The 121896-nt window shown below is 45.0% G+C and overlaps 1 protein-coding gene and 1 long non-coding RNA gene across 3 annotated transcripts; one reads left to right on the forward strand and one right to left on the reverse strand.

The window, feature by feature from the left end:
- Nucleotides 1-14369: 14369 nt before the first annotated feature.
- Nucleotides 14370-109809, reverse strand: LOC143980386 (carbonic anhydrase 12-like). 2 transcript variants are annotated; one of them, XM_077479000.1, is made up of 9 exons: nt 109731-109809; nt 48406-48476; nt 46638-46667; nt 40095-40259; nt 35208-35359; nt 25043-25135; nt 21031-21094; nt 16834-16988; nt 14370-14577 (listed from the first exon to the last, which is right to left on the reverse strand). In XM_077479000.1, the coding sequence occupies exons 2-9, from the start codon at nt 48455-48457 to the stop codon at nt 14458-14460; spliced, it is 831 nt and encodes a 276-aa protein (XP_077335126.1). In that variant the 5' UTR covers nt 48458-48476; nt 109731-109809; the 3' UTR covers nt 14370-14457. The 2 variants fall into 2 exon arrangements, with proteins under 2 accessions (XP_077335126.1, XP_077335127.1); XM_077479001.1 differs by having other exon boundaries at nt 109719-109737.
- Nucleotides 54123-121350, forward strand: LOC143980412 (uncharacterized). Its single transcript, XR_013274287.1, has 4 exons — nt 54123-54191; nt 105149-105248; nt 111203-111331; nt 120370-121350. It is a non-coding gene; the product is annotated as an uncharacterized LOC143980412 (long non-coding RNA).
- The last annotated feature ends 546 nt before the right edge of the window (nt 121351-121896 follow it).

The following is a 121896-nucleotide window of genomic DNA, read 5'->3' on the forward strand; positions in this document are numbered from 1 at the left end:
AAAAAAGGCTGCAAATGTTGTAACTAAGTAATTTTCCTCTTTCACTGATGTGTACTGACTGGGGGGCACTGATGAGGATAGACTAATATGCAGCACTGATAGGTGCCACTGGCGCCATTTGGCAGAACTGATGGGTGGCACTGATGACCACTGAAAGGCAGCACTGATGGGCACTGACTGGCATCACTGCTGGGCACTGTTTGGGTTGCGAAGGTAATCAGGGCACTAATAATCAGTGCCCTTATTATCTTTGCAGATCTCCCCTGTAAGGAAATGCCACTGATTGGCTCTCCTCTCCTCACACGCTGTCAGTGTGAGGAGAGGAAAGCCGTTAAAACTGGCATTTCCCTGTTTACATGTGATCAGCTGTGATTGGACACAGGTGATCACATTAGTAAAGAGCTGAGGGCTTGCAAGTGCGGCAAGAGTGGGACAACGTTAAAGTGTATTTCCACTTTTGCAGCCAAATCGGGGGGTGACTTACTTTATATTTGCTACGTATCCCCATTCACATAGCTTAACTTAAAAAAAAAAAAGATTTTAAAAATTATAGCTTACCTTTTTTTAGATGCTCTGGACCCCCCAGCATGGAAACATATAGGATAGTTCTCTTTGTTTATGAGGGGGGTGGGCAGTTGTGTTTATGATAATTAACCCTGTTTGTACTGTGCAAACAGATCTTCATTATCAATTGTAACTAGATTTGAACACCGTCTGTCCTAAGAAAGGGTGTAGAGGCTGGGCTTCTTGCATTGTTTGTTAACCACTTGCCGACCGCCGCACGACGATATACGTCGGCAGAATGGCACGGGCAGGCATATGGGCGTATATATAAGTCCCTGCCTGCCCGCGGGTGGGGGGCCCGATCGGGCCCCCCCCCCGGTGCCTGCGGCGGTCGGCATTCCTTCGAGAGCGATCCGGGATGAGGGGGCGGCCATTCATTCATGGCCACCCCCTCGCGATCGCTCTCGACGAATGGAAATCCCCCGTGACATCACTTCCTCTCCTGTAATGTAAACACAGGAGAGGAAGTGATGTATTCTCTCCTCCGTGTCGGTATTTTTCGTTCCGACACGGAGGAGAGCGGATCGGTGAGTTGCACCAACACTCTACACACACAGTAGAACATGCCAGGCACACTCACACCCCCCCTTTACCCCCCGATCACCCCCCCAATTACCCCTGCCCCCCAGTCACAGTGACACCAATGTCATTTTTTTTTTTTTTGCATTGGTGTCATTTGTGACTGTAATAACTGTTAGGGCAGTTAGAGTTAGCCCCCTTTAGTTCTAATGTACCCCCCTAACCCCCCCCAATAAAGGTTTAACCCCGTGATCACCCCCCGTCGCCAGTGTCACTAAGGCTGGGTTCACATTGCAGCGGTTTATGAGAACGAATGTGATTCGCACCGCACTGCAGTGCAAATCACATCCGATCTCTGTGCGATTCGAGTTCAGCCATTCGCCGCACCCGCCACACCCGCCGCACCCGCCGCAAATTCGCACGGGACCCTTTTTTTGGCCCGCAGCAGAATCGGATCGCATGGGTGTTCACACCATGCGATCCGAGTTTGCAGATCGCACTGCGATATGCGAACTGATCTGGGGGTGTCAGTAACATTTCACTGACACTCCCAGCAGTTCGCATAGGGCAGTGTGAACTGCCGCCGGGAGGCATGCGATGCGGGAACCCGCCGCGGATTCGCGACGTTTCCGCATCGCTCCAGTGTGAACCCAGCCTAATAAGCGATCATTTTTCTGATCGCCGTATTAGTGTCACAGGTGACGCTAGTTAGGCAGGTAGGTATTTAGGTTCGCCGCAGCTTTTTATAGCGCCAGGGACCCCCATATACTACCGCATAAAGCCCCCTGATTGCCCCCTAGTTAACCCTTTCACCTGTGATCACCATATAACTGTTACAGGTGACGCTGGTTGGTTAGTTATTTTTTTATAGTTTCAGGGCACCCGCCATTTATTACCTAATAAAGGTTTAACCCCCTGATCACCCGGCGGGTGTCATTTGTGACTAATAACTGTTAGGGCAGTTAGGGTTAGCCCCCTTTAGTTCTAAGGTACCCCCCTAACCCCCCCAATAAAGGTTTAACCCCGTGATCACCCCCCCGTCGCCAGTGTCACTAAGGCTGGGTTCACATTGCAGCGGTTTGAGAACGGATGTGATTCGCACCGCACTGCAGTGCAAATCACATCCGATCTCTGTGCGATTCGAGTTCAGCCATTCGCCGCACCCGCCGCACCCGCCGCAAATTCGCACGGGACCCTTTTTTTGGCCCGCAGCAGAATCGGATCGCATGGGTGTTCACACCATGCGATCCGAGTTTGCAGATCGCACTGTGATATGCGAACTGATCTGGGGGTGTCAGTAACATTTCACTGACACTCCCAGCAGTTCGCATAGGGCAGTGTGAACTGCCGCCGGGAGGCATGCGATGCGGGAACCCGCCGCGCATTCGTGGCGTTCCCGCATCGCTCCAGTGTGAACCCAGCCTAATAAGCGATCGTTTTTCTGATCGCTGTATTAGTGTCACAGGTGACGCTAGTTAGGCAGGTAGGTATTTAGGTTCGCCGCAGCTTTTTATAGCGCCAGGGACCCCCATATACTACCGCATAAAGCCCCCTGATTGCCCCCTAGTTAACCCTTTCACCAGTGATCACCATATAACTGTTACAGGTGACGCTGGTTGGTTAGTTATTTTTTTATAGTTTCAGGGCACCCGCCATTTATTACCTAGTCTCACTAGTGTACCCCTAAATTTAGGGGTGTCTACTTTCCAAAATGGGGTCATTTGGGGGGGGTTTGTGCCATCTTGGCATTTTATGGCCTTCAAAACTGTAACGCCCTTAGAAAGCCTGAAGGCGGTGCTTGGTTTTCGGGGCCCCGTACGCGGCTAGGCTCCCAAAAAGTCCCACATATGTGGTATCCCCGTACTCAGGAGAAGCAGCAGAATTTATTTTGGGGTGTCATTTCACATATGCCCATGGCATGCGTGAGCAATATATCATTTAGTGACAACTTTGTGAAAAAAAAAAAAAAAAAAAAAAGTTTGTAATTTTCCCGCAACTTGTGGCAAAATATAAAATATTCCATGGACTCAACATGCCTCTCAGCAAATAGCTTGGGGTGTCTACTTTCTAAAATGGGGTCATTTGTGGGGGTTTTGTGCCATCTTGGCATTTTATGGCCTTCAAAACTGTAATAGGTAGTGAGAAGTGAACTCAAAAATTTACGCCCTTAGAAAGCCTGAAGGCGGTTCTTGGTTTCGGGGCCCCGTACGCGGCTAGGCTCCCAAAAAGTCCCACATATGTGGTATCCCCGTACTCAGGAGAAGCAGCAGAATTTATTTTGGGGTGTCATTTCACATATGCCCATGGCATGTGTGAGCAATATATCATTTAGTGACAACTTTGTGAAAAAAAAAAAAAAAAAAAAAAAGTTTGTAATTTTCCCGCAACTTGTGGCAAAATATAAAATATTCCATGAACTCAACATGCCTCTCAGCAAATAGCTTGGGGTGTCTACTTTCTAAAATGGGGTCATTTGTGGGGGTTTTGTGCCATCTTGGCATTTTATGGCCTTCAAAACTGTAATAGGTAGTGAGAAGTAGTGATGGACGAACTTCCGACGGGACGTTTCGCGAACGCGAAACGCGAACGGACACAAACGTTCGCGAAAACGACCGTTCGCCGCGGGCTCCATTGACTTCAATGGGAGGCGAATTTCGCAAACCTTTAGGTCGAATTTGCGGCCACGGGGTAATTATTAGGGGGTAGCACGTAGTCCCACCACCTGGACAATAGCATAATACATGTATGAGGTGAATTTGGGATCGATAACTACAAGCATTTTTTTTTTATTTGGGAAATTGTTCTGACAATTCAGGACTATGGAGCTAATGAAGGCAATGGAGGAGAGGGAAGGTCAGGGACCAGGGTAGGCAAACAAGAGGGTGCAGGAGATACAGAGCACTGACAGCAGCACCGTAATACAGAGCACTGACATCAGCACCGTGACATACAGCGCTGACAGCAGCTCCGTGACATACAGCGCTGACAGCAGCTCCGTGACATACAGCGCTGACAGCAGCTCCGTGACATACAGCGCTGACAGCAGCTCCGTGACATACAGCGCTGACAGCAGCACCGTGACATACAGCGCTGACAGCAGCTCCGTGACATACAGCGCTGACAGCAGCTCCGTGACATACAGCGCTGACAGCAGCTCCGTGACATACAGCACTGACAGCAGCTCCGTGACATACAGCGCTGACAGCAGCTCCGTGACATACAGCGCTGACAGCAGCACCGTGACATACAGCGCTGACAGCAGCTCCGTGACATACAGCGCTGACAGCAGCTCCGTGACATACAGCGCTGACAGCAGCTCCGTGACATACAGCGCTGACAGCAGCTCCGTGACATACAGCGCTGACAGCAGCTCCGTGACATACAGCGCTGACAGCAGCTCCGTGACATACAGCGCTGACAGCAGCTCCGTGACATACAGCGCTGACAGCAGCTCCGTGACATACAGCGCTGACAGCAGCTCCGTGACATACAGCGCTGACAGCAGCTCCGTGACATACAGCGCTGACAGCAGCTCCGTGACATACAGCGCTGACAGCAGCTCCGTGACATACAGCGCTGACAGCAGCACCGTAAGCAGCCCCAGGAGGAAGTCAGCACAGCACAGGGATGGTGTGATCCCCTCATAATAAGAACCCCCAGGAGGAAGTCAGCACAGCACAGGGATGGTGGGAGCCCCTCATAATAAGAACACCCAGGAGGAAGTCAGCACAGCACAGGGATGGTGGGAACCCCTCATAATAAGCAGCCCCAGTAGAAATATGACACCGCTCAACCTCTTCAAAGAGGAGGGTAGGGGCATATAGTACGGTGTGCTTTTTTGGGTCAGGGAAGTGAGCCAAATGAATTAAGAAGGTCTGTGTGCTTGATTCCAAAAATTGTTTATAGACATATACATGGTCTACTGATCACATGTGTTGAATTCCTCCGAGATCCATGCCTCATTCATTTTTAGAAATGTGAGGTAGTTAACACTGTGGTGAGCTAGGCGAGTACGCTTATCGGTCACAATCCCCCCTGCTGCGCTGAACGTCCTTTCGGACAGGACACTGGATGAGGGGCAAGCCAACAGTTCGATTGCAAATTGGGCAAGCTCTGGCCAGAGGTCAAGCCTGCCCACCCAGTAGTCTAGGGGTTCATCACTCCTCAGAGCGTCCACATCGGCCGTTAACCCAATGTAGTCGGACACCTGACGGTCTAGGCGTTCCCTGATGCTGGATCCGGATGACACCTGTCGATGGGTCGGCTGAAAGAATGACCTCATATCCGAAGTCACCAACACATCTTCAAACCGGCCTCTTCTTGCAGGCGCTGTTGGATTGGTACCCGCAAATCCTTCTCTGGGAGTGGGAATTGCTCCTCTGCCAGCGCACGCAAAAGCAGAATGCAGCATTTCTCGAAGCAAGGCCTGGAAGTGCTGCATTCTGACAGCCCTCTGCGACGGCGGTAACATTTCCGCCATTTTGTGTTTGTACCGGGGGTCTAAGTACGTTGCCACCCAGTACTGGTCCTTGACCCTCATGCTTTTTATACGGGGGTCCCTATTAAAACACTGGAGCATGAAGGCCCCCATTTGCACTAAAGTGGAAGCGGTGTGGTGGCCTGGCTCCTGCTCATCATCCAGGATAATGTCGTCCTCTTCATTCTCCTCTCCCCATCCTCGCACAACAGGGATCCCAGAAAGGTTTAAAGCATGCTCTTCTTGCTCCTGCTCATCCGCCCCGGCACCATCCTCCTCTGACTCCTCATCAGACTCCTGTTGTTGACTTGTCTCAGATAGAGTAGCCCCCCCTGGGAATTCATCCAGCATTGCGACTTCCTCATCTTCCCGCTCCTGCTCCTCCACAGCCTGATCAATGACACGACGCAATGCACGCTCCAGAAAGAAGGCATAAGGTACCATGTCACTGATGGCGCCATGGCTGCGACTGACCAGTTTGGTGATCTCCTCAAATGGCCGCAGAAGTCTGCATGTGTCGCGCATGAGCAGCCACTGGCGCGGTGAAAAAAAACCCAGCTCCCCAGAACCGTTTCTTTCGCAGAGTTCATACAGGTAGACGTTAACTGCACGTTTCTGCTGGAGCAGCCTATCAAGCATATAGAAGGTTGAGTTCCATCGCGTCGGGCAATCGCAAATAAGACGTCTGACCGGCAGATGGTGTCGCCGCTGAATGTCAGCAAGGCGAGCCATGGCCGTGTAAGATCTTCTGAAATGGGCCGAGATTTTCCTTGCCTGCCGCAAGATGTCCTGGACCCCAGGGTATTTGACAAGGAATCGCTGCACGACCAAGTTTAAGACGTGTGCCATGCACGGCACGTGCGTGATTTTGCCCTGTTTCAATGCGCTAAGCAGATTGGCACCGTTGTCACACACCACTTTACCAACTGTCAAATTGAGCGGTGTTAGCCACTCATCTGCCTGTGAACGCAAAGCTGAAAGGAGTGCCGGGCCAGTGTGGCTCTTTGCTTCCAGGCACAACAGACGCAGCACGGCATGGCAACGTCTCACCTGGCATGTGGAATAGGTTCTGGGGAGCTTGGGCGGTGCAGTGGAAGAGACGCTAGCAGCGGAAAAGGAGGAGGCAGCTGAGGAGGAGAGGGAGGAGGATGGAGTAGGAGGAGGAGAAGAAGAGTCAGGCCTGCATGCAATCCGTGGCGGTAAAACCAAATCTACACGGGTGCCACGGGTTACATGCTTGACGGCCGTCAGAAGGTTCACCCAGTGGGCAGTAAAACTGATATACCTTCCCTGCCCGTGTTTGCTAGACCACGTGTCTGTGGTCAGATGTATCTTGGCACCGACACTGTGTGCCAGAGATACATTCACTTGCCGCTGAACATGGCCATATAGCTCTGGGATGCCCTTCTCTGAGAAATACTTCCTTCCTGGGACCTTCCATTGTGGTGTTCCAATGGCCACAAATTTGCGAAAGGCCTCCGAGTCCACCAGTTTATATGGCAGTAGTTGGCGGGCTATGAGTTCTGACAAGCCAGCCGCCAACCGTTGGGCAAGAGGGTTATCCGGCGTCATCATTTTTTTACGCTCAAACATTAGGCCCACGGAAGCCTGCCTTTTTGCAGAAAAATGTGAGCTTGGCGTGATGGAAGGTGGAGTGGAGGACAATTGTGAGGAGAGAGGAGAAGGAGAAGTAGAAGACGAGGCTGGACGGTGAGAGCCTGCAGTGTGGCTTTGTGTGTTCCGTTGCTCCCACTGGGCTCGGTGATGGCTGCTCATGTGCCTTCTTAAGGCGGTCGTCCCTAGGTGAGTATTGGGCTTACCGCGACTAACGCGTTGACTGCAAAGATTGCAGATGGCAACGCTATTGTCAGCAGCGGACACGTTAAAAAAAGCCCACACTGCGGAGCCATGTGCCGGTGTCCTGGGAGCGCCAGATGTGACCGTACATGGTCGATGACTCGCTCCTGATACATTTGCAGTCTGCTTTGTCCCTGCTGTGCAATGTAAGTCATTGCTGCTTCTCCTCCCTATCTGCTGGTCCATATCTCCCTCTGAACTCCCCTCCTCTTCCTCTCTTGTGGGCACCCACGTGACATCACTAGACACGTCATCATCAACGTCACCTTCCCCACCGCTATAAGTAGAGTAGGCAGCAACACCGGGGACCAACCTCCTCCTTGGGCTGATCTGGGTACTGGCGTCAGACTGCTGAGTAGCGCTTGTTGCTACCTCCTCTTCCTGATCCAATACCAAGAGTGGCTGCGCATCAGAAATGTCCTCTTGATATGGATCGGAAAATAATTCCAGTGACTCAAGCGGAAGGTATGTGGTGGTGGTGGTGGTGGTCGTGTTGTTGGTGGTAGTGTCTTTGGGGGTGCACATAGCAGAGAGTGAAGAAGAGGGTGCAGATCGAGAGGATGAGGAGGGTGCAGAAGAGTAAGGCTGAGCGAGCCACTCAACCAAGTCTGGTGCATCCTTTAAAGTAATTGAACGCACCTTCTGCAACTTCCCACTTTGGCTCAAGCCTGTTGCTCCTGCCCTACCCCTACCACCCCTGCGGAAGGGCCTGCCTCTTCCTCTGCATGTCATTTTTTAAATGACCCTGTGACAAAACTCTTAGTCCCTATACCGCTGAAGGACTGCTGCAGTATAGGTGAGCGGTCAGCAGTGGTGCACGTCAACCCTATCTATTGTGGACCTATAGCGGTCCTTACAGAACAGCAGACTGTACCGCACTCAAGCCTATGTACCGTAGCACCCTATACCAAGTTACCAGTCCTTATAAGAACTTTTGTGGACCAAGCAGGTTGTGTATTAGTGTTTAGCAGACTGTACGTCAGTCCCTATACCGCTGAAGGACTGCTGCAGTATAGGGCAGCGGTCAGCAGTGGTGCACGTCAACCCTATCTATTGTGGACCGATAGCGGTCCTTACAGAACAGCAGACTGTACCGCACTCAAGCCTATGTACCGTAGCACCCTATACCAAGTTACCAGTCCTTATAAGAACTTTTGTGGACCAAGCAGGTTGTGTATTAGTGTTTAGCAGACTGTACGTCAGTCCCTATACCGCTGAAGGACTGCTGCAGTATAGGGCAGCGGTCAGCAGTGGTGCACGTCAACCCTATCTATTGTGGACCGATAGCGGTCCTTACAGAACAGCAGACTGTACCGCACTCAAGCCTATGTACCGTAGCACCCTATACCAAGTTACCAGTCCTTATAAGAACTTTTGTGGACCAAGCAGGTTGTGTATTAGTGTTTAGCAGACTGTACGTCAGTCCCTATACCGCTGAAGGACTGCTGCAGTATAGGGCAGCGGTCAGCAGTGGTGCACGTCAACCCTATCTATTGTGGACCGATAGCGGTCCTTACAGAACAGCAGACTGTACCGCACTCAAGCCTATGTACCGTAGCACCCTATACCAAGTTACCAGTCCTTATAAGAACTTTTGTGGAACAAGCAGGTTGTGTGTTAGTGATTAGCAGACTGTACGTCAGTCCCTATACCGCTGAAGGACTGCTGCAGTATAGGGCAGCGGTCAGCAGTGGTGCACGTCAACCCTATCTATTGTGGACCGATAGCGGTCCTTACAGAACAGCAGACTGTACCGCACTCAAGCCTATGTACCGTAGCACCCTATACCAAGTTACCAGTCCTTATAAGAACTTTTGTGGAACAAGCAGGTTGTGTGTTAGTGATTAGCAGACTGTACGTCAGTCCCTATACCGCTGAAGGACTGCTGCAGTATAGGTGAGCGGTCAGCAGTGGTGCACGTCAACCCTATCTATTGTGGACCGATAGCGGTCCTTACAGAACAGCAGACTGTACCGCACTCAAGCCTATGTACCGTAGCACCCTATACCAAGTTACCAGTCCTTATAAGAACTTTTGTGGACCAAGCAGGTTGTGTATTAGTGTTTAGCAGACTGTACGTCAGTCCCTATACCGCTGAAGGACTGCTGCAGTATAGGGCAGCGGTCAGCAGTAGTGCACGGCAACCCTATGTATTGTGGACCGATAGCGGTCCTTACAGAACAGCAGACTGTAACGCACTCAGGCCTATGTACCGTAGCACCCTATACCAAGTTACCAGTCCTTATAAGAACTTTTGTGGACCAAGCAGGTTGTGTGTTAGTGATTAGCAGACTGTACGTCAGTCCCTATACCAATGAAGGACTGCTGCAGTATAGGGCAGCGGTCAGCAGTAGTGCACGGCAACCCTATGTATTGTGGACCGATAGCGGTCCTTACAGAACAGCAGACTGTAACGCACTCAGGCCTATGTACCGTAGCACCCTATACCAAGTTACCAGTCCTTATAAGAACTTTTGTGGAACAAGCAGGTTGTGTGTTAGTGATTAGCAGACTGTACGTCAGTCCCTATACCGCTGAAGGACTGCTGCAGTATAGGTGAGCGGTCAGCAGTGGTGCACGTCAACCCTATCTATTGTGGACCGATAGCGGTCCTTACAGAACAGCAGACTGTACCGCACTCAAGCCTATGTACCGTAGCACCCTATACCAAGTTACCAGTCCTTATAAGAACTTTTGTGGACCAAGCAGGTTGTGTATTAGTGTTTAGCAGACTGTACGTCAGTCCCTATACCGCTGAAGGACTGCTGCAGTATAGGGCAGCGGTCAGCAGTAGTGCACGGCAACCCTATGTATTGTGGACCGATAGCGGTCCTTACAGAACAGCAGACTGTAACGCACTCAGGCCTATGTACCGTAGCACCCTATACCAAGTTACCAGTCCTTATAAGAACTTTTGTGGACCAAGCAGGTTGTGTGTTAGTGATTAGCAGACTGTACGTCAGTCCCTATACCAATGAAGGACTGCTGCAGTATAGGGCAGCGGTCAGCAGTAGTGCACGGCAACCCTATGTATTGTGGACCGATAGCGGTCCTTACAGAACAGCAGACTGTAACGCACTCAGGCCTATGTACCGTAGCACCCTATACCAAGTTACCAGTCCTTATAAGAACTTTTGTGGAACAAGCAGGTTGTGTGTTAGTGATTAGCAGACTGTACGTCAGTCCCTATACCGCTGAAGGACTGCTGCAGTATAGGTGAGCGGTCAGCAGTGGTGCACGTCAACCCTATCTATTGTGGACCGATAGCGGTCCTTACAGAACAGCAGACTGTACTGCACTCAGGCCTATGTACCGTAGCACCCTATACCAAGTTACCAGTCCTTATAAGAACTTTTGTGGACCAAGCAGGTTGTGTGTTAGTGATTAGCAGACTGTACGTCAGTCCCTATACCAATGAAGGACTGCTGCAGTATAGGGCAGCGGTCAGCAGTAGTGCACGGCAACCCTATGTATTGTGGACCGATAGCGGTCCTTACAGAACAGCAGACTGTACTGCACTCAGGCCTATGTACCGTAGCACCCTATACCAAGTTACCAGTCCTTATAAGAACTTTTGTGGACCAAGCAGGTTGTGTATTAGTGTTTAGCAGACTGTGCGTCAGTCCCTATACCGCTGAAGGACTGCTGCAGTATAGGGCAGCGGTCAGCAGTAGTGCACGGCAACCCTATGTATTGTGGACCGATAGCGGTCCTTACAGAACAGCAGACTGTACCGCACCCAAGCCTATGTACCGTAGCACCCTAGACAGACCAAGTTACCAGTCCTGATAAAGAGCTTTGTGGAACAAGTGAGTTGTGAATGATTAGCAGACTGCAGCAGAAGGGCAGCAGTCAAGTATAATATTCTTTCTATATTTGGAAGAAAGAATATTATACGTGTACAAGCCTATTACCGTACCACTGATACCAGTCCTGAAAAGAACCTTTGTGGAACTAATAGTAACAGCAAGTCTTTAAAATTATCCTCACTGCCTGACACACTGCTTCCTGCCTGTCCCTATACAAATTGGCAAAAAAGAGTAGGCTGGAACGATTAGCTGGAACAGCTCTTTTGTGGACCTGATAGTAACAGCTAATGATGATGATGATGATGATGATGAAGAAAGACTAATCTGGCTGAGCTGTCCCTAAAATAGCAGCATACAGCGCTCTGTCCCTTTATCTAAACTGACAAAAGAAACTCAGGCTGCTGACCTAACACCTATACCAGTCCTGAAAAGAACTTTTGTGTACCAAATAGCTAGCGTTTTCTCTGTCCCTACTCCACACAGGATCCTTTCCCTATAGTGACAGAAGAAAGAATGTAAAATGGCCACCGGATCGGGTGTATTTATAGGTTAGGGGGAATGTCCAAGTGTCCATGAGCTGTCATGTCTCAATTGGTTGTCCTGTAACACATGATAAACGTGTCACGAAAGGTTAAAGTTCTTGTATACATTAAACACGTAAGTCCGCCGGGGCGAACGACGGAAAAAGGCGTTCGAACCCGCGGACGGCGAAAGTCGGAAATTCGCCGCGAAACGACCGCCGGGCGAACCGTTCGGCCATCACTAGTGAGAAGTGAACTCAAAAATTTACGCCCTTAGAAAGCCTGAAGGCGGTGCTTGGTTTTCGGGGCCCCGTACGCGGCTAGGCTCCCAAAAAGTCCCACATATGTGGTATCCCCGTACTCAGGAGAAGCAGCAGAATTTATTTTGGGGTGTCATTTCACATATGCCCATAGCATGTGTGAGCAATATATCATTTAGTGACAACTTTGTGTAAAAAAAAAAAAAAAAATTTTTTTTTGTCATTATTCAATCGCTTGAGGCAAAAAAATAAAATATTCAATGGGCTCAACATGCCTCTTATCAATTTCCTTAGGGGGTCTACTTTCCAAAATGGGGTCATTTGGGGGGGTTTTGTACTGCCCTGCCATTTTAGCACCTCAAGAAATGAGATAGGCAGTCGTAAACTAAAAGCTGCGTAAATTCCAGAAAACGTACCTTAGTTTGTAGATGTGACAACTTTTGCGCAAACCAATAAATATACAATTATTGACTTTTTTTTTACCAAAGACATGTGGCTGAATACATTTTGGCCTAAATGTATGACTAAAATTGAGTTTATTGGATTTTTCTAATAACAAAAAGTAGAAAATATCATTTTTTTTCAAAATTTGCGGTCTTTTTACGTTTATATCGCAAAAAATAAAAATCGCAGAGGCAATCAAATACCATCAAAAGAAAGCTCTATTTGTGGGAAGAAAAGGACGCAAATTTTGTTTGGGTACAACATTGCATGACCGCGCAATTACCAGTTAAAGCAGCGCAGTGCCAAAGTGTAAAAAGACCTCTGGTCATTTACCAGCAAAATGGTCCGGTCTGAAAGTGGTTAATGAGGACAGACTTGGGACTGGCTAAATCTAACATTGTACAATGACTCCTGAGAAATAAGTTAAAGGTATTTACAATTTTATTTTATTTTTTAAAGAGGATATCTTCCTATAGCTCTGAGATACGGTATGTTATTGGCTGCTACTTCAGTCAATATAGGTCAAATACTGTTAGATGTAAAAGCAGGTTATCACAGCCAAAATCACTGAAACTACCTGCTTTTTTCTTTTCAAATAAATCAGACCGGGGTCTTGCTTCTTCATGTAACTGAGCGTAAAAAGATAAAAAATCAATTACTCAATTACTCATACACAATATATGATGCCAGCTTACAGTTGTTACCAAGGCTGTCCATTGAAATCATACGGTTCTATAACACCACATACAGCTTAAAGGCTCCACCCCCAAGCATGTAACAAAGGATTGTCCCTCTCAAAACCATAGTTAAATAACCCTTTTTTAACTGTATTAATCATTTTTTTTTTTTTGTTTTGCTTTGTTACATGTTGCTTATGACAGTGCCCAATTCCCATGCCTTTTTGTTAATCTATGCCCAAATGCCCAATGCCCAAAATGGAACAAGATCTGCTCCCCACAGCCTTCAAAAGGATTGTATTCACCAGTTTTGGGATGAGATTTGCCGAACCCAGGCAGATTGGTTCATCACTACACGGCTGTGTGTTCACAAATGAGCATAGTGCACAAATACAATTAATAAATGTAAAAAAAAAATCAATTACAGGGTTCTCTGTACTGTGTTAAGATAAGCAGTGATGTAGTGCAGACACTGTAGCCTGCATTTTGTAAATGGGCCATAAAATGTAGATCACAGTATGGAGTAACTTTGAAGTGTTTAGGGGATCTTAATATTCATTTGCCCTGTACTTGTGACCCACACAAGAGGTGAATCAGTGGCGGCCTGTAATGCAGGGTGCAGGGGTGCTGTCCGCTATCCATGCGTCTGGCCCCCTAATGTACATGCAGGGTGCTGAGCGCATGGATTTGAATGGGCTTTTTTTTTTTAAGCACGTGATTAGAGCCTGAGGCTCTAATAGGCTTCAAAAAAAGGGTGGGCTCAGGGGGCAGAGCACTGCACCTGAGCCCATCCAGTTGTGTGACAATAGCGAATTAATATCTTGTTTTGTCTTGAGACCCGTTTCCTGATTGGCCAAAAGGAGAAGTGATCCTATTGGCCTAAGAGGAGGGAAGAGACGCACGGCCTGAGGGGACACAGGAGAATCCACCGCCAATTGCCCGAAGGGAAGCACAAATGTGTGCAGACTAAACCCCTCTTTTTAACGCATATTGTTAGACAGGTTAATTGCTTGTCTGTGGACTGGTGGTAAGTAAAGCTTGTTTTTTTTCCTCGATTTATCCTTGAGTTTGTTTGTTACCCAAAGGGAAGCACTACCCGCGCCATTGATGGGGTAAGTGCCAGATGGTCTAAAAGCCACTTTTTAGCTCATACATGGGTAATTTAGGAAAAGGTCAGTTGTGGACAGGTTCTGATGTGGTAAATGTAATGGTGGATACACACTAAAGAAAGAAATCAAAGCTTATTCTTGCAGTAAGGGAGATTTATTTAGGTAATAAGGAATCCATAATAATAAAGCTTCTTGTACATGAATCCAATCGAGCTCCCCGCTAATATCTGTACACACTTCTTCCATTATATGGCTGGACTGGTCTAAAGTTGTCCTCCATTTTCACGGCTAGTATTTCATCAATCGTAGTAGAGTAAAGTGAACTTGTGATTGCGGCATACTGTGGGAGTAAAGGATAAAGTGCCAGGTATGAATTTTGATACATTTTTTTTAAATACTTTTTTTTATTTTATTTTTTGTTTTTTTCACAAGGGTGGACCCTAAGCAAATGTAGCCCCAATACTGCCCCTTACACTATAGAAGGAATACACCACATAATCAGTCAAAAAACACTAGGGTTTCTTGACATGTCCCATCGGAGTGGACACATCTTTCCCCATCATCATTCAACGACACTCATTTTTTCACCAGTATTCGATTTTCTACAGTCTCTGTTTCTTGTAGTAGTTTTCGCCCATTTTCAAACAAGATTTACCCATGTTAAAACAGGATTTTCCCAACATCTGTTCTTCAATGGAAAAGAGCTTTACTGTACTAATAATGATATTTATCACTCAAGAAATGTAGATGTTTTTTCAAAATTTTGCTCAACATTCAGCCATTTTCCATCTTGCACAATATTCAAAACCATTCTCTAGTTTGAAGTGGGGAATGTATATTTTCTTTTCTTTCAAGTTGTGGATTTTTTAGGTTATGGAAAGGGATGAACACTTGTTTTTAAAACAGGATCAGCTACATGTTTTTTTTACTGAAAAAAATTGAGCAAAAAACACAGCTTGGCCCCTCTCTGTAATAACCACACTCCAGTATACAAGATGGTATCCCTTTAGCAAAGGAGTGGCGGGCGTGCAGTGTGATACCAGTCCACATGCATTGAGAGTGGGAATGTAAATGCATAGTGCTTATTATATCATTTCAAATTATTACATGCATTTATATATCTTTATAAAAAAAATGTCCTAAACATTCATATTGTATTTATTATGTTAATTTTCCTATGGTTGTCCGCTCCATCCAATGGCCATTATGCAGTATTTCCTGATTGTAGTATATTTCAGGAAAATACTGTAATATGGCCACTAGATGGAGCTGAGGGTGACCACAAGGAAAAAATATTATACACAATACAGTGTTTATTCATGATGGCTATGCAAATGTTTAAGGCATTTATACAGTGAATTTTTTATAATGGACCACTTAGTGTTTAGAAATGTCCTATAAAACACATGCCCCTGTGAACGAGGCCTAAGACTGAGCATGACAGGTCACATCAGAGAAGTATTGCTGAATCACTGGAAAAAATCATTTGCCATTTGAATACAATTAATTTTAAATTTGCTAATGTCATGTCGTACGTGACGTGCGCCTGGTAAAAATTTGGTAGGTGTTACAGAGGACTATTCTCATCAGTGGCGGCCCCTCCATATGGGGTGCACAAGTGCCGCCCCCCTGTCGAAGCATCCGGCCCCTAAACTACATGCGGGGCGACAGACACATGAATTTCAATTTTTTTTGGTTTTTTTTAAGCACGATTAGGGCTTCAAAAATAGGGTGGCCTTGGGTCGCAGAGCACTGCGCCCCAAGCCCACCCACTTGCTATTGTCTTTCTGATTCTCCTCACAGCCAATCAAGAAGCAGTTCCCGAGACCCGATTGACCAGGGAGTCTTAAGACTCCTGGCCAATTGGGTCTCAGTCAGGACCCGCTTCCTTCCGGGCTGGAGGAGAAGTGATGGCCCCGGGGGGCGAGGAGCTGCAGCCAGGATCCACGCCACTCCTGTCCGTCTCCTGCGTTGAGGGGAGAGAATCACAGCATTCTTGCATTACCCTGTCTGTCTCTCGCACGGGGGGGGGGGGGGGGAACAGCTGCTTTTGTTGGGTTACCACACCCCCAACCCCCAAATATTGATCACCAGCCGCTACTGGTTCACATTAAAGTAGTTTTAAAGCCAATACATTTTTACCTTAAGACATTCTCCCTGCATTAGGATAAAAAATGTCCCAGCATTCTCATCACCCCCTTAAGCCCCCTAAATACTTACCTGTGAATCATCAAGCGTCTTACTATGGTGGCTTATGAAAAAGAGGAGGAGCCTGGGCTGCCAGCAAGGGACCCCAGAAAAGGAGGTTCAGGGCTGCTCTGTGCAATAGAATGCACAGAGCAGGTAAGTATGACTTGTTTGTTCCTTAAAAAAATATGGTTATGCCTTTGCAATCATTTTAAAAGATGATAAATGAGATGTTGGGGAAAATGGATATGAACATAACTAAATGTGGAAAAATGTGGGGGGCTAATGTTAGCCAATGGACGATTTACCACTCATTAGGTATGTTTTTTTAGTATTCAACTTTTTATCTCAGCATCCAAAATGTGGGTGTATCCTATGGGGCAGTGCATGGTTTTGTTGGTTAGGTTACCTGTAATTGGTCTAGCTGTTGAATTTGTGCTACGATATGCCACGTCACAACTTCAGAGCAAGGAGGAGTTGTGAGCGATCCTTGGTATGTGTAATACCCAGATGTTTGGTAAGGCAGAATTTTGCGAAGGTTAAAGTTAATTGAGGTTGACTGTCCTGGAAAATAAATATAAAAACATTAGATAAATAAAACAGTATTACACAGACCACTCTTTAAAATAAAAATAGTGCAGGCCAGGGCTGCTTTTTTACTTTTTTCTCTTGTCTTCCCCTCATTTTTTTAGATATTGGATATTTCCAGTTGCTCCATTTTACTGTAACAACATAAAACATACTGCTGTGCTAGCGCCCCGCAACCACATGCAGTGCACAGTGAGGTACGTGATCCAGCACAAGTGAGCCACTTTGCCGCCTTATAAAGATGTTATGCGGACAGTAATGCCCTGTAATTATGCTTGCCTCCCTGCGTTCTGGATAGTTGAGCACATGCTTTTTAAATGTGACATACAATGCAAAGTTTATGTATATATGCTTTGTTTTTGAATTTTAACTCTGATATATCTAATTTCAGATAGTGAGATTTATTGTTGTTTTCTCTTGCTACGTCTTTGAACCTTTTTCGGTGTCCTGAGGAAGCCTTTACGGCAAAACACGTAGACGTGACACACAAGGGCTCAATGTACAAATTATATCATTTCATATGATTTTTATATTGTTTTGAACAGTGTTATGATATTGTATTTTTCAATAAAATAAATATTTTTTTCTACTTTCCTATTTGCTTCCATGCCTTAAAAGTCCGACCTGTTGATATCTATTTGGTATCTTCTTTGTTTTCCCTTGATACATTACGGATGTGGCACTGTGGGTGCTCCCTCCTTCCTATTCCTGTACACACGGTCGGACATTCCGACAACAAAATCCGTCAGATTTTTTCGGTCGGATTTTGGCCCAAACTTGTCTTGCATACACACGGTCGCACAAAGTTGTCAGAAAATCCGATCGTTCAGAACGCTGTGACATAGAACACGTACGACGGGACTATAAATGAGCCAGTAGCCAATAACCTTTGTCTCGTAATTTATTCTGAGCATGCGTGGCACTTTGTCCGTCGGAATTGTCTACACGCGATCGGAATTTAAACAATCGGATTTTGTAGTCGGAAAATTTTAGATCCAGCTCTCAAACTTTGCGTGTCGGAAATTCCGATGGAAAAAGTCAGATGAAGCCCACACATGATCGCATTTTCCGACAACAAGATCCGATCGCACATTTTCTGTCGGAAAGTCTGACCATGTGTATAAGTGTTTGAATGGTATTAACCCAAAACCAAAATTATTATATATTGCAGCTTATCAATCATTAAAGGAGAAGTCCAGCCTGAGATTTTTAGGCTGGGTTTCTCCTATGTGTCACAGGAGTGCAATTCGTTTTGCACTCCTGTGACCCGTTTTCAGTAGAGCGCGCTCTGAAGTCTGCTCTCCACTGACGTCACTGCTATCAGTCGAGGCACCGCGTCATCCCGAGTCCGAAGTCTGGATCCGCCAGCTGCCTTTATTGATGGCAGTCTCAGCGAGCCACAGCTCAGTGCTCCAATGAGCATGGAGAAGCAGAGCAGGAGAGATGCTAACTGACAGTCAGCATCTCTCCGCTTCGGAAGGAGTGAGAACTGAGCCATCAGTGATATTCGATGGCTCGGTTCTCAGTGCAGAGATGCCGGGGGACAGCTGCAGCATTAGTCTGATGCTCCATCCACCGTAGTAAGTATGATTAGCAGGAAAAAAAAACACCATACTTCTCTTTTAAGAATCGTACACACTATAAGAAAATCGGCCGACAATTTTCATCCAAAGAACTTACGTGCGATTATAGTGTTTACACAACTTTTGACAGCTGATTCAGACTTTTCGTAAGAAAATTCCCAACAGGGACAAACTCTCGTATGGGAACAGAACAAACATTTTTTGTACGATTTTTTGTATAAGAAAAATCAGAGATGAAAGACTGCGCATGATCAGAAACCATAAACAACAACGACAAAAAAAAGCTTTTCTCGTATGAGAATTTTCATTTTAATACGAGTTCCGATTTGCTGTGAATCAACAAGGAAAATCAGATGCTCGTTCGCCCGATTTTTCTTATAGTTTGTACCCTACATTAGATGTAGTGGCTGAAATTTTTTCTTGAAGTATACTAACGAACAGAAAATTGAATGATTGTTCTTAATATGGATATTGGCATCCAATTTTCTAATAATGTGTACTAGGCTTTAGATACACTAATTGAAGCTGGACTCCAGCTCACACTTTGTAAGCCTTTACAGCAAACAGTTTTTTTCCTTTTGGGATAAGGGTTTTACATGAATAAATAAAATTGGACTATTGTAAGTACCCTTATTAGTGGTAAATGGTTTGTCTCATCCCTGTAACTGCTACATCTGCAAAAGAGCTTGTTCTTTTTAAAAATGAGACTTACTGGCTGAAGCATCTAGTGAAAATAATGGAAAGAAAGACCAAGGCTACTTACACACTGAGGCGCTTTACAGGCGCTAGAACGCTAAACGCTAGTAAAGCGCCTCTCCTGTCACTCCAGTGTGAAAGCCCTCGGGTTTTCACACTGATTTGGTGCGCTGGTAGGACGCTAAACAAAAGTCCTGCAAGCAGCATCTTTGAGGCGCTTTAGGAGCGGTGTATAGAGTGCTCCTAAAGCGCCCCTGCTGAGTGAAATCAATGGGCAGCCCCGGAAAAGCAGCTTTGCCGGCGCTTTAAACCCTTTTCCGCATAAAAGCGGGGGTTAAAAGCAACCCGCTAGCGGTTGTAAAGCCCCAGCACCTCAGCGTGAAAGTGCCCTAAAAAAGAGAGCAAATGCAGCCATCACATCTAAGAATTGGTCGACTGCAATATAATAAAATGTTTGCTTTTGGATTTAATTTCATTTTTTTTTTTCAGCTCCATATTAGGACAGCAATGTCCATGCTGTAAAAATCCTTCTTCAAAGGGGCTATTTCAAGAATAGTGAATGCAGCACTTCAATTCACCTAAATCTATGCATAAGTGAGCAGATGCTGATAGATTTCTGAATATCTTGTATAGATACCCAATTACTTTTTGGTCTTAGATTGGTCTAAAATTGCCTACATTGCCTGAAAATTTCCGAGTTCATGGTTTGGACATGGGTGTCTTGCATTTCATTGAAGGTAATTAGTCCCTTGGAATATTGGGGCAGTAATAGGGATGCATGTAGATGATCTTATTACTGAAAAACAAAAACTATTCTGATCTATTGTTTTCCCAAATTGCCCGTTTTACTATGCTAACTTAGAATATACCACAATCATTAAATCATGGCTACATCCAGCAAGCCACACCATGCAATTTACAAAACCTATTACCCACATCTGACTGAGTATGGCATGTCGCTATAATTTCTTTGGACCCAAGTACCCCAGTCCAACATTGTTGTTACACACTGGGGGAGGTTTAATAAAACTGGTGCACACAGAATCTGGTGCAGCTGTGCATAATAACCAATCAGCTTCCAGGTTTGAGGGTACGTTCACACTTAACGTGGGTTTGAAATTGTGCGAGTTCAGCTGAACTTGCATGATTTTAAACCCGTATTTCAGTGCGAGTTCGGGGGCAATTTGAAAGACATCGAGTTCGGGGGCAATTTGAAAGACATCTGTGCGGGTTCATGCACAGATGTCTATTGAAATTGCCCCCAAAGTCACCAAAAGTAGTGCGGGAACTACTTTTGGAAATCTGTGTGGCACCACAAAGTCGGCATTACACCAATAGGGACAGTGCCGTTGCCGAAAATAGCCTGCAATTTGGCATGTCATATTGCGCCGATGTGAAGGGGGCTTAATTGAAAAAGCTTAATTGAACAAGCTGAAGTTAGAAACCGATTGGTTAATATGCACAGCTGCACCAGATTCTGTGTGCACCAGTTTTAGAAAATCTCCCCCCACTATGTAAAACGCCATGGTGAAGGTATGCAGGTTAGAGTATGGACAATATATACAGTGAGGGTAATATTCATCAATTAAAATACCTATTGCTACAAATATATACAGTTCTTTTGAAAAATCCAATCAAAAATACATATCTAAGTGAAAAGATAAAACAAAGACATTTTATAACTTTTTTTAATACATTTTATGGTGTACCAATATATTTCTAAAGGAAGAGGAGCTTACCTTTGTAGGCCACGTAAGGGAGAGCATCAATTAAAGGGACAAGAGCTTCATTTGTTGATCCAAGCTTTAATAAAAAAAAATCTTTTATGATGGTCTGAATACAAGACACCAGAAGTATGTTAGCATTCAAAATGAATCAGAAGGTGTGGGCAATGTACGGTGGGGCAGGGTGTGGAGCAACCATTCTTAAACAGGGTTCTGTGGTACTCTAGGGTTTCTCCAGAGGTTGCTAGTGGCTCCTTGAGCTATGGCTAACTGACCTTCCATCTGAGGGTGCATATGAATATTTACAGGGTCAATGCCACCTGGCAAACACAAAGGCATAACACCATTGATCTTTTTAGATGTCTGTTTGAGTGGCATTCTGACCACAACTGTAAGGGGGGGCAGTCTTTTCACTGATCACCAATGTTAGATGCATTTTTCTAATGACCCCCAATGACTTGGTTGTAGCATGGGTTCCTCATGCCCCAAGTGTTTCAAGGGTTCCTCTAAGGTAGGGGTTCTTAACCTGGGGTCCGTGTACCCCTAAGCGGTCCATAGATGGGTTTCAGGGGGTTTGTGAGGATCAGATAAACAAAAAAAATACATTTACTATACAGTCCGGCCCTTTTTCCCAACCAATGGTTTCCCCCACATTTAGCATTTTTATTTTTCTGCACAACCACCATCTTGTGCCACTTTATAATAGCAATGACTAATTCTGATTTTGTAGTAGTATTAGTAGTAGTAGATTTGAGCAGAGTTGAAATTGTTTCATTTGCGGCAAATGATTGCATTTGATTTTTGATAATAAGTAGCCATTACTTTTTTTGCAGTGAGTTTTTTCTTTAGATTGTTTAAGTATTCAAAACTTTGTGTATGTCATATTTGTAGGAGACAATCAAATTTCAGGTAAGTTAAGGAAGTGGATATAAGCCATAGAGGTGTTCCGGTTTTCCATAACCTCGATAAAGTCAGATGTGGTGAAACGTATAAGAGCGTGTGTGGCCAGAGCGGAGACCTGAAGTGATATCTGTACTGTGCCTGGCCGGAACGGAGAATCGTCCGAGCAGCTGTAGTTAGTTGAACAGAGAGATGTTCACAGTGTTGTATATGATAAGCGGTCTTCATGTTTTTTTTTTTTTTTTTTTTATTGTCAGTAGGATTTTAATAAAAATCACATGGTTTTCAAACATACTTTACTACTGGAGCACATGTTTTTCTATATAACCATTCCAGGGACATATGTGACTGAGGAGATAAGGAGAAGCTCATGTGGATTCTGGTTTTACCTGATGACATCTATATGGTAAAAGCGTTTTATGCCTTACTTTAAATACGAGAGGCAAAACCTTGTGTTATTGCTGTTATTATTGAGTGTTTTATCCTCCTGGAGTGGTGAAGCACGTTAGAGAGGTGGCATCTTTTGGTGGATTAACACTTTACACAATAAGAGTGAAGCAAATTTGTTTGGATTTGGACTTGTAAAGGGATACTTCTTTACTTATGGAAGCATGTCTCAATCACAGGAGTCACTGGTGCTTGTTTTCTTTCTAAATACATATATTCATTGCGTGCAAAGTTGTGTTTATGTGAATATTTCTGGGCAGGGGGTCCATAGATTTCCTCAGATTCATAAACGGGCCCGTGACTCAAAAAAGGATTTAAAAAGGCTGGTGTAGAGGATGTGAAAGTGTCACTGACACAGTAGTAATATAAATAAAAAATATATATTTACTAAGTTGGTCTGCTGCAGTTAGGATATCCTATACCAGGGATATGCAATTAGTGGACCTCCAGCTGTTGCCGAACTACAAGTCCCATGAGGCATAGCAAGACTCTGTCAGCCACAAGTATGACACCCAGAGGCAGAGGCACGATGGGACTTGTAGTTTTGCAAAATCTGGAGGTCCGCTAATTGCATATCCCTGTCCTATACCCTGTATAGGTAGGGATGTATTCAAATAGTGTAACTGTGTAATTACGGACATCACTTCCGGTCACTAACCCGAACCAAAACTAGACTTGGAGTGCAAGCCGAGAATAAGGACCGAAGTGGCGCAACAGAGCCCCATAACAGAACGCTGGATAGACTCAGTGTCGGTCTAAGGCACTATAAATTGTGAGTGAGCATTGTTTATGCGTTTTTACTGGCTACAAATAAATCTCTTTTATAAAAATACTGCGCAATGATAAATATTTAATTCAAAAATACAGAAAGCTGCGCCAACCCTCTAATTAATTATATAACAAAAATTAGATATTAAATTATGTGAATAATTAATACGATCAAAAAACACCTCAAGTGCATAAAAATCACGAAAGTGCATAAAAATGATAATACAAAAAAAATCCAATCATAAAAAGTTCATATGTAGGTCCATATAATAAACATTTATGTTCTTAAATGGCAGCACCCCAGTGGATCAACACACTCTGAAAGCGCACTAAGTGCCCGTCACCGTATAGTGAATGCGCTTACCAGAGAGTATATAAATTGGAGCGTTGTATATAATCGGTAGGTCACACCAAAGTTATCCTCCTTTCAGTGGGTCAGCTTTCCGTCTCACAACAGTACTTCCCAGACAGTGATATATTCCGTGGTCTCAATAAGGAACTCAGTGGTCCACAGGAAAGAAAGGAACCAACATGGCATAATATCGTAGAGACAATTTATTAAAAATAAAAAGGTAGCACACTTACATTTAGGTCGAAAAATTACAGCGTATAAGAACAACATAAAAAGCCGGCCGGCAAACAGGAGCCCGTCCGGCCGGCTTTTTATGTTGTTCTTATACGCTGTAATTTTTCGACCTAAATGTAAGTGTGCTACCTTTTATTTTTATTTTTAATAAATTGTCTCTACGATATTATGCCATGTTGGTTCCTTTCTTTCCTATGGACCACTGAGTTCCTTATTGAGACCACGGAATATATCACTGTCTGGGAAGTACTGTTGTGAGACGGAAAGCTGACCCACTGAAAGGAGGATAACTTTGGTGTGACCTACCGATTATATACAACGCTCCAATTTATATACTCTCTGGTAAGCGCATTCACTATATGGTGACGGGCACTTCGTGCGCTTTCAGAGTGTGTTGATCCACTGGGGTGCTGCCATTTAAGAACATAAATGTTTATTATATGGACCTACATATGAACTTTTTATGATTGGATTTTTTTTGTATTATCATTTTTATGCACTTTCGTGATTTTTATGCACTTGAGGTGTTTTTTGATCGTATCAATTTATTAATTATTCACATAATTTAATATCTAATTTTTGTTATATAATTAATTAGAGGGTTGGCGCAGCTTTCTGTATTTTTGTATTGTTGTTGAGTGCCATATCGCATTTATTGCTGCTGCCTATATCACACATTGTTAGTTTGTTTTTTCACTATTTTTCCCAGCGCGGTTTATTTTTTCCATAAATATTTAATTCTTATGAGACACCAATGTTGGGCAAGGAGGATTAAGGAACGTCTAGTGGCTAACTAACTAGAGGAACGACAGGATAGTGGAGTGGTTATCCCTATATGAACCAAAGGCAAAACTTTTTCTGGACTCTGGTAAGTCACCATTTTAGAAGGTGGTGGTGGCACAAGAAGTGGGGAAAAGTCATGGTTATTCAGCACGGGTGAGAGTTCAAGCACATGAGAACTTTGAACATACATGTTAAATGCCAATGGACATTTGAGATAAATATTATATGTCTACAGTTTAAAACTGTGATTCTTTTCTGATTGCATTTTACAATTAATGGCACTTTTTATTGTCACGTTGCACTATAAGAAGTTAAGTTGGCACATAAAATATAAAGGTATAAACATTGTATTAGTGGTAATAGTATATAAGCATTTGTTTGGATTGGTGTAGACTAGAGGATGGGTTTAGCGTATGGTTTGGGGAAAACAAAAAGTCCCATCTTCATCAGCATCAAGGATTGGAAGCATCCATACTACAAATCTTTAAACAAAACTGTCTACCGTTTCCTAACAAATGCTACTTTAGAGATAATGCAACTTACTTCAAAAAGTACACTAACTACTGACAGACCATCTGAGTATTGTTTGGCTGTTGTCATATCTCCATACTTTGTATTGTAAAACACGAAATGCATCTAAAATGACAAAAAAAGGTTAAAGTAACTTCACAGCAAGCAATAGACATTTAGGCTACATACACACCAATGTGTTAACAGTAAAATTGGATATGTGTTTTCCCATCGCTTCCATTCTTATACTTAGGGGTCTAAGTATAAAAAAAGTTTGCTTTGTGAATGTCTCAACATTTGCTCAAAAGTCATAAATAAACCCTGTAAGGTTTGTAAAATGTGTGAAATGTCAGTTTCTTTTTGTTATCTTTCACAGTGAGAATATTCCCTTAGGTCCCATTCCCCTTTTAACGTAGCAAGAACATGCGTTGCCGCTCGCAATGTTTTATTTATCGATTCACAAGCTTTTCCACATGTGTTCCACCCATACACTTCAATGGGCTGCCATATGCGCGTTTGCCAAGGGAAAAAAGCTTAGGGACCAAGTTTAGGTATTGAGACATGGTGTGGATTTGACATGATTTTAGCTCAATTTTCCCCTGATTCTGTCTGTGATTCTAAATCGCTAATTGCGAATGGGGCCTCAAATTCTATCCTAAGAGGAAAAAAAGCCTTAAAGAGGAACTGCAGTCTGCACACATACTTTGTAATAAAAGCATCTTTGCCATTCTGAAGCTTCCCTCCAACCACTTTGCATATTTTATACTGTGATTCTGTACTTGCGAAATATGCTGCAGAAATCTTCCTCCACTAAGTCTCGCACACCTCCAGCTCTGCAGCTCTCATTGGCCCTCTTATGGGGCATCCTCCCCTCCCTTCCTGGCAAACTCTCACGAGAGAGCGAGAGAGAGCGCTATGCATGATGTCATAAGCCTAGACTTTTTTCCAGACAAGAAACGGGAAGTGGGCTGTATAAGGTATTTAATGGCAAAAAAAGAATGGTTTTACTATCCAAAGTTAAAACAAGGGCAGAAGATTTAATAGATGGAAAGATGAAAAAATGACTGGAGTTCCACTTTAAAAACATTCAACCATAATGCCCTGTACACACGATAGGATTTTCCGACAACAAAACCGTGGAGGTATGTTGGCTCAAACTTGTCTTGAATACACACGGGCACACAAAAATTGTTGGAAATTAAGAACTTCAAGAACGTGGTGACGTACAACACGTACAACAAGCCAAGAAAAATGAAGTTCAATAGCCAGTGCAGCTCTTATGCTTGATTTCGAGCATGCGTAGACTTTTGTGCATCGGACTTGTGTACACACGATCGGAATTTCCGACAACAAGTTTTGTTGTCAGAAAATTTGAGAACCTGCTCTCAAACGTTTGTTGGCAGAAATTCCGACAATAAATGTTCTATGGAGCATACACACGGTCGGACTTTCCGACAACAAGCTCACATCCAACATTTGTTGTGGGAAAATCCTATTGTGTGTACGGGGCATAAGGGTTAAAGAACATTCTAGCAGTAGAGCAAATAGCCCAACACTACAGGCTATTTTCAATAGACATGTGCACTGCCGAAAAATCTGTTCGGTTTCATTTTAGTTTCAGTTTCATTTGTTTTTTTGTTTTGTTTTTTGTTTTTCGGGTCATTCGTTATGATTGAAAGTCGTTATTTTGAATAAATTTGCAAAAATCCAAAATTTGAAATTTCTGAAAATAGGAACCAAAATTAGAAAATTCAAAGATCCGAAAATAAATTTGACTGTAAAGTCCCATACACTCTATCAGTTTTTCTGCTGAGCTTTTCCTTCGGGGTTACCAAAACCATGTAGTGCAAGGGCCTGCCCGATTTCATACATATTGAAATATTGAAACTCCTAAGGAAAAACTTATAGTGTGTATAGTGAGGCCCGGAGTGAATGGACTAGGAGGGAAGTAATGGAGGGCCGGGCATGACAGGGATGTTTAAGGGAACTAGAGGGTTAAGCTGCAAGCGGATTAGCCTTAGGGGGAGGAGCTGGTGGTGAGTGTGGGGACAGGGGAGGAGCCCTATAAGAGGGGGAGTGGGCGGAGCAAAGTCCAGTTCGACGGAGGGGACAGAGAGAGGAGGCAGTTTTTTCACTGCTCCTCTGAAGATGGCCGAAGTGGATCGACTGCTGGCTGAGCTGCGGCGTCGGGCGGAGGAGCGAGGGCCGGACTGGCTTCGGGATCGCCTCGGAGGACTGGCGGGGTCGGCCGGAGCAGACGTTCGGATGGGTGAGCTGCTACCGCGCGCGCGGAGGTCTCGGCCTCCGGCGCGTTTTTCTCCTGGGCCTGACCCTCGGCCACCTCGTGTTGTGCGCTGCCCTGGGGAGGATCGTTCGCTTACTCCCGCGGAGCGGACACAGGGGACTTTGGGGGGAGCTGTGCGGCCCTCTCGCCGCGGCCCCGGGGGGGGGGGGGGGGGGGTCACGTGGTCGGCGGGCGGCCATCTTGCCTGCAGGGGGGGGCGGTGTGGAGTCTGTTGCTGGGCGCCATGCTGTGGGGGTATGGGGACGGCTCGGGATGGCTCTGCTGGGGACCCGGGGGCTCCGAACAGGGGGGCTGTCGTCCGGCCTGTGCAGGTTGGGGGGAGCTGTGCGGCCCTCACGCCGCGGCCCCGGGGGGGGGGAGGGGGGGTGGGTCACGCAGTCGGCGGGCGGCCATCTTGCCTGCAGGGGGGGGCGGTGTGGAGTCTGTTGCTGGGCGCCATGCTGTGGGGGTAGGGGGACGGCTCGGGATGGCTCTGCTGGGGACCCGGGGGCTCCGACCAGGGGGGATGTCGTCCGGCTTGTGCAGGTTCGAGGATCGCCTGCGGTTTGCTCTACACGGCGGGGATAGGTGAGTGCCCGGGGGTCTGCCGTTCCAGGGGCTGGCAGGGCTGGTTCTCATCACCAGGCTGCCGGGGAGGGATCAGCCGGGAGCGTGGCTGCACCCCTGCGGGCTGCGACGTCGGCCTCCGGGGTCTCTTCCCCCGGGGGGCTTGCACCCCAGCTACCTGGGGTCCGGATGATCGGTCAGGAGGGGAGGTCGCGGATGATGACGAACTGCCTGGTCCAGGTGGTGCGGTCGCCAGTCCGGCATGAGGAGCGTCCCTGGGCCGCCAGGTGAGTCCCCTGATGCGTTGTCCGTGTCGCATGCATTGCAGGGTTTGCTGGGAGTGGTGCTGGCGGGCATGGGGCAGGGTTCGTTGGGGGGTGGTGCGGGTGTGCGCGGGGGGGCCAGTGACGCCTGGGGTTTGGGACGCGGGGTGGCGGGGGTTCCTGCGGCGGCGGTGCCCGGAGGTGCGGGTGCGGAATCGGCGGGTCAGGGGCGGTTGCGGGCCTTGGCGGGGCGTTTTGACCGGGGGGCGGGCCTAGCCGTCGTTAGCGACCCCATGGGTGGCTCCCCCGGCGGGGGGCCTCGGGGTGGCCTCAGATACCCCGGGGTGTACGGCGCCGGGGGCACCTTTGGTGCCGTCTACAGGGGGGGTGGGGCATCGGGGGTTTACGCGGGCAAACAAGATTTGGTGGCGCGGTCGGACATGGTTCGGTTGGCCGACGCGGCGCGGTGTGCGGGGTATGTATGCTTCGAGGGGCCGCTGGGGGAAGCGGTGGTACTTTTCCAAGTGGCGCCAGGCGCTTGCCATTTTGGCTGGCGTCATTGGGGGGAAGAGCCCCGAGCATTGCTTGGCGCTTTTTCTGTTATATGGCGGCGATCGTGGAGGCCCGTCGGGTTTATGGGGGTGGCGTGGCTCCGGTATGATGAGCAGTTCCGGCAGCGCAAGGCGGTGCGGTCGGAATTGCGCTGGGCCCACAAGGACATCAGCCTCGGGATGCGGCTTATGTCGTTGGCGGGGGCCCCCATCTCAGTTTCTTCGGGGGGGGCCAGGAGTGCGCTTACCTTGGGGCTGCCGGCCGGAACAAAGTGGGGGGGGTTTGCTGGCGGTACACCGTGGGGGCCTGCAGGTTCGGAGGAGCGTGCACGTTCAAGCACGGGTGGTCCGGTTGCGGCGGGACTCACATGTGGTCCCGGTGCTGCCGGACGGGGCAGCAAGTTCCGTGTTCGCTGCCTGAGGTGCCGCGGGTTGCGGAAAACTTGTAGTCCCCATTGGAACATCCGTGGGTGGCGGATGACAAGCCGCGGAAGGAGGTGGCGTGGGGGCGCATGGGGGGGGCCGTTTGGGGATAAGCCGTGGCCCGCCTTGGTGGTTTCCCCGTTGGGGGTGGTCCTCAAGAAGGAGCCAGGGCAGTTTCGGCTTATTCCTCACCTTTTTCCTATCGGGGGCTCCGGGCGTGATTTCAGTGACCCTGAGGTGGGCACGGTGTCCTACGCTTTGTTTGACGCTGCGGTACGGGGGTGCGGCGTTCGGGCCGGGGGGCGCTGATGGCCGAGACCGAGGTGGAATCGGCGTTCCGGCTGCTTCCGGTTCATCCGGATGGCTTTCGGCTGCTGGGGTGCCACTGGCGGGACAAGTATTTCGTGGCTATGTGCCTATCGATGGGTTGCTCGACCTCGTGTGCGTACTGTGTGACGTTTAGCTCCTTTTTGGGAATGGGTGGTGAGGGACGCTTCGGGTCGGGAGTCGGTTGTCCACTATTTGGCTGACTCCCTGTGTGTGGGCCCGCCTGCCTCCGCCGTGTGTGCGATTTTCTGTCTACGTTGCAGCACATCGCGGGCAGGTTTGGGGTTCCCTGGGCTGACGATCAGAGGGTGGGCCCGACGTCGGAACTGAGTTTCCTGGGGATCGTGATCGACTCCCGGGGGATGGAGTGTCGGCTGCCGGAGGACGAGTTGGTGGAGCTTCGGCGGGTAGTTAAGGATATTCGGGGTCGGCGCAAGGTACGGTTGTGGATGTTACAGTCGCTCTGGGGTCAGCTGCACTTCGCACGTGGGGTCAGTCCCGTCGGAAGGTTTTTTCTGCCGGCGGCTGTCGGCAGCTACGGCAGGCGTCAGCGTTCCCACCCATTTTGTGCGGTTGGGGAGGGAGCACCGGGTGGATTTGCGGGTTTTGGCACGGGTTTTTTGGGCTCGGACAATGGGAGGGCCAGGTGGGTGGCGGGCCCGGTCGGCAATTTTGACTGGGCTGTGGTCACGGCCGCGGCCGGTTGTACGGGATACGGGGCGTTTTTCAGGGGCAAGTGGTGCGTGGAGACGTGGCCGGAGGCTTGGAGAACGGCGGGGTTTTTGGGCAATCTGGTTCTGTTGGAACTGTTTCCGGCGGTGTTGGCTTTGGAACTGTGGGGGGTGGAGTGTGAGAATCTGTAGTTGCGCATTCATTGCGACATCATGGGGGTGATGCAGGTGGTGAACCGGGTGTCGGCTTCATCCCCTCCAGTGAGACGGTTGATGCGGCAGTTGGTCCTTGGTTGGTTACAGTTGAATGTTTTTTGCTTACGCTGTGTACTTACTGGGTGTGGACCTCGGGTGGGCTGACTCCGTCTCGTTTTTCAGTGGGACAGGTTCAGGGAGCTGGCTCCGGGCGCGGAAGCGGAAGGGGCCCGTTGCACAGAGTGGATTTGGGGGGTTGCCATTGGAGTCGCCGCCGGATGGATCCGGCAGTCTGTGAGTGCGCCCACCTGGGCGGCCTATTCCAAGGTTGGTCTGCAAGGTCTGGTCTGGTTCGGGAGACTGGGGTACGTGATCGAGGCTCCGATTGCGGTTGTTGGTGCTTTATTTTGGGGCCCGGAATATGGAACGGGGGGTGTCGGTTTCTGTGCTCGGTCGGAATATGGCGGTTTTGACGTTTTTGTTTGAGCTGTTGCGGGTGGTGGCCTGGACTTAGGATTTTTGGGTTCGTCGGGCGCTGAAGGGTTGTGGGAGGCGACACGGGACGAGGGATACGCGGAGGCAGGTTACGTTTGCCATCTTGCAGGCGATCTGTGCTCAGCTGGAGCGGGTGTGCTCTTTGGAATATGTGACGCGGCTGTTCAAAGCGGCGTTTTCTTTGGCCGTCTATGGGGCGTTTAGGCTTGGGGAGTTGGTTGGCCCGTCCAAGAAGGTGGCAGGGGGTTTGTTGGCTGGGGAGGTTCGAGTTGCAGTTGACCGGGTGGGGCTCTGGCTCCGCAGGTCCAAAAGGGATCGGCTGGGCTAGGGGGTTCTGGTGTCCCTGTTTGCATTGCCGGGTTCCAGTATGTGCCCGGTGGCGGCAGTACGGGTTTTTCGGGCGGTGAGACGGGGGGGGGGGGAGGGCCCTTTCCGGTGGCATGCGGGTGGGTCCTTTTTGTCTAAGTACCAATTTGTTTCGGTGTTTCGGAAGTGCTTGCGGGTGGTGGAGTTGGTTGCGAGGGATTTGCGTCCCATTCGTTCCGGATAGGGGCTACCACGGAGGCGGCCCGGTGCGGTTTGGGGGAGGCGGCAGAGCGCCGGATAGGGAGAGGGGAGTCTCGGCGTTTTCGTTCTTATGTTAGGCCACAGTTGGTGGTTTGATGGTCATATATAAAAAAAAAAAAAAAAAAAAAAAAAAAACATAACTTTACATGACGCAGGAATAATACAAACGTATCGAGCAGACATTATGTTCTTAGGGTTGCACGCCGGCACTAATCTTTTGGGCTTCCTCTGGGTTTGGGGGGCTGGCGTGGTTGTTGTCTTGTCGGGGTGGATGCCGTGTTACTGGGTGGCGGCTGTTTACGCTGTTGATTTTTCTTTTCGGATGGAGGTCCGGCTCGCCTCGTCTGGATCGGGGGGCACTCCTACGTGTGTTGGGGGGCCTGGTGAGGTGGTCAACGGCCCGAGGGAAGGCAACTTGGGATTTCCCGGAGGGAGGCATGCTTGCAGTGGTTGGGTATCCCTGGACTGCGGGGGGGACGGTTGATGGAGGAGATTGAGAGACGTGTGTCTCGGGACGGTCCACCGGCGGTGCTGGTAATCCATGCGGGGGGGAACGCCCTGGGGGTACGGAGGGTTTGGGATTTGATTGCGGACAGCAAGTCCGATTTCAGGCGGCTGAGCTTCCGTTTGCCGGGTACTGTACTGGTGTGGTCGGGCACTGTGGCGAGGATGGCCTGGCGCTGGGCTCGTTCGGTGGCGAGCATCCACAGGACCCTTATTGGGGTCAATAAGGTGGTGGGGAGGTTTGTGGCCCAACAGGGTGGGATCGTGGTTCGCCACTGCGAACTGGAAGGTTATGTGGGCATGTACCTGAGACGGGATGGGGTTCACGTGTCGGATGGGGGGATTGACTTGTGGTCATTGGGGTTGCAGGAGGATATCCACGTGGCCTCGGGGGTGTGGGGTGGCCCTCAAGGGTAAGGGAGTCACCCTTTTGGGCTGTGGCGGTTGTGTCTGGTGGTCTTTGACGGTTGGCGGTAAATCAGAAGTCATCTGATATGGGGTGGGGGGCCCATTGCTAGGATGGGTCCCTCCGGTGTATTCCTGAACGTTGGAGGGAATACCGTTATGGTTGTCACTGCGGAGGTTGTCTCCGAGCGGTCACAGCTGGAGGCCTGGAAAAGTTACAAGTGGGTACCGCAGTGATTGGTTGGTTGGTAAAGTTGGTTGGTAAAGTTATGGGTCACCGTCAGAGATCACCAGACCGGCCATGTTAGCTATATGCTATTCGTTACCAGTTGTGGGTTATGGTTATATGGATGGTTATATTTATGGTTATATTTATACTGTTTGGTTATTTATATATAGATATAGATATATTTATATATAATTTGATTGGAGTATTTGAGTATCGTAATAAAGGCTGTTATGGCCATTTTACTCCAAAGCAAGGTGTGGTCTCTTACTTTATGGGTTGATAATGGGGTGGAGGTTGGAGTGGAATGGGTAACAGGTAAAAAAGGGACCTTTAGACTACCCTGGTCAAGTGAGGCCCGGAGTGAATGGACTAGGAGGGAAGTAATGGAGGGCCGGGCATGACAGGGATGTTTAAGGGAACTAGAGGGTTAAGCTGCAAGCGGATTAGCCTTAGGGGGAGGAGCTGGTGGTGAGTGTGGGGACAGGGGAGGAGCCCTATAAGAGGGGGAGTGGGCGGAGCAAAGTCCAGTTCGACGGAGGGGACAGAGAGAGGAGGCAGTTTTTCCCACCCTCCCGCCCTATGTTTCGGTTGTTGGGATTTGCCGGTGTTGTTTTCTTTTCTTCTTTTTCAGGTGGCGGTATCGGATGTCATGACAGCTGTGCAGAAGGCATTGGATGTTGGCAGTTGTGTCTGGTGGTCTTTGACGGTTGGCGGTAAATCAGAAGTCATCTGATATGGGGTGGGGGGCCCATTGCTAGGATGGGTCCCTCCGGTGTATTCCTGAACGTTGGAGGGAATACCGTTATGGTTGTCACTGCGGAGGTTGTCTCCGAGCGGTCACAGCTGGAGGCCTGGAAAAGTTACAAGTGGGTACCGCAGTGATTGGTTGGTTGGTAAAGTTGGTTGGTAAAGTTATGGGTCACCGTCAGAGATCACCAGACCGGCCATGTTAGCTATATGCTATTCGTTACCAGTTGTGGGTTATGGTTATATGGATGGTTATATTTATGGTTATATTTATACTGTTTGGTTATTTATATATAGATATAGATATATTTATATATAATTTGATTGGAGTATTTGAGTATCGTAATAAAGGCTGTTATGGCCATTTTACTCCAAAGCAAGGTGTGGTCTCTTACTTTATGGGTTGATAATGGGGTGGAGGTTGGAGTGGAATGGGTAACAGGTAAAAAAGGGACCTTTAGACTACCCTGGTCAGGGGCTTTCCTTTCAAATTTGTCTGTTAGTGAACGTAACTAATACGGATTTATCCAAAGTTATGAATTATCCAAAATAACCAATGCCGCATCTAAACAAACGGAATGTAACAAATATGAATAAATAATGACAATCATAAAAAATGTTTATTATTCATTTTTTACGTTTTATTTGTTTAGATGCAGAATTCGTTATTCCGCATTAATTCGTAACTTCGGATAAATCCGTATTAGTTATGTTCACTAACAGCCAAATTTGAAAGGAAATTCCAATACCTATAATTTAATAGTTAGCAATTGTTATTATTTGTTATTATTTAGCATTTTCAAATTTTCGGGTTTTCAAATTTTCATTCTTTTGAATTTTCAGATTTCGGATTTTCTAAGTTTCGTAAAAATTAGTTAAACCCGTTTTTGTTAATTCGAACGTTTCCCAATTAATGAATTTGTTGAATTTAGTAAAAAAATGAATTCTGAACAAAACAACTTGCACAGGTCTAATTTTCAACAAAAAGAGAAAAAAAGACTAGGGAGACCATGCACTGTGTACAAAGTTTATGGAGATTCCTGGGTTCACCACCAATAATGTAATGCAGTGGTTTTCAGCTTACTTGATATAGGGGGCTTCTAGTGCAGCCCTTGACATCACCAAAGGGCAGGACATAATATTTAGTGAATATAATGGTACAGCGAACTACCAGAGCCTGCAGACATGTAACATGAGATGGACTATGAACATGCTATAAGTGTACATTTACACTAGCCACTTCATTACAATGCAGCAGCTGGTGTTTTGAAGTGCACAGTGACATTTCAAAAAGTTCTATCTGTGACAGCGATACTATGGAAAAAAAGTACTGTATGCAGTACTGTTTTTCAGGGCACCCCCCCCCCCCCCCTGTAATACAGTGATGTGAACTTGTCACACCAGAGACAAGTGCACTTAGTTCTGCACTCCTGTCACCCAGATTCAGATAAAAGCGGGCTAAAGCCCGTTGTCGGCTCATGTCACAGAGCCAGTCCAGGCTCTGCAGGGATCAAAATAATGTCGGGATTTGCCAAGATCCCTGACTGGTAGCTGGCTCAACCCTTCAGCATGCCGCTGCGAGACTGATCCAGGCGTTTCTGCTTACTGCACAGCCTGGCGCTCCAATGAGCACTGGATGGGCAGAGCAGAGTCAGATCTGTGCTCACTGAAGACTGAGAACTGAGCACTCAGCGGTCTTTAATTGCTTGGCTCTTGGTCTTAGATGCAGCCACCTAAGTGAGTATGTATGTTTGTTTTTTGTAAAACTGCACTTCTGTTTTAAGTACTATCAACCAAAAACCTTTTCTAAACACCAAAGCATGCAAAAAATTTGATATCATATAGATTAACATTTTTAAATTATCAATTCCAATTTAGAAAATATTACATTTTCTTTGCCTTTAACTCAACAGGACTTGACACTATATAAAAAAAAAGCCACATAATTATTGTTCAAAAAAGTCACTTACCTCCAATGGAAAACCTTGGCCATCGATCAGATGTTCTGAACCTAGATTAGCAGAATTCTCATCTCCAAAGTGAATGTGAAAAGCAGTAAGTTTGTAGAGGTTTTCAAGTCCTACCCTCGACAGATAATGCTCTGAACTCAATGATGCTTCAACTGCAGAGATATACAACATTGGGGCACTGATCAAGTTACAAGTATTTATACTTCTCATGACAGCACATAAAGCAATATTTTCTGTGAGCAATTTCAAATTCCCCAAAATTTTCGCAGGCAGTTCTTTTCGCTTCTGGAATTTTTGATTTGGTAAGTATCCACTGACAAGGCACAGTTGTCCAGTATAGCCATTTTTGGATGTATCGGGTGATGGTCTCAAAATGTACCCTTAGGGATTGCGATTTGAGGCTTTTTTGGAGTAAATAGTGGTAGGACCGGATGTAAAATCTCAGAAGATTAGGTTTTAGAGATAGGAGCCTAGCTCTTGATAATTCAAAAAGGTCTTCAACATCTAGGTCAAAAAATATTGAACGTTAATTTACCCAAGCCATTAACTCTAATACCCAACCAACCTTTAAAGTAGAACTAAAAGCAAATGTTTCTTTTCATTTTGGAAAGAGTAAGGGAGGGTTATAACCCCTGTCAGTTTTTTTGCATCTGTATTCCATTGGGGAGATTACCTTTCACCTCCTGTCCCATAGCCAAAACAGGAATTAAGAGGAAATCCTTTATCACTTATTATCCCTTGTCACCAGGGTCACCAGAACTAGTGTCCTCATTAGAAGACTTCCTTTCAATTACTGTTCTGGATACAACCCAAAATTTAGGATTTTCTTGCACTTTCAGTTTTGATAAAATAGGACAGACAGAGAGGAACGAATCTCCCTAACAGGGACACAAGGCAGCAATACAAACCTGACAGGTTCCTATTCTCTCTCCACTAAAAAAATAAGTTTTGCCTTTTGTTATACTTTAACCACTTCCCACCCACCGAATGCAGAATGATGGCCGGAAAGTGGTTCAGTTATCATGACTGGGTGTCATATGACGTCCAGCAGGTTAAGCCGCTAGCGTGCGCCCATGGGACGTGCAGCGTGGCGATTGGTGGTGTGGTGTATCAGTCTGCTAGGCTCTTTACTACGTGATCAGCTGTGTCCGATCACAGCTAATCACAGTGTAAATAGGAAGAGCCATCTATCGGCTTTTCCTCTACTCGCACTGACAGAAGCATGTAGAGGAGAGCCGATTGGCTGCTCTCCTGATGGGGGGGCTGGGCTAAATGATTATCAGTGCAGCCACCCCCCGAGCATGCCCACCCAGGACCAATAGGTATGCCAATCAATGCCCAATAGGGATGGCACTCAGTGCCCATCAGTGAGGCCTAACAGTGCCATCTATCAGTGCCACCTATCAGTGCCCAGTGCCACCTATCAGTGACCATCAGTGCTGCATAACAGTGCCACCTCATCAGTGCCAATTAGTACTGCCTCATCAGTGCCCGTTGTGAAGAAGAATACTTATTTACAAAGTTTTGTAACAGAAACAAAGGAAAAAATCTTTTTTTATTTGTAGCGCAAAAAATAAAAACCCAAATGAGGACCAAATACCAGCAACAGGTGGTAAACAAATAATAAAATTTTGTTTGGATACAGTCTTGCATGGCCGTGCAATTGTCAAAGTGGAACAGCACTGAAAGCTGAAAATTGGCCTAGGCCAGAAGGGGGGGGAAGTGCCCTGTATTGAAACGGTTAAAATTCACTGGGTCAGTCGGTTGAGAGCACTTACCCCATCACCGGCGACTTACCCCTGCTCAGCAGCAGCCTCCCATTCTTCATCACCGATGGTTTCTTGTTCTCCTGTTCTCTGCGGCGGTGGCTTCCATTTGCTCCCTCCTTGGCGACCAATCGGGACTCTTCTCTTTTCGGCCAATCAGAAAACGGGTCTCACACCTGCTTCCGATTGGCCGGATTGAGGATGAGTATTTCAACAGCGAATATTTATTTGCTGTTGTAACACACCTGGGTGGGCTCCAGGTTGCATGCTCTGTGACCAGAGCCCACCCAATTTTGCAGACTACTAGAGCCCATGGCTCTAATCAGGTGCTTCAAAAAAGCCCCTGCTGCTGTAATTCATGCGCCCGGTGACCCGAAATGGGCCAGATGCATGAATAGGGTGGCCAAGGATAGATTCATGCTATGCATGAATCTATCCATTACCATATAGGGAGTGGCCTGGAGAGAGGGGGCGGCCCCTGATTACCCCTAATGGACGGGCTGCCACTGCCGAAGAACTATAGCTACAACGCCTAAGTTAGGTATCTGGGTATATTTTATCATTTTTACTACATTCCACAACCTCTTAGCCCTTGTGGACACAGTCGGACATTCCGACAACAAAATCCGTCCGATTTTGTCCGAAACTGGTGTTGCATACACACAGTTGGACAAAGTTGTCGGAAAATCTGATCTTTCGTAACGTGATGACGTAATTTCGTTACGATGGGACTACATTCAGGCTATTAGCCAATAGCTTTGGTCTAGGAATTTGATCTGAGCATGCGTGGCACTTTGTCCGATTAGAATTCTCTACAAATGATCGGACAAAGTCCGATCGGATCATGTTGTCGTAAAATTTTATAGCCCAGCTCTAAAACTTTGTCGGTCGGATATTCCGACGGAAACAGTCCAATGGAGCCCACACACAGTCGGATTATCCGACAACATGGTCCGATCGGACATTTTCCGTCGGAATGTCCGACCGTGTGTACAAGGGCTAAGTGGACATATGTTTTAGATGCCTGGCATGAGATGTTTAAAAATTCGGGGTATGACTATCAGGTATTTGCCTGCATTTTAGTTTAGTGTCCTACTGGCTAATGATTTGGACACTGTGGTGCTGTTCACTTTACTTATCACTCCATATGAAGGAGGAAGCTGTTTCTGTAAAGAATGTTTTTTTTTGTATATTTAAAATGGTATGTTTTCTGAATAGAGGATTTTGATTTTGATTTTCTTTATGTGGTCTGTGAGTTAACTATGAACATAATTTGAATTATGGATGTTCAAGGAGTTATACAGTAACAGAAAGAGGTAACCTTTTGTAATAAAAAAAATGCCTAAATGTTTAAATTATTCTTAATTTATAAAACTTATATGTTACTACAGGCTGAGGGGAAGGATTGTATTAGCAAAGAATAGTTGACTTTTTTTTTTCTTCTTCCTGCGAATAATTGTAAAATATACGTTGTGGCCCTCATACTGAAAAGTTTGGAGACCTGTGATCTAGGCTAATGGTTTTCTTAATGTATGATATAAGATTCTTAAGTGGGGCCATCCCCAAAGAAAGGCCTTGTGCATATTCCACATATCAGTGAACACATGTATATTAATAATTAATTAAGTTCATTTTCCATGCAGTCACATTGGCAAGAGCCATATCTTGAACAAAAACTGGAGCAAGTACAAAGTAACAGCCTTAACACAGCCACAGCTTCAAAATTGCACCTTTAAAATTTAAATGTCACAAAGAGGTATTTACTGTAGAGCTCTAGGCTGGCCTTTAGATACCTATGTGACTACTCAGTCTAAGAAGGTTTTTCTACACCATATGAACCTGTTCTGAAAATAACTTGAAGCATTGGGTGAAACGTGGAGAAAAAGTGAAGTGCAGAGATGCATGTCAGTACATAACTGCCTACAGAGATCAATAGACTGGACCTGTATAGGTCAGCATTTGTTCCAAGAAGGTGGGTGTCTAGATAGTGGGTTCAGTCATAGTTCAGGGATCAACCGGCTTATGGCTGCACTTTTCACACTTTAGAAGTTAACCTCTGTAAGTACTGTGTTGAAGTTGTGTGTGTCCTTGAAGTTGAAGATTGCTTATACTACTACCTGGACTTTATGCTCCCTTTGTTGGAGAGTTCTTTAAAGCTGGTAATATCATTGTGTCTGGGTTTTCAAGTGATCCACAACCTCCATGAAATGGTAAAAACTCACACACTTTATTGTATATGCCCCTAAAGCGATACTTGCAAACAAATGCAAGGTCCACCTATGTTGCACCTCCCCAACCTTGCCAGGTCCGCTTACAGTAGCAAACCCCCACCTTTCCAGGGTCCACTTATGTTGCAGACTCTCACCCCCCACACCCTTGCAAGGTCATCCTATGTTGCAGCCCCCCTATCCCTTTTGCATGAAATAAACTCTCAGTGAAAGCATTTACAAAAAAAAATAAGAAAAAAGGCTTCCATTTTAATACATGGTTGACTTTAATCACTATAGAATTACTTGATTTGCTTGATTCTACTTAAAAGAGAAGCATACATTTTTTTTTTTAATCATACTTACCTAGATAGATGCAGCATCGGACTGCATCTGTCCTCCCCTACCAGCTCTAAGGCTGACAGCCAAGCGATCATACACCACTGATCCCTCGGTTCTCAGAGCTCCCTGAGCAGTGAACTGGCAACTGTCAATCACCGGCTCTCTGCTCTGCCCCCCCCCCCCCCCTGCGCTCACTGGATTGCTGGGCTGTGGAGGGGCGGGAGTGGCCAGCTCAGCCTCTCAGCGGCTCACTGAGAGACTGAGCCTGGTGCTGGTCCAGGCATGTGGGTGAATCCTGATCATATGGTCACGCTCTTTCCTGAGCCTGGACCTGCTTCAGCCAGCTGTCTGCGGGTCACGGGAGTGCTGAACGATGCACAGGTGGTGTACAGCCAAATGAGCTTTGACTGTACTAGAGTACGTCGTCATAGAAATTTCAGAGGATCATTGACAATCAAAGTGATTTTGATAATCACAGAATGGGAGTTTTGGAGAAAAACAATGCATTAATGGTGGCATTTTCCTTAAAATAAACATTTCATAAGAAATGCAGCCTAAAATTACACACTTACCTGTGTGGCCATTATTAGTGAGAACAGCTGAGGAAGATCCTGATACACCAGTAACTTGTAGTGGGCCCAGACTAGCATAGCTTCTGGTCTCAGATGTTATGATATTAATAGGTGACTGGGAGTTCTGTCCACATGTTGGATAATGTGAGCTCCAGGTTGCAGGTTCTAATAAGTAAATGACATATATACAAACTGTTAGAGAAATGCTTTACCAAACCTCTGGTGTACTCTATGTGTACAAATTAAAATATAATATTTTAACAATGCAATTTATCATGTATGTGAAGGTCTTTGGATTACGCCTTTTGGATCTTCTTTTTTCTATTTTTGGTTTACTGCGTATTTTGTATGTATTTCACACAGTGGAGGATCCGCAACTATTGTCATAACCTTTGTAATCTCTTTTATGGAAAGTATTTCAATAAAAACATTGAAATTTAAAATATAGGATTTTATGAATTTAGTAGATTATATTGCAGATCCTTAACTGCTTTTGTTCTGCAGATGTTGAGAATGAGTGCCAGGATTGCAGTAGGAAACACTGCACCCCCTGGTATCCCTTTGGGTATGCACGTTTGTCACCAAAGATAAAATTTCAAGTGCTGTTAATCTATAGGTGATGCCAATCATGTCATGATACTTGCAAATACATGTAATTCCACTGTGCATACCTCTAGGGAGCTAATCAGCTAATTACAAAGAGGTGCAGTTGGGTATACCAAGAAGGCCTGTGTACAAACTCATGCCAGTTATATAAAATGAAATCTGTTTGCAAACTTAAATTGAAAGGCAATACAAACCGCTTATGCAGCAGCCATACATAATTTTTAAATTGAATTTGAAGTTTTTCATTTTGTTTAATTAAAAAATAAGTATATTCACATTTTACAGCCTCTACTTTTTTTAATTTACAGAGTTCCTCAAAGCCTTCAGCCTATATTGCCAGCATTATCTCTGCGCTAAGGGTTATTGTTTCTCTTTTGAATTTATTAAGGTAACAAGGATCTTCCTAGTGCATCTCAGATCTGTAAATTATATATTATGGAAAATTTGTTGAAAATGCTGAATGCAGCCATTTTTAAGTGCCTTGTATACACTCATCATGCTCCCAGCTATGTGTACACCTTTCATGCTGCAGATATGGCAAATTGGTTCATTAAGTTAAATTACTGGTGTTCATTGGTTATAGAAATTGCATATTGTGATCCCCTTTCAGACCTCCGATACTGGGTGACCCACCACCAGCTGGGGAATTGCTCTGTGTAAAAATGCTAGGACGCTATAAGAGCACTCTCCAGCCAGACCTCTCCCACCACCCCCAGTCCAACTTCTGGAAACTTTAACATGGCTCATGTGACAGTGGGAGTCCCTGCCACTATATAAATGGGTTTGAAATGGATACAGGACTCTCAAGGAGTTTATTTGAGAAGCACCAGCAGTTGTTTTGTGAGCAGACACAACTGTCTTAATATTTCTCTGAATTTGATAAATCCAGATCTGGGCTGGAAGCTTGGAGTTTCCAATGAGCATTGGGTGGGATGTGGCCTTCAGTCCTGTGTCCAGGCTTTGCTAGTTGCTCACAGCCTGTGTGAGCGCACAGGTGGTCATTATTGTTATACGCCAGATCTAGGCATACCTTGGGCCAGTTGATAACATTTGGAGACAGACCCATGTTATGGAGACCTTGTTATTTCTGTCAGATACTGCCTCCCTGGTGAGGGGACTTCTTCCCTGAAGGACTGGGAAGATTGGGAGGGCTACGCAGGCCTAGGAGACCAAAAGTTCTGGGAGGCTTGGGAAGCCAGACGGCTAGCAAGTCCAGGCTAACGAGGCTGGAGGATGCCCAGAAGTCTTGGGTAGAGTGAGCAAACCCAGAAGGGGCTGCAGAACCATATTAGGAGGGCAGGAGTGGGCCTGTGCATCAAGGTACTGCAATTGAGTCTGAGTGAGCCAAGTGGCACTGTATTTTTCATCAGTTGTGTTTGCTGAGAAAGAACCCCATGCATGGGAAACCTGCTATTGTAAGAACTTTCTAAATATTTCCTTTTAAAACAAAATGGGCTGCCACGCCTCTAAACCAAAGTGCCGACTGCCATGGCTCACTTTAATAAAGCATCTGCCACTGAGCTAAACATCCCCCAGATCACAGTCCATATTGCTGACATAAGATACATTGAATTTAATTTACACACTAGGATTTTGGAACTACCAGGACAACCAAAAACACAAATGCGGCAATCTGTAGGTGGGAAGTTTAATACTGCCCACAAAACAACAATTTTTTTTTTTACTTCCCTGTGTTACTAACCCAGTTTTTTTTTTACACTTCCCTGTGTTATTTCCTCAATCTTCCTTCCCTATGTGCTATTACAGATTACACAAACAAGTCCTTCTTGGCTACCCTACAGAAAAGTAATCCAAGCTGCCGACTCCCCTGTTTAGGCAGTGTCCCTCCAAAACACAGGTCCACTTCCAACTACTATGTTAAAAGAATGGCCATATACATAGAGGTTATATAAAATGGGACATCTGTGGCCTAGCTAATAATTATTTTTATGATATCAATAAGTACAAGAACATTTTTAAAAATGTTTTTGATTATTTTCCAGACACTTGCCATACTGATGACCTAATGAAATTAAAACCCCTTAAAGTATTAAGGAATAGATGCCATTATTGGCCTTTAGCAGGGATAGGCCATTTACAGTGGTGTGAAAAAGTGTTTGCCCCCTTCCTCATTTCCTGTTCCTTTGCATGTTTGTCACACTTAAGTGTTTCGGAACATCAAACCAATTTAAACAATAGTCAAGGACAACACAAGTAAACACAAAATGCAATTTGTAAATGAAGGTGTTTATTATTAAAGGTGAAAAAAAATCCAAACCATCATGGCCCTGTGTGAAAAAGTGATTGCCCCCTAAACCTAATAACTGGTTGGGCCACCCTTAGCAGCAACAACTGCAACCAAGCGTTTGCGATAACGTGCAATGAGGCTTTTACAGCGTCCTGGAGGAATTTTGGCCCATTCATCTTTGCAGAATTGTCCTAATTCAGTTACATTAGAGGGTTTTCGAGCATGAATGGCCTTTTTAAGGTCATACCACAACATCTCAATAGGATTCAGGTCAGGACTTTGGCTAGGCCACTCCAAAGTCTTCATTTTGTTTTTCTTCAGCCATTCGGTGGTGGACTTGCTGGTGTGGATCATTGTCCTGCTGCAGAACCCAAGTTCGTTTCAGCTTGAGTACACGAACAGATGGTCGGACATTCTCCTTCAGGATCTCTTGGTAGACAGCAGAATTCATAGTTCCTTTTATCACGGCAAGTCTTCCAGGTCCTGAAGCAGCAAAACAGCCCCAGACCATCACACTACCACCACCATATTTTACTGTTGGTATAATGTTCTTTTTATGAAATGCAGTGTTCCTTCTACGCCAGATATACTTGGACACACACCTTCCAAAGAGTTCCACTTTTGTCTCATCGGTCCACAGAATGTTGTCCCAAAAGTCTTGGGGATCATCAAGATGTATTGTGGAGAAATTGAGACGAGCTTTGATGTTCTTTTTGCTCAGCAGTGGTTTTCTCCTTGGAACTCTGCCATGCAGGCCATTTTTGCCCAGTCTTTTCCTGATGGTGGAGGCATGAACGCTGACCTTAACTGAGGCAAGTGAGGCCTGCAGTTCCTTGGACGTTGTTGTGGGGTCTTTTGTGACCTCTTGGATGAGTCGTCGCTGCGCTCTTGGGGTAATTTTGGGCGGCCGGCCACTCCTGGGAAGGTTCACCACTGTTCCATGTCTTCGCCATTTGTGGATAATGGCTCTCACTGTGGTTCGCTGGATTCCCAAAGCTTTGGAAATGGCTTTATAACCCTTTCCAGACTGATAGATCTCAATTACTTTCTTTCTCAATTGTTCCTGAATTTCTTTGGGTCTCGGCATGATGTGTAGCTTTTAAGGATCTTCTGGTGGACCTTACTGTGTCAAGCAGCTCCTATTTAAGTGATGCCTTGATTGTGAACAGGTGTGGCAATAATCAGGCCTGGGTGTGGCTAGAGAAATTGAACTCAGATGTGGACAACCACAGTTATAGTATGTTTTAACAAGGGGGGCAATCACTTTTTCACACAGGGCCATGATGGTTTGGATTTTTTTTCACCTTTAATAATAAGCACCTTCATTTACAAATTGCATTTTGTGTTTACTTGTGTTGTCCTTGACTATTGTTTAAATTGGTTTGATGTTCCGAAACACTTAAGTGTGACAAACATGCAAAGGAACAGGAAATGAGGAAGGGGGCAAACACTTTTTCACACCACTGTAGGTGTGACTGAGTGTGAATAAATCGCAACTATATTGTGAGTCGTCTGGACCAAATTTTGTGATTTTCTAATAAGGTGGAGGGTTGTGGAATTGCTTTCATTGCCTTCTTGTCTAACTCCTTTTTCTTTTATACTTCATTGATTCTTCTTTTAGTTTATTGAAGAGGAACTTTACCCTCCCCCATTCATTTTTCATTTTGACCTTACCTGATGCTGTGTGGTACTCATCCACCCAGAAGACCCAGCTTTGTCCTGCTGAGATGCTCTCCTCTACAGCCACTGCTGGGGTCCTGCGCCACCATGTTCTCCTGTGTCATCATCGGTTGACTGTCGGCTCTTCTGGGTTCAGGTGCTGCCTCCCAATGACATGCTGCTAGGCCTGACTCCCTCCCCCCCCCCCTCTAGTAAGTGGAATTACTGAAGTGCTACTTGTACCTCCTTGGATATGCACATTTAATATCCCAGGAGGCATTGGGGGTACTGACATCATTCTTCTAGGCAAGGAAATAGATGGAAAATGGGCCAAAACCTATTCATTAAAAAAAAAAGTAAAAAGAAAAAAAGATAGATATTTGTGTAGCTGTGTGCATGTGTGTTGGGATGGAGATGAGGAAACTTTTTTCAAAGGGTGATGATCCCCTTTAATAAAACTCTTTCAGCACAGGAGACATGAACAGAAAATTGTTATCAAATATTTATCGTAATTTCCTTTCCTGACCCATCCTCACATCAGCAAACAATTGGTTAACACCTCCTCTGGAGCCCCACAGGACCACCTCTTCCTAGCTAAATAAAAGACAACCCCTCCCTCAACATAGGTGTTCGAAAACCTAGCCTGTAACCGGCCACTAGGGAGGGAGCCTGTGCTGACGTGCGGATGGGCCAGGAAAGGAATATGACGGTAAGTATTTGATAACAATTATCCATTTTCGTGGCTCACCTCATGCCAGCACACAACAGGATATACCAAAAAAAATGGGTGGGAGAAAACAAATTAAACGAGACCTTGGCAATCAAAGAAAAGCTGCTAAAGCCAAAAATAATTGAATTCTCTTGTCCCAAACTTGCTGACCCAACATTTAGTTTGTAAGGTTGAATGAAGGCCGCACAAGACTTTGACATATATCTTCCAAGCAATCCTGGCATAACTGCCCTAAAGGCTGCCATCCCTCTAGTCAAATAAGCATGCAATTGTTCTAGAGCAGAAAGGCCTACTTCCTGCATGCCAATCTAATCATCCTGGTAACCCAACAGTGGATGACTCTTGAGGACTTGATGGCTGAATGAAAAGATTGTCCACTTTCCTCTTTTGATCAAGTACACTGTTAGTAACCTGACCATTTGTAAGGAACTGAAGTCTTCCTGCTGTGCACTCAGTGACTCAGGTGTTAAAACTCAAAAGAGACTACTTCCCAGTTTTGCTGGACACTGGATACCACTTTAAAAATTGACCTTTGGAGATAGATATAGTTGGCAGGCAATGTAGGCTACTACGGTCTTGTCCTCCCCCTTGAAGAAGATCCTGAAAGGCTTGCAATGCTAGAAAGGCTTCTTTGCATGCATGATGATTGGGGAATCTGCATTCCACCGTGCTCCAATGGCCTTGCACCTGATTCTTCATATTGTGGACTGGCATCTGGCTTTGGAATTATCCTATCTCCTGGGCTGAGAGGCATGCCCCAAAGAAGCAGAGTGGCAATGTCCAAAATTCCAGTTCTTGCTGAATTTGTATAGGCACAAAGATTTTCTGATTCATAGACAGCACAGCTCATAGACTAAAGAAGGCAAATTGAAACACCCTCATGTGCCAACTAGACCAAGGTATCACCACTGTCAACAAGCTATTCAAAAGATTCCTGGGGCTGTGCCAGTTATGTAAAAGGCAGACACCTGAACTGGAAGTGACTAAAAAAGAAGAACGATTATCTTGGGGGAGGGGTTGTCTTTTATTTAGCTAGGAAGAGGTAGTCCTGTGGGGCTCCAGAAGAGGTGTTAATCCATTGTGTGCTACTGCTGACGTGAGGGGGGCCAGGGAGTGCTCATACTCAGTTCCATTGAGCCACAATGTTGACTGACCATAAACAGTTTAAACCCAATTAGTATTTCACCACTGTATCATTCTTTAACTCTACAATCTATTACTTCATTCCAAATTAGGCATTTGCTTTTAAAATTTATTGTGGTAAATAAATTATTTATTTATTAGAGACAAACACACTTACCGCACAGAAGGTCTTCGTAGCACCAGTCTTCTAAAATAGAGAATCAAATGCAAGAGCATTCAAAACATGAATAGTTAAATATCATCAGAATGTGTGAGTTGTTTAAGTATGGATTGTTTCACTTTGTACAAAACATAGGTTATCAAATCTAATAAACTGACACATTTGAATGAATTTCCTAAAAGCAAATAGGCTGTTTACTTTGCAAAGGGAACTTCACTTTGCAAGGAAAATTTCCCCAGAGCTTGGTGAATGTGGTGAAATTTTACTTTGCAAATAATACTCAATGAGGCACAAGGGGAAATAAATAGCATTTTTGCTTGCATATGATTGAATGAAGAAAGTCAGAAGAGCTTCACCTCATTTACTAAGCTCTGAGGAAAATTGACATTCCAGGGGAAACTTCCCTTGCAAAGTGAACAGCCCATATGTATTTATATAGCCATCAGAATTTAAATATCCCATTTAGTGCATGAGATTTTTGGAACAATGATCTTACTAATACCACAGTTACTGTGATATGTATTTTTGCTTACTTTTCTCTTAAATGTAGGGTTAAGCTGGCCATAGATGGATCTAAATTTGGCCATTCAGCAGCCACCAGCTGAATTTTGTACCATCTATGGCCATTCCCATTTAAAAGAAGTTGATATAACCATCGACTTCTATCTAACAGGACTGTTGGAAAATGTTTATTTGATAAGCAGTTGCAGTACTGATTAGTGTATTCTGACAGTGGGGACTCCTCCGCAACAGCACAGCAGGGAGGATTCCTCCATTCACCTGTGGCTAATCGGGAAAAAAAATCATCTCTGGCCAGCCTTAGTATAAGGCTACTTTCACACTGATGCACTTTGCAGGTGCTATAGTGCTAAAAATAGCATCTGCAAAGCACCCTGAAAGGGCTTTCACACTGGAGCGGTGTACTTGCAGGACGGTCAAAAAAGTCCTGCAAGCTGAATCTTTGCAGCGCTATAGGAGCGGTGTATTCACCACTCCTAAAGCGCCCCTTTCCATTGAAAACAATGGGGCAGTGCTGCAAACCCGCCAGCAAAGCACTGCTGCAGTGGCGCTAGTGGCCAAATAGCGCCGCTAAAATGGCGCCAAATATAGTGCCGCTTTACCGCAGGCGCCCGACCGCCTCAGTGTGAAAGTAGCCTAATAGGTTAAGCTTAGGTGAAGGGGTTGAGATGAGATGGAAGATTTGGTTTACAGGCTAAAGCAATCTCAAGAGGCCACCCTTGTTGCCATTGCTAACCCCATTCTGACAATGCTAACAAGTATACAAATCTAATGTCCAAGATAAGGTGCAAGAAAACCCTAATTAGAACTATTCTTAAAAAGGTTTCCTACCCCCTACTACCTAGCCTGGATTAAAAAAAGATGTGGGTACTTATCTATCTTAATCCACTCTTGTCTGGTCACATGATCTTGCAGTTCTGGCTCAGGGAATGCTCGAAAAAGCTTTGCATTCCAGAAGCAGTAATGTCACCCATAGGCTCCCATGGCCCAGCTATTGTTGGCGCTCCCTCCTCTTCCCTTCAGAAACCGACACAGGAATGCTGGAGCTGTGGGATCATGTGGCCGGACCAGAGCAGATTAAAGATAGGTAAGTACACACATCTTTTTTTAGAATAAGGGGTCACTTGTGTTCCTTTACATCCAAGCGGCTTAGAAAATCAGCTATAAACAGGAATTTTAGTTATCCATCCTACAAGTTAAAACAATTCCCTTTTAACCAACATTATAAACACCCAAGGTGTTATACCTGAAGCCTGGCTGCAAAGAGCAAGGGAAAAAATGCAGATCAGGAAGAGCATCTTCACAGTCTTCCACACACTGGAAAAAAAGAAATTAGTAATATAAATAATAGCTTTGAATATATGATTTAGGAATTTTGCATTTGTGAGCTAAGAAGACACACATCCAGGGCTCGTGGTAAAATGTTTGCTTCAAAGTCTATGTCACACATGTGGAGCAACAGAAGAAAATTTGCTCTGCAGTGCCAATGGAGACAAATGGACAACTTAAAGCTGTCACATGAAGTAAAGCCTACCTTAGGGGCTTGCTAGTATTTGCATGTTCTGCGTGGACATCTTCAAACTGTTGAGTTAAAGATGAGTTGAACCAAAAATGTTTTAGCGACTCTGACTGAACCAGTGAATTTGGATCTGTGGTTTTTATATTCTTGGGTTCTAAGTAAAGACCTGTTGGAGGCCCATGTGAAGGTTTTTTTTCAAACACCAGTTGAGAGTATTCTTGCCTAATGGAAAACCTGGATACTATTTTAAGAAGAGCTGTGAAACTAAAAATAATTAGTTCAAATTTTGATCTAGTTACCTTTACCACTTACAACCTTTTCTACTTACCAAGACAGAACACTGTCAAAAATGTTGCATCTTTGCCTGCTCCCTTCAGTGGCGGAGGGACTCCTTCACACTTGACAACAGCTTATGTAAAATACCAGAGCTGACACTCTTTAGAGTCCAACACATATATTCTTTTTTCACTAAGGCAGCCCAATAAAAGTCCAAAAGTGGCTAGGGCCGGCCACAGACTGCTTGAATCTCGGGCGGTTCAGCAGGAACCAGCCGAGATTCTAACCATATATGGGCAGGCTGAATGTACAACCAGCCTGCCGAACTTTAAATGAGTTTATAGCAAGCGGCTGTTATAGCTGCTAGCAATAATCACTGTCTCTCCCGGAGAGAACAGCTTCCCCCACCGGAGAAGATAATGGCTTGGCAGAAGGGATTCCCACATCAAAACTGGCCATGGCTGGCCTAAGTGTTTTCAGCAGCTCAAGGATGCCCCTTTATCAGGGCTTAAATATTTAGTGGAGGTCAAACAGTAGACTCTGGTGGTTGGTATGAAGCCATAAATTATTAGGTTGCCATCTTGTATGAGCTACAGCACCTGAATGGCTAATCACAAGGACTGAGTAATGTCACATATGGGGACATGCCTAGAAGTGAGCAAATACCATCCATATCTGCAGTTGCCAGCAAACACACAGGGCACAGTAGGAATCAGAGAGAAACTTTGGGGTGCTATGGCATAAGGTGCCTAAAAACAATGTTTTTGTACATCGTTTGTTATTATACATGCTCGTGGAGCAGTTATATTTACTTATTACATCTAAAAATGTCTACATTTATTGGGAATAACTACACATTTAGTAAAAATGTAAAGGTCACAGCAGTGGTAAACACTAGAATAATAACTCACAATATATGCTTACAGAATATAAAGTGTGCTTTTGACCATTGAGCTCCTCCTCCAGAGGTTGCTAAGGGTTCCTTGAGCAATGAAGAGTTTCTTAAGTGGAATATACACTAGTAGAATTTCATTCAACCTTTTTCCATTGTAAGAATGTTATAAGCACATTTGTTCATTTTTATAATCATTAGAGGGGCAATTAACGTTCGTTTAAGAACACAGCAATGAGAAAATTTGAAGGGGCAGGATGGAAATTTTGATGTATTTTTTTAGCAAACTCCATTGATTCTAAAATCGAATGTTAAAAGCAAACACAATCTTTCAAACAACATTTAAATGTTCTGAGAATTTTCATATGAATTTTCCTAAAGAATTTTCATTTTCAAATTCTACTACTGTATACCCAGCTTAACTCCCAGTAAACACTGATATCAATGATCTTTTTATGTGTAAGGGAGGGCAGATTTCCCACTGGTCAACAATGTAAGAGTGTCCCTTTTCCAAGGACCATTAATATAAGGGGTCCTTCGTCCATTAGCCACCAACATATGCAACCACTATACCAACTACCAATATAAGAAGACACTGACCACCAATGTAAGGTATACTAAGATTTTCACTGTTAGTGTTAAAAAAGAAGTATGGGATTTTTATTTTATTTTATATTCATACTTACCTATGTGAATGGAGCATCAGACCGATGCTGCAGCTGTCCCCTGCTGTCTCTGCACTGAGAACTGCCAAACTCAGCTGATGGCTTGGTTTTCCCAGATCCCAGAGAGGAGAGCTGCTGACTGTCAATCAACAGCTCTCCACTCTGCTTCTCCATGCTCACTGGAGCACTGAGCTGTGGAGGGGCGGGGAGAGGCAGTCTCAGCAGCTCGCTGAGACTAACATCAATCAAGGCAGCTGGTGGATCCAGACTTGGAAGTTGGGATGATACTCTCCCTCGACTGAAAATTGGTCTGGACTAGGGATGAGCCGAACACCCCCCAGTTTGGTTCGCACCAGAACGTTCGAATGGACCTAAAATTTGTGCGAACTTTAGAACCCCATTGAAGTCTATGAGACGCAAACGTTCAAAATAAAAAGTGCTAATTTGAATGGCTAATATGCAAGATATTATCCTAAAAAGGGTTTGGGTACGAGGCTCCTTCCCCAGGGGACATGGGTCAATGCCTAAAATGTTTTTAAAAACTGCTGTTTTTTCGGGAGCACTGATTTTAATGAAGATTAAAGTGAAAAAAAACGTGAAATATTCCTTTAAATATCGTGCCTGGGGGGTATGCCTGTGAAGTGCCATGTGTTTCCCGTGTTTAGAACAGTCCCTGCACAAAATGACATTTAATGTCATGTCTGGTTCCAGCAATACGGATGAAAATCATTGAGAAAAAAATGCCATGGGTAGCCCCCCCGCCCATTACCAGCCCCTTTGGGTCTTGTACGGGTATTAAGGGGAACCCGTACCCCCAAAAAAAAAAAGGAAAGGCGTGGGGCCCCCAGGCCCTATATACTCAGAACAGCAGTATACAGGCAGTGCAAACAAGACAGGGACTGTGTAGGTTTGTTGTGTTAAGTAGAATCTGTTTGTAATTTTGATCTGGTACATTTTTAAAGTGTAGCTCCAGTCAAAAAATCTATTTTTAAGCTTTATGGAAAACATAGGGAAGGGTTATCACCCCTGTATAATTTTTTTATGCCTTCCGTCTTTTTTCATCTCACTTCCTGTTGTCTCCTTCCGTTTGCAAGTAGGAGATGTTTGTAAGTTGGATGTTTGAAAGTTGGGGCCTGCCCTATATGCTCTGCAGAAATGGGGGCCTAAGGTGTTGGTGTTGCCACAACACTGTAAGCAGGGCAGGACTTACCATTGGGCTTGACTGGGCTCAAGCCCATGGGCCCGGTCAAATAGGGGGCCCCGCCGAGATACAAAGCCGAGTGTACTCGGCTCTGCTCAAAGTCACGCCCAGTCCCGCCCTATGATGGACATAACACAGGGACTGGGCGTGAACGTGAGCCAAGCCGATTACACTCGGATATTCTCTGCTCTGCTTGGGACTGCGACGGGACCCGAGAGCCACCAAGAGGACCCGAGAGTCGCCGAGATGAGCCATTTTTAAACTTCAAGACAGCAATGACAAGGCTACAAATGACACTGGGACAAGGCTGCAAATGGCAAGGCTACACTGACAAGGCTGCGATGACATTGGACAAGGCTGCAGATGGATGGGCAAGGCTGCAGATGGACACTGATAAGGGTGCATTGATGGGCATTTAAATGTAAGTTTTTCCCTTAAACTTCCCTCCTAAAAGTTTTTTTCCTTACATCCCCTCCTAAACTTCGGGTGCGTGTTATACGCCGATAAATCCGATAATGTATAGAAGGTAGGGCCCGAAAGTGACTCAAGCCCAGGGGCCCCCACCACCCTAAGTCCTGCCCTGACTGTAAGCCCTAAAAGTGACTGTTGGTGGGCGCTGGAGCGCCCTGCTGTGAACGATTATATCAAGAATTGTAATTGCATGCCATTGTTGAACAGTGGTAGAAAAATTGGGCTTTTAGTGGTTGTGGTGGTGGTGCTGGTGCCACAACACTATAAGCCCTCACAGTTACTCTCAGTGGGCGCAGGAACAGGCCCTTCTGTGAAATATTATATCAAGAATTGTAATTACATGCCCCTGTTAAACAGGGGCTGAAAAATTAGGTCTTAAGCACTGCTTGCTGGTGCCACAACACTGCGACCTCTCCCACATACTCTAGTTGGAGTGCAGGAATGAGCCCTGCTGCAAAGCATTGCATCAAACATTTTAATTACACGCCCCTGTTAAACAGGGGCTGAAAAATAGGGCTGGTAGCATCGCCCAGAAGCAAAAATGTTCTTCCAAGATATCAGCGGGATCATTGAGGAGGAAGAGTATAGTCAGTCAACATAACAGGACAGTCACTCAGCATCAGCATAGGCAGTCTTGAAGGGATGTGACATTTAAAAAAAAAATTATTAGATTACATCAGCTTCAGGTGCTTGGTAGCTGGTGGTGATCCAAGACCGATTCATCTTTATGAAGGTCAGTCAATAAACCGAGTCGTGGACAGGCGCACCCTGTGATCGGTAACAAAGCCACCAGCAGCACTGAAGGTGCGTTTCCCGAAAGAACGCTGGATGCAGGACAGGCCAGTAGCTCAATTGCATACTGTGCAAGCTCTGGCCAGTGATCCATGCTCAAGACCCAGTAATCCAGAGGATTTTCGGTGGGAAAGGTGTCCAAGTCTGACCTTGCCCCTAGGTATTCCTGCACCATATAAATCAGATGCTGGCCATGGTTGCTGGAACCAATCATACCTTGGGACTGCGGAATAAAAAATTGTCTGAATGCATTGGTCAGACGGCCACCTTCTCCACCACTCCTTCTGTGACTGACCGAAGCCTCAACAACACGTTGTCCAGGACCAGGAGTTTGTAACCTCCCAGTCTCTGGGAATGCATTGCACAGACCTTTCTGAAAGGCCTCCCGGAGATGTCTCATCCTCTGCTCCCTCTACGACGGCAAGATAAGGTCCACAACCTTTCCCTTGTACCGTGGATCAAGGAGAGTGGCCAGCCAGTAATGGCCCCTCTCTTTGATCCGAAGAATATGAGGATCCTTCTGCAGGCTTTGCAGGATCAGGGAGGACATGCAGCGTAGGTTAGATGAGGCATTCGGTCCGGAGTTCTCTGGGTCACTAAGGACAACATGAATATTATAATTTCTTATAATTATTTTCCAAATTATTTTTTTATCCTATTTCTCTTTTTCATTTTTCTTTATTTATTTTTATTTCTATATTTATTTTTATTTCTATTTTTATTTATTTTTCCATTTATTTTTTTACTTATTTCAAATATTTAATTTATTTTCATTCTTTTTTTTTCGCTTTACTATAATCGATTTTATTTTGATTTTGATTTTGGCATCTTAATTTTTATTTTTAAACTTTCATTTTTTTATTTTAATTTTCTTATTTTTATTTTTATATTTATTTTTATTTTCAGATCCATTTTTTTTTTTATTATTATTTAATTAATTATTGAATTTTCTGTTTTCCTTACACCTACACTTGAAAAAGAAGCGTGCATGTCTGTTCTGGACTTGGCGCATGCTCAGAAGCGCGTTGTGTCTTCTGGTGTCCCCCGCTGACGTCACACGCTGTCCTCACGAGCCGGTCTGTGTCTCTACGGATTGCAGAGCATAGCTGAGCTTCCCCCAGCGCTCTGCGGATGATATCGTTAACATCTTTATTCCGAGACATTGCCTGCTTGAGGGAACAGCTAAGCGTTTATCCACACATTACTGATTCTCTATGTAAGTGAGACTTTTACTTGTTTGATATGAAATAAATGCATTTTTACTGAACTGGCACTCTTCTGTGTTCTATATCTGTCTCCTGCTTATGAGCTGACTTCACTCTGAAGAGGAGCTCCTGCCAGTGATTGTGCAAATATACCATTGGTCCCCCATCCACTACAGACAGCAAGCGACCCCTACTGGATCCTTTACAGAGCCCAAGTACCTTTTAAACTTTGAAAGTGCTTTAAATTAACTTTTAACATTTAGACTGATTTTAATCAAACATCTGAGCTTCAAGCGCCAGCACCCTGTGTTGCTCTTTTGATTAATAGTCTCTATATGAGATACCCCCTCTGAGCAAGTTTATTTTCCATTTCAACTAAACATTTATCTTGGTCTTCACTATTAGTAACAATTCTATTTACCCTAATTAGCTGACTCTTGGGAATTGATTTGAATACCCCAGATGGGTGGAAACTATTATCATTATTATTATTATTATTATACAGGATTTATATAGCGCCGACAGTTTACACAATGCTTTACAACATTGGGCAGACAGTACAATTACAATACAATTCAATACAGGGGGGAATCAGAGAGCCCTGCTCATTAGAGCTTACAATCTAGGAATCTATTGAAATACAAAAGTTGAATACCATTGGTCGATTTTGTGTATAAATCAATACTAAGTCTTCCATTTACCATACCATATACCATGTATCCAAGAAGGGCATTTTTCTTGACTATAAGTCATAATAAACTGCAGACCAGGTATCAAATAGTTAATATAGGTAATTAATAATGATGAAGTTTTCAAGTCACCCTCTCATATCGCAAACACATCTTTCAAAAATCTGAACCAACATTTACAATTTTCGTGGAATAAAATGTTGTTAAAAATGAAAGATTCTTCAACCATATTAACCACTTGCCCACTGGGCACTTAAACCCCCTTCCTAACCAGACCAATTTTCAACTTTCGGTACTCTCACATTTTGAATGACAATTACTAGATAGATAGATAGATAGATAGATGGCTTTTCTCTGAAAAAAGGTGCAGGAACTCACCCCCCCCCCCCTCCTGGTTCATGCCCCTACCCACCTCATAGAACCATTCCCCCCCCAAAACCACCCAGTGCAGCAAGGGACAGCTCAGTCCAGCAAGAGACAGCCCAGTCCAGCAACATTTAACAGGATACTAGTGAGGAGGAGGCTAGGCTACCGATAGGCTACCTACCCACACCAGCCATACAGGGCCATCTTTAATACTGATTGGACCCTGGACGAAAATTTTCTTTGGACTCCCCTGCATGCAATTTTGCTCTCCACCTGCTGTAAACTACAATAAATAGCAGGTAAACTCAATTTACTGTAGCGGATCAGGCAACAATTGTGATTGGTTGGTAGAGATTACAGCATAACATTGCCACTCACTGATTAGTTGCTAGCGGTTACAGAATATCATTTCTGCTTTCTGATTGGTTGCTAGAGGTTACTGCACATCATCACCTCACACCCATTGGTTTCTGGGACTAAGGGCGGTGTGATCAGTGGAAGTAGGGGGGGGAGGGGTGGAATGGTATTAATGGCAGGGCTGGGGGAGGGGGAGGTGTGTCTATTGGCAGTGCTGGGAGTTGATGGAATCAATGGCAGTGCTCTGGGGATGGGATCAGTGGCAGACCTGGGGGGATGGGGGTGGGATGAGTGAAGACAGTGCTGGTGCGGATGGAATGAGTGGCAGGGCTAGTGGAGAGATGGGATCAGTGGCAGTGCTTGGGGGGGGGGAATCAGCAGCAGTGCTGGGGGGGGATCAGTAGCAGTGCTTGGGGGGATCAGTAGCAGTGTTTGGGGGGGAATCAGTAGCAGTGCTTGAGAGGGGGGATAAGTAGCAGTGCTTGGGGGGGAATCGGTAGCAGTGCTTGGGGGGAAATCAGAAGCAGTGCTTGGGAGGGGTGGTCAGTAGCAGTGCTTGGGGGGATCAGTATCTGTGCTTGGGGGTGGGGGGAATCGGTAGCAGTGCTTGGAAGGGGGAATCAGTAGCAGTGCTTGTAAGGGAGGGGGAAAATCAGTGGCAGTGCGTGCTTTGGGTGGATGTGATCAGTGGCAGTGCTGAGTGCAGATCAGTGACACTCACTTGTCCACTCAGTTCCCCCTGCCTGCATGTGAGAGAGGGAGAGGTCACTCGGGAGAGGTGGGTGAGAGCAATAGGGGTGAGATAGAGAGGGGTCAGGTGGGGTGAGAGAGAGAGGGGTGTCAGAGGGAGGGTCAAAGTGGGGTCAGAGAGGGGGATAAGAAAGATAAGAAAGATACCCAGTACCTTCCACAGGATATTCATACTGACCAGCAGCGGGCAGGGCCCATTCTCCTTCTGAGTGAGATCTGCTTGTCCTCCAGCCCGCTGTCAGTGCTCTAAATGGATAGGAGGGCGGATAGCAGTCCCTGGCCGACCTGAACATGGATCTCACACACTAAACAAGCTTTTGGTCAGTCTGTATTGAGAGGAGGAGTGGAGTGCAGATTATTCCTTCTTCCGCTCTCATGATCCCCAGTGGCTCTGGCGGAGGTAGTTTAGTGGCGGGGAGTGCTCTGGCGAAGGTGCCTCCGAGTTTTATTCCTCCATGGCCGTCAGTGCCTAATTACAGGTGGCAGTGCAACAGGCTTCACAGATTTGGACAGATTCGGATATAATAGGATTTTTGTACTCACCGTAAAATCCTTTTCTCTGAAGTTCACTGACTGACACAGCTCCATTAATCTTGACCATAGGGTTGTTACACCACCTTCAGGAGAGGACTAGGCCTGAACATGTTATACATGTGAAAAAACAGAACTTTACAGTTCCGCCCAGGGGGCAGTCCCTCCAGTAACATCCCCTCAGCCTGCCTTCTGACAACAAGCAGTATAAAGTAGATCAATAGGAGGGTAGGGAGCTGTGTCAGTCAGTGAACTTCAGAGAAAAGGATTTTACAGGGAGTACAAAAATCCTATTTTCTCTTTCGTTCACTGACTGACACAGCTCCATTGAGCGCTATGGCGATCAGCATGTGCATACCTCCAGTGGGGAGATCACAGACACCCAGGGACACAGCCACCCAGCGTAGCCCCCCATCCAAGGTGAGAGCCCCCCAGGAGACCCCTGGCTATAGGTATAGGGACAGGGAGAGAAGAGAGGGACCCCCGAATCGACCTCCCAGGGAATGCCCAGCTGCTCAACCCTGCCTAGGCAGGGAGAGCTGTACTTACCATCCGGACGAGCTGGGGACATTCCATCACAGACCCACTCCCGAAGAGTACTGGGTGGCTGCTGGCCACGACACACTGTGACTCAGTCATCAGTAGCCCGGTCATATGTGTGCCCCGAAGCGTTGTGCTCACCGGCCACCCATGGAGTCTGAGGGGCATGTCGTGGCTGACCCAGCACATAGCTATGCTCTGCACACGCTTGATGGCCAGGCTGGGGAGACTAAAAGGATAAGGGTATCCATCTTGCCACCCAGCCAGGCAGATCCAAATCTTGCACAAAAGACAAACTTCTGCAAAAAAAAAAACAGGACCGATGGGCCCGCAGGGTCCATCTCCTTTACCAGGCAGGCTGAGGGGATGTTACTGGAGGGACTGCCCCCCTGGGTGGAACTGTAAAGTTCTGTTTTTTCACATGTATAACATGTTCTGCCTCGTCCTCTCCTGAAGGTGGCGTAACAACCCTATGGTCAGGATTAATGGAGCTGTGTCAGTCAGTGAACGAAAGAGAAATATATATATACACACACACACACACACACACACACACACAGTCTATTGTGTATATATATATATATATATATATATATATATATATATACTGTGAAGTTTGGGGATACTAGCTCCAAGTGCATTAAGTGCATAAACCGTTATAAGGTGAAACCAAAAATATATTTATTTATAATTAAATCAAAAGTAAAGCTTTTCTTCAGCATATAAAAAGCGTAAATTAAAGTCCGCTTATCTTCAGCACAAATAATAGGAAAAGAAAAGCACCTACAGTTCTGTAAACAGGTCTTTACCAAAAAGTTTCTTTAGAGTCCTTGCAGAAATCTTTTTGCAGCCTCCAAAATAGCAAAACAGCAAATACAACAACACAGCCAGACAGCTCCTCAGACCGGTGTTCATTTCCTTCTCCTCCTCACCACCACCTCTCTACTGCTTCCTGTCTTATAGGCTGTCTGTCTTACTGGAGGCCGTTAACCTCCTGTGGGCCGAATCCCTGTGGTCAGGGATGGAGGCTCTTTCCCACCCAAATGTCACTTCAGAGCCTCCCAAATTCCGGGTCCCAACTATCTCTCTTAAAATATAGAGAGGACCGCGAGTCAGTCTTCTCCCGAAACTATCCCCGGAATTTGCCACCCATTTTTGGGTGACCCCCTGAGGCCTACCATGATTCCCTTAAAGGGACCACATCCCGAATATAGGCGCCACATAGCACCCGTCCAGGACCAAACCTTGGCGTCCTGTACATATCCCCCCCCCCCGCCTCAACGCAGAGGTGTTGGAGGCACCATTTGACACCATACAGTGGACCCGGGAGAGGGCATCGGCATTCTGATGTAGTCTCCCGGGTCTGTGCTCCACCACAAAATTGAACTCCTGGAGAGACAGGAACCACCTTGTTACTCTTGCATTCGTGTGTTTATTTTGCCTCATCCAGGTCAGTGGGGCGTGGTCGGATACCAGGCGAAACCTTCTGCCTAGGAGGAAATACCGCAAGGAGTCCAAGGCCCACCTAATGGCAAGACACTCCCGCTCCACCACCGCATAGTTTTTCTCCGCTGCCGTCAGCTTTCTACTTAGGAAAACTACGGGGTGCTCTTCCCCATTGATTACCTGCGACAGGACTGCTCCTAACCTCCTCATTTGAAGCGTCTGTCTGTACAACAAAATCCTTATTAAAGTCTGGAGCAACAAGCACCGAATCCTGGCACAATGCCATGAAAAGCTTTTTCGGCATCGTTATTCCATTTTATCATCACCGACTTTCTGCCTTTGGTCAGGTCGGTCAAGGGTGCAGCAATGGTGGCAAAGTTGGGGATAAACCTCCGATAGTAGCCAACTATGCCCAAAAATGCTCTGACCTGCTTCTTGGTTAGGGGACGGGGCCAGTCCTGTATGGCTTTCACCTTACTTATTTGGGGCTTTACCAGCCCTCTACCCACAATGTACCCTAGGTACTTGGCTTCCTCCACCCCAACTGCATATTTTTCTGGATTTATGGTGAATCCTGCTCTTCTCAAGGAGTCTACGACTGCCTGAACTCGGGGAAGATGTGACTCCCAATCAGGGCTGAAGATGACGATGTCATCCAAATAAACCGAAGTGTACCGATGATGTGGACGCAAAGTTTTGTCCATGGCCCTTTGGAACGTGTAGAGTGTAAACCAAATGGCATTCGTTTGTACTGGAAGTAGCCTTCCGGGGTAGAGAAGGCAGTTTTCTCCCTAGCTTCCTTGGTCAGGGGAATCTGACAGTACCCTTTCGTGAGGTCCAGCGTGGTAATATACCTGGCAGGCCCCAACCTCTCAATGAGCTCATCTACCCGTGGCATGGGATAAGCATCAAACTTGGAGATTTCATTCAGTTTTCTAAAATCATTGCAGAAGCGAAGAGTGCCGTTGGGTTTGGGTACCAACACGATTGGACTCGACCACTCGCTCTGCGATTCCTCGATGACATCAAGCTCGAGCATTCTTTTGACCTCTTCAGACACTGCCACTCTATGAGCTTCTGGGATACGGTAAGGCTTTAACCAAACTTTTACCTTGGGGTCAGTTACAATGTCATGCTCGATGACATTGGTGAGTCCTGACAACCCTGAAAACATGTCATTATTTCTTTGAAGAAACTCCTTTGCTTGCTGGTTTTGGGGTCTACTTAAGGTAACAGCCACCTGCACCAGGTCGATCCCTGCATGGTCTCCTGACTGTACCGCTACCACCGTGGATACCTGGTCTTTGTCTCTCCAGGGTTTCAACAAATTCATGTGGTAGATCTGGTATGGTTTATTTTTCCCTGGCTGGTGTACCTTGTAGTTTACCTCCCCCACTTTTTCCACTATCTCAAACGGACCTTGCCACTTGGCCAAGAACTTGCTCTCCACTGTGGGTATTAGGACAGCCACCCGGTCTCCTACTTGAAACTGTCTGACTTTCGCAGACCGGTTATACACCCTTCTTTGGGCTTCCTGGGCCCTCTGCATGTGCTCCCTCACCAGCGGCATCACCTTAGCCACCCTCTCTTGCATTTGAGAGATATGCTCTACTATGGTTTTGTGTGGTGAGAACTCACTTTCCCACGTTTCCTTTACCAGATCCAGCAACCCCCGAGGCCGTCGCCCATACACTAGCTCAAATGGGGAGAAGCCCGTGGACGCTTGTGGAACCTTCCGGATGGCAAACAAGAGGGCAGGGAGTAACATATCCCAATCCTTCCTGTCCTTCTGGACGACTCTTTTTAGCATGGTCTTCAAAGTTTTATTAAACCTCTCCACTAGGCCATCGGTCTGCGGGTGATAGACGGACGTCCGCAACTGCTTAATTTGAAAAAGTTTGCACAGGTCCGCCATCACCTTTGACATAAAAGGGGTGCCCTGGTCCGTTAATATCTCTTTGGGAAAACCAGTTCGCGAAAACATTTGAAATAGTTCCCAGGCAATGGCTTTAGAGGAAGTTTTCCTCAAAGGAACTGCTTCTGGGTACCTGGTTGCATAGTCTAGGATGACTAATATATACTGGTGCCCCCTTGCCGATTTTACCTTGGGTCCCACGAGATCCATAGTGATCCACTCGAATGGAACCTCAATAATTGGCAAGGGTACCAGAGGGCTTCTATAGTGGGGCACTGGGGCAGTTAACTGGCAAACGGGACAAGATGCACAATATCTTTTAACCTCAACTTTCACCCCTGGCCAGTAAAACCGGTCAGTTATCCTTGCCTCTGTTTTCTATGCCCCCAAGTGTCCTCCCAGTGCGTCATTGTGGACTAGATCGAGTAGCATCCGCCTATACGGTTGGGGAACCAGCAACTGCTCTATAGTTTCCCCACAGCTTTCAGCCACTCGATAAAGCAAGACCCCTTTAAGGCAAAATTAGGAAACCTCTGATCTGCTCCTGGCATTTGTGAGACCCCATCCACAGCAGAAACCTGCTCTCGGGCATTGACCAAGGTAGGATCCCGCAGCTGGGCGGTGCCAAACGTACCCCTGGGTACATCTAGATCTGGGTGTACTGGCCTTGAGGATGTTTCCCCTTCACTTTCCTCAACCGGGGACTGCAATGGGGAAAGCTCCTTATCATCCTCCCCCAGCATAACCTGTAATGGGAAGACTTCCCCCCTCAGAGTTTAACTCGGTTTTGCAATCTGAAACAGACACATCCTTCAACTTAATATTCTCTACAGTATCATTATCAATAATGGGCATCTCTGTATCAGTGGGGTGGGTTGTGGGGGTTTCAGGCCCAGGTTCCTCAGACTCTCCTGGCTGTCCTGGCAGCCCCATCTGTACCTGGCTCCACAGTTCGAAAAATAGTGGACAGTCCCGCCCCACTATAATGTCATGTATTAGACTTCTCACTACCCCGACCTCTTGGGTCACTGAGATATGGCCATAGGACACAGTCACCGAAACCATGGGGTACTCCTTGGTGTCCCCATGGATGCACACTACCCATAGGGTTTTCCTTACAGGGCCAAGTCTCCCAATCACCCTGGCATGTACCAATGTTACCATGCTACCAGAGTCTAATAGCGCCCTGGCAGGAAGGTGGTTCACCCACACTTCACACTCAAACTGTCCTGCAATTGGATCCAGGTGAGTGGTGCAGACTCTTTGCACATAGAAGGAGCTTCTCCGACCACTCCCGCAGTCCATAGGCTCCTCCTGAAGTGGGCATTGCGCCCGGGTATGTCCCCAGGACCGACATCGCCAACACTGTAGGTCTCCTGTTCTTGGGACAGGAACCACCCTTCGAGGTTCTGTAGCAGATGATGCGGTTTTGCGTATCCCACCGCCTGGCAGGGCTTCTCTCCTAGGCGCTATGGCTGGTCTGGTTGCCCTTGGTGTGGGTTCCCTACGCCTGGCAGGCCCAAGTAGGTCCTCCACCACGGTGTACCTTTCAACCAACTCCACCAGCTGGTCAGCGGTTGTGGGGTCTCCATGGCTTACCCAGCGCTGTAGGTCATCTGGCAGGGACCGCAGGTACCAGTCCATCACTATTCGTTCCACCATCTGTGGGCCTCACAGTTTTTCTGGCTGCAGCCATTTTTTAACCAGCTGAACCAGTTCGTGCATTTGCGACCTGGGTGGTCGGTCAGGTTTGTACCGCCAGCGATGCACCCTCTGAGCCCGGACAGCTGTGGTCACTCCTAGGCGGGCCAGGATCTCTGCCTTCAGACGCTCATAGTCGCTGATATGTTCTGCTGGGAGGTCAAAATAGGCCTTTTGTGGGTCACCGGTGAGGAAAGGGGAGATAATGCCGGCCCATTGGTCACGGGGCCACCCCTCTCTCTCCGCTATCCTCTCAAAGGTGGTGAGAAAGGCCTCCACATCATCGCTGGGCGTTAATTTTTGTAAAAAATGGCTGGCCCTCACAGACACCTGGTTGCCAGCGGTGACAGCCGATTATTCACTTCCCTGAGCCAGCCGCTGTACTGCCTCCTGTAAGGCAGCCACCTGTGCTTGAGTGGACTCCTGCTGAGTGGTAAACTGGGCGGCTAGCAGCCGTGTGCTTTCCTGTTGTGCAGCTATGGCCTGTGCCAGGGCCTGCTGTTGCTGAGCCATTGCTTCCTCATGGCGACGGTTTGCGTCTGCTGAAGCTTGCTGCTGGGTCACGGTGGCTTGTGCCAAAGCCCTGATGACCTCCTCCATGTCTTTGCCTGCTGCTTGCAGCGTCTGGGCTGGCTTCACCCAAGACATGCAATTTGTACACAGTCTCTTTTAAATGTCAGTTTTTAAAGTTTTTTGCGGCTGCAAATGCACTTTTGCCAGCATCCAAGATACCAGTTGTGAAGTTTGGGGATACTAGCTCCGCGGGATTAAGTGCATAAACCGTTGAAACCAAAAATATATTTATTTATAATTAAATAAAAAATTAAGCTTTTCTTCAGCATATAAAAAACGTAAATTAAAGTCCGCTTATCTTCAGCACAAATAATACGAAAAGAAAAGCACCTACAGTTCTGTAGACAGGTCTTCACCAAAAAGTTTCTTTAGAGTCCTTGCAGGAATCTTTTTGCAGCCTCCAAAACAGCAAAACAGCAAATACAACAACACAGCCAGACAGCTCCTCAGACAGGTGTTCATCTCCTTCTCCTCCTCACCACCACCTCTCTGCTGCTTTCTGTCTTATAGGCTGTCTGTCTTCCTGGAGGCCGTTAACCCCCTGTGGGCCGAATCCCTGTGGTCAGGGAGGGAAGCTCTTTCCCACCCAAATGTCACTTCAGAGCCTCCCAAATTCCGGGTCCCAACTATCTCTCTTAAACTATAGAGAGGACCGCGAGTCAGTTTTCTCCCGAAACTATCCCCGGAATTTGTCACCCATTTTTGGGTGACCCCCTGAGGCCTACCATGATTCCCTTAAAGGGACCATATCCCGAATATAGGCGCCACATACCACCTGTCCAGGACCCAACCTTCGCGTCCTGTACAATACACACACTCTGCATTCAGAGTAGACTATATATATATATATATATATACACACACACAATGCATTCAGTGGTGTGGTGTACAGTATATAATACACTTCAGGAGATGTATCAATATATATATATATATATATTTGTAATCGGAGTCTTCAAGTGGGAAATGCAATATTACTTAAGAAACAAGGCCTGAGGTGTGCCATGGCCTGGATGGTCAGTATGCCTGAAAAGAGGGCAAAAAGACACAAGTTTAGGTGGGAGAGGGAAGGTAGAGATCCCATCCCCAAAATGACGTATGCCCAAACGCCAACCGTAAGTAACCGGTAAGTATCCGCTGTGAGAGTAGAACCCACCGACTCCAGACCTGGAGATGAGAAGGAACCTCCTTAGAGCCTGCAAGCTACGCAAACCCAATTGAACGTCCCGTGAAGGATAGGATGAGCCCGATGCCCAAGGTGACCCGGACATGAGAATGAACTGCTATGAATGAGAGGATACGTGGGGAAAAGAGAGCAAGGCCTGGCCCGAAGAACCCCTACAACAGACACCAGAAGAAGCACAGTGAAAACACCCCTTCCCATACCTGGTAAGAGGATGTGAGAGGGTGAGTGGCAAAAATACCAGTGATAGGAGAGGAAACCTGGCTGCCTGATGGATGTGATGGAGTAGATGCCATGGCAAGCATCATCAACATGGCGACACCAAGACAAACTGGTCCCACCGGATGCGAGCAGGTCACGCTACTGCCCGAGACCTCCCAACCGAGACCGAATCCTGAACCGAGGAAGGAGAACCAGACTCCAACCCAGGGGAATAAGTCCCATAGCATGAACCAGCCATGCCCAAAGTGACTAAAGCACCCCCCTCCCCACCTGGAACAAACCGGGGAGGAGCAAAGATGACTGGACCGACGTCCCTGAGCAGTACTCCAGGCAACCTCCTAGACAAGAGATCGGAGCTGAGAGTGGAATCCAGAATGGTGACGACGTCGCCCAACCTACCACCTAAGGACCGTGGCTTGGACACACCCTGAGAGTATGAATCCCAGGGCGGTAACCAGGGCCTCTATGCAACAGGATGTCCACTAAAGAAAATTGTTGTCTGCTTCCAACCTGAGGGTGCGCCCAGTGGCGAATAGACATCTGTACGTGAGTGCAGGCATGGTTGATATTGGTATGGATGCCAAGACGGCCCAACCTGAAAACGCAACTAGAAGGAAAGACAGACAACCAGACATGAGAACAACAACAACGCCCCTCTGCCTACCTAAGAATGAGAACATGGCAGAAAAGTCAAGACCACAGCGCATGAATGAACCTAATGATGAACCCCCCCCCCCATGTGTGAGTTGAGAAATAGTGAGTTAACCCGAGTAACCTGCAGCGCAGAGACAGGTAATTAACAGAAACTCAGGCCTAGAGTACCCACAGACCGTGGTGGGTAGACGTACAGGTGTGGTGAATGAACATGCATCGTATGACGTATGGTATACAGGCGAGAAGATTGTGGTCAACAATCATTAATAACGAAACCTCAGCCCGTATGGATCTGTAGACGTGACAGATCCCGATGTGCGAGCCCTAGCTAACTGACCCCGGTACAAACATGAACACAGATACGATAAGACATGACAATGAATGCAGACAAACCTAACCAGAATATGTCATAAGTGAACGCCCTTCTGCGAACTCTGAAGCCAAACACAGAGGTTGAAACACCATGACAGAAACCACTGAACAGAAACACTATGACAGAAAAACTGACAGAAAAATGTCACGACAATGCCATGACAGAAATGCTAAAAGTTAACCTAGGTAGAACGATGACTGAAATCCCGGGGCAGAACGCTATGACAGACATGCTGGCAGGACGCTATGACAGAACTCCAGGGGCAGAACACTGACAGATAACCTGGGGCGGAACGCTATGACAGACATGCCGGGCAGAATGATATGACAGGAATCCAGGGGCAAACCACTATGACCGCCATGCTGGACAGAGCGCTATGACGGAAATACTGGACCGAACGCTATGACGGAAATACTGGACCGAACGCTATGACGGAAATACTGGACTAAATGCTGTGACCGAACCTGGACAGAACGCTATGACAGGAAAGCTAGAAAGAATGCTATGACCGAGAATGCTGGACCAATCGCTATGACAGAATTGCTGGGCCGAACATTATGACAGAAAATGCTGGGCCGAACGTATGACAGAAAATGCTGGGCCGAACGTATGACAGAAAATGCTGAGCCGAACGTATGACAGAAAATGCTGGGCCGAACGTAATGACAGAAAATGCTGGGCCGAACGTAAAGACAGAAAATGCTGGGCCGAACGTAATGACAGAAAATGCTGAGCCGAACGTAATGACAGAAAATGCTGAACAGAACACTGTGACAGAAAACTGGACTAATGCTATAACCAAAACCTGGACAGAACGCTATGACAGGAAAGCTAGATCGAATGCTATGACAGAAATGCTGGGCCGAACGCTGTGACAGAAATGCTGGACCGAACGCTGTGACAGAAATGCTGGACCGAACGCTGTGACAGAAATGCTGGACCGAACGCTGTGACAGAAATGCTGGACCGAACGCTGTGACAGAAATGCTGGACCGAACGCTGTGAAAGAAATGCTGGGCCGAACGCTGTGACAGAAATGCTGGACCGAACGCTGTGACAGAAATGCTGGACCGAACGCTGTGACAGAAATGCTGGACCGAACGCTGTGACAGAAATGCTGGGCAGAACGCTATGACAGAAAATGCTGAACAGAACGCTGTGACAGAAAAACTGGACTGAATGCTGACCGAAACCTGGACAGAACGCTGTGAAAGGAAAGCTAGATGGAACGCTTATGACAGAAATGCTGGGCCGAACGCTATGACAGAAAATGCTGAACAGAACGCTGTGACAAAAAACTGGACTGAATGCTATGACCGAAACCTGGACAGAACGCTGTGACAGAAATGCTGGACAGAACGCTATGACAGAAAAGCTAGATAGAACGCTATGACAGGAATGCTGGGCCGAACGTTATGACAGAAAATGCTGAGCCGAATGTTATGACAGAAAATGCTGGGCAGAACGCTGTGACAGAAAATGCTGGGCAGAACGCTGTGACAGAAAATGCTGGGCAGAACGCTGTGACAGAAAATGCTGGGCAGAACGCTGTGACAGAAAATGCTGGGCAGAACGCTGTGACAGAAAATGCTGGGCAGAACGCTGTGACAGAAAAATGCTGGGCAGAACGCTGTGACAGAAAAATGCTGGGCAGAACGCTGTGACAGAAAAATGCTGGGCAGAACGCTGTGACAGAAAAATGCTGGGCAGAACGCTGTGACAGAAAATGCTGGCCAGAAAATGCAGGGCAGAACGCTGTGACAGAAATGCTGGACAGAACGTTGTGACAGAAATGCTGGATAGCCCGCTGTGACAGAAAATCGCAGGCAGAATGCTGTGACAGAAAATCGCAGGCAGAACGCTGTGACAGAAAAACGCTGGCAGAACGCTGTGACAGAAAAACGCTGGCAGAACGCTGTGACAGAAAAACGCTGGCAGAACGCTATGACAGAAAACGCTGGCAGAACGCTATGACAGAAAACGCTGGCAGAACGCTATGACAGAAAACGCTGGCAGAACGCTATGACAGAAACGCTGGCAGAACGCTATGACAGAAAACGCTGGCAGAACGCTATGACAGAAAACGCTGGCAGAACGCTATGACAGAAAACGCTGGCAGAACGCTATGACAGAAAACGCTGGCAGAACGCTATGACAGAAAACGCTGGCAGAACGATATGACAGAAAACGCTGGCAGAACGCTATGACAGAAACCGCTGGAAAAAACGCTATAACAGAAAACGCTGGAAAAACACTATAGCAGAATGCTATGACAGAAAATTGCTGATGGAAGCTACCACAGACACCCGGGCTGACCCCAATATAACACCGACCAAAGAAACCACCAAGTAAAGCAGCAACTTGGGTGGACTGAGATCCTCCATCACTGCAGCAGAGATGCCAGTCTGCGCTGTGGGGAGGAAAGGAGCAACAGGTGGGTGACAGCCCATCCCCCTTGCAAGCACCAGGACCCACCGCTCACTTAGGCAGCCAGCCGATACCACCCTCCCCCCCCCCCCCCCCCACATGAGCAAGGGGAGAGAGGATCCAGCAGCTGACCGATCACCAGGCGGCTTCTCAGCAGCTCTGGCGACGGACATGCACGGGGAGTGGGGCCAGCGGTGGCCGACCCCCCCCCTCTCCCCCCCGCCATGCAAGCAAAGGGAGAGAGGAGCCAGCGGGCGGCCGACCACCCCCCCCCCCATGTGAGCAATGAGAGAGAAGCCAGCGGGCGGCCGATCACCAGGCGGGCTCCCAGCAGCCCCGCTGATCACACCCTCCCCCCAGGGAGAAGCGGCCGACGGCCGCCACGTGGAGCCCCCCCCCGAACCGTCAGGCGGACGGAGCACCACACACGTGGGGAGAGAGAGGAGCTGGGGCGACTGATCACCCCCCCCCTCCCCACACTGGAAGAAACGGCGGGCGGGTGGACGGAGCGAACATGTGGGGAGAGAGGAGCGGGGGCGGCCGATCTCCGATCACCCCCCTCTTCCCACACTGGAAGAACCGGCGGGCGGGTGGACGGAGCAAACATGTGGGGAGAGAGGAGCTGGGGCAGCCGATCGTCGATCACCTCCCCCTCTCCCCACACTGGAAGAACAAGCGGCTGGACATGGCAACCGTGGGGAGAGAGAGGAGCCCGGCCGACCGATCACACTCCCCCCCTCTCCCCACACTGGAAGAAACAGGCGGCTGGACATGGCAACCGTGGGGAGAGAGAGGAGCTGGGGCGACCGATCCCCCCCCTCCCCATACTGGAAGAAACTGCGGATGGACAGAGAAAACATGTGGGGAGAGAGAGGAGCTGGGGCGGCCGAACGCCGCTCACCCCCCCTCTCCCCACACTGGAACAGGACAGGGGAACGCACCCCCTCTCCACCAGCATGATTGTAGAGAAGTGAGTGGTGGGTGATAGATGGACAACCCTTCCCCATGAGCTGCCTCCACCTAGAAAACCCCAACCCTGGCCCTGACAGAGGAGGAGGGTTATATAGTCTCCGACTCCTCCCACAAATACAGGCTGGCCTACAGCCAGCCTTCCAACATATATATATATACACACAGGTAGTATATATACACACACACACACCATATTTACCGGCGTATAACACACACGTTTTTCCCCTTAAAATCAGGGGATAATCGTGGGTGCTGGTTATACACCGATCCCTGCTGATTGTGAGGAGAGCAGTGAGTGGCGCTGACATACAGAAAGCCGAGTGTACACGGCTAGACTCGGCTCTGCTCACAGTCAGGGGCGGAACTGCCAGAGGAGCCGAGTCTAGCAGAGTACACTCAGCTTTCTGTATGTCGCCTCTTGCAATTAGTGGAGATGGGCGGGACTGTGAGAGGAGCCGAGTCTAGCCGAGTAAACACGGCTTTCTGTATGTTGGCGACGCTCTCTCCTCTCCGCTCACAGTCATCAGAGATCTGCGCCAATTTTAAATAATCAGCGGCTGGACAATGCTGCAAAGAGACTGGCAAGGCTGCAAAGGCACTGGACAATGCTACAAAGGCACTGGGAAAGGCTGCAGATGGACACTGGGCAAGCTGCAATGATGGACATTTAAATGTAAGTGTTTTTCCTTAAAATTCCCTCCTAAACTTGGTGTGCGTGTTATACGGCGATAAATACGGTATACAGTAATATATATTATATATATATATATATATATATATATATACACACACACACACACATAATACAGTGTGTACAGTTTCTAATACACTTAAGGCGGTGTATACAGTATATAATACAGTGCAGCCGGTGTACAGTTTCTAATACAGTGCAGGTGGTGTACACAGTATATAATACAGTGTAATGTGCTGTTAAAGCGGAGGGCCGGTTATAAAAAAAAAAAAAAAAAAGTCAGCAGCTGCAAACACTGCAGCTGCTGACTTAATAAACACACTCACCTGTCCAGGGCGCCCGCGATGTCGGCCGCCCGAGGCCGACCCGTCCCTCGGCTCTCGGGTCCCGGCGCCGCCATCCCTTGTAAGGGAAACAGGCAGCGGAGCCTTATGGCTTCACTGCCCGTTTCCTACTGCGCATGCGCGAGTCCCGCAGCTACTGCGCATGCGCGAGTCCCGCAGCGCTTTCTGAATGGGACGCGCTGTGTTCTGGAACACACAGTTCCCAGAACACAGCGCGACTCATTACCCAGAAGACGCCGCGACGAAGAGAGAAGACAGAAGATCTCCGCGGAGGAGGAAGAGGAAGATTAGGAGAAAGTGCCTAGCAACAGGCATTTCTGGTAAGTAAAAAAAAAAATTTTTTTCATTTTTTTTTTTTTAGATTTTTTGTAATTTTTAACATTTTTTTGTTTTTCAGGGTGGCCCTCCCCTTTAAGAAAAAAAAAAAACATCATGTCCACAAGGCCACCAAGGAGAGGCAGACGCTCACAGGCCACCAAAAGAGTGCAAGCAGCCTCTGTGTTTACAGTGAATAATAAAGGTCGTGGACATGGTGCATCCTTTGCAGGTGGCCGTGGGGCACGTTGTCCTTTTTTTTCTGCTGCTGGCCATGTTATTGAGCCACAACATGCAGAAGAGTTGGTGGCGTGGATAACTAAGCTGTCCTCATCCTCTGTCACCTAGGCTCATAGTAGTTTGCCTTCCAATGCATATACCAAAGCGGTCTATTCCACCGCCTACTTGTCCACAGTTACTCCTTCCATAGCCCCACCATCATGCACGGAGGAGGCACGAGAATTATTCAACCATAGTGTCGGTTACATGCTGTTGGAGGATGCCCAGCAATTTGAAGGCTTCGATGTTGGTTCCCAGGTTGAGGAAGGGAGTAACGTGAAGCTAGAGAGAGGGGGTGACACAGAAGGACAAGAAACTGTCAGTCATGTTCCCCCAGCTGCAGCATACTGCCAAGTTTGCTCCAGTGACGAGGAGGGAGGGGACGATGAGGTCACTGACTGTACTCGGTGCCTGAGAGAAGAGAGAAGGAAAGTGTGGAGGAGGAGGCACAACTCCAACGAGGCAGGATGTCCTCCAGGGGGCAGTTTAAGGGCAGCCACCCTATTGCATCACACCACAGAGCCCTGCAGGTGCAGGGCACGGCTGACACCTCGCTAACTTGCAAAAGTACCTTCATGTGGGCTTTTTTCAACACGTGTGCAGCAGATCACACCATTGCAGTTTGAAACCTGTGTCTGAACAGCAGCCGCTTGAGCATCACATGCTTGACCAGACACATGACAACCTGCCATGCATTCTGTTAGCAACAGCACCTGAAAGATCCACATCATAGAAAAAGGCGGACTTCTCCATGCTCCTCATCTGGTATCTCAAACCCTACTATAACTCCAGTCCTCTCAAAAACTTGCACTGAGGGGAATGAAGGTATATCAATAGGTTCCACAAGTACATGCAGCCAATCTGCTAGCAGTACACCACCAGTTGATTTCAGCAAGCAAATATCGCTACCCCAGTTGCTGAACCGTAAAAGGAAATTCTGTCCCAGCCATTCACATGCTCAGCGTCTAAATACTAGCTTGGCCAATTTGCTAGCACTGCAACTGCTGCCTTTTCAGCTGGTAGACTCTGCCCCCTTTTGTGAATTTGTGGAATGTGCTGTACCACAGTGACAGGTTTCAAAATAGCATTTATTTTCACGTAAGGCCATACCGCCTCTCTACCGCCATCTGGAAGGCAATGTTTTGACCTCGTTGGACAGGGTAGTCAGCAGTAAGGTTCATATTACCACTGACTCATGGTCCAGCAGGCATGGGCAGGGATTTTACCTTTCCTTCCTGGCACACTGGGTAACTCTGCTGGTAGCTGGGAAGGATGCAGGACAGGGTTCAGTGTTGTTGGAGCTTGTTCCACTACCACACCTCCAAAAAGCTGGTGGTAATTCTGTCACAGCTCTCTGCTCCACCCCCTCCACTTCTTCTTCCTCTATGGCCTCTTCCGCAGAATTTTCCTCTGAACCAGAAGTGCTCTGGAAGCGTTCAAGAGGTTCTACAAGCAGTCAGGCTATCAGATGCCATGTGGTGCTACAATTGGTCTGCCTAGGGGACAGGAGCCACACTGGGGCAGAGATTCTTTCAGCTCTGCAGGAGCAGGCTCTGAGGTGGGTGACACCATGGCAGCTTGAGCCAGGAATGGTTGTATTCGAAAATGGCACTGACCTTCTCTCTGTCCTCCGACAGGGACACCTGACCCATGTTCCATATTTGGCACACGTCCTGAATTAGGTGGTGAAGTGTTTATTGACCAGGTACCCAGGCTTACAAGATCTCATGAGGCAGGCCAGAAAAGTCTGTGGTCATTTCCACCGGTCATACAATGCCAGTGCTCCACTGGCTGACATTCAACGGGAATGTATCCTGCCCACCAACCGTCTCATTTGTGACATGTCCACCAGATGGAACTCAACATTGGCAATGCTGCAGCGGCTGCACACACAGCAGAGAGCCATCAATGAGTACCTGTGCGAGTATGGCACCCGGACAATCAGGGGAGATTTGCTTCTTTTCCCCATGCCAGTGACTACTGATCAAGGATGCATGCACTGTCCTGTCACCATTTGTGGAGGCCACAAGGATGGTGAGCAGTGACAATGCATGCATCATTGACACTGTCTTTCTAGTCTTCCTGCCGGAGCACATGCTTTGTGGAATCATGGACAGGGCACTTGAAGCAGAACAGCGGGAGGATGAGGAGGACTTCCTTTCCTCTCAAGACCCCCTTTAGGCAGATAGCATTCCTGCGAGGCCACCAAACACACAGGAAAAAGAGGAGGAGGAGGATTGTGTCAGCATGGATGTATTGTAGAGGATAACACGCAGCAGTCTTCAAGGGATGGTTTTCAGTTCCCAGAAACCCAAGGAGTTGTACGTGGTTGGGAGGAGGTAGTTATGGATGATGTCATCCTTAGTGACCCAGAGGACTCAGAATCGAATGCCTCTGCAAACTTATGCTGCATGGCCTCCCTGACTCTGCAAAGCCTGTGAAAGGACCCTAGGATTTATGGTATCAAAGAGAGGGATCAATACTGGCTGGCAACCCTTCTTGGTCCACCTTACAAGAGTAAAGTTGCAGAACTCATTCTGCCTTTGCTGAGGGTGCAAATGATGAAACCTGTTTAGTAGGCCTTGAAGAAAAGTTTGTGTAACGCATTTCCAGACCCTGGGAGGTTACTATTTGCTGGTGCTGCACAACGTGTTTTTGAGGCTTCGTTCAGTCAGAGGAAGAGCGGTGGAGAAGGTGGCCGGCTGACCAATGGCTTCCAATTTTTCATTCCTTAGCACAAAGGTCTGAGAGGTTCAAACAACCATTGCCAGCGTCTGCATTATATGGTGCAGGAATATCTAGGGGTAAGAGCAGACTTGGAGACCTTTCCAACAGATGGACCACTGGCCAGAACTTGCTCAATATGCAATCAAACTACTGGCTTGTCCTGCATTCAGTGCTGCTCAAGGGTTTGTAACAGATCAAAGAGTGCACCTATCCACAGATGGCATGGATAGGCTCACATTTATAAAAATGTATTTGTCCTGGATTAGAAGCTATCAAGCCCCTGACGCTGATGTAACTGATTGAATTTGCTATGGATCTGGGATCCCTTGAAGACTGCCTATGCTGCCTATCCTATTCCTCCTGAATCTTGACGATGCTAGCTTCCAACAATATTTTTGGTTTAGGGCATCACTAACACCCAAGGCCAAATTTTTCTGCCCCTGTTTGACAGTGGCATGTAATTACAATTTTTGAAATAATATTTAACAGCAGGGCCCGTTCCTGCACCCAACAAGAGTAACTGTGAGGAGGAGTTACAGTGTTCTGGCACCACCAACACATAAGGCCCAATTTTTCTGCAAAGTATATAGTGAAGTCCATATACTATATATACACTGCAGTTCAGAGTATATAGTGCAGTCAGTGTGGTATATATAATTTAGTGTGGGGTATATAGTGCATTGTACAGTATATAATATAGTGTATTTAAGTGGTTAAATTAGGTGACAGAATTAGGGGAAAAAAAGACATGGGTTCCCCCCAGTCCATACCAGGCCCTTTCGGTCTGGCATAGATTTTAAGGGGAACTCCATGCCAAAATGTTATTAAAAAATGGCGTGGGATCCCACCCAAAATCCATACCAGGCCCTAATCTGAGCAAGTAGCCTGGCAGGCCAGGATGGGGAGGTGACCCCCCTCCTGAACCATACCAGGCTGCTTGCCCTCAAAATAGGGCGGGTGCTTTGGGGTCTGTCCCCACAACCCTGGCCATTGGTTGTGGGGGTCTGTGGACAGGAGACTTAACAAGAGGGCCCCCAGCTCCCGCCCCCCCCACTATGTGACTGGCTATGGGGTACATTGTACCCCTACCCATTCACCAAAAAAGGTGTCAAAAAGTAAAAACCACAATACACAGCTTTTGGCAAGTCCTTTATTTAAAAAAAATAAAAATAAATCAAAGTGTCCCGCTACATCCATCCACCGACTGCTTTCTCTTGGCTGTGACAGTTGTTATATAAGCAATGGTGGGGCCACCTCGGGACATACAGAGTGACCCGCCCCTTCTGAGATCATGTGCCTTTAGAGGGGGGAGGGGTCATCTGGTTATGTTATCGAGTGGCCCTGCCCTTGTCTATATAACAGCTGTCAAAGCCAAGAGACAGCAGTTAACGGGATGCCTCCCATCGAGGCGGAGCATTTTTAAACTATATTTTTTCCTTTGGAAATGTCATTTTGCTGCGGCACAGTAAAACACATGAGAAAAATGCGCCACTTTACAGGCAGAATAAGGGGACCCCCATGCATGCTATTTAAAGGAATATTTCATTTTTATTGTTTCACTTAAAGTGTTATTAAAATCACTGCTCCTGAAAAAACGGCAGTAATAAAAACTTTTTTTTTGCATTGATACATGTCCTCTGGGGCAGTACCCGGGTCCCCAAACACTTTTTATGGCAATAACTTGTATATAAGCCTTTAAAATCAACACGTCTGTGTCCCATAGACTTTAGCGGTGTTCGCATGTTCGCACACATTTTTGGTCTGTTCGCATGCGGACCGAACCAGGGGGTGTTTGGCCCATCCCTAGTATCCACCAGTGACACCAATCTGTGCCCATCAATGACACCATTCTGTGCCCGTCAGTGCTGCATTTCAGTGCCCATCAGTGCTTGCTCATCAGTGCTGCCCATCTGTGCCATCCATCATTGTTCATAAGTGCAAACGATCAGTACCCATAAGAAAAACGTTTTTTCTAAAAATTTGAATTTTTTTGCAAAAAATGCGGTGAAGAAATCTCTATATGTGGGAAAAAAAAATTATAAAACGTTAATTTGGGTACAGTGTTGTATGACCGCACAATTTTCATTCAATGTGCGACAGCGCTGAAAGCTGAAAAATTGGCCTGGGTAGGAAGGGGGTAGTAAGGGGGTAAAAGTGTCCAGTTGGCAAGTGGTTAAAAGTGGACAGTCCCTACAAATAAGGGACAGTTGTAGAGCTATGAAATGGCAACAGACAATAAAAATGTAATTAACCACTTGCCTACTGGGCACTTAAACACCCCTCCTGCTCAGACCAATTTTCAGCTTTCGGTGCTCTCACAATTTGAATGACAATTACTCACTGTACCCAAATGAAATTTTTGTCCTTTTTTCCCCACAAATAGAGCTTTCTTTTGGTGGTATTTGATCACCTCTGGGATTTTTATTTTTTGCGCTATAAATGAAAAAAGACCGAAAATTTTGAAAAAAATAACGCATTTTTCTTTGTTTCTGTGATAAAAATTTTCAAATTATTAATTTTTCTTCATAAATTTGGGCCACAATTTATACTGCTACATATCTTTGGTAAAATAACCCAAATTAGTGGATATTATTTGGTCTTTGTGAAAGTTAGAGAGTCCACAAGCTGTGGTGCGAATTGATCACATCTGATGTACTGGTGGTCTATCTCATTTCTTGTGACCCGAACAAGCCAGGAAAGTAAAAATACCCCCCAAATGACCCCTTTTTTGAAAGTAGACATTCCAAGGTATTTAGTAAGAGGCATGGTGAGCTTTTTGATGTTGTCATTTTTTCCCACAATTCTTTGCAAAATGAAGATTTTTTATTTTATTTTAATTTTTTCCACAAAATTGCCATTGTAATAGGTTATTTCTCTCACGTGGCATGTGTATACCACAAATAATGCCCCAAAATAAATTCTGCTACTCCTCCCGAGTATTACGATACCACATGTGTGTGACTTTTCCACAGCCTGGCCACATAGAGAGGCCCAACATGCAGGGAGCACCGTCATGTGTTCTAGGAGCATAAATTACACATCTAACTTGTTGACTACCTATTACACTTTTGAAGGCCCTGGAGCACCAGGACAATGACACGTGACATCGACGTGGCACTGATGACAGATGGCACTGATACATGACACTGATACATGGCACTGATGACAGATGCCACTAATACGTGGCACTGATGACACGTGACATTGACAGATGGCACTAATATGTGGCACTGATGACAGATGGCACTGATACCTGGCATTGATGACACTTGACACTGATAACAGATGGCACATGACACTGACAGGTGGCACTGATGACATATGGCACTAATATGTGGCACTGATGACACGTGACACTGATATGGCACTGATGACACGTGGCACTGATGACAGATGGCACTATGTGGCACTGTGGCACTGGGGACAGGTGGCACCGATGACAGATGGCACTGATAACAGATGGCACTGATACCTGGCATTGATGACACTTGACACTGATAACAGATGGCATGTGACACTGACAGGTGGCACTGATGACAGATGGCACTGATGACATATGGCACTAATATGTGGCACTGATATGGCACTGATGACACATGGCACTGATGACAGATGGCACTATGTGGCACTGGGGACAGATGGCACTGGGGACAGGTGGCACTGATGACAGGTGGCACTGATGACAGGTGGCACTGATGGCAGATGACAGTGGGGGCAGTGGGGACAGGTGGCAGTGGGGACAGATGGGCACTTTATTTTCCTTTTTTTATTTTTTTACACTAACCGCTGTGAGATCTCACAGCGGTTCATGTCTCCCTCCTCACACGCTGTCTGTGTGAGGAGGGAGTGCGGCGATGAGAGACGATCTCATATGTTTATGATCGGGGGACACGGCCAGCACAGAACTTCCCCGATGCGTGCCCGCGGCAGCGCGCAGAGGGGAAGTAAACAGGAGGACGTCCAGGGACGGTCTCCCGGCAGTTAGCGTCCGCTCTGTAGCCGTCTTTCGGCTATAGGGTGGGCGCGAAGCGGTTAAATAAAAAAAAATCACAATATTTTCCAGGAACAAATAGTCATAACCCAGGACTGTTTCTGAAAATTAGGGGTGGCACTACCCTTTCTTAAGGTCCATTTACAACACAGTGTATGCTTTGAGCCCATCTAAATGCATGTGTTGACATGCATTTCTATACTGCGTTGCATTTTAAAATGTGCCGCTATAGCTACAGCTCACAGTAAATTAGTGTGATGGACAATGATCCTTACATTTGTAGTGATTGGGAGGAATTCCTCCCACTACAGAAATGTAAAAATATTATTGGGGTCAGTGGTTATTTATCTGAGAGGCAGAAATTGCTAATTGCTCAAGGCACCCCTAGCAACCTTTGGAAGTTCCTTCCCTGTTAAAAAAAGTTTGTTTTAACCCTTCGGGTTTTGATTCAGTTAAAAAAAGCAGGCAAAAAAGCATGACAAAATGCATCCATTTAAATTCTATGGAACTCTTCACAAAGTTCACTTGCATTTTAAAAGTTCTGCTTGCTGCATTTTTGGTGCATGGAACATGGAAAAAAGTAGAGAATGTTCTATATATTTTATTTTTTCAGTGCAGGGCTGCACACATCAACATAATGCACAAGTGTTCTTTTGAAATACATTGTTTTAATTGCATTGAACATTGTTCAATGTTGATAGAGTTAATCAACTCATGCCAGCGCATTAGGTGTATATTGAAAAAAAATTATATATATATATATATATATATATATATATATATATATATATATATATATATATATACACACACACACATACACACACACACACACACATATACACACAGTATCTCACAAAAGTGGGTACGCCCCTCACATTTTTGTAAATATTTTATTATATCTTTTCATGTAACAACACTGAAGAAATTACACTTTGCTACGAGGTAAATGTACAGCTTGTTTAACAGTGTAAATTTGCTGTCCCCTCAAAATAACTCAACACACAGCCATTAATGTCTAAACCGCTGGCAACAAAAGTGAATGCAGCCCTAAGTGAAAATGTCCAAATTCAGGCCCAAGTAGCCATTTTCCCTCCCTGGTGTCATGTGACTCATTAGTGTTACAGGGTCTCAGGTGTGAATGGGGAGCAGGGGTGTTGAATTTGTTGCTATCGCTCTCACTCTCTTATAATGGTCACTGGAAGTTCAACATGGCACCTCATGGCAAAGAACTCTCTGAGGGTCTGAAAAAAAAGGAATTGTTGCTCTAAATAAAGTTGGCCTAGGCCAACCCTCGAATTTTGCACTCACCTGCTGGCAAGTGGAAAATGAGGACTGGCGAGCGTGGGCTTCCTTGGGAGCGGGGGAGGGGGGTTTAAGTTGGGCGAGCACCACCGGAAGGTGGGGTTGAATGGGAGCCATTCTCCCAGTGAAGAAGAGAGAAGATAGAGTCAGCTGGATCATCAGCGCGTCGAGGAACATTGCTGTAAAAGCTTTCATTTAAATTGCCATGTGTTAACTGCACTCGCTGTCACATACAGCTCCGTCTCCTGGCCTGGATACTTTGATAGACAGAATACCTGTCCAATCCCGGGACATGTGACGTATATCAAAGTCCCCGGGCCAGGAGGACTGTATGTGATGGCAAGGCCAGGGGAACAAACAGCAATTGAAATGAAAGCTGTTACAGTGATGTTCCTCGGCACTCTGATGATCTGGCTGGCAATCCTCTTCCTCTCCTCCCCTGCACAGGTAGGCTGCACTGTCAGACACAGGTAGGCTGCATTGATATACATAGGTGAAGTAGCATTGTTGGGCACAGGTGGAGCAGCAACGTTGGGCACAGGTGGAGCAGCAATGTTGGGCACAGGTAGGCTGTATTGATGGACACAGGTAGATTGTATTTTTGGGCACAGGTGAGGCGGCATTGATGGATACAGGTAGGCTGCATTGTTGGGCACAGGTGAGGCTGCACGGATAAAGTTGTTGCTAATATTTATTTTTATAACTTAATTCTGCATAAAACATTTAAGTGTAATTTCATGAGATAATTTATATGGGTGTGTTTAGGGGTGCAATTAGCAGTTTGGGAGGGTAGGGGTTGGGTGGGGCAACTGGAGACGAGTAACCCTTGAGGCCTGGCTAGTAGCTCAGGACTTGAAGTTTTGAGCCCTGGCCTAGGCTATAAGAAGATTGCCAAGACCCTGAAACTGAGCTGCAGCATGGTGGCCAAGACCATACAGCGGTTTAACAGGACAGGTTCAACTCAGAACAGGCATCGCCATGCTCGACCAAAGAAGTTGAGTGTACGTGCTCAGCGTCATATCCAGAGGTTGTCTTTGGGAAATAAACATATGAGTGCTGTCAGCATTTCTGCAGAGGTTGAAGGGGTGGGAGGTCAGCCTGTTAGAGATCAGACCATAGGTCGCACACTGCATCAAATTAGTCTGCATGGCTGTAGTCCCAGAAGGAAGCCTCTTCTAAAGATGATGCACAAGAAAGCCTGCAAACAGTTTGCTGAAGACAAGCAGACTGAGGACATGGATTATTGAAACCACGTCCTGTGGTCTGATGAGACAAGATGAGGAGTACAAAGACAAATGTGTCTTGCCCACAGTCAAGCATGGTGGTGGGAGTATCATGGTCTGGGGCTGCATGAGTGCTGTTGGCACTAGGGAGCTACAGTTCATTGAGGGAACAATGAATACCAACATGTACTGTGATATACTGGGTTGGAGGACTATAATGCACAAAGTGTTCACCTCAAACAGAAATTTATAGAGAAAGGCTACCCCCCAGACCTCATCGATCAGGCTTATATGGTTTACAATACCAATGACATTCCAAAATCAAAACAGCGATCACAAGAAAATGTAGGAACAAGATTCATAACCCAATATCACAACAAACACTGGAAAATGGAGAGCGTTTTCAAAAAACACTGGTCTATACTACAGCAAGACCCACACTTAAAAACCACTATTCCTACAGTGCCACAATTTGCCTATAGGAAGGCTCCAAATATAAAAGGGAAAATCGCTCCTAGCAAAATTAAATCTGCCCAATCTATATCCAATAACATTCAACTAACACTCATTCCTCTGGTGGGCATGTTTCAGTGTAAAAAATCCCTGTGCCTGACTTGTGCTCATATTGAACATGGTCAAAAATCCTTTGCTCATAAGGGTAAGACATACACATTCAACACCTTCCATAACTGTTCTTCCATGTTTGTGGTTTACTGTCTAGCTTGCCCTTGTGGCATGCTATATGTGGGCCGTACAATCAGAGCCCTTAGAGCCAGATTTGGGGAACATCGCAGATTTGTCGATGCTGGTCTCCCTAAACACAGTGTCCCCCGCCACTTTCTAGAATATCATAAACAATCATCCAAGGATCTAAAAGTTTGGGTCCTTGAATCAATCCCAGATAAATTTCCCCCAGCAGAATGTTTCAAAAGACGGTGTCGTCAGGAAACGTATTGGATTTTCACTTTGGATACTATGTCGCCTAGAGGAATGAACGAGGAGATCGAAATCAGCACTGTTATTTAATCAGGTGCTGGTGTGATTTTCCCCTGGTCATGCCTCAGTGGGTTGCCCGGTTACTGGTGAATGGATACCCAGTTTTATCCACTAAATAGCTCATTTGGGCAACAGACACAAATTTGTCACCGCCTTTTTTTTATTTTTTATTTTTTACCACCCCCCCTTTTTGTTTTTGTTTTTACCACCCCCTTCCCCCCCCTTTTATTTATTTATTTATTTATTTTTATTTTTTTACCCCCCCTTTTATTTTATTTTTTATTTTTTTTATTTATTTATTTATTTATTTATTTTTACCACCCCCCTTTTTGTTTTTGTTTTTACCACCCCCTTCCCCCCCCCTTTTATTTATTTATTTATTTATTTATTTATTTATTTATTTATTTTTCTCTTCCCCTTCCCCTTTTTTATACAATATTATGTTCCCTCTAGAGAGTATTGGGACAGAAAGATGTTTGTATATACATGCGTTTGTTGCACATGTACATGTTTACAACTGCATGTTGTAAACATGTACATGATGTTTTGGTCATGATATAACTTAGAACCTTAATATTATACCTAGCATAGAGTCCTCTCTTTCCTCCATTCTCACCATTTTATTAATTCATTATAATTTATAATAACCAATTGATTTCCAAATTGCTAATAATTTTCTTAATTCATTTTTTAGTTAATTTACTTATAAAAATGTATTCATTTTAAATTTGAGGTATATTTATACATTTTATATTTATGTATTTAATCAATTAGTGAATTGATCGATTTCTGCAAACGTTATAAACTTATCTTCCACTATTAATCAGCAAGCTTCTTACTCATATTTACATTCTCTTCGGTCTCCAGCCATCTACCTCTTTGAATCTGTGTATTTGATTGACGGGCTGGCCAGCCCATCAGATCTCTCTGTTTCTATTTCCTCTGCAATATAAGACTGCCAGGTTTGCCAGCCAATCATGGTCTGATGAAGAAGCTGTAGCTTCGAAATGCATTACCATTCCTTGCCACTGTGAATAATCACACTTCCTGTTCCTGTGAAGTCACGACCAGCTGCTTCTTGTTTCCTGCCTCCTGGTTCCCAGCATTTTCTGGATCCCTGTAAGATCACACCAGTGCCCCAGGCTGCAAAGGGAAGACATTTATGAGACTCCAGGACTGGCGATTTTCACTGCATACTGAACTCATCTAATTTAACCTGTGAGTTACTACTTGTTTTTATTAAATATATGATTTATACTGCACTCAGTCTGGCGCCCCTCTGTTCCCATTTCTACACAGAGCTCATCGCTTCACTCTAAGGGAGCTGCCTCCAGGTGCTAATCATACAAGATCTCGGATCATTTATGGACATTATGTTTTAAACAAATGTTTTAATATCATGTGTGCTTATTCACACACATTTTATGTATCCCTATATTCCAGTTGTTATATAATTTTATGTTATCACCATATCTAGCGCCGCTGTTCACCCTTGTTTTTACTGTGATATACTGAAGCAGAGCATGATCCCATCCCTTTGGAGACTGGGCCGCAGGGCAGTATTCCAACATGATAACGACCCCAAACACACCTCCAAGACAACCACTGCCTTGCTAAAGAAGCTGAGGGTAAAGGTGATGGACTGGCCAAGCATGTCTCCAGACAAGACATATGCATTACGAAAAAATTTGTTTTGCTTTGATTCGTTAATCTAGTCATTTTGTTTAGTTCAATTCCATTGATTTGTTTGATTCGTATTCGGAATTATCCAATTTTCTTCGAATTTACAGATTTTTTTCGTTTTGAAACGTTCAAATCAATACATTTTATAATCGGTTGAAACAAAAATGTTATATTGTTTTAGACTTGAATGCAGCAAAGTGAACAAACAGTAGAAAAATCTTCATCAATTTACAATGACTCTTTAAATCACCTTTGGCTTAACAAACAGCATTAGTTCGAAATGGTACTCTAATAACACACACAGTGTTAGATTTCAGTAATAAGTGTAGTTAGAATTTGACTGGTGTTCAATGTAAAATTTGATTTTAATTGGAGTCCAAATTTCGTTATGTTATTGGAAGCATTCGGTAAAATTTGTTTATTGTAATTCGGGTATTCCGATATATGTGAATCTCCGAATAATGAAAAATGTGTCTGAATAACAATTCGGAAAAAAACAAACCGCCCGTCTACTCCAGACCTAAACCCTATTAACCACTTCAATACAGGGCACTTTCACCCCCTTCCTTCCCAGCCCAATTTTCAGCTTTCAGCGCTCTAGCGCTTTCAGTGACAATTGCGCGGTCATGCTACACTGTACCCAAATGAAATTGTTATCATTTTGTTCGCACAAATAGAGCTTTATTTTGGTGGTATTTATTCACGACTCCGTTTTTTTTTTTTTTGCGATATAAGCGCAAAAAAAGCGGAAATTTGGGGAAAAAAACAATATTTTCTTTTTTCTATTTGAAAAGAAATCCAATAAAATCAAATTTTGTCATAAATTTAAGCCAAAATGTATTCTGCTACATGTTTTTGGTAAAAAAAAATCCGTTAAGTGTATAATAATTGGTTTGTGTGATCACGGACATATGTACGCAAATGATCATGTACATATGTGTGCAGGTGATCACGTACATATGTGTGCAGATAATCATTGGGACATGTGATTTTAGTGGGACATATGTGGGGGACATGTTTTTATTATTAGGGACATGTGTTTTTATTATTTGGGGACATGTATGTTTTGGGACATGTGTGTTTTGGGGACATATGTGGGGACTGTGTTTGTACTGTGTGGTGTGTTGTGTGTTGACACTACACTGATGATCAGTGAGTAAAAAGCTGTGAAAAGCAGCCCATACTCACTGATCATCAGCCGGCTGCAGCGATCCGCTCTCCTCTCCTCTGCGATGACTTCCGTGTGAGGAGAGCCGATTGCCTAGCAACCGGCTGTTTGTTTACATCACATGACGGCCGTGATTGGACACGGCCGTCATGTGATCAGGAGGGCCAATCACAGAGCCCTCCTGCCGATCTGAGATGTGCCGTGTCCGGGTGACACAAGCACATCGGGATCGCGCCGCTGCGCGGGCGATCCCGCTACTGCTGAAGGACGTTCCTGAACGTCCTATCAGGAGCAGGCGGCTCCCACCCGGCCGTATATATACATTGGCCGGGTGGGAAGTGGTTAAGGATCTGTGGGGCATCCTCAAACAGAAGGTGGATGAGCGCAAGGTCTCCAACATCCACCAGCTCTGTGATGTCGTCATGGAGGAGTGGAAGAGGACTCCAGTGGCAACCTGTGAAGCTCTGGTGAACTCCATGGCCAAGAGGGTTAAGGCTGTGCTGGAAAATAATGGTGGCCACACAAAATATTGACACTTTGGGCCCAATTTAGACATTTTCACTTATGCCGGCCATACACGGTTCGAATTTCGAAAGAATTTTCTTTCGAAAATCGTATCTAAGAATTTTCGTATGAATTTCGCACCATTAGTGGGCTGCAGCAACAGCCGATTTTCGTGCAGAAATAAAATTTGAGGAATCGGACATGTTGGAAATTTTTAGAAAAACGAACGATTTTCTAATCAATGATGGGAGAATCGTGCGAGAAACGTAAGAAAATGTACGGAGATAAAAGAAAATGTACGGAGAGAAAAGAAGATTCCCAGCCAAGAAAATTCTTTTCTGTAGCAACATGAGGTGAAATTGAAGGCTTGGTCGGCCGAATTTCGAAAATCAATCGTGGCATCATCGGATCACAAAAAAAACGAATTTTCTGATTTTGAAAAGAAAATTCGTTCGAAATTCGACCGTGTATGGCCTGCATTAGGGGTGTACTCACCTTTGTTGCCTTATTTTTAGGGGGCAGCAAATTTACAATTGTACAAGCTGTACATTCACTACTTTACATTGTAGAAAAGTGTAATTTCTTCAGTGAAAACATATAATAAAATATTTACAAAAATGTAAGGGGTGTACTCACTTTTCTGAGATACTGTATTTATATTTTATAGATTGTATTATTTTATTATAATGTTCAGTGTGCTGGATTGCTAGGCACCCACTGCGCATGTACAAGCGGCGCCACGTGCTGTGATATGCCGCACAGTCATCTGGGACACGTGACAGGTCCCAGGTGACTCTGCGGCACCGAAGGGAAGTGATGTCAGTGCCCGTGCGCTGGAGGCAGACTACGAGGGACCCCCCTAGCAACAGGCATTTAGAGATGAGTACATTTTTTATTTTTTCCAATAATAATTTTTTTTAATTTTATTATGAATTTTAAGCTATTTTTTTTTTTTTTTTTTTTTTTTTTTTTTTTTTTTGGGTGGAAACACCACTTTAATCCCGAGTCTGGCTCGGGTTAGGAATTTACTGATAGGAGCGGTAACCCCGAGCCAGACTCAGATCGCTTCGCTGGATGCAGGGGAGGACACAGTGAGAGTTACTTACCTTGTCCCCTGGATCCAGCGATGTCCTCCGCACTGTGTAAGCGAGCCGTCCTCCGCTCGATTCACAGTGCCGAATGCCGCCGAGCTCCGTTCCCTGCGGTGTTACGGCGCAGGGGAGCGGTGAACGGCGGCAAATTCAAAAAAGTTAAAGTACACAAAACACACACAGTACTGTAATCTTACAGATTACAGTGCTGTATTACAAAATTACACACCCATTTGTCCCTAGTGGTCTGTACAATGCCCTGCATGCACTTTTATATTATAAATACTGTTTTTTCTGCCTGGAATTTGGAGATTGTCCATAGCAACCAAAAACTGTCCCTTTTTCAGTGTTTTAGGATTTGATTACATTATTGAATATTTTTTATTATTCTTTATTATATTATAAACTTTATCATACCCGGGATGTCTGCTAGACTCTGGTTTGAACATATTTAAGAGAGTTATTCCTAAGAATTACAGGACAATATAAAACGCCAAATTTCCATGAAAAATAATTGTACCGCTTTCAGCACCTAAATCCAGACTGAATCATACCGCCAGGGAGGTTAAGTAGTAGTAGTAACACCTCAATAAAATAATAATAAATAACCATAACCCTGATGGAAAAGCTTAAAAGCCTGAAAAACCTAGCAACAAATGATGGAATAGATGAAAAATGCTGTATAAAACCATGCAAATCGCTCTTAAACCGGACCTCCACCCTGAAGTGGAAGTTCCGTTCATCTGATCCCTCCCCCCCTCCAATGCCACAATCGGCACCTTTCAGGGGGAGGGGAGGTGCAGATACCTGGATAATCCAGGTATCTGCACCACCCACTTCCGGGACAAGCTAGCTGCGGATGCCCCTCACCCCCCCCCCCCCCGTTGTGTTCTGGGAAACACACAGTTCCCAGGACACAGCGGGGACCAGTAGAGATGCGCAGCGCGACTCGCGCATGCGCAGTAGGGAACTGGGCAGTGAAGCCGCAATGCTTCACCTCCCGAGTCCCTGACAGAGGATGGTGGCAGGGGCAGCAGAGAGACGAGCGATCGCTCGTCATCTGCCGCAGACATCGCTGAACCCTGGGACAGGTAAGTGTCAATGTATTAAAAGTCAGCAGCTGCAATATTTGTAGCTGCTGGCTTTTAATATTTTTTTTAAAGGTGCAGTTCCTCTTTAAAAGTGTGCAAAAAAAAATAATTAAAAATGTTCAGGTGTGAATGCAGCCTTACAGCAACTGTTTTCTGCTATTACATAAAAATAAAAAAACTGTACTGTATATTTGTGTGTATATGTATATGTATATGTGTATATATATATATATATATATATATATATATATATATATATATATATATATATATATATATATATATATATATATATATATATATATATATATATATATATTATAAAAAATTTTTTACAGATTGTATTATTTTAATATGACCAGTGTGCTGCATTGCAAGGCTCTAGTTATTACATCCTCTAATCAATGAGATCCCACCTGTTGCATGAAATGTAAGGGGTCACAGAGAGGGCAGGAAGTACAGACACTGGCAGCTACAATTCTGCATCTGCACACTTGCACAGACTGATCATGGAGAGATTTCAGCAGAAGTGCCAGGAGTTTGGGTAGATGGAAAAATTGCATTGTTTTATAACGTTATATTTAGTCTGATTGATTAACTACATGCATTTAAGTAATTCTGGGAAATAATATAAAGGATATTTATGTATTTTATTTTAATACCTGTAATCTGTCTGTGATTTCCAGGGATAATTTCTGATTCTAAAGTCTTGCCCAGTATATTTTCCTGCCCATTCACACCAGATAACACTGGGGTTTTCATGCCTTTCCAAATGTGTTTACATGTGTTTGATGTCTGTTTACTACATGTGTTTGCAGTGCGGTCTAAGGCTCTGTTGAGATATGTGCCAGCACATTTGCACATGCAGGCTGCAGGTAGGGCTTTTATTTATTTTTTTTATATTTTTTTATTGCACCACATTCAGTGACGTGGGGCTGTGGCACCATGCGGTTTGGCACACCTAAAAATGTGCCACAGGTGCCGATGCCCAGGTGGGCCATTAAACATTAATGACACTCCCATGCAGCCTCTGAAGTGCAGCACATTCTTCTGCAGGTTGGGAATGTGCTCGATCTTGTGCGCGTTCCCCACCCGCAGATATAGGGCCACTTCACACCACATGCAGTCCGGTGCTTTTTTTCTGCATAAAACCACATAGAAAGTAGGTTATATGTTTCCAATGGCATAGTTCACACCAGTGCAGTCAGTTCTAGAGCTTTTCAGCTCTAGAAAAAAAAAAAAAGTAGAACATGCTGCATTTTTTTTTGCACTGGACTTTACTAGAACGCTGTGAAATGCATCAAAAACACATTGAAATGCACCGGAGGGTATCAAAAACGCGCTAGGCCCTAGTATAGTGGGGGAAAAACAGGAAAAAAAGAGGACCTGGAATGCATCCAGGAACGCATAAAAAATGCATTAAATGCGCATGCAGAAATGGATCTGGAGTGCGTTTTTATGGTGTGAAACGGCCCTTAGTGTTTTTTTGGCTCATTCACACCAGATGGAGTGGAATGCATTTTTTGTATGCATTCCCATTGCATAGACAGCCTAAAATCATTGCTAGCTGTGCAGTGAAGTACAGCTGTATTTTGTTGCAAGCAAACATGCGTAAATTCACGCAAACACCACAACGCACCTAAATATATGACTCTGGGAAGAGAAAATTAATTTGGCTCCTTTGATGACCTGAAGTTTCCATGCTAAAAACTCTTTAAAAAACAAAACAAAAAAAAAGAGCAAAACTTGTTATGTGTTTGCAAACTTGTGTTAACATAGCCTTCCTGGGATCTGGTCAGGAGGACCAGGACCAAGTAGTCAGCACATCATACTGGACCGGAACCCCGAACCATGTAACGTCTGTATTTTAAGCACTTAATAACCGCCCTATAGCCGAATGACGGCTACAGGGCGGTTTCTTAACTCTGGGAGGCCGTCATATGACGTCCTCCCAGAATTCCGCTCTCGCGCGCCCCCTGGGGCGCGCACTCGAGAGCATCCGTGACCGCCGGGTCCTGAGGACCCGGCGCATCACGGATCACGGTAAACGGCCGCTCATAGCGGCCGTTTACCACGTGATCGCTCCGTCAAATGACGGAGTGATCACTTGTAAACAAACCGGCGTCATGTTATGACGCCAGTTCCTCCCTCCCCCTCTCTGTACCGATCGGAACAGCGGAGGGGGAAGAGATCAGTGCCAGCAGCGATGTGGGCTGCATCTGCAGTGCCCACATCGCTGCTCACCGAAAATGAACCCCTCAATTCCCTGCAAATACCCTGCAATACCCTGCAACACTCTGCAACGCTCTGCAACACCCGCCAATACCCTGCAACACTCTGCAATGCTCTGCAACACCCGCCAATACCGTGCAACACTCTGCAACACCCTCCAATATCCTGCAATGCTCTGCAACGCCATACTCTGAGATACCCTGCAATACCCAGCCATAGACACCCCCCCTCCCGCCGCCCTCCGGTGCTTCTACCGACTCGCCAATACGATCAAATCCAGAATCTTTTTTTTCTTTTTTTTTTCAGGCTTCCCAGCTTAGAGGTGAGATGTGGGGTCTTATTGACCCCATATCTCACTGTAAAGAGGACCTGTCATGCCATATTCCTATTACAAGGGATGTTTACATTCCTTGTAATAGGAATAAAAGTGATCAAAAAATTTATTTTTGGGGGAAAAAAATGTCAAACTAAAATAAATAAAGTAAAATGAACAATAATTTTTTTTATTTATTTTTTTAAAGCGCCCCTGTCCCCATGTGCTCGCATGCAGAAGCGAACGCATATGTAAGTCCCGTCCACATATGAAAACGGTGTTCAAACCACACATGTGAGGTATCGCTGCGAACGTTAGAGCGAGAGCAATAATTCTAGCCCTAGACCTCCTCTGTAACTCAAAACATATAACCAATAAAAAAAAAATTAAATCGTCGCCTATGGGGATTTTTAAGTAGCGACGTTTGGCGCCATTCCACGAGCCTGTGCAATTTTGAAGAGTGACATGTTAGGTATCCATTTACTCGGTGTAACTTCCTCTTTCACATTATGCAAAAATTGGGCTAACTTTACTGTGTTTTTTTTTTTTTTTTTTTTTTAAGCACAAAACTGTTTTTTTTTCCAAAAAAAAGCATTCGAAAAATTGCTGCGCAAATACCGTGCGAGATAAAAAGTTGCAACGACCACCATTGTATTCTCCAGGGTGTTTGCTAAAAAAACATATATAATGTTTTGGGATTCGATGTAATTTTCTAGCAAATAAATGATGATTTTTACATGTAGGAGAGAAATGTCAGAATTGTCCTGGGTGCTCCAGAACGCCTGATGGCGCTCCATGCATGTTGGGCCTCTGTATGTGGCCACACTGTGTAAAAGTCTCACACATGTGGTATCACCGTACTCAGGAGTAATAGCAGAATGTATTTTGGGGTGTAATTTGTGGTATGCATATGCTGTGTGAGAAATAAACTGATAATATGACAATTTTGTGGAAAAAAAAAATAAAAAGTAAAAAAAATCTTGATTTTGCAAAGAATTGTGGGAAAAAATGACAACTTCAAAAAACTCATCATGCCTCTTACTAAATACCTTGGAATGTCTTCTTTCCAAAAAGGGGTCATTTGGGGGGGTATTTGTACTTTTCTGGCATGTTAGGGTCTCAAGAATTGAAATAGGCCGTCAGTACTTCAGGTGTGATCAATTTTCAGATATGGCACCATAGCTTGTGGACTCTATAACTTTCAAAAAGACCAAATAATATCCACCAATTTGTACTTATTTTTACCAAAGATATGTATTGGTATAAATTTTGGCCAAAATTTTTGAAGAAAAAATTACTAATCTGCTAAATTTTATAACAGAAACGTAGAAAAATTCATTTTTTTACAGAATTTTCTGTATTTTTTCTTTTATAGCACAAAAAATAAAAAACCCAGCGGTGATTAAATACCACCAAAAGAAAGCTCCATTTGTGTGAAAAAAAGGACAAAAATTTCATATAGGTCCAGTGTTGCATGACTGAGTAATTGTCATTCAAAATGTGAGCACCGAAAGCTGAAAATTGGTCTGGTTATTAAGGGTGTTTAAGTGCCCAGTGGTCAAGTGGTTAAATACCCTCTCCCAGAGGGCACAGTGAGAGGCCACTCCCACTGACCTGACTCCAAGAGGGAATAATTCAAGCACCTAACCAGACCATAGTTCCACACCTGCCACCAGAGACAGTGCCCCCTGCAGCCAGGCTGAACATCTCAGCCCTTGTACACATGGTCGGACATTCCGACAACAAAATCCGTCAGATTTTGTCCGACGGATTTTGTCCGAAACTTGTGTTGCATACACACGGTCAGACAAAGTTGTCAGAAAATCCAATCGCTCAGAACATGATGACGTAATTAAGTTACGACGGGACTACAGCGGAAGACAGTGCCGGGTCAATAGAAAAAAAGAATATTCCTGTGCCAAAATGGGAAAAAATATATTATTATTGGTGGAATGGGGTACTGCTGCACTCACTGGAGGGAAATGTCTGAACCCGAAGAGAAAGATTGATAAAGGAATAGTGGTGCGCTGTACTAAAGGATATGTAAATTTACAATAGTTGTGTATTACGTAAACTTGTATAAATAAAATTCAAGTAAAACCAACGAGAGTGGGTATAGTAAATGATAAAAAGCGTGTATGCAAGTAAGTGGATGACGGCTAGTAATATATCAGATATAAAGAAACAGAGGGGTTTGTGTTGCGCTTCCTTAGTACCAAATGAACTAACACAATCAATAAAAAATACACGAATAAGTGTCAAGGCAAAAAGTGCAATAGTGCTTGTAAACTACAACAGTACTTAGTGCTTATGGAATTGCATTAAAAGTGCATCTGTGCATTGCATAAAACAACTAATTTAAAGTGTCTCTGTGCATCACTCAGGTGTCAAAAATCAAGCAAATATGTGCTTAAATCCATACAGTGCATATAACAGGTTAAAAATGCAATATATAAAGAAATAAATATATATTTGTGATATAAACGCAGAAAAAATTCTGTGATCTAAGCGCAGAAAAATGTATCAGATATATGACAGACGTAAAATGTAATAATCATATAATACCTTTAATCAGTGATTTAGCATACACATCAATACACAGAGCTAAAAATAATTCATAACAATTGATGATATTATAATAAAAGGTGCAACAGTTAATAAAAAATGCGTAAAAAAATATTAAAATTAGTTGAAAAATAAAAGACAAAGTGCAATAGTGCTGAGGGCTGAATACAAGTGAAAAAAAGCACAATTTGAACAATCGTCTAAATTGACGGAAAATTATTTATATCAAATGTCCATATAAAGGTGCATATAGTGAAGTAAAGTGCTAACTATACGAAGTCGCATAAGGTGCAAATAAATTGTGTAGCGACTGTAACATAAGTCGCATAAAGCATAAGTGAACTTTGAATCAAAAAATCGCATAAAGTAAACTACAGGTGTAAATAACGTGCTGAGTGTTCTTCAGTACAATAGGTGATGGTTAAGGTGATCCAACGGAGTTCAGTGTGATCCTAGGTGGTCAATTTATGGATGTCCCCTTACCTTACTGCTGTAAGGTTACAGCATATATTGAGTATGTCTTTAGGGGTTCCTGGAGGTCTTTCCCTTTATGGATCCTAATGTGGCAATTCCTGTTTGGCGTCCCTCTCCTACTCCCTATGTAGTGCGTGGCCTCTTTAAGAGTCACTTTGGGGTATTTGCCGTAGGTAGTCTCATGTCGAGTATATAGGATTAAAGCATAAAGGAAGGATGCCCCATAGTGTAGTATTTTAAAGAAGTGCAATATTTATTAAAGAAATAGACATCTGGTACTCACAAACATAGGATGAAGTCACGTGACCCGTGACGAACACGCGTCGGGAAATACCGCTACCGGAAGTGACGCTGGTCGAGCTCGCTGCTCGTTTTTACATTGCCTTTTTGTCATCCTATGTTTGTGAGTACCAGATGTCTATTTCTTTAATAAATATTGCACTTCTTTAAAATACTACACTATGGGGCATCCTTCCTTTATGCTTTAATCCTATATACTCGACATGAGACTACCTACGGCGAGAAGAGGCTGAACAGAGCGGAGAAGTCGTCAGAAGACCCCCCCGACTTCGGAAGAAGACCCCCGGAGCTGCTTAATAAAGGACTTTTAAAACTTGTGTTGTGTTTTTTTTTTATTGAAATTTTTTCCCCAGGTTTATGGGTAGGGGTACGATGTACCCCTTACTCATTTACATAGGGTGGGGGGCCAGGATCTGAGGGCCCCCTTATTAAAGGGGGCTCCCGGATTCCAACAAGCCCCCCGCCCACAGACCCTGACAACCAACGGCCGGGGTTGTCGATAAGAGGCCCTTGTCCTCATCAACATGGGGACAAGGTGCTTTGGGGTGGAGGGGCCGCAGGGTGCCCCCCTTCCCCAAAGCACCAACCCCCCCCCATGTTGAGGGCACGTGGCCTGGTACGGTCCAGGAGGGGGGGGCGCTCGCTCGTCCCCACCCCCTTCCTGACCGGCCAGGCTTCGTGGTTGGATAAGGGTCTGGTATGGATCTGGGGGGGACCTTCTTAAAATCCATACCAGACTGCTCCCGTGGAGTTCCCTCTGATAATTCTGTGAGAGTCGCCTCAATATAGACGGAGATCCGACTTGGAGGCGACATCCATTGAAATCAATGGGTACCAGTCGCCTACAAGTCAGATACAAGTAGTACAGGAACCTTTTCTGAAGCTGGAGCGACTTCAGTAGTGTGCATTAAGACGGCTCTCATTCACTTACATTGATTTTTACATGCAGTGCGACTTGAGGCGACTAGGGGCGACCTGAAGTCGGATCTGAGTCGCCCCTGTGTGAACCGGCTCTAATTCACTTCTTGTCTTGTAGAAACGTCTGCAAAGTGAGGACAATCCCATAGAGAGTTGTTATTGGAACAAATTTCCCCTTTTAGAATTACTCAATTGCATCTCAGAATTTTGGATTTTTCACTCTTAGATCCGGTGACTGATCTAGTGCCAATCATGGTGTCCAGCGATGTAATCCATGTTGACCTATCTCTCAACAATCCACACATACTGCACTACTCCCACCACTAATAGATAGATTCCCCGCTGCAGTCATTTAAAGTTATCACCGTTACTGCTACTTTCGTACTAAGTATAACTAAAAGGCAAAACATTTTTTTCCAATTTTGGAAAGAGTGCCGAAGGTGAAAGCCTCATACACACGATCTGATGTTTGGCAGGGAATTGTGCGATGACAGACTGCCTAAAATCCAACCCTTAGTACGCTATATTATACAATTGTTGTCCAACTTTCCGCCAACAAATGTTGGTTAGCAGGCTAGTAAATTTTCAGCGGACAACGGTCTGTTGTCAGATTTTCGTATCGTGTGTACAAAAGTCCAAAGTACAAACACACATGCTCGGAATCAATGCCCACCAAACACGACATTAGAAGAAGGTGCCCAGAGGGTGGCACTCAGAGCTGAAATTCCAGCTGTAGTACGTCACTACATTCGTGTTTGTTGGCCGACAATTGTGTGCCGTTTGTATGTAAACAATATGATCCTGTGTACGAGGCTTTAGAATACCTGTCAGTTTTTATTGTGCTCTGTGTCCCCATTAGGGAGATTCATCTTCTCTATTTGGCCTGTTGACCATTATCATTGAAAGTGAAAATAAAAAGAAAATACCAGATTTCGGGTTTTCCTCATAAAAGTAATAAAGAGGAAATCTTTCAATGGGGACACTAGTTCTGATGAACTGGAGGTCCTCAAGGAATTTCCTGAATTTGCAAGGATTTCCTCTTACTTCCTGTTTGGTTATGGGACAATAAAATCTCTGCAATCGAACACAGATGGCGAAAGAAATTGACAGGGGTTATAACCCTCCCTTAGGGCCGGTTCACACAGCGAGGCGCGGCGAGGCGTCTCCGACTTACCTCGCCGCGACCTGCGGGGAGCTCAGCGGCGACTTGCAGAGGACTTCTGTATAGAAGTCAATGCAAGTCGCCCCCGAAGTCGCCCCGAAGTAGTACAGGAACCTTTTTTCTGAGTCGGAGCGACTCGAGTCGCTCCTCTCAGAACGGTTCCATAGTACTGAATGGGGGCGACTTGCGGGAGCGAGGCGAGCCGTGTCGCCTCGCCTCGCCTCGCTGTGTGAACCGGCCCTTACTCTATCCAAAATGAAAAAAATAAATAAAAACGTTTTGCCTATAGTTCTACTTTAACTACTTGCTTACTGGGCACTTAAACACCCCTCCTGCCCAGACCAATTTTCAGCTTTCGGTGCTGATGCATTTTGAATGACAATTACTCATCATGCAGCACTGTACCCAAATTAATTTTTTGTCCCTTTTTTCCCACAAATAGAGCTTTCTTTTGGTGGTATTTGATCACCTCTGGGTTTTTTATTTTTTGTGCTATAAATGAAAAAAGGCCGAAAATTTTGAAAAAAAAAAAGCATTTTTCTTTGTTTCTGTGATAAAATTATGCAAATTATTAATTTTTCTTCATAAATTTTGGCCATAATTTATACTGCTACATATCTTTGGTAAAAATAACCCAAATTAGTGGATAGTAGGTTATTTCTCTCACATGGCATGTGTATACCACAAATGGCACCCCAAATTAAGGCTGGGTTCACATTGCAGCGGTTACGAGAACCGGATGTGATTCGCACCGCACTGCAGTGCAAATCACATCCGATCTCTGTGCAATGCGAGTTCAGTCATACAGATAGTATGGCTGAATTCGCATCGCACACAGCCCAAACTCGCACAGGACTCTTTTTTTGGTCCGCAGCAGAATCGGATCGCATGGGTGTTCACACCATGCGATCCGATTCCTGTCCGAGTTTGCAGATCGCACTGCGATATGCGAACTGATCTGGGGGTGTCATTAACGTTTCACTGACACTCCCAGCAGTTTCGCATAGGGCAGCGTGAACTGCCGCTGGGAGGTATGCGATGCGGGAACCCGCCGCGGATTCGCGGCGTTCCCGCATCACTGAAATGTGAACCTAGCCTCAATTCTGCTACTCCTCCTGAGCATTACAATACCACATGTGTGGGACTTTTTCACAGCCTGGCCACTTAGAGACGCCTAACATGCAGGGAGCGCCATCACGTGTTCTAGGAGCATAAATTACACATCTAAATTGTTGACTACCTATTACACTTTTGAAGGCCCTGGAGCACCAGGACAATGACACGTGGCACTGATGGCACATGACACTGATGTGACACTGACGACAGATGGCACTAATACGTGGCACTGATCACACTTGACACCGATGACAGATGGAACTAATCTGTGGCACTGATCACACGTGACACTAATGTGGCACTGATGACAGATGGCACTAATATGTGGCACTGTTGACACCTGACACTGATGACAGATGGCACTAATACGTGGCACTGATGACATGTGACACTGACAGGTGGCACTGATATGTGGCACTGATGACATGTGACACTGACAGGTGGCACTGGGGATACATGGCACTAGGGACAGGTGGCACTGGGGACACGTGGCACTAGGGACAGGTGGTGCGCGGCACTAGGGACAGGTGGCATGGATAGGTGGCACTGGGGACAGGTGGTACTGGGAACAGATGATACTGTTAGGTGGCACTGGGGACACATGGCACTGACAGGTGGCACTGGGGACAGATGGCACTGATAGGTGGCATTGGGGACACGTCGCACTGGGGACAGATGGCACTGATAGGTGGCACAGGGGACAGGTGGGCATGTGTGTTTCACTGTGTGTGTGTGTTTTAGTGTGTGTATGTACACTCACTGTCAGTCACAGACGCTGCAGCACGGAAGCTCTCCATCCTCACACGCTGTCTCTGTGTGAGGAGGGGAGCCAGCGATGAGAGATGATCTCATATGTAAACATACACACCTCCCATTGGATAGCCCGATCGAGTGCTAAATGGCCACTGCGATTGGCCATTTAGCACGATCTGTGATTGGCTGTGTCCAAGGGACACGGCCAACACAGAACTTCCCCGATGCGCGCCCACGGCGGCGCGCATTAGGGAAGTAAACAGGAGGACGGCCTCCCGGCAGTTAGCGTCCGCTCTGTAGCCGTCTTTTGGCTATAGGGCGGGCGCGAAGCAGTTAAGATACTGTCTTCACCCAAGGTCATTATATTGTTCCAAGTATTTGGGTGTATGGAAATTAAGTGTATGCCATCGTTGTGCCATTAAAACCAAGTAGTGCTGCGCGCTGCCAAAAACAAAACTACCAAGCTTCTGCAAGCACAAATTGTGTTCCCACAATAATAAGTGCTAAATAAAATGAAGTGTATACTTGCACTGCTCAAATCCATAAACTACTTATAGTAAAGCAATAAAATCTCCTTATATTCATATAATAAAAATCTTCACACGTGCACTGCAATATATGAAAATCATAAATAAATCTATCACAGAGATATAATCAAGTAACACAAAACTAGATACTTTCAAAAGAATCTTTCAACAATGTGTGTGTATGGAGAAGGCTCCACACCCTCATATATTATGTGCTCCACCTGAAATGAATAGTCCCAATCTAAATCCAAAACGTAAAAGAAAAAAAATATATAGGTATATACAAAAGTTGAGGGCTCTTCACCCTTATAAACTGTGTGCTCCACTTGTAATGCCTAGTCCCCATCCAAACATAAAAATAAGGTGCAAGTGTTAAGGGCTCTTCACCCTTATAAACGATGTGCTCCACCACCACACAAGTGATCCTCCACTGGCTGAAGTGTTCGCTCACCTTGCAAGTGGACCTGTAAACTAATAAACGTCAAACAGGCACCTCAATGGTATAACGAACCTCTGGTTCAATTGACAGGATATGGCTCCTGCATATAAACACCAACCTCAGCTTTTGCTAGACTTACCAGGCTTCACAAGTTTGTTGCACAATTGCAGAAAGCCCTCATGAATCCAGATGAAATTTCTTTGCAAACATTCTGCAAGCTCTGGTTCAGTTATGTTATGCAATAATCATCCCACCACAGGGGTCGCTGTGGCTGAATTCTCATGCTGTAGGACTTGCAGACCTCTTGCTGTAGACCCAGCACTGCAACTTTGCTCTTGCTAGAGACTTGCCACGCAAATTTGCTACAACTTGGAAAAGTGGCAACCAGAAGTTGTAATTCAAGTGCTCTGCAAGTGTAGAACTTCATTGAAAATGTGCAGCAAGTTAACAGACTTACAATTCAACAGTTATCCTTGCTATCAGGGATCTTTATGCACTCCTCTCTGTATTGGGCCTCTTGTAGGGTGGAGACCATCAACCAGCAGTTTTCTCAAAAAACTTAAGTAGGCTGGGGCTTCTGTTGATATATTTCTGCACTCCTCAGGTCCCTTCTTTATGGCCAATGAATACTTCCACACTACACATACTCCTATCTCACCTCTCCTGTCTCAGGACGAGAAGTCCAATACATGGAGGAGTGCAAGGAGATGGAGCCAGTCGAAGTTAGTGTTTATATGCAGGGAGCCATATCCTATCGATTGAACCAGAGGATTGTTATACGCTAAAAGCATGTTGTGTTGTCAATGTATGACCTGTATTCGTTTACAGGCCCACTTGCAAGTAATGCCATGTCAAATTGCATGCCAAATCGCATCAATGTGAACAAGGGCTTAAAGCCAATAGCAGCTTTTATGAATGAATGAATGAATGAAATACTTGCATAGCGCACAATGCGAACTGAATCGCCAGGAATCCTAGGAGATGCCATTGACCAAATTTGGTCAGTGATATTACCTGGGACAGTAACTTTAAATTGTTGCAGCCAGTAATCTGGCATTTAGCGTTGGGAGTGCAGCGTGTATAGTCCATCCAATTCTGGTCACCACTGACTCCAATGGGATTTTACATACCTCCCAACTTTTTGAGATGGGAAAGAGGGACGCCTATTAGCAAAAGTATGTAGGCCTAGGACACATCTCCTTAAAGTGCAAGTAAACCCCCCTATCATTTCATCCAAGGAAGCTGCCATCTTTTCCTCTGTTTAACCACTTGCCTACCGGACACTTAAACCCCCTTCCTGCCCAAGCCATTTTTCAGCACTGTCGCACTTTGAATGACAATTGCGTGGTCATGCTACACTATACCCAAACCAATCTTCACACAATTAGAGCTTTCTTTTGGTGGTATTTTTTATTTTATTTTTACTTTTTTCTGTCACTAAATTTTGTAATGAAGTAATTTTTCGCCTTCACTGATAAGGGGGCACTGACAGGCTGAACTGGTGGGCATTGAGGTGGCACTGATGAGGAGGCACTAATATGCCACCACACTGATAGGCGGCACTGATTGCCAGCACTGACTGGCATTACTAATGGGCACTAATTGGTTGCACTTGTGTGCAGTGGTGGACACTGTTTTGTGACACTGTATTTATTGTAATCAGGACACTGATGATCAGTGCCCTGATTACATCCCTAGATGTCTCACCACACACTCTGTCAGTGTGAGGCGAGGAGAGCCGATTACCAGCATCTCCTTTTTTAAATGTGACTGACTGTGATTGGACACAGCCGATTACATGATTAAAGAGCCATGGACGCGGTTCTTTACAGAGATCGGGGTCGCGCCGTGACCGAGAACAAAAGCCGCACCGCCCCGCCATCATTTGACGGTGAGCGGGCAGCAAGCAGTTAATCTGCAACTGTCATGATGCTGCACATGTGATCTGTTATGACATCAGCCATTGGATGGTTTGACAGTTTGGTTGAGAGCACAACCAATGGGAGTATTACATTTCTGGCACTGCCTGAAATAAAACTGTTTTATGGATGGCCCTGGAAAATTGTACCCCCTTCGAGACCAGAGCACTTTTTGCAATTCGGCACTGCGTCGTTTTAACTGATAATTGCGCGGTCGTGGGATGTGGCTCCCAAACAAAATTGACGTTCCTTTTTTCCCCACAAATAGAGCTTTCTTTTGGTGGTATTTGATCACCCTTGCGGTTTTTATTTTTTGCGCTATAAACAAAAAAGCAAGTTTGAAAAAAAAAGCATTATTTTTTTACATTTTGCTATAATAAATATCCTCCAAAAATATTAAAAAAAACAACATTTTTTTCCCTCAGTTTTAGGCCGATATGTATTCTTCTACATATTTTTGGTTAAAAAAAAATTGCAATAAGCGTTTGGTTTGCGCAAAAGTTATAGCGTTTACAAAATAGGGGATAGATCTATGGCAATTTTATTAATAATTTTTTTTATTGTGACTGCGACATTATGGCGGACACATCGGACATTTTTGGGACCATTGTCATTTATACAGCAATCAGTGCTATACAAATGCACTGATTCCTGTGTAAATGACACTAGCAGTGAAGGGGTTAACCACTAGGGGGCAGTGTAGGGGTTAAAGTGGTTGTAAACCCTTACAAACCACTTTGACCTACAGATATGCCGCGAGTGGAGGCTCCCGAATGACAGCGGCGGAGCAGCGAGACCCACCGAGAAGATGGATGCTCTGGACTACAGGGGACAGCGGTGACTTCGCATAGTAGTCTATTATGCTTTACCTTTGCAGGGAATCAAAGAGGAAGTAAACTCATCAGGGTTTACTTCCTCTTTAAGTGTGTCCTGGGGAGTGTTTCTAACTTTGGGGGGACGTGGCTATGTGTGGCACATCACTGATCTCTGCTCCCGATCACAGGAAGCAGAGATCAGTGACACTGTCACTAGGCAGAACGGGGAGATGTTTGTTTACATTGGCCTCTCCCCGTTCTTCCTCTCTGTTAGACAACCTGACTCACAGAGCTTGCCGCGCCCGCAGGTCGCTTCTTAAAGGGCAACGTACAGGTACGTTTGTTTGCCTGTATGAGCCCTTCTGCCGACGTATATCGGCGTGAGGCGGTCGGCAAGCGGTTAAAGAAGATTTATACAAAAAATTATAAGTTAAACCCACAGGCGCTTTTTGTTACCACTACTATTCCTTTATACTGGCTATTGAAATTTACAAATGCAGCCATTTAGAAATTGGATTAAAGGTTTAGTACTTGGAAACCATTTTTGAAAGATAAACAGTGCATTTTATATACAACTATATAGATCAGACCAAAATGAGGGGGAAAGAGGGACAGAGGGACTTTGTTCCAAATCTGGGACAGTCCCTCGAAATCAGAAACAGTTGGAAGCTATGGGGTTTTGCTGTTTTGCAGCCTGTTTGTTCAAACTGCCTGCAAATCAAACAGGGGCATATTCAAGCAAATCTAAGCCCCTGTACACACGGTCGGAGATTTCCACAACCAAATCCGTCGGATTTTGCCCGTCGGATTTTGTCCGTCGAATCTTGTCCGAAACTGTTGCATACACACGGTCGGGCCAAGTTGGCGAAAAATCCGATCTTTCAGAACGTGATGACGTAATTTTGTTACGATGGGACTACATTCAGGCTAGTAGCCAATAGCTTTGATGTAGGAATTTGATCTGAGCATGCGTGGCACTTGGTCCGATGAAAATGCTCTACACATGATCGGATTAGGTCCGTCCGGCCCAGTTGGTCGGGAAATATTTCCAACATGTTGGAAAATTGGGTCGGACGGAGATTCGGACAGAATCAGTCCGATGCATACCACACACAGTCGGATTATCTGACGACACGGTCCGATAAGACTCATTCCGACAGATTCTCCGACCGTGTGTACAAGGGCTAAAGCCTTGTACACATGATCGGACTTTCAGATGACCATTCGTCCATTTTTTGTTGCATGCTAGTCTCATGTCGAAAGTGAAGAGGTTACTAACCATACGAAAATTCTCATACGACAGAATCCAACTTCAGAAGTGATGTAATGTGTTGAATAGATTTGTGTGTATTCTTTTGTTTCTGAGCATGCGTAGTTTTGCTCTTACAATTTTTTTCGTACAAAAACCGTACTAATTAAACAAAAATTGGACCTTGAGTTCACGTATAACAAAAAATATAGACTGCACATCCATCTTCTGTCTGATGAAAAACCGGAATCGGCTGTCGATAAGCACCATACCAATGATGCAAAAATTGGCAGATCGTCGGACAAAAATTTTCTTGCGATTTTCGTGTCGTGTGTATGGGCCTTTAGGCTTTATGTACACTGGCAGCTCCTAAGCTTGAGTTTAAGAGCTTTTGCCATTTTTTGTCAAGGCTTCTAAACTCCATAAAAGCCTATGGGGGTGATTTACTAAAGGCAAATAGACTCTGGACTCTGCCAGTCCAGTTGCTTCCAGAGCTTTGTAAATGAGGTAAAGCTACACTTTGCAAAGAATACCCAATCACATGCAAAGAAGGAAAAAAAATGGCATTTTTGCTTGCACGTGATTGGATGATGAAAAAAGTCTGCAGAGCTTCTGCTCATTTACTAAGCTCTGGAGCAACTGATCTTAATGTGCCACTGCACAGTCTATTTTGCCTTTAGTAAATAAACTCCTATCTGTCCATGTACACATAGGCTTTTAGCAGAGCTTAGGCCCTAACGTGTTTATATGAGGTTAAACCTCCCTCTCCTGCATGCAGAAGAATCACATTCAGGATAGGAACTTCTTGACCAAGGACAGCAGTAAAATGTGAGGTTTGCTTTTTTGCAGTGTTTTGCGGTATCCTGCGGACTGCAGTCAGGGTTAGCTAGTGTACATGTAGCCTTATGCCATGTACACGCGTAGCAGACTATCCGGTGGACTTAGTCTGGCGGACTGTCCGCAGGATTTTCCGAACGAGCTACCTGCCCACACACGGTACTTTTGCGGCAGACTACTTTTGAAATGAACGGACTCGCCCACACACACGGAGAAAAGTCTGCTCATTTTGAGCGCGGCTCTGGGTAGTCGGGACCAGCGAAGTAAGCGTCGCTGGTCCCGTCACCTGGTATGGACTTAAAGGGGAATCCCTACGCCGAAAAACTAGGTCCATATCAGACCCTTATCCGAGCACGTGACCCGGCCGGCCAGGAAAGGGGGTGGGGACGAGTGAGCGCCCCCCCCCTCCTGAGCCGTACCAGGCTGCGTGCCCTCAACATGGGGGGTGCCTTGGGGAAGGGGGGGCGTGCGCCCCCCCCACCCCAAAGCACCTTGTCCCCATGTTGATGAGGACAAGGGCCTCTTCCTGACAACCCTGGCCATTGGTTGTTGGGGTCTGTGGGTGGGGGGCTTATCGGAATCCGTGAGCCCCCTTTAATAAGGGGGCCCCCGGATCCCGGCCCCCCACCCTATGTGAATGAGTATGGGGTACAATGTATCCCTACCCATTCACCTGTGAAAAAAAAAACACAACACACAAGGGTTAAAATAGTTTATTGCACAGCTCCAGGGGTCTTCTTCCGTCTTCGGGGGTCTTCTCGCCGGACTCCTCCGCTATCTTCTGCTCTTTTGCTAGCTCTTTCAGGAGGAGCCCGGCTTTCTTCTTCACCGCCGCCCTTTTTTTCCGACTTCGTGGGTCTTGTCCCCCTCTTCGGTTCTTCTTGCCGGGCCACCGTGCCTTCTTCTAGCTCTTTTGCAAGCAGTGGCCTGGTCTTCTGTCGCCACTGCCGCCGTCTTCTGTTCTTCTCTTCTGGAGATGTTGCCTCGTCGCTGTCTCCGGTCACTATGACAGGACACACGGCATGCGGCGACTTATATAGGGACATCACCGGATGATGTCCCCGCCCATTATGATGTCACAGTCCCAGAGGTCCCTATATAAGTCACCGCACGCCGCGTGTCCTGTCATGTGACTGGAGACAGCGACGAGGCAACATCTCCAGAAGAGAAGAACAGAAGACGGCGACAGCAGACCGGGCCACCACTTGCAAAAGAGCTAGAAGAAGGCACGGTGGCCCGGCAAGAAGAACCGAAGAGGGGGACAAGACCCCCGAAGTCGGAAGAAGAGGGCGGCGGCAAAGAAGAAAGCCGGGCTCCTCTGCTAGTGAAAGAGCTAGCAAAAGAGCAGAAGATAGCGGAGGAGTCCGGCGAGAAGACCCCCGAAGACGGAAGAAGACCCCCAGAGCTGTGCAATAAACTATTTTAACCCTTGTGTGTTGTGTTTTTTTTTTTTCACAGGTGAATGGGTAGGGGTACGTTGTACCCCATACTCATTCATAGGGTGGGGGGCCGGGATCCGGGGCCCCCTTATTAAAGGGGGCTCACGGATTCTGATAAGCCCCCCGCCCGCAGACCCTGACAACCAACGGCCAGGGTTGTCAGGAAGAGGCCCTTGTCCTCATCAACATGGCACCCCCCATGTTAAGGGGACGTGGGGCCTGGTACGGTTCAGGGGGGGGGGGGCGCTCGCTCGCTCGTCCCCACCCCCTTTCCTGGCCGGCCGGGTCACGTGCTCAGATAAGGGTCTGATATGGACCTAGGGGGGGACCCCCACGCCAATTTTTTCGGCGTAGGGATTCCCCTTTAAGTCCATACCAGGTGACGGGACCAGCGACGCTTACTTCACTGGTCCCGGCTACCTGGAGCCAAGCTCAAAATGAGCGGACTTTTCTCCGGGCTGGAAAAGTCTGTTCATTTCAAAAGTACGGCAGAGTGGCACACACACGGCCGTACTGTCCGCCGAAATGCGAGTCTGACTTTTGGGTAAAAAAAGTCTGTCGGAGCCTACACACGGGCAGATTGTCCGGCAGACTTGAGTCCGCCGGCCTTTTCCACCGGATTGTCTGATCGGTCCACAACAGACCCTTGTCCGAGCACGCTACCCGGCCGGCCAGGAAAGGGGGGCGAGCGAGCGCCCCCCCTCCTTAGCCGTACCAGGCCGCGTGCCCTCAACATGGGGGGTGCCTTGGGGAAGGGGGGGCGCGCGGCCCCCCCACCCCAAAGCACCTTGTCCCCATGTTGAGGACAAGGGCCTCTTCCCGACAACCCTGGCCATTGGTTGTCGGGGTCTGCGGGCGGGGGGCTTATCGGAATCCGGGAGCCCCCTTTAATAAGGGGGCCCCCAGATACCAGCCCCCCACCCTATGTGAATGAGTATGGGGTACAATGTACCCCTACCCATTCACCTGTAAAATAAAAGTACAAAAAAAACACAACACACGAGATAAAATACTTTATTGCACAGCTCCGGGGGTCTCCCGACTTCGGGGGTCTTGTCCCCCTCTTCGGTTCTTCTGCCGGGCCACCGCGCCTTCTTATAGCTCTTTTACAGGTGGTGGCCCGGTCTTCTGTCGCCGCTGCCACCTTCCGTTCTTCTTCTTCTCCTGGAGATGTTGACTCGACGCTCTCTCCGGCCACAATGCCAGGGACGCACTGCGCGGCCACTTGTATAGGGACAAGGGGCGGTGTCACATGGGTTGGTCACATGGGTTGATGTCACATGGGGACTGTGACATCGTAAGTGGGCGGGGTCACCATGTGACACCAACCCAAGCGGCTTAAGAGGAATAGTGCCCCTTCATTGGTATCAGTGGGAGGAATAGTGCCCCTTCATTGGTATCAATGGGAGAAATGGTGCCCTTTTATTGATGTCACCACCAGGAATTATGCCCCATTGTTGGAAAAAATAATAACTTGTGTCATTGGGAGGAAAAGTACCCCAAGGGCTAAATAAAGGTGAGCAAAGGGCCCCATATCTGGCCCTCAGGCCACAGTTTTGAGACCACAGATCTAGTGCAATAATGATGACCCAAAGCATAATCTCTAGCAGATGATGGATTCCTACAGGTTGAAAATGCTTTAGGTGTTCATTTCTAGATAAAATATAGACAGCGCTTTCCCATGGGTTTCTGAAAATGTTCAAAACTAAATCCAAACGCAAAATTCTATACTGTAGATTTACTGGTTCGCATCCGTGTAAAAATGGGTAACTTTCTTTTCATACATTTTTTTTTTGTCCTTAGCGCCCCCCAGTGGGTGACATTGATACTGATGAAGGCAGCCAAAATGAGTAATGACAAACTACGACGTAAAAAAGCATACAAGATGCTGCAAAAACGGCTGGTAAGTACATGATTTGGGAAAAATAGTAGTACCCTCTTATTTACTGGTAACTACATTCATCCTAATAAAATGTAAGCAGAATTGGGCTAAGTTTAAAATTTTAAGGAGAATTTGCAGTCTACTATTGGGTAATGTTTGGGGGAAAAAGTGAGCAGTAGCCAGTGTTTGGGGTGTGACCCAAAACTACAAAATAATGCTTGTGTGTCTTCCAGCATACTGAACAATGTCTAAAATGTTGGCCAAACATCAACTAATACAAGACTCTTGAAAGTGCATTTGACAGGTGGAAATGTGTATGTATGTATGTATGTATGTATGTATGTATGTATGTATGTATGTATGTATGTATGTATGTATGTATGTATGTATGTATGTATGTATGTATGTATGTATGTATGTATGTATGTATGTATGTATGTATGTATGTATGTATGTATGTATGTATGTATGTATGTATGTATGTATGTATGTATGTATGTATGTATGTATGTATGTATGTATGTATGTATGTATGTATGTATGTATGTATGTATGTATGTATGTATGTATGTATGTATGTATGTATGTATGTATGTATGTATGTATGTATGTATGTATGTATGTATGTATGTATGTATGTATGTATGTATGTATGTATGTATGTATGTATGTATGTATGTATGTATGTATGTATGTATGTATGTATGTATGTATGTATGTATGTATGTATGTATGTATGTATGTATGTATGTATGTATGTATGTATGTATGTATGTATGTATGTATGTATGTATGTATGTATGTATGTATGTATGTATGTATGTATGTATGTATGTATGTATGTATGTATGTATGTATGTATGTATGTATGTATGTATGTATGTATGTATGTTTCCTGTTCCTTTGCATGTTTGTCACACTTAAGTGTTTCGGAACATCAAACCAATTTAAACAATAGTCAAGGACAACACAAGTAAACACAAAATGCAATTTGTAAATGAAGGTGTTTATTATTAAAGGTGAAAAAAAATCCAAACCATCATGGCCCTGTGTGAAAAAGTGATTGCCCCCTTGTTAAAACATACTATAACTGTGGTTGTCCACACCTGAGTTCAATTTCTCTAGCCACACCCAGGCCTGATTATTGCCACACCTGTTCACAATCAAGGCATCACTTAAATAGGAGCTGCTTGACACAGTAAGGTCCACCAGAAGATCCTTAAAAGCTACACATCATGCCGAGACCCAAAGAAATTCAGAAACAATTGAGAAAGAAAGTAATTGAGATCTATCAGTCTGGAAAGGGTTATAAAGCCATTTCCAAAGCTTTGGGAATCCAGCGAACCACAGTGAGAGCCATTATCCACAAATGGCGAAGACATGGAACAGTGGTGAACCTTCCCAGGAGTGGCCGGCCGCCCAAAAATACCCCAAGAGTGCAACGACGACTCATCCAAGAGGTCACAAAAGACCCCACAACAACGTCCAAGGAACTGCAGGCCTCACTTGCCTCAGTTAAGGTCCGCGTTCATGCCTCCACCATCAGGAAAAGACTGGGCAAAAATGGCCTGCATGGCAGAGTTCCAAGGAGAAAACCACTGCTGAGCAAAAAGAACATCAAAGCTCGTCTCAATTTCTCCACAACACATCTTGATGATCCCCAAGACTTTTGGGACAACATTCTGTGGACCGATGAGACAAAAGTGGAACTCTTTGGAAGGTGTGTGTCCAAGTATATCTGGCGTAGAAGGAACACTGCATTTCATAAAAAGAACATTATACCAACAGTAAAATATGGTGGTGGTAGTGTGATGGTCTGGGGCTGTTTTGCTGCTTCAGGACCTGGAAGACTTGCCGTGATAAAAGGAACTATGAATTCTGCTGTCTACCAAGAGATCCTGAAGGAGAATGTCCGACCATCTGTTCGTGTACTCAACTTGGGTTCTGCAGCAGGACAATGATCTTAAACACACCAGCAAGTCCACCACCGAATGGCTGAAGAAAAACAAAATTAAGACTTTGGAGTGGCCTAGCCAAAGTCCTGACCTGAATCCTATTGAGATGTTGTGGTATGACCTTAAAAAGGCCGTTCATGCTCGAAAACCCTCTAATGTAACTGAATTAGGACAATTCTGCAAAGATGAGTGGGCCAAAATTCCTCCAGGACGCTGTAAAAGCCTCATTGCACGTTATCGCAAACGCTTGGTTGCAGTTGTTGCTGCTAAGGGTGGCCCAACCAGTTATTAGGTTTAGGGGGCAATCACTTTTTCACACAGGGCCATGATGGTTTAGATTTTTTTTCACCTTTAATAAACACCTTCCTTTACAAATTGCATTTTGTGTTTACTTGTGTTGTCCTTGACTATTGTTTAAATTGGTTTGATGTTCCGAAACACTTAAGTTTGACAAACATGCAAAGGAACAGGAAATGAGGAAGGGGGCAAACACTTTTTCACACCACTGTGTATATGTGTATGTATGTGTATATATATGTGTATATATATATATATATAATTAAAAAAATGGAAATAAAATAAAACTAAAGTACCATTTCTAATCTGACAACACGTCCGTTACATGCGCTGATTCCGCTCCCCTACATAATTAATGAACATACCTCACTAATTGGGATAATTGAACAGAGACACTTCAGAGATCTTCTGAGCAGCTTATATCCAAGCTATAGGATGATATATCAATTTCCTACATCTGTAACAGTCAGTCTAGTATAATTTGGGGGGGGGGGGGGGGGGGGAGGGAGGAGCGGGGAGGAGCAAGTCCTGGAGTTTCAAGCCAGGGTTGCCATATGGAGTAAAGTTTATGATGTGCTCATCTGTGGTGTTAGTTTTTCACGCACTAGAAGGGAGTTAACCTGATCAATCCATTGTTTGACTGTAGGAGCATGAGGGGACAACCACAACCTAACAATCTGTTTTTGGGCTAACAATTGTGATATATAGTGGAGCAGGGTATATTGCCTCATTAATTGCACCCAGGATACAAACCAATGGATCCATCTGCCCTTTTAGTGTTAATACAGTGGAAATAGTATCTATGACCCCCTTCCAGTATCTATAAAGTTTTGGTCATTTTCACAGCAAATTAATCCGATCACCCTCCTGTCTCTCACATTTGGGACATAAGGAAGACTCTCTTCGAACCCATTGGAATAGCTACGTTGGTGTAAGGTAAAATCTGTGTAATATAAACAGTTGTGATAATTTATGAGAAGGAGAGACTGAACTCCTGGGTATAGATTGCAAGCATAGAGCCCATGTGTCTCCACCAATATTAGCCAAGTCTTGCTCCCACTTACTTCTTGATACAGTTGACCACTGGTGCCTCTGCAAAAAAACTCCACTCTCTTGCCCTCCAAATCCTTGCTCTTTCATGGTTCTCCTCCTAAGTGCTTTCGGAATCACCTACAACTCTATTTGCTGCTTTCCTCTTTCCATAGGGTTACCCCTCTGTCCTCAGATCCCTTCTATTCTCTATCTATACCTCCTCTGTTGGTCCCTTGGTAACCTCCCATTTCCAACAATACTAGCCCTATGTTGATGACACCCAAAACTCTCTACCCTGCACCTTTAGCCTTTCAGTCTCCATGCGCATCACAAATTTGCTGACACTCAGTATAAATATCACACAACTTCTAAAACAGCTCACAATATTTCCTCTCCCCAGACTTTCTCTCAAGATCAAAAATACAATTCTCAGTTCCTCCCCCTAATGCCAGATATAATCTTGACCTGTCAGGCCCAAATCCAATCACTGTCCAAATCTTGCTGCCTTCACTTCCCTAACATTTCCAAAATACACCCCTTCTTAACCAAATAACAACCAAGCTACTAGTTCACTCCCTTGTTATCCCTTTCCTTGACAAATTCAATTATCAGTGGCCTACCTCTACACAGGCTATCCACCTTTCCAAATGCTCAGTGTCTGCCACCCCTTTCTGCCAATGCCTCCACTTCTACTCGCCCAACAAATCAAATTAATAACAACAACAACATCTACAACTCTGCCCCAAGCAACATCATCAACCTCTTCTCAAAGTATCACCTAACCCATTCTTGTGCTACACATTTTTGTGTGTGTGTGTATTATCTTAAAAAGTTAAATTTTTGGGGGACTGGGTTCTTGTATAAATTAGGTCACATGGGGGTCTTAATATGTCTTGAGATCTGTAACTGGAAACTAAGATTTCAAACAATTCTGCAAACTGGATGAACAAAAGTGTTGCCGTAGTCGGACACCACCAAAAATTTTTTTTTTTTTTACTTTTAGAATTGTTTGGAGACACATGTGGGGGTGATAGATGGAGAAAAATAGATACGTTTTTAAAGACGTAAATTCCAATTATATTTCGAGGCACAGAGTTATAGTGCAGAAAGAGAAGAGCTTATATGAGAAAAGCATGAAAAACTTTACATTAGCAAACAATAAATACAGTTAAAACAATGAAAAAAATTATATAAAATACAAACACACCAGAATACTTACAGCTTGTTGCTCTGAGTAACTACAAATCTGATTCAGACTAAAAGTGTTTATACTGCTATTTTCTGTTGGGTCATATACAATATTTAGAGACCACCTCCTTTTGCACACGGCTAATAGATATGCAAGGAAACACTGTCACCTGTTTGTGTGTTATCCTTATCTGAATTGTTCCAGTGGTAGTCAAGGACGGTTTGTGTTGTACTATTTTTTGCAGTAATAACTGATGTGTTTGAGGTAAATGTTATGTAAAAGAGGTGAAATTGTGCTCAAGCATGTAAATTGTGTTCTCTTTTGCAAGCTAACAGCATTCATTTTTGTAAAGTTATATCACAAAGTCTAGGAGCTATGCCGCCAATGCACCTTAATGGTTAGAATTGGTCCCTAACCTTGTTGGGCTATCTATAAATTGAACTAGGAAGAGTAGGTAGAAAAAAATAGGTAGTCCATGCGCTCCTTTCTAACTACGCTTTCTACCTACTCTTCCTAGTTCACATGGGGAAACCTACCATAAGGCCATACCCAGAGGTAGCAGCTCAGGCCCCAAAAGGGCTATCGGTCTTTTGGGCACAAATCATTGGAAGTGAAGTCTTCCTACTCGCCACTTTTCATCACCCGCCCACAAACAGCGACTGAGTCAGTCCAGTGCGGTCTTCAATCCTAACATGCTATAAATGGAAGGCCATGCTCCCTGACTATATAACGCATACAATTATGGACTTGTTGGCTCTTGCATTCTACATTCTATATCCCTCTATGTATTGGTATAGTAGAGTTGAAAGAGGAAATTGAGTAGACTTGTAAATTCCTACCAACTACCCCATAATTACATTTGTAAAATCATGTAGAGAGTAATTGGTATCAAAATTTGATTAAAAACTGTTAAAGCTTAACTCCATACAATCCACTTCCATTTGGGGGCAGTTTACTGAGCTAAGGATTTTTCATAGCCCTGCCAGACACCACAGCCAATTTAGTGACTCTTTGCTGCAATTAAGGTAGTAGACAATGCTTAAAAGTTTTGCATGTTCGAACACTTATCAATCAGGGGAATACTACCTAGTACATTATTTGCTAAATCTGTGTGCCCAAAACTGCCCCTGACTTAATAAAACTCCACCCTGCTTCCCCATACTTCCATGTAGGGGAGTATGAGCCGATCTACAAATGAACTTCTGTACAACTACCCTGTCAGATAAATGCTGCTCAGTCAGCGCCGCCGGCTATAGCCATCAATGCTGAGCAGTGTGTTCTGATTGAGGGGGGGGTGATTCCACCATCCATCTCAAATGTGTGAAAGGGGGAATCTGGTCATCAGCTATGAGCTGCCTTAGACTAAGACTTAATTTCCATATGTTTACATTTCCATATTACTATTGACCCTAAATAGCCTTTGTGTTACTCATTCACAGGTTTTACATCGACTTTCATGCTTTTCTTTCTGTTACCTAATAATTGTTTCTTTATTCTGTTAGTGGATTACAGGACTAGGACAACAATATGCAAAATATCCAACTTATGTATACCCAGAGAATATTAAGGCTTTAATCCGGTCCATCTTTCCGAAAGGAATATGTAACTATCCTGATCCAGATCATGAAAAGGTGAGTTTTGTTCTTTGCAAAATAAGATGGGTTAGGTACTTTTATAAATGCCACATCAATAGCTTAAAGCTAAGTTTCATACAGTGTCAGTGCTGTACCATACCAGCCACCTACAGGTTCTTGCACATTGGGGCAGCTCTCCTATCCAGTCAATTATAGGACCCGAATCCCAGCGCACACTGGTGTGCAAATTTTAACTAGCTTCTGACTCATCTTCATACTTCATCCTTCCCTTCCTTTACACCGCTCTGCTTAATAATGATGTACAGAGCTGGGAGAGGCAGCAGTGGTAGCACTAGATTTCGTAGTTCCATGGGCACTTATGAGAGCTAGTCTGAAACTTATGAGATTTTAGTAATTGGGTTTACACATACAGGGGAAATCTGGTGCAGTTTTGCATGGTAGCTGATCAGCTTCTAACTTGTTCAATTAAGTTGACCAAAAAAAAAAACTGGAAGCTGATTGGTTTCTATGCAGAACTGAAAAATATTTTGCACTCTCCAGTTTTAGTAAACCAACTACTTGGCTATATAGGCTGAAAAAAGGAACAGGTCCATCTATTTCAACCACCAGGTATGCCACCCTAGACCACCAGGGATGCCAGTCAATGCCCACAATGGGCATCACTGATTAGCTTGCATGGTTTGGCACTGATTGGCATCCATCATTACGTTACACTACAATGCCACCTATCCATGCCCATCCGTGCCACCTATCAGTGCCCATCAATGCCACCTCATCAGTGTCCGTCAGTGCAGCCCATCAGTGAAGGAGAAAACTTACTTATTTACAATGTTTTGTAACTGAAACAAAAAAAAACGTTTTTTTCAAAATTTGATGTCTTTTTTTTTTTTTTTGTTTAGCAGAAAATAAAAATCCAAGAGGCGATCAAATACCACCAAAAGAAAGCTCTATTTATGGGAACAAAATGATAAAAATATAGTTTGGGTACAGTGTAGCATCACCGTGCAATTGTCATTCAAAGTGCAATAGCACTGAAAGCTGAAAATTGGTATGGGCAGGAAGGTGTAGAAGTGCCCTGTATTGAAGTGGTTAAACATTTTTTTTTTTTTTTTTTTTTATTGATATCACAAGTGATGAACAACATCCAATATGATAGCATGGGACATGATAGGTCCTCTTTATAGAGGGATCTGGGGTCTATTAGATCCCAGATCTCTGCTCTGTCCTGCCCTCCTCTACCCAGTAATGGCTAGTAAACCAACAGCCGAAACCAGAAGTAATGAAATTCTTGTTGCTTCTGGTTTCAAACACCATAGTGATGATTGGGGAAGTTCCCCCTTCATCTCTCTGGTCAGCCAGGGCAACTGCCAACAGCGGTCCCAGGCTTCCTGGTGGGACCGGCAGAGCCCAGAAATGGCAGCGCTCCATGGCGGGAATGGTGGCCCCTTCACCCGCTTGTATACGTGCTCAAACAGCTGTTTTCTGCTCAGGTTACTTTTACCAAAAAGGGTATTGCTGGAGCTAAAGAATGATATGTTCATGATGACTGCAGCTGCAGGAATCATCCTAATATCACCACCACTTCCCGAGGAGGTATATATACTGTATGTGTGTTGGTTGGGAAGTGGTTAATTGATACCTGGCCAGGACCCCTTTCAAATCCAATTCAGGAAGAAAAAATGTTTTCATTTTTAAAAGTGGCTTATTTGTTTGCTGGACTTTGTGAAAAAAAAATATATAATTTGTATAGGGTGAAACATTAGAGAGGTGCCGTCCTAGAGCAGGGCTGCAGTGTTTATGTCCCTGTTAAGTTGAATGTGATCTGATGTCATTGATATGCGCCTTCCTGATTTCCTGTTGATACCATGGAAAGTGTTTTGTTGTGTTCTGTTTCATAATTACAAAAAAAAAGTTTATTGTGGCAGAAATTCAGACATGTCCTTTATGCTGTACTCTGCCTGTGTAACTCAAAAAACCCTCCTAGTTTGTATCATGGACTACCGAATGATTAGCCTTTATGTTATAGATATCTGAGAGTGTAAATAGTTTAGCAAAAGAAAATGTGCAGAGCTGACACCACTCAGTCCAAAGATATGCTGTGTTTTGTTAACGGACTTAAAGCAGAGTTTCCCCCACTTTTACAAGGTGGTCTTAAACTAAAGACCCCCCCCCCCCCCCTATGGACAGATCAAACCAAGAGTAAAAAGGTATACATTTTATTACAAAATATCAGTAATATACATGTAAGCACAAAGCATATGAAGTGTAAAAGCCATATCTAATACCCTGAATAATAAAATTTTATGGACTAGTCACCATCCTGGTGCAGGAAGGATTGGTGGCGATCGACACAATGTATATACAGTAACACCTTACATGTTACGGACTAGGAGTCCTTCTTCAGAGGTGTATGTTATTAATTCAGATGGGTATAGAATTTCTACAAAAGAGTAAAAAAAAAAAGAAGCTAAACGGCAAACCATGCAGTACATTAACACGACGTGATATTGAACATGAACTAGTTTACTTACATGGCAAACAATTCACATTGGGCATATATGTGTAGGGAATGACTTGGTCAGAAATACTCATTGATCATGAAGGCATGCATCCTCCAAGTCCATCAAGCAGCCAAACCACATAGAGCAGGGGTCTTCAAACTATGGCCCTCCAGTTGTTCAGGAACTACAATTCCCATCATGCCCAGTCATGTCTGCGAATGTCAGAGTTTTACAATGCTTCATGGCATGTGTAGTTTTGCACAGCTGGAGGGCCGTAGTTTGAGGATCCCTGACATAGAGGAACCGGGGCTTGCTTTGCTGCGAGGACTCAGATTGGTGGGGTAAGAAACAGCCACCACCATTACTAGATCAATACCGCTGTAAATGGTATAAAAAGTTTGTATCAGCATTGGATTCTGATACAAACTTTTTATACCATTTACAGCAGTATTGGTCCAGTAATGGTGGAGGCTGGTAGAGGATCCAATTGCCTCCGCCACTACCGACGGCACGGAGAATGGCTGAAGTGGGGGCCCCTCTCCCCCCGATAAGTGATCTTGCGGCAAATCCGCTACAGAGACCACTTTTATCTTGAAGCCGATCGCCCGCTGAAGAAGAGGATACCGAGGTTATGGTAGATATCTGGTACCATAACAACGGTATTCCTCTTCAAAGTAGCAACTCAAAACGACGGTGGGCGGTCTGTAAGTGGTTAAAACCAGACCTTATCGGAACCGGAGCAGACGTGCATTCATTTGCATCCTTTTGTCTCCAATCTGTGAGGTGTAAAGAATGCAAACCTTTCTGTAGTTTTGTTTCAGACCTAGACGGACTTGGAGGTCATCAGATGTAAACAGATGCATGTCCGTTTTCATCCGCCTAGCTATAGGCTAACACTGAGATTCTGTTAAGTTCCGCCTGAATAGCTGACTGGTAGACCTGATCAGAATGCTAGTTTCAAAGGACCCTAGGGCTAAGTTCACACCTATGCATTTTGTTGCAACAAAGTGTTTTCAGTTTGGCACTTGGTACTACAGTCCATTTAACATGATTTCCTTTTTTTTTTTTAACAAAGTTTTTTTATTAAATTTTTCACAGTACATGTCAACATGATTTCCTAAGGGTCACATTCACATCTCTGCATTTTTCAACCATTGCATTTTTTGGAAAGGATCAGGGACTTTTTATGCCCGTTCCAGATTACGTTTTTGGTTCCATAGACTTCAATGTAAACACTGAAATACAAAAAAAAAAAAACGCAGAGCTTGCCTTTTTTTATGCTTTTCTGCTGTGTTTTTGCTGGTTTCTCCCACATGACAACATACACTTCCCAAAAGCGCGAAACACATTAAAAACGACTCAAAAATGCGCAGGGAAAAAAAACGCAAAAGGCATCGGGAAAACACATCAACTGTAATCTGCATAGGTGTGAACCAAGTTTAAGGGGTTGATTTACTAAAACTGGAGAGTGAAAAATCTGGCGCAGCTCTACATGGTAGCCGCTTCTAACTTCAGCTCATTCAATTAAATTTTGACAAAAAAAAAAATCTGGAAGCTCTGCGGTTTTAGTAAATCAACCCCTAAGTGTGTATGTCACAATCGCATTTTAACATTAGAGAAAGGATGTGTTTAAGGCCCGTACACATGATATGAAAATTATAAGAAAATTTTGTCCGAATGATCTGCTGATTTTTGGATCGTTAGTACAGTGCTTTCAACAGCCGATTCCGATATTTTGAAAAAAATGTAAATAGATAAATCACCAATAAATCATGTGTGTGTTCAGACTAAATAAAGTATCAATAATCTAATATGGTAGTGTAAAGTGATCCAAACAGTCCTAATATTCCCAAGAGTAGTGATGTAAATAAAATTCCATGAATCAGTAATCAGCATCAGATATCTGAGTAAGGGCCCTTTCACACATGTGGATCCGTTTCCACGGACTCCGCTTGCTCAGCAGGGATCAATTCGCTGATCCCCGCTGGGCTGGCAGATGACAGGTCCATCTACGCTCACTGTGCAGAAATAAACCTGTTGGATCTCCACCTTCCTTTATGGGGAGATCGAATGAAAACGGACAGCCTGACAATCCGTTTTCATCTGATCCACCAGACGGATGGAAAATAGGGTTTCCATCCATCTGGATTTAGCGGAGAGGATGTCAGCGGACATGTCACCGCTGACATCCATCGCTCTATAAAGGCACATGGAGCGTCCATTCAGGTCTGCCTGAAAAAAATGGCAGGTGGACCCTGACGGTCCGCACGTGTGAAAGGGGCCTTAGTGCTTGAAACTTCACACACAATGTGCCACCCTTGTGCTCTGTGGCCTCTCACCTCCAGGTTGATATCATATAACATGTATATGATTATCCTCTTAGGTTGAGATAGCGGTCACCTCTTCTTACTCCTCTCTGCCTCTAGGGGGCTCTCCATTAGGACTACCTATGGGATCCAGTATTGGGGAATACTGTACCTGTAAGAATAAATTGGATTCATGCTGCCCAAGTGCCTAGAATAAAAAATAAAAGTTTTAAATGTGCTACATTACGAAAAATCCAGGGCTTTGCTTTTGCATGACATCACTTCCGGTCCGCGTCTGCCCCTGCTCGCCTTATGCATTACATCACAGTGTCAGAGGAGTAAGAAGAGGTGACCACCATCTCAACCTAAGAGGATAATCCTATAGATGCTATATGACATCAACCTTGTTGTGCTTTTTAAGGACAATTTCCCGCACAATATTTACTAAGTAATTTTTAACGAAGAAATTTTTAAGATACAGAATCAGTCTATATGACACAGTCTATACATGTGAAACTTATTCACGGAGACGAGTGATCATACAAAATAGTTACATTTATTGGTTGACAAAAGACAAATATTTACATGAAATATTAAAATACAGATTGCATTACTTGATCATTATGACAATTAATGAAAACACCCTCAAACTGGGCGTAGTAGTACCTTGGACACAATTATCCCCATTATCACTTCTCGGTAGAATCAATAACCTTTTGATAATTGACAATTAAACAGAATGTCTGTATTTCACACGTCCAACCGTTACTATACTGCAGGTAAGTAAGTGGTTAACAATGTGAAATAAATTAGACATTTGTTTATCAATAAAATTGGCATCTATGCAAAAAGAAATTTATAATGAAAAATTTAATTTAGAGAAAAATCTAAAAGGCGGTTATTGATTCGGGAGAAATATTTTCAATAATAGAATATTCAAAAAAATCAATATTTAAGAGAACATAGAATAGATGATAAACATATACTTATCAATGTGGTATATTTACCCATTCCGATTGGCTACTAGTGTGGATTGTTGGTTACCAGGAATTTTAAGATGGCTGCCGTGACTTTCAACATGGATTCTCTTACAGAGGAATTACTTTGTGTCACCTCCAAGTTCCAAGGAGCAGGGATCTTCATGAATGTAAAAATGTGTATTCATGCATGGTGCATGAGGGTCAGTCTGTCTGGGAGTCTTCCAGTGTCTCTTCTCGGGGGGGGGGGGGGTCCCTAAGCTTCCCCCTGACTCTCTCCCCCAGCTCTCCTCCGAGCTTTCTCTTCTCTTTTTTTTCTTTTTCTTTCTCCATTCTTTCTAGTTTCTTAAATATCCTCTTAAACAAAAAGATCATAAAATTATCCTAAGTTCTGCCCAGAGGGTATGTGTCCCTTTCCTATTGGCAGGCAGACTTAATGATCACCTTTCCCAGTAGTCTCGTGATTTTAAGGTAATAGCACCTTCAACCACCAGGTGTCTCACATGTGTTTGGTGTTTTATTTCTTTAAGTTAATATTTTTATTTCTATAATATGCATTCGTTGTTTATATATGTTCTAATGAATATATCTTGAGTGTTCAGGAATGATGGCATAATATAAAATACGCTAAACATAATTTTGAATAATCACTTGCATAAAATGGTGATATATATGTATATCAATGTATATCTGTTAATCTTTAGTCCATTTAGAAAGGACCCAGGTTAGATATATATCAAACAATATCACATACAATTATTATCTATATGGATACATGTATAATTCGGGTATCCAATCAATATTTGTTTATCTAAACATAGGTTAAATTCTTATACAGTTATAATCATGATTATATGTTTTTCATAATACTAATTTGTTGCTAAAACACTTCTACTTATCACACTTTCATATATAATTTCTTTATGACAAAGTTCTTTAGATCACTAGAAACCAAACCACAATATCTCCTTGTTGACCCACAATTATCACATACAGTTTTAATCACTTGAAGTATTTTTGAAATATGTCTGATTTGTATCTTCCTCTCACACCATGTTTTGAGACATTTGTACTATAGTAAGATATCATATCCCTGCTTCTAATATACGTATATTCATGATGTAAAAATATACACAATTTTCAATGTTTCCTTACAGTGTCTCAAATGAACTTTGAACATTCAGGATACGATCCCATTGTTTACTTTTCTAAAGGAGGTGTCTTATTTGCCCTGTTGGGGTAGATCTCCACTTCGTATCTTAGTCATTGTCTCATTGACATCTGAGTCCATATTGAGGTTGACTTTAGGACAATAGGTTTATTTTATTTAAGTCTTCCTTGAATTAAAAATTATTGCGGCGTCAGTCTTAGTCAGCTTGAGACTTTTGTTTGGCCAAACAGTTTTTAAGAATTCACACAATGAGTTGTGTTAGCTACTCTAACACGATAGTTTAACCTTTTTGTCTTCATGGCTGTTATTTGTTGCTTCTGTTTATCCATTAACACCAGGTAAATATCTCCTTGTCTTGTGACGAGATACACCATTGTTCCAGCGAGTTTCTGTCTCAATGCATGCTTGTAAAAGTTTTCAATAGTTGATGTAGTAAACCTGAGATCATGTATTTTGCGTTAACGTTTTCCAAAAGGGTAACAGTTCAATGATAGCAAAATCGTGGTTCATTTGTTCTTGAGGCCTAAACAAATCTCACCTCTCTGACAGTAAATATTAAATGTATTATTATTATTTATTTTTTTTCTTAATGAATTCACAACAACCTGGAGGTGAGAGGCCACAGGGCACAAGGGTGGCACATAGTGTGTGAAGTGAAGCACTTATTCTGAGATATTTGATGCTGATTATTGAGTCACGGAATTGTATTTACATCACTACTATTGGGAATATTAACAGTTTGGATCACTATGAACTTTACACTACCATATTGGATTATTGATGTTTAATTTACTTGATTGTCATATTTGAGCACAAGGTCATTATCCTTTGAATTAACACATGATTTATTGGTGATTTATCTACCGTATATACTCGAGTATAGGCCGACCCGAATATAAGCCGAGGCCCCCAATTTACCCCCAAAAAAACTGGCAAACTTATTGACTCGTGTATAAGCCGAGGGTGAGACATGCCTGTCCATCCCTGTGTGTGTGTCCGTCCATCCCTGTGTGTCCGTCCATCCCTGTGTGTCCGTCCATCCATCCCTGTGTGTGTGTGTGTGTCCATCCATCCCTGTGTGTGTGTGTGTCTCCATCCATCCATCCATCCATCCATCCATCCCTGTGTGTGTGTGTGTCTCCATCCATCCATCCATCCCTGTGTGTGTGTGTGTGTCTCCATCCATCCGTGTGTGTGTGTGTGTGTGTGTGTGTGTCCAGCCTACCTGTGTCCCGAGCCTCCGTCCCGTGCCTTGCCGCCTTGCCTCCGTCCCGTGCCTTGCCGCCTTGCCTCCGTCCCGTGCCTTGCCGCCTTGCCTCCGTCCCGTGCCTTGCCGCCTTGCCTCCGTCCCGTGCCTTGCCGCCTTGCCTCCGTCCCGTGCCTTGCCGCCTTGCCTCCGTCCCGTGCCTTGCCGCCTTGCCTCCGTCCCGTGTCGTGCCTTGCCTTGCCTCCGTGCCGTCCCGTGCCGTGCCTTGCCTCCGTCCCGTGCCCTCTTCGTCGGCGCCTCGGCGGCCATTGTAAAATTCAAAAGCCGCGCCTCCGCCTATCACAGGCGAAGGCGGAACACTGAATTTCCCAGCAGCCTGTGTTCCGCCTATCACGGACATCGTATCATCCTCGTCCGTAGTACGAGGATGATACGATGTCCGTGATAGGCGGAACACAGGCTGCTGGGAAATTCAGTGTTCCGCCTATCACAGGCGAAGGCGGAGCCGGAGGCGTGGCTTTTGAATTATAGAATGGCCGCTGTCTGTCTGCTCGACACGCTGATCGAGCGGGCAGACAGCGATGACTCGAGTATAAGCCGAGGGGGGCACTTTCAGCCTCAAAAAAGAGGCTGAAAATCTCGGCTTATACTCGAGTATATACGGTATTTATATTCGTTAAATTTTTTATTATACTGGTTCTTGGCAGCGCAGCATCGAACACATCATATTTTTATTGTTTACTTGGTGCAGGAACACACACTGATGCTAGCAGCAGCTGTAGCATTGTATTGGCACAGAATTTAAAACATTTTGTTGACACTTCTACACTGTTTCTAAGGTGGTGCACCTTCATTTATTATTCACAATAACGTTTTACATCTACAGTCATGTTTTTCTTTGTCTTTCTCTAGGTTGTCAGAGTGACAATGGAAGATTTGTTCATGGTGCAGGCATAATGACTCCAAATGTACAAGCAACAGAAATGTCTAAACATTACTGCAGACGTGTGACTTCATAGTATGTATATAACAGTTTTGTGTTCATTTGGGGGAAAAAAAAAACCCTAAAATATCTTTGTTTTTTTGTGTGTGCGTTTTTCAAAGGTTAGATTCAAATCTATGATTGGCAGGAACACGTGAAAAGAAAAAAAAAGTCCTCTTTCCCGACACACAGAGAAACATGCTGCCATTTAGCAGACATGCGCCGATGCCATTAAAGAGGAAGTAAACCCTGATGAGTTTACTTCCTCTTTCATTCCCTGCAAAGGTAAAGCATAATGGATTACTATACATCGCATAGTAGTCCATTATGTGTCACTTACCTGACACAGGAGCCAGCGATGTCACCGCTGTCCCCTGTAGTCCGGCGCATCCATGTTCTTGGTGGGTCTTGCTGTTCTGTCGCTGTCATTGGCGAAGCCGCGATGACGTCACTCCCACGCATGCGCACGGGAGCCACCATGCGCGGCATCTTCGTCGTTGACGGTGCTGCGCTCAGTGTGCCTGCACGCCGTAGACAGCGGTGCCTGTCTTTCGGCAAATATCTCCTAAACCGCGTAGGTTTAGAAGATATTTCTTGGACCTACAGGTAAGCCTTAATCTAGGCTTACCTGTAGGTCAAAGTGTGTTGTAAGGGTTTACAACCACTTTAAGTGTTAATTTCACCCACCAAATCCCTGCAAACACACATGGTGCAGTTCGGTGTTGCACATTTTCAGGAATAGATTAGGAGACTTCTTTTCCCCATTTTTTTTTTTTGCACATAGGTCAGCCCACTGGAATACGCAGAAACATGCCAGTGCTTAACCGCACCTAAGTGAACTAAGCCTCAAAGTAATCCTTTTGATTTTTCATACTTTTGCTGTTAAGTTAAATAAAGAATTTTGTAGATTGCCCACTGTAGTTAATGTAATTATTCTTTCTTTCTTATTATATATGTAGAGAAAAGTTATCAGCCAGACATGGAATGCATTATTTTAATTATGTCAGCCAATTCCTGCACAACCACCGCTGTAGCAGACACAGAAACAAAGCCTGTGTATGTAATGAGAAAATATGGCCGTACCTATTCAATTACAATCTACATAGAGAAAAAAGGTTTTTAAAATCGAATCACATATTAAAAAAGTATTTTAAGTCAAGCCAATCTGTTTATATATCAAAACCAACTGAAAAGATTATAAAATCAATGAAACCATACAATTATGATTTCCAATTAAAATATTGGCTAAATACCTTTTTGCTGGAAGTAGAAGTGCAATCATTTAGGCTCGTCATAGATGGCAGGGGCAGACTGACAACCCATGGGGCCCCTGGCTTACAGATGAGTCACGCGGCAGCCAACTTTTTGATGCAACATTAATGTGGGCATACCCATGCGGAGAAGCACCAAGCTTGGCGACATAGAGAGGCAGGATACCTAAAGCTGGCGACCCAGAA

This window comes from Lithobates pipiens, unplaced genomic scaffold (assembly GCF_037356315.1).
Source record: "Lithobates pipiens isolate NorthernLeopardFrog02 unplaced genomic scaffold, aLitPip1_a1.2 Scaffold_1, whole genome shotgun sequence".
Taxonomy (NCBI): Eukaryota; Metazoa; Chordata; class Amphibia; order Anura; family Ranidae; genus Lithobates; species Lithobates pipiens.

What these genes read in the sequence shown, in the direction of transcription:
- LOC143980386 (XM_077479000.1), bottom strand. Translation starts at nt 48,457, where the DNA reads ATGCTCTTCCTGATCTGCATTTTTTCCCTTGCTCTTTGCAGCCAGGCT. An exon ending in GCCAAGGTTTTCCATTGGAG is followed by an intron (nt 25,136 to 35,207) that starts GTAAGTGACTTT and finishes TTGTCATTTTAG; the next exon opens with ATGCATTTCGTGTTTTACAA. An exon ending in TAGTTAGTGTACTTTTTGAA is followed by an intron (nt 21,095 to 25,042) that starts GTAAGTTGCATT and finishes TTTTTATTAAAG; the next exon opens with CTTGGATCAACAAATGAAGC.